The sequence below is a fragment of the Hydractinia symbiolongicarpus genome, chromosome 6, assembly GCF_029227915.1.
Source record: "Hydractinia symbiolongicarpus strain clone_291-10 chromosome 6, HSymV2.1, whole genome shotgun sequence".
Classification (NCBI taxonomy): Eukaryota; Metazoa; Cnidaria; class Hydrozoa; order Anthoathecata; family Hydractiniidae; genus Hydractinia; species Hydractinia symbiolongicarpus.
Window position 1 is genome coordinate 26,819,563 of NC_079880.1, and position 144,179 is coordinate 26,963,741.

The window sequence follows — 144,179 nt, forward strand, 5'->3', positions numbered from 1 at the left end:
CCAAAGTCAGTTCTATTAAGTCCCACAGTCAACCGTTTCACTGTTAAAAGCGATGCAACCTCGTATTATCCGAATACTATCGCTAAATACATGTTGGTACGAATATGTGACGCAACCGTTGTAACTCAAACGGATTTATACCGCTAGAAAGTCAATGAAATGTAGCATTTGAAACTGTTCCTATTTATTCAGCGCATGCTAACGGCCAGGATTTGTCCCACAGTAGGAAAAGACTTATTTATCTAAATTTTTAAATAAAGCGCTACCACAGAGCCTAATGTAATCGGTGAATTCCAGCCATAACGTCAAATTAAGAAGAAAGTTATTCCTTGGAGACCAATTGGCTCATCTGCCACATTTAAAAGGACATAGTCCAGAGTCAGTTCAATTAATTCTCACAGTCGCTCGTTTCACTGTTAAAAGCAATACAACTTAGTAAGATTGGAAGAAAATCACTAAATACATGTTGGTACGAATACGTGACGCAACCGTTGTAACTCAAACGGATTGACACAGTTAGTAAGTCAATGAAATGTAGTTCTTGAAACTTTCTCTATTTCTTCAGCGCGGACTAACGGCTAGGATTGCTCCCACAGTAAAAAATGACTTATTTTTCCGAATTTTTTAATAAAGTGCTACCACAGCGCCCAGTGCAATCGCTAAGTTCCAGCAATCAAGTCAAGTTAAGAAGAATGTTACTTCTTGTAATCAAACTGGCTCATTTATCACATTTAGAAGGTCAAAGTCCAAAATCAGTTCAGTTAAGTCGCACAGTCAAATGATTCACTGTTAAAAGCGATGCAACCTAGTAATATCTGAATACTATCGCTAAATACATGTGGGGACGAATATGTGACGTAACAGTTGTAACTCAAACGGGCTGATACCGTTAGAAAGTCAATGAAATGTAGTTTTTGAAACTGTCGCTATTTCTTCAGCGCGCGATAACGGCTAGGATTGGTCCCACAATAAAAAATGACTTTTTTATTTAAATTTTTAAATGAAGTGCTACGACAGCGCCCAGTGTAATCGCTGAGTTCCGGCAATCATGTCAAATTAAGAAGAATGTTATTTCTTGGGTCCTGTTGGCTTGCTTATCACATTTATAACGTCAAACTCCCAAGTTAGTTCAATTAAGTTCCACAGTCAATCGTTTCACTGTTAAAAGCAATACAACTTAGAAATATCGGATGAAAATCACTTAATACATGTTGGTACGAATATGTGACGCAACCGTTGTAACTCAAACGGATTGACACCGTTAGTAAGTCAATGAAATGTAGTTCTTGAAACTTTCGCTATTTCGTCAGCGCGAACTAACGGCTAGGATTGGTCCCACAGTAAAAAATGGCTTATTTATCCTAATTTTTTAATAAAGTTCTACCACAGCGCCCAGTGTAATCGCTGAGTTCTACCAATCCTGTCAAATTAAGAAGAATGTTATTTCTTGTAGTCAAACTGGCTCATTTGTAATATTTATCAGGTCACAGTCCAAAATTAGTTCAATTAAGTCCCACAGTCAATCGTTTCACTGTTAAAAGCGATGCAACTTAGTGATATTGGAAGAAAATCACTAAATACATGTTGGTACGAATATGTGACGCAACCGTTGTAACTCAAACGGATTGACACTGTTAGTAAGTCAATGAAATGTAGTTCTTGAAACTGTCGCTATTTCTTCAGCGCGCGATAACGGCTAGGATTGCTCCCCTAGTAAAAAATGACTTTTTTTATTTAAATTTTTAAATAAAGTGCTAGCACAGCGCCCAACGTAATCGCTGAGTTCCGGCAATCATGTCAAATTAAGAAGAATGTTATTTCTTGGGTCCAGTTGGCTCGCTTATCACATTTATAACGTCACACTCCCAAGTTAGTTCAATTAAGTTCCACAGTCAATCGTTTCACTGTTAAAAACAATTCAACTTAGAAATATCGGAAGAAAATCACTTAATACATGTTGGTACGAATATGTGACGCAACCGTTGTAACTCAAACGGATTGACACCGTTAGTAAGTCAATGAAATGTAGTTCTTGAAACTTTCGCTACTTCGTCAGCGCGAACTAACGGCTAGGATTGGTCCCACATTAAAAAATGACTTATTTATCAGAATTTTTTAATAAAGTGCTACCACAGCGCCCAGTGCAATCGCTAAGTTCCAGCAATCAAGTCAAATTAAGAAGAATGTTACTTCTTGTAATCAAACTGGCTCATTTATCACATTTAGAAGGTCAAAGTCCAAGATCATTTCAATAAAGTCCCACAGTCAAACGTTTCACTGATAAGAGCGATGCAACCTAGTAATATCCGAATACTATCCCTAAATACATGTGGGGACGAATATGTGGCGCAACCGTTGTAAATCAAACGGATTTATACCGCTAGAAAGTCAATGAAATGTAGTTCTTGAAACTTTCGCTATTTCGTCAGCGCGAACTAACGGCTAGGATTGGTCCCACAGTAAAAAATGACTTATTTATCCTAATTTTTTAATAACGTTCTACCACAGCGCCCAGTGTAATCGCTGAGTTCTAGCAATCTTGTCAAATTAAGAAGAATGTTATTTCTTGTAGTCAAACTGGCTTATTTATAACATTTATCAGGTCACAGTCCAAAGTTTGTTCATTTAGTTCCCACAGTCAATCGTTTCATTGTTAAAGGCGATGCAACCTAGTAATATCAGAAAAATATCGCTAAATACATGTTGGTACGAATATGTGACGCAACCGTTGTAACTCAAACGAATTGATAACGTTGGAAAGTCAATGAGAAATAGTTTTTGAAACTGTCGCTATTTCTTCACCGCGCGATAACGCCTAGGATTGGTCCCACAGTAAAAAATGACTTTTTTATTTAAATTTTTAATAAAGCGCTGCCACAGCGCCCAGTGTAATCGCTGAGTTCCAGCAATCATGTCAAATTAAGAAGAATGTTATTTCTTGTAGTCAAACTGGCTCATTTATCACATTTATAAGGTCAAAGTCTAAAATCAGTTCATTTAAGTCCCAGAGTCAATCGTTTCACTGTTTAAAGCGATACAACTTAGTAATATCGGAAAAAAATCACTAAATACATGTTGGTACGAATATGTGACGCAACCGTTCTAACTCAAACGGATTGACACCGTTAGAAAGTCAATGAAATTTAGTTTTTGAAACTGTCTCTATTTCTTCAGCGCGAACTAACGATTGGGATTGGTCCCTCAGTAAAAAATGACTTATTTAACTTAATTTTTAAGTAAAACTCTACCACAGCGCCCATTGCAATAGCTGAGTTCCAGCAATCAAGTCAACTTAAGAAGAATGTTACTTCTTGTAGTCAAACTGGCTCATTTATCACATTTATTAAGTCAAAGTCAAAAATCAGTTCAATTAAGTCCCACAGTCAAACGTTTCACTGTTAAAAGAGATGCAACCTAGTAAGATCTGAGTACTATCGCTAAATACATGTTGGTACGAATATGTGACGCAACCGTTGTAAATCAAACGGATTTATACCGCTAGAAAGTCAATGAAATGTAGTTCTTGAAACTTTCGCTATTTCGTCAGCGCGAACTAACGGCTAGGATTGGTCCCACAGTAAAAAATGACTTATTTATCCTAATTTTTTAATAAAGTTCTACCACAGCGCCCAGTGTAATCGCTAAGTTCTAGCAATCTTGTCAAATTAAGAAGAATGTTATTTCTTGTAGTCAAACTGGCTTATTTATAACATTTATCAGGTCACAGTCCAAAGTTTGTTCATTTAAGTCCCACAGTCAATCGTTTCATTGTTAAAGGCGATGCAACCTAGTAATATCAGAAAAATATCGCTAAATACATGTTGGTACGAATATGTGACGCAACCGTTGTAACTCAAACGGATAGATACGGCCAAGAAGTCGATGAAATGTAGTTTTTGAGAATGTCTCTACTTCTTCAGCGCGAACTAAGAGCTTTGATTGGTCCCACAGTAAAAAATGACTTATTTCTCTTAATTTTTTAATAAAGCGCTACCACAGCGCCCAGTGTAATCGCTGAGTTCCAGCAATCATGTCAAATTAAGAAGATTGTTATGTCTTGTAGTCAAACTGGCTCATTTATCACATTTATAAGGTCAAAGTCCAAAGTCAGTTCTATTAAGTCCCACAGTCAACCGTTTCACTGTTAAAAGCGATGCAACCTCGTATTATCCGAATACTATCGCTAAATACATGTTGGTACGAATATGTGACGCAACCGTTGTAACTCAAACGGATTTATACCGCTAGAAAGTCAATGAAATGTAGCATTTGAAACTGTTCCTATTTATTCAGCGCATGCTAACGGCCAGGATTTGTCCCACAGTAGGAAAAGACTTATTTATCTAAATTTTTAAATAAAGCGCTACCACAGAGCCTAATGTAATCGGTGAATTCCAGCCATCACGTCAAATTAAGAAGAAAGTTATTCCTTGGAGACCAATTGGCTCATCTGCCACATTTAAAAGGACATAGTCCAGAGTCAGTTCAATTAATTCTCACAGTCGCTCGTTTCACTGTTAAAAGCAATACAACTTAGTAAGATTGGAAGAAAATCACTAAATACATGTTGGTACGAATACGTGACGCAACCGTTGTAACTCAAACGGATTGACACAGTTAGTAAGTCAATGAAATGTAGTTCTTGAAACTTTCTCTATTTCTTCAGCGCGGACTAACGGCTAGGATTGCTCCCACAGTAAAAAATGACTTATTTTTCCGAATTTTTTAATAAAGTGCTACCACAGCGCCCAGTGCAATCGCTAAGTTCCAGCAATCAAGTCAAGTTAAGAAGAATGTTACTTCTTGTAATCAAACTGGCTCATTTATCACATTTAGAAGGTCAAAGTCCAAAATCAGTTCAGTTAAGTCGCACAGTCAAATGATTCACTGTTAAAAGCGATGCAACCTAGTAATATCTGAATACTATCGCTAAGTACATGTGGGGACGAATATGTGACGTAACAGTTGTAACTCAAACGGGCTGATACCGTTAGAAAGTCAATGAAATGTAGTTTTTGAAACTGTCGCTATTTCTTCAGCGCGCGATAACGGCTAGGATTGGTCCCACAATAAAAAATGGCTTATTTATCCTAATTTTTTAATAAAGTTCTACCACAGCGCCCAGTGTAATCGCTGAGTTCTACCAATCCTGTCAAATTAAGAAGAATGTTATTTCTTGGGTCCTGTTGGCTTGCTTATCACATTTATAACGTCAAACTCCCAAGTTAGTTCAATTAAGTTCCACAGTCAATCGTTTCACTGTTAAAAGCAATACAACTTAGAAATATCGGATGAAAATCACTTAATACATGTTGGTACGAATATGTGACGCAACCGTTGTAACTCAAACGGATTGACACCGTTAGTAAGTCAATGAAATGTAGTTCTTGAAACTTTCGCTATTTCGTCAGCGCGAACTAACGGCTAGGATTGGTCCCACAGTAAAAAATGGCTTATTTATCCTAATTTTTTAATAAAGTTCTACCACAGCGCCCAGTGTAATCGCTGAGTTCTACCAATCCTGTCAAATTAAGAAGAATGTTATTTCTTGTAGTCAAACTGGCTCATTTGTAATATTTATCAGGTCACAGTCCAAAATTAGTTCAATTAAGTCCCACAGTCAATCGTTTCACTGTTAAAAGCGATGCAACTTAGTGATATTGGAAGAAAATCACTAAATACATGTTGGTACGAATATGTGACGCAACCGTTGTAACTCAAACGGATTGACACTGTTAGTAAGTCAATGAAATGTAGTTCTTGAAACTGTCGCTATTTCTTCAGCGCGCGATAACGGCTAGGATTGCTCCCCTAGTAAAAAATGACTTTTTTTATTTAAATTTTTAAATGAAGTGCTAGCACAGCGCCCAATGTAATCGCTGAGTTCCGGCAATCATGTCAAATTAAGAAGAATGTTATTTCTTGGGTCCAGTTGGCTCGCTTATCACATTTATAACGTCACACTCCCAAGTTAGTTCAATTAAGTTCCACAGTCAATCGTTTCACTGTTAAAAGCAATTCAACTTAGAAATATCGGAAGAAAATCACTTAATACATGTTGGTACGAATATGTGACGCAACCGTTGTAACTCAAACGGATTGACACCGTTAGTAAGTCAATCAAATGTAGTTCTTGAAACTTTCGCTACTTCGTCAGCGCGAACTAACGGCTAGGATTGGTCCCACATTAAAAAATGACTTATTTATCAGAATTTTTTAATAAAGTGCTACCACAGCGCCCAGTGCAATCGCTAAGTTCCAGCAATCAAGTCAAATTAAGAAGAATGTTACTTCTTGTAATCAAACTGGCTCATTTATCACATTTAGAAGGTCAAAGTCCAAGATCATTTCAATAAAGTCCCACAGTCAAACGTTTCACTGATAAGAGCGATGCAACCTAGTAATATCCGAATACTATCCCTAAATACATGTGGGGACGAATATGTGGCGCAACCGTTGTAACTTAAACGAATTAATACCGTTGGAAAGTCAATGAGATGTAATTTTTGAAAACTGTCGCTATTTCTTCAGCGCGCGATAACGCCTAGGATTGGTCCCACAGTAAAAAATGACTTTTTGATTTAAATTTTTTAATAAAGCGCTGCCACAGCGCCCAGGGTAATCTCTGAGTTCCAGCAATCATGTCAAATTAAGAAGAATGTTATTTCTTGTAGTCAAACTGGCTCATTTATCACATTTATAAAGTCAAAGTCCAAAATCAGTTCAATTAAGTCCCACAGTCAAACGTTTCACTGTTAAAAGCGATGCAACCTAGTAATATCTGAGTACTATCGCTAAATACTTGTTGGTACGAATATGTGACGCAACCGTTGTAACTCAAACGGATTTATACCGCTAGAAAGTCAATGAAATGTAGTCTTTGGAACAGTTACTCTTTATTCAGCGCGTGCTAACGGCCAGGATTGGTCCCACAGTAAGAAAAGACTTATTTATCCAAATTTTTAAATAAAGCGCTACCACAGAGCCTAATGTAATTGCTGAATTCCAGCAACCATGTGAAATTAAGAAGAATGTTATTCCTTGGAGAGCAATTGGCTCATTTATCACATTTATAAGGTCACATTCCAGAATCAGTTCAATTAATTCCCACAGTCAATCGTTTTACTGTTAAAACCAATACAACTTAGAAATATCGGAAGAAAATCACTTAATACATGTTGGTACGAATATGTGACGCAACCGTTGTAACTCAAACGGATTGACACCGTTAGTAAGTCAATGAAATGTAGTTCTTGAAACTTTCGCTATTTCGTCAGCGCGAACTAACAGCTAGGATTGGTCACACAGTAAAAAATGACTTATTTATCCTAATTTTTTTATAAAGTTCTACCACAGCGCCCAGTGTAATCGCTGAGTTCCAGCAATCATGTCAAATTAAGAAGAATGTTATTTCTTGTAGTCAAACTGGCTCATTCATCACATTTACAAGGTCACAGTCCAGAATCAGTTCAATTAATTCCCAGAGTCAATCGTTTCACTGTTAAAAGCGGTACAACTTAGTAATATCGGAAAAAAATTACAAAGTACATGTTGGTACGAGTATGTGACGCAATCGTTCTAACTCAAACGAATTGACACCGGTAGAAAGTCAATGAAATGTACTTTTTGAAACTGTCTCTATTTCTTCAGCGCGAACTAACGGTTTGGATTGGTCCCACAGTAAAAAATGACTTATTTATCTAAATTTTTAAATAAAGCACTACCACAGAGCCTAGTGTACTCGCTGAATTCCAGCAATCATGTCGAATTAAGAAGAATGTTATTTCTTGGAGACCAATTGGCTCATTTATCACATTTACAAGGTCACAGTCCAGAATCAGTTCAATTAATTCCCAGAGTGAATCGTTTCACTGTTAAAAGCGGTACAACTTAGTAATATCGGAAAAAATTACTAAGTACATGTTGGTACGAATATGTGACGCAATTGTTCTAACTCAAACGGATTGAGACCGATAGAAAGTCAATGAAATGTACTTTTTGAAACTGTCTATATTTCTTCAGCGCAAACTAACGGCTGGGATTGGTTCCACAGAAAAAAATGACTTATTTAACTTAATTTTTAAATAAAACTCTACCACAACTTCCAGTGCAATCGCTGAGTTCCAGCAATCAAGTCAAATTAAGAAGAATGTTACTTCTTGTAATGAAACTGGGTCATTTATAACATTTATAAGGTCAAAGTCCAAAATCAGTTCAATTAAGTCCCACAGTCAAACGTTTCACTGTTTAAAGCGATGCAACCTAGTAATATCCAAATACTATCGCTAAGTACATGTGGGGACGAATATGTGGCGCAACCGTTTTAACTCAAGCGTATTGATACCGTTAGAAAGTCAATGAAATGTAGTTTTTGAAACTGTCGCTTTTTCTTCAGTGCGCGATAACGGGTAGGATTGGTCCCCCAGTAAAAAATGACTTTTTTATTTAAATTTTTTAATAACGTGCTACCACAGCACCCAGTGTAATCGCTGAGTTCCAGCAATCATGTCAAATTAAGAAGAATGATATTTCTTGTAGTCAAACTGGCTTATTTATAACATTTATCAGGTCACAGTCCAAAGTTTGTTCATTTAAGTCCCACAGTCAATCGTTTCATTGTTAAAGGCGAAGCAACCTAATAATATCAGAAAAATATCGCTAAATACATGTTGATACGAATATGTGACGCAACCGTTGTAACTCAAACGGATTGATACGGCCAAGAAATCGATGAAATGTAGTTTTTGAGAATGTCACTATTTCTTCAGCGCGAACTAACAGCTTTGATTGGTCCCACAGTAAAAAATGACTTATTTCTCTTAATTTTTTAATAAAGCGCTACCACAGCGCCCAGTGTAATCGCTGAGTTCCAGCAATCATGTCAAATTAAGAAGAATGTTATTTCTTGTAGTCAAACTGGCTCATTTATCACATTTATAAGGTCAAAGTCCAAAATCAGTTCTAATAAATCCCACAGTCAACCGTTTCACTGTTAAAAGCAACACAACTTAGAAATATCGGAAGAAAATCACTTAATACATGTTGGTACGAATATGTGACGCAACAGTTGTAACTCAAACGTATTGATACCGTTAGAAATTCAATGAAATGTAGTTTTTGAAACTGTCGCTATTTCTTCAGCGCGCGATAACGGCTAGGATTGGTCCCACAGTAAAAAATGACTTTTTTATTTAAACTTTTAAATGAAGTGCTACCACAGCGCCCAGTGTAATCGCTGAGTTCCGGCAATCATGTCAAATTAAGAAGAATGTTATTTCTTGGGTCCAGTTGGCTCACTTATCACATTTATATCGTCACACTCCCAAGTTAGTTCAATTAAGTTCCACAGTCAATCGTTTCACTGTTAAAAGCAACACAACTTAGAAATATCGGAAGGAAATCACTTAATACATGTTGGTACGAATACGTGACGCAACCGTTGTAACTCAAACGGATTGATACCGCTAGAAAGTCAATGACATGTAGTATTTGAAACTGTTCCTATTTATTCAGCGCATGCTAACGGCCAGGATTTGTCCCACAGTAAGAAAAGACTTATTTATCTAAATTTGTAAATAAAGCGCTACCACAGAGCCTAATGTAATCGGTTTAAATCCAGCCATCACGTCAAATTAAGAAGAAAGTTATTCCTTGGAGACCAATTGGCCCATCTGTCACATTTATAAGGACATAGTCCAGAGTCAGTTCAATTAATTCTCACAGTCGCTCGTTTCACTGTTAAAAGCAATACAACTTAGTAAGATCGGAAGAAAATCACTAAATACATGTTGGTACGAATACGTGACGCAACCGTTGTAACTCAAACGAATTGACACCGTTAGTAAGTCAATGAAATGTAGTTCTTGAAACTTTCTCTATTTCTTCAGCGCGAACTAACTGCTAGGATTGGTCCCACAGTAAAAAATGACTTATTTATCCTAATTTTTTAATAAAGTGCTACCACAGCGCCCAGTGCAATCGCTAAGTTCCAGCAATCAAGTCAAATTAAGAAGAATGTTAATTCTTGTAATCAAACTGGCTCATTTATCACATTTAGAAGGTCAAAGTTCAAAATCAGTTAAATTAAGTCCCACAGTCATATGTTTCACTGTTAAAAGCGATGCAACCTAGTAATATCTGAATACTATCGTTAAATACATGTGGGGACGAATATGTGACGCAACAGTTGTAACTCAAACGGATTGATACCGTTAGAAAGTCAATGAAATGTAGTCTTTGAAACTGTCGCTATTTTTTTAGCGCGCGATAATGGCTAGGATTGGTCCCACAGTAAAAAATGACTTTTTTATTTAAATTTTTAAATGGAGTGCTACCACAGCGCCCAGTGTAGTCGCTGAGTTCCGGCAATCATGTCAAATTAAGAAGAATGTTATTTCTTGGGTCCAGTTGGCTCACTTATTACATTTATAACGTCACACTTCCAAGTTAGATCAATTAAGTTCCACAGTCAATCGTTTCACTGTTAAAAGCGATGCAACCTAGTATTATCCGAATACTATCGCTAAATACATGTTGGTAGGAATATGTGACGCAACCGTTGTAACTCAAACGGATTGATACGGCCAAGAAGTTGATGAAATGTAGTTTTTGAGAATGTCTCTATTTCTTGAGCGCGAACTAAAGCTTGGATTGGTCCCACAGTAAAAAATGACTTATTTATCTTAATTTTTTAATAAAGCGCTACCACAGCGCCCAGTGTAACCGCTGAGTTCCAGCAATCAAGTCAAATTAAGAAGAATGTTACTTCTGTAGTCAAACTGGCTCATTTATCACATTTATAAGGTCAAAGTCCGAAATCAGTTCAATTAAGTCCCACAGTCAAATGTTTCACTGTTAAAAGTGATGCAACCTAGTAATATCTGAATACTATCGCTAAATACATGTGGGGACGAATATGTGACGCAACCGTTGTAACTCAAACGGATTGATACCGTTAGAAAGTCAATGAAATGTAGTTTTTGAAACTGTCGCTATTTCTTCAGCGCGCGATACAGGCTAGGATTGGTCCCACAGTAAAAAATGACTTTTTTATTTAATGTTTTAAATGAAGTGCTACAACAGCGCCCAGTGTAATCGCTGAGTTCCAGCAATCATGTCAAATTAAGAAGAATGTTATTTCTTGTAGTCAAACTGGCTTATTTATTACATTTATCAGGTCACAGTCCAAAGTTAGTTCAATTAAATCCCACAGTCAATCATTTCATTGTTAAAGGCGATGCAACCTAGTAATATCAGAAAAATATCGCTAAATACATGTTGGTACGAATATGTGACGCAACCGTTGTAACTCAAACGGATTGATACCGCTAGAAAGTCAATGAAATGTAGTATTTGAAACTGTCCTATTTATTCAGCGCATGCTAACGGCCAGGATTTGTCCCACAGTAAGAAAAGACTTATTTATCTAAATTTGTAAATAAAGCGCTACCACAGAGCCTAATGTAATCGGTGAATTCCAGCCATCACGTCAAATTAAGAAGAAAGTTATTCCTTGGAGACCAATTGGCTCATCTGTCACATTTATAAGGACATAGTCCAGAGTCAGTTCAATTAATTCTCACAGTCGCTCGTTTCACTGTTAAAAGCAATACAACTTAGTAAGATTGGAAGAAAATCACTAAATACATGTTGGTACGAATACGTGACGCAACCGTTGTAACTCAAACGTATTGACACCGTTAGTAAGTCAATGAAATGTAGTTCTTGAAACTGTCGCTATTTCTTCAGCGCGCGATAACGGCTAGGATTGGTCCCACAGTAAAAAATGACTTTTTTATTTAAATTTTTAAATGAAGTGCTACCACAGCGCCCAGTGTAGTCGCTGAGTTCCGGCAATCATGTCAAATTAAGAAGAATGTTATTTCTTGGGTCCAGTTGGCTCACTCATCGCATTTATAACGTCACACTTTCAAGTTAGTTCAATTAAGTTCCACAGTCAATCGTTTCACTGTTAAAGGCAATACAACTTAGAAATATCGGAAGAAAATCACTTAATACATGTTGGTACGAATATGTGACGCAACCGTTGTAACTTAAACGGATTGACACCGTTAGTAAGTCAATGAAATGTAGTTCTTGAAACTTTCGCTATTTCGTCAGCGCGAACTAACGGCTAGGATTGGTCCCACAGTAAAAAATGACTTATTTATCCTAATTTTTTAATAAAGCGCTACCACAGCGCCCAGTGTAACCGCTGAGTTCCAGCAATCAAGTCAAATTAAGAAGAATGTTACTTCTTGTAGTCAAACTGGCTCATTTATCACATATATAAGGTCAAAGTCCAAAATCAGTTCAATTAAGTCCCACAGTCAAATGTTGCACTGTTAAAAGCGATGCAACCTGGTAATATCTGAATACTACCGCTAAATACATGTGGGGACGAATATGTGACGCAACAGTTGTAACTCAAACGGATTGATACCGTTAGAAAGTCAATGAAATGAAGTTTTGAAACTGTCGCTATTTCTTCAGCGCGCGATAACGGCTAGGATTGGTCCCACAGTAAAAAATGACTTTTTTATTTAAATTTTTAAATGAAGTGCTACCACAGCGCCCAGTGTAGTCGCTGAGTTCCGGCAATCATGTCAAATTAAGAAGAATGTTATTTCTTGGGTCCAGTTGGCTCACTCATCGCATTTATAACGTTACACTTCCAAGTTAGTTCAATTAAGTTCCACAGTCAATCGTTTCACTGTTAAAGGCAATACAACTTAGAAATATCGGAAGAAAATCACTTAATGCATGTTGGTACGAATATGTGACGCAACCGTTGTAACTCAAACGGATTGACACCGTTAGTAAGTCAATGAAATGTAGTTCTTGAAACTTTCGCTATTTCGTCAGCGCGAACTAACGGCTAGGATTGGTCCCACAGTAAAAAATGACTTTTTTATTTAAATTTTTAAATGGAGTGCTACCACAGCGCCCAGTGTAGTCGCTGAGTTCCGGCAATCATGTCAAATTAAGAAGAATGTTATTTCTTGGGTCCAGTTGGCTCACTTATTACATTTATAACGTCACACTTCCAAGTTAGATCAATTAAGTTCCACAGTCAATCGTTTCACTGTTAAAAGCGATGCAACCTAGTATTATCCGAATACTATCGCTAATTACATGTTGGTACGAATATGTGACGCAACCGTTGTAACTCAAACGGATTTATACCGCTAGAAAGTCAATGAAATGTAGTCTTTGAAACTGTTCCTATTGATTCAGGTTATGCTAACGGCCAGGATTGGTCTAACAGTAAGAAAAGACTTATTTATCTAAATTTTTAAATAAAGCGCTACCACGGATCCTAATGTAATCGATGAATTCCAGCCATCACGTCAAATTAAGAAGAAAGTTATTCCTTGGAGACCAATTGGCTCATCTATCACATTTATAAGGACATAGTACAGAGTCAGGTTAATTAAGTCCCACATTCAAGCGTTTCACTGTTAAAAGCGATGCAACCTAGTAATATCCGAATACTATCGCTAAATACATGTTGGTACGAATATGTGACGCAACCGTTGTAACTCAAACGGATTGATACGGCCAAGAAGTTGATGAAATGTACTTTTTGAGAATGTCTCTATTTCTTGAGCGCGAACTAACGCTTGGATTGGTCCCACAGTAAAAAATGACTTATTTATCTTAATTTTTTAATAAAGCGCTACCACAGCGCCCAGTGTAACCGCTGAGTTCCAGCAATCAAGTCAAATTAAGAAGAATGTTACTTCTTGTAGTCAAACTGGCTCATTTATCACATTTATAAGGTCAAAGTCCAAAATCAGTTCAATTAAGTCCCACAGTCAAATGTTTCACTGTTAAAAGTGATGCAACCTAGTAATATCTGAATACTATCGCTAAATACATGTGGGGACGAATATGTGACGCAACAGTTGTAACTCAAACGGATTGATACCGTTAGAAAGTCAATGAAATGTAGTTTTTGAAACTGTCGCTATTTCTTCAGCGCGCGATACAGGCTAGGATTGGTCCCACAGTAAAAAATGACTTTTTTATTTAATGTTTTAAATGAAGTGCTACCACAGCGCCCAGTGTAATCGCTGAGTTCCAGCAATCATGTCAAATTAAGAAGAATGTTATTTCTTGTAGTCAAACTGGCTTATTTATTACATTTATCAGGTCACAGTCCAAAGTTAGTTCAATTAAATCCCACAGTCAATCATTTCATTGTTAAAGGCGATACAACCTAGTGCTATCAGAAAAATATCGCTAAATACATGTTCGTACGAATATGTGACGCAACCGTTGTAAATTAAACGGATTGATACGGCCAAGAAGTCGATGAAGTGTAGTTTCTGAGAATGTCTCTATTTCTTCAGCGCGAACTAACGGCTAGGATTGGTCCCACAGTAAGAAAAGACTTATTTATCTAAATTTGTAAATAAAGCGCTACAACAGAGCCTAATGTAATCGGTGAATTCCAGCCATCACGTCAAATTAATAAGAAAGTTATTCCCTGGAGACCAATTGGCTCATCTGTCACATTTATAAGGACATAGTCCAGAGTCAGTTCAATTAATTCTCACAGTCGCTCGTTTCACTGTTAAAAGCAATACAACTTAGTAAGATTGGAAGAAAATCACTAAATACATGTTGGTACGAATACGTGACGCAACCGTTGTAACTCAAACGTATTGACACCGTTAGTAAGTCTATGAAATGTAGTTCTTGAAACTTTCTCTATTTCTTCAGCGCGAACTAACGGCTAGGATTGGTCCCACAGTAAAAAATGACTTATTTATCCTAATTTTTTAATAAAGTGCTACCACAGCGCCCAGTGCAATCGCTAAGTTCCAGCAATCAAGTCAAATTAAGAAGGATGTTACTTCTTGTAAACAAACTGGCTCATTTATCACATTTAGAAGGTCAAAGTCCAAAATCAGTTCAATTAAGTCCCACAATCAAATGTTGCACTGTTAAAAGCGATGCAACCTAGTAATATCTGAATACTACCGCTAAATACATGTGGGGACGAATATGTGACGCAACAGTTGTAACTCAAACGGATTGATACCGTTAGAAAGTCAATGAAATGAAGTTTTTGAAACTGTCGCTATTTCTTCAGCGCGCGATAACGGCTAGGATTGGTCCCACAGTAAAAAATGACTTTTTTATTCAAATTTTTAAATGAAGTGCTACCACAGCGCCCAGTGTAGTCGCTGAGTTCCGGCAATCATGTCAAAATAAGAAGAATGTTATTTCTTGGGTCCAGTTGGCTCACTCATCGCATTTATAACGTCACACTTCCAAGTTAGTTCAATTAAGTTCCACAGTCAATCGTTTCACTGTTAAAGGCAATGCAACTTAGAAATATCGGAAGAAAATCACTAAATACATGTTGGTACGAATATGTGACGCAACCGTTGTAACTCAAACGGATTGACACCGTTAGTAAGTCAATGAAATGTAGTTCTTGAAACTTTCGCTATTTCGTCAGCGCGAACTAACAGCTAGGATTGGTCCCACAGTAAAAAATGACTTATTTATCCTAATTTTTTAATAAAGCGCTACCACAGCGCCCAGTGTAACCGCTGAGTTCCAGCAATCAAGTCAAATTAAGAAGAATGTTACTTCTTGTAGTCAAACTGGCTCATTTATCACATTTATAAGGTCAAAGTCCAAAATCAGTTCAATTAACTCCCACAGTCAAATGTTTCACTGTTAAAAGTGATGCAACCTAGTAATATCTGAATACTATCGCTAAATACATGTGGGGACGAATATGTGACGCAACAGTTGTAACTCAAACGGATTGATACCGTTAGAAAGTCAATGAAATGTAGTTTTTGAAACTGTCGCTATTTCTTCAGCGCGCGATAACGGCTAGGATTGGTCCCACAGTAAAAAATGACTTTTTTATTTAATGTTTTAAATGAAGTGCTACCACAGCGCCCAGTGTAATTGCTGAGTTCCAGCAATCATGTCAAATTAAGAAGAATGTTATTTCTTGTAGTCAAACTGGCTTATTTATTACATTTATCAGGTCACAGTCCAAAGTTAGTTCAATTAAATCCCACAGTCAATCATTTCATTGTTAAAGGCGATGCAACCTAGTAATATGAGAAAAATATCGCTAAATACATGTTGGTACGAATATGTGACGCAACCGTTGTAACTCAAACGGATTGATACCGCTAGAAAGTCAATGAAATGTAGTATTTGAAACTGTTCCTATTTATTCAGCGCATGCTAACGGCCAGGATTTGTCCCACAGTAAGAAAAGACTTATTTATCTAAATTTGTAAATAAAGCGCTAGCACAGAGCCTAATGTAATCGGTGAATTCCAGCCATCACGTCAAATTAAGAAGAAAGTTATTCCTTGGAGACCAATTTGCTCATCTGTCACATTTATAAGGACATAGTCCAGAGTCAGTTCAATTAATTCTCACAGTCGCTCGTTTCACTGTTAAAAACAATACAACTTAGTAAGAATGGAAGAAAATCACTAAATACATGTTGGTACGAATACGTGACGCAACCGTTGTAACTCAAACGTATTGACACCGTTAGTAAGTCAATGAAATGTAGTTCTTGAAACTTTCTCTATTTCTTCAGCGCGAACTAACGGCTAGGATTGGTCCCACAGTAAAAAATGACTCATTTATCCTAATTTTTTAATAAAGTGCTACCACAGCGCCCAGTGCAATCGCTAAGTTCCAGCAATCAAGTCAAATTAAGAAGGATGTTACTTCTTGTAAACAAACTGGCTCATTTATCACATTTAGAAGGTCACAGTCCAGAATCAGTTCAATTAAGTCCCACAGTCAAATGTTGCACTGTTAAAAGCGATGCAACCTAGTAATATCTGAATACTACCGCTAAATACATGTGGGGACGAATATGTGACGCAACAGTTGTAACTCAAACGGATTGATACCGTTAGAAAGTCAATGAAATGAAGTTTTTGAAACTGTCGCTATTTCTTCAGCGCGCACTAACGGCTATGATTGGTCCCACAGTAAAAAATGACTTATTTATCCTAATTTTTTAATAAAGCGCTACCACAGCGCCCAGTGTAATTGCTGAGTTCCGGCAATCATGTCAAATTAAGAAGAATGTTATTTCTTGGGTCCAGTTGGCTCACTCATCGCATTTATAACGTCACACTTCCAAGTTAGTTCAATTAAGTTCCACAGTCAATCGTTTCACTGTTAAAGGCAATACAACTTAGAAATATCGGAAGAAAATCACTTAATACATGTTGGTACGAATATGTGACGCAACCGTTGTAACTCAAACGGATTGACACCGTTAGTAAGTCAATGAAATGTAGTTCTTGAAACTTTCGCTATTTTTTCAGCGCGAACTAACGGCTATGATTGGTCCCACAGTAAAAAATGACTTATTTATCCTAATTTTTTAATAAAGCGCTACCACAGCGCCCAGTGTAACCGCTGAGTTCCAGCAATCAAGTCAAATTAAGAAGAATGTTACTTCTTGTAGTCAAACTGGCTCATTTACCACATTTATAAGGTCAAAGTCCAAAATCAGTTCAATTAAGTCCCACAGTCAAATGTTTCACTGTTAAAAGTGATGCAACCTAGTAATATCTGAATACTATCGCTAAATACATGTGGGGACGAATATGTGACGCAACAGTTGTAACTCAAACGGATTGATACCGTTAGAAAGTCAATGAAATGTAGTTTTTGAAACTGTCGCTATTTCTTCAGCGCGCGATAACGGCTAGGATTGGTCCCACAGTAAAAAATGACTTTTTTATTTAATGTTTTAAATGAAGTGCTACCACAGCGCCCAGTGTAATCGCTGAGTTCCAGCAATCATGTCAAATTAAGAAGAATGTTATTTCTTGTAGTCAAACTGGCTTATTTATTACATTTATCAGGTCACAGTCCAAAGTTAGTTCAATTAAATCCCACAGTCAATCATTTCATTGTTAAAGGCGATGCAACCTAGTAATATCAGAAAAATATCGCTAAATACATGTTGGTACGAATTTGTGACGCAACCGTTGTAACTCAAACGGATTGATACCGCTAGAAAGTCAATGAAATTTAGTATTTGAAACTGTTCCTATTTATTCAGCGCATGCTAACGGCCAGGATTTGTCCCACAGTAAGAAAAGACTTATTTATCTAAATTTGTAAATAAAGCGCTACCACAGAGCCTAATGTAATCGGTGAATTCCAGCCATCACGTTAAATTAAGAAGAAAGTTATTCCTTGGAGACCAATTGGCTCATCTGTCACATTTATAAGGACATAGTCCAGAGTCAGTTCAATTAATTCTCACAGTCGCTCGTTTCACTGTTAAAAGCAATACAACTTAGTAAGATTGGAAGAAAATCACTAAATACATGTTGGTACGAATACGTGACGCAACCGTAGTAACTCAAACGTATTGACACCGTTAGTAAGTCAATGAAATGTAGTTCTTGAAACTTTCTCTATTTCTTCAGCGCGAACTAACGGCTAGGATTGGTCCCACAGTAAAAAATGACTTATTTATCCTAATTTTTTAATAAAGTGCTACCACAGCGCCCAGTGCAATCGCTAAGTTCCAGCAATCAAGTCAAATCAAGAAGGATGTTACTTCTTGTAAACAAACTGGCTCATTTATCACATTTAGAAGGTCAAAGTCCAAAATCAGTTCAATTAAGTCCCACAGTCAAATGTTGCACTGTTAAAAGCGATGCAACCTAGTAATATCTGAATACTACCGCTAAATACATGTGGGGACGAATATGTGACGCAACAGTTGTAACTCAAACGGATTGATACCGTTAGAAAGTCAATGAAATGAAGTTTTTGAAACTGTCGCTATTTCTTCAGCGCGCGATAACGGCTAGGATTGGTCCCACAGTAAAAAATGACTTTTTTATTTAAATTTTTAAATGAAGTGCTACCACAGCGCCCAGTGTAGTCGCTGAGTTCCGGCAATCATGTCAAATTAAGAAGAATGTTATTTCTTGGGTCCAGTTGGCTCACTCATCGCATTTATAACGTCACACTTCCAAGTTAGTTCAATTAAGTTCCACAGTCAATCGTTTCACTGTTAAAGGCAATACAACTTAGAAATATCGGAAGAAAATCACTTAATACATGTTGGTACGAATATGTGACGCAACCGTTGTAACTCAAACGGATTGACACCGTTAGTAAGTCAATGAAAAGTAGTTCTTGAAACTTTCGCTATTTCGTCAGCGCGAACTAACGGCTAGGATTGGTCCCACAGTAAAAAATGACTTATTTATCCTAATTTTTTAATAAAGTTCTACCACAGCGCCCAGTGTAATCGCTGAGTTCTAGCAATCTTGTCAAATTAAGAAGAATGTTATTTCTTGTAGTCAAACTAGCTCATTTATCAGATTTATAAGATCAAAGTCTAAAATCAGTTCAATTAAGTCCCACAGTCAACCGTTTCACTGTTAAAAGCGATGCAACCTAGTAATATCCGAATACTATCGCTAAATACATGTGGGGACGAATATGTGACGCAACAGTTGTAACTCAAGCGGATTGATACCGTCAGAAAGTCAATGAAATGTAGCTTTTGAAACTGTCGCTATTTCTTTAGCGCGCGATAACGGCTAGGATTGGTCCCACAGTAAAAAATGACTTTTTTATTTAAATTTTTAAATGAAGTGCTACAACAGCGCCCAGTGTAATCGCTGAGTTCCAGCAATCATGTCAAATTAAGAAGAATGTTATTTCTTGTAGTCAAACTGTCTTATTTATAACATTTATCAGGTCACAGTCCAAAGTTAGTTGAATTAAGTCCCACAGTCAATCGTTTCATTGTTTAAGGCGATGCAACCTAGTAATATCCGAAAAATATCTCTAAATACATGTTGGTACGAATATGTGACGCAACCGTTGTAACTCAAACGGAATGATACAGCCAAGAAGTTGATGAAATGTAGTTTTTGAGAATGTCTCTATTTCTTCAGCGCGAACTAACGCTTGGATTGGTCCCACAGTAAAGAATGACTTATTTATCTTAATTTTTTAATAAAGCGCTACCACAGCGCCCAGTGTAACCGCTGAGTTCCAGCAATCAAGTCAAGTTAAGAAGAATGTTACTTCTTGTAGTCAAACTGACTCATTTATCACATTTAAAATGTCAAAGTCCAAAATCAGTTCAATTATGTCCCACAGTCAAATGTTTCACTGTTAAAAGCGATACAAACTAGTAATATCTGAATACCATCGCTAAATACATGTGGGGACGAATATGTGACGCAACAGTTGTAACTCAAACGGATTGATACCGTTAGAAAGTCAATGAAATGTAGTTTTTGAAACTGTCGATATTTCTTCAGGGCGCGATAACGGCTAGGATTGGTCCCACAGTAAAAAATGACTTTTTTAACTTAATTTTTAAATAAAACTCTACCACAACGCCCAGTGCAATCGCTGAGTTCCAGCAATCAAGTCAAATTAAGAAGAATGTTACTTCTTGTAATCAAACTGGCTCATTTATCACAATTATAAGGTCAAAGTCCAAAATCAGTTCAATTAAGTCCCACAGTCAACCGTTTCAATGTTAAAAGCGATGCAACCTAGTAATATCCGAATACTATCGCTAAATACATGTGGGGACGAATATGTGACGCAACAGTTGTAACTCAAGCGGATTGATACCGTTAGAAAGTCAATGAAATGTAGCTTTTGAAACTGTCGCTATTTCTTTAGCGCGCGATAACGGCTAGGATTGGTCCCACAGTAAAAAATGACTTTTTTATTTAAATTTTTAAATGAAGTGCTACAACAGCGCCCAGTGTAATCGCTGAGTTCCAGCAATCATGTCAAATTAAGAAGAATGTCATTTCTTGTAGTCAAACTGGCTTATTTATAACATTTATCAGGTCACAGTCCAAAGTTAGTTGAATTAAGTCCCACAGTCAATCGTTTCATTGTTTAAGGCGATGCAACCTAGTAATATCAGACAAATATCGCTAAATACATGTTGGTACGAATATGTGACGCAACCGTTGTAACTCAAACGGATTGATACGGCCAAGAAGTTGATGAAATGTAGTTTTTGAGAATGTCTCTATTTCTTCAGCGCGAACTAACGCTTGGATTGGTCCCACAGTAAAGAATGACTTATTTATCTTAATTTTTTAATAAAGCGCTACCACAGCGCCCAGTGTAACCGCTGAGTTCCAGCAATCAAGTCAAGTTAAGAAGAATGTTACTTCTTGTAGTCAAACTGGCTCATTTATCACATTTAAAATGTCAAAGTCCAAAATCAGTTCAATTAAGTCCCACAGTCAAATGTTTCACTGTTAAAAGCGATGCAACCTAGTAATATCTGAATACTATCGCTAAATACATGTGGGGACGAATATGTGACGCAACAGTTGTAACTCAAACGGATTGATACCGTTAGAAAGTCAATGAAATGTAGTTTTTGAAACTGTCGCTATTTCTTCAGGGCGCGATAACGGGTAGGATTGGTCCCACAGTAAAAAATGACTTTTTTATTTAAATTTTTAAATGAAGTGCTACAACAGCGCCCAGTGTAATCGCTGAGTTCCAGCAATCATGTCAAATTAAGAAGAATGTTATTTCTTGTAGTCAAACTGTCTTATTTAAAACATTTATCAGGTCACAGTCCAAAGTTAGTTGAATTAAGTCCCACAGTCAATCGTTTCATTGTTTAAGGCGATGCAACCTAGTAATATCAGAAAAATATCTCTAAATACATGTTGGTACGAATATGTGACGCAACCGTTGTAACTCAAACGGATTGATACAGCCAAGAAGTTGATGAAATGTAGTTTTTGAGAATGTCTCTATTTCTTCAGCGCGAACTAACGCTTGGATTGGTCCCACAGTAAGGAATGACTTATTTATCTTAATTTTTTAATAAAGCGCTACCACAGCGCCCAGTGTAACCGCTGAGTTCCAGCAATCAAGTCAAGTTAAGAAGAATGTTACTTCTTGTAGTCAAACTGGCTCATTTATCACATTTATAAGGTCAAAGTCCAAAATCAATTCAATTAAGTCCCACAGTCAACCGTTTCAATGTTAAAAGCGATGCAACCTAGTAATATCCGAATACTATCGCTAAATACATGTGGGGACGAATATGTGACGCAACAGTTGTAACTCAAGCGGATTGATACCGTTAGAAAGTCAATGAAATGTAGCTATTGAAACTGTCGCTATTTCTTTAGCGCGCGATAACGGCTAGGATTGGTCCCACAGTAAAAAATGACTTTTTTATTTAAATTTTTAAATGAAGTGCTACAACAGCGCCCAGTGTAATCGCTGAGTTCCAGCAATCATGTCAAATTAAGAAGAATGTCATTTCTTGTAGTCAAACTGGCTTATTTATAACATTTATCAGGTCACAGTCCAAAGTTAGTTGAATTAAGTCCCACAGTCAATCGTTTCATTGTTTAAGGCGATGCAACCTAGTAATATCAGAAAAATATCGCTAAATACATGTTGGTACGAATATGTGACGCAACCGTTGTAACTCAAACGGATTGATACGGCCAAGAAGTTGATGAAATGTAGTTTTTGAGAATGTCTCTATTTCTTCAGCGCGAACTAACGCTTGAATTGGTCCAACAGTAAAGAATGACTTATTTATCTTAATTTTTTAATAAAGCGCTACCACAGCGCCCAGTGTAACCGCTGAGTTCCAGCAATCAAGTGAAGTTATGAAGAATGTTACTTCTTGTAGTCAAACTGGCTCATTTATCACATTTAAAATGTCAAAGTCCAAAATCAGTTCAATTAAGTCCCACAGTCAAATGTTTCACTGTTAAAAGCGATGCAACCTAGTAATATCTGAATACTATCGCTAAATACATGTGGGGACGAATATGTGACGCAACAGTTGTAACTCAAACGGATTGATACCGTTAGAAAGTCAATGAAATTTAGTTTTTGAAACTGTCGCTTTTTCTTCAGCGCGCGGTAACGGGCAGGATTCGTCCCACAGTGAAAAATGACTATTTTATTTAAATTTTTTAGTAACGTGCAACCACAGCGCCCAGTGTAATCGCTGAGTTCCAGCAATCATGTCAAATTAAGAAGAATGATATTTCTTGTAGTCAAACTGGCTTATTTATAACATTTATCAGGTCACAGTCCAAAGTTTGTTCATTTAAGTCCCACAGTCAATCGTTTCATTGTTAAAGGCGAAGCAACCTAGTACTATCAGAAAAATATCGCTAAATACATGTTGGTACGAATATGTGACGCAACCGTTGTAACTCAAACTGATTGACATCGTTAGTAAGTCAATGAAATGTAGTTCTTGAAACTGTCGCTATTTCTTCAGCGCGCGATAACGGCCAGGATTGGTCCCACAGTAAAAAATGACTTTTTTATTTAAATTTTTAAATGAAGTGCTACCACAGAGCCCAGTGTAATCGCTGAATTCCAGCAACCATGTGAATTAAGAAGAATGTTATTCCTTGGAAAGCAATTGGCTCATTTATCACATTTATAAAGTCAAATTCCAGAATCAGTTCAATTAATTCCCACAGTCAATCGTTTTACTGTTAAAAGCAATACAACTTAGAAATATCGGAAGAAAATCACTTAATACATGTTGGTACGAATATGTGACGTAACCGATGTAACTCAAACGGATTGACACCGTTAGTAAGTCAATGAAATGTAGTTCTTGAAACTTTCGCTATTTCGTCAGCGCGAACTAAGAGCTAGGATTGGTCCCACAGTAAAAAATAACTTATTTATCCTAATTTTTTAATAAAGTTCTACCACAGCGCCCAGTGTAATTGCTGAGTTCTAGCAATCTTGTCAAATTAAGAAAAATGTTATTTCTTGTAGTCAAACTGGCTCATTTATCACATTTATAAGATCAAAGTCCAAAATCAGTTCAATTAAGTCCCACAGTCAACCGTTTCACTTTTAAAAGCGATGCAACCTAGTATTATCCAAATACTATCGCTAAATACATGTTGGTACGAATATGTGACGCAACCGTTGTAACTCCAACGGATTTATACCGCTAGAAAGACAATGAAATGTAGTCTTTGAAACTGTTCCTATTTATTCAGGGCATGCTAACGGCCAGGATTGGTCTAACAGTAAGAAAAGACTTATTTATCTAAATTTTTAAATAAAGCGCTACCACAGATCCTAATGTAATCGCTGAATTCCAGCCATCACGTCAAATTAAGAAGAAAGTTATTCCTTGGAGACCAATTGGATCATCTATCACATTTATAAGGACATAGTACAGAGTCAGTTCAATTAATTTCCACAGTCAGTCGTTTCACTGTTATAAGCAACACAACTTAGTAAGATTGGAAGAAAATCACTAAATACATGTTGCTACGAATATGTGACGCAACCGTTCTAACTCAAACGGATTGAGACCGTTATAAAGTCAATGAAATGTAGTTTTTGAAACTGTCGCTATTTCTTCAGCGCGAACTAACGGCTGGGATTGGTCCCTCAGTAAAGAATGACTTATTTATTTTAATTTTTAAGTAAAACTCTACCACAGCGCCCAGTGCAATCGCTGAGTTCCAGCAATCAAGTCAAATTAAAAGGACTGTTATTTCTTGTAGTCAAACTGGCTCATTTATCACATTTATAAAGTCAAAGTCCAAAATCAGTTCAATTAAGTCCCACAGTCAAACGTTTCACTGTTAAAAGCGATGCAACCTAGTAATATCTGAGTACTATCGCTAAATACTTGTTGGTACGATTATGTGACGCAACCGTTGTAACTCAAATGGATTTATACCGCTAGAAAGTCATTGAAATGTAGTCTTTGGAACAGCTACTCTTTATTCAGCGCGTGCTAACGGCCAGGATTGGTCCCACAGTAAGAAAGGACTTATTTATCCAAATTTTTAAATAAAGCGCTACCACAGAGCCTAATGTAATTGCTGAATTCCAGCAACCATGTGAAATTAAGAAGAATGTTATTCCTTGGAAAGCAATTGGCTCATTTATCACATTTATAAAATCAAATTCCAGAATCAGTTCAATTAATTCCCACAGTCAATCGTTTTACTGTTAAAAGCAATACAACTTAGAAATATCGGAAGAAAATCACTTAATACATGTTGGTACGAATATGTGACGTAACCGATGTAACTCAAACGGATTGACACCGTTAGTAAGTCAATGAAATGTAGTTATTGAAACTTTCGCTATTTCGTCAGCGCGAACTAACAGCTAGGATTGGTCCCACAGTAAAAAATGACTTATTTATCCTAATTTTTTAATAAAGTTCTACCACAGCGCCCAGTGTAAACGCTGAGTTCCAGCAATCATGTCAAATTAAGAAGAATGTTATTTCTTGTAGTCAAACTGGCTCATTTATCACATTTACAAGGTCACAGTCCAGAATCAGTTCAATTAATTCCCAGAGTCAATCGTTTCACTGTTAAAAGCGGTACAACTTAGAAATATCGGAAAAAAATTACAAAGTACATGTTGGTACGAGTATGTGACGCAACCGTTGTAACTCAAACGGATTGACACCGTTAGTAAGTCAATGAAATGTACTTTTTGAAGCTGTCTCTATTTCTTCAGCGCGGACTAACGGCTGGGATTGGTCCGACAGTAAAAAATGACTTATTTATCTAAATTTTTAAATAAAGCACTACCACAGAGCCTAGTGTACTCGCTGAATTCCAGCAATCATGTCGAATTAAGAAGAATGTTATTTCCTGGAGCCCAATTGGCTTATTTATCGCATTTACAAGGTCACAGTCCAGAATCAGTTCAATTAATTCCCAGAGTCAATCGTTTCACTGTTAAAAGCGGTACAACTAAGTAATATCGGAAAAAAATTACTAAGTACATGTTGGTACGAATATGTGACGCAATCGTTCTAAGTCAAACGGATTGACACCGGTAGAAAGTCGATGAAATTTACTTTTTGAATCTGTCTCTATTTCTTCAGCGCGAACTAACGGCTAGGATTGGTCCCACAGCAAAAAATGACTTATTTATCCTAATTTTTTAATAAAGTGCTACCACAGCGCCCAGTGCAATCACTAAGTTCCAGCAATCAAGTCAAATTAAGAAGAATGTTACTTCTTGTAATCAAACTGGCTCATTTATCACATTTAGAAGGTCAAACTCCAAAATCAGTTCAGTTAAGTCCCACAGTCAAATGTTTCACTGTTAAAAGCGATGCAACCTAGTAATATCTGAATACTATCGCTAAATACATGTGGGGACGAATATGTGACGTAACAGTTGTAACTCAAACGGATTGATACCGTTAGAAAGTCAATGAAATGTAGTTTTTGAAACTGTCGCTAATTCTTCAGCGCGCGATAACGGCTAGGATTGGTCCCACAGTAGAAAATGACTTTTTTATTTAAAATTTTAAATGAAGTGCTACCACAGCGCCCAGTGCAATTGCTGAGTTCAGGCAATCATGTCAAATTAAGAAGAATGTTATTTCTTGGGTCCTGTTGGCTTGCTTATCACATTTATAACGTCACACTCCCACGTTAGTTCAATTAAGTTCCACAGTCAATCGTTTCACTGTTAAAAGCAATACAACTTAGAAATATCGGAAGAAAATCACTTAATACATGTTGGTACGAATATGTGACGCAACCGTTCTAACTCAAACGGATTGGGACCGTTATAAAGTCAATGAAATGTAGTTTTTGAAACTGTCTCTATTTCTTCAGCGCGAACTAACAGCTGGGATTGGTCCCTCAGTAAAGAATGACTTATTTATCTTAATTTTTAAGTAAAACTCTACCACAGCGCCCAGTGCAATCGCTGAGTTCCAGCAATCAAGTCAAATTAAAAAGAATGTTATTTCTTGTAGTCAAACTGGCTCATTTATCACATTTATAAAGTCAAAGTCCAAAATCAGTTCAATTAAGTCCCACAGTCAAACGTTTCAATGTTAAAAGCGATGCAACCTAGTAATATCTGAGTACTATCGCTAAATACTTGTTGGTACGATTATGTGACGCAACCGTTGTAACTCAAATGGATTTATACCGCTAGAAAGTCATTGAAATGTAGTCTTTGGAACAGCTACTCTTTATTCAACGCGTGCTAACGGCCAGGATTGGTCCCACAGTAAGAAAAGACTTATTTATCCAAATTTTTAAATAAAGCGCTACCACAGAGCCTAATGTAATTGCTGAATTCCAGCAACCATGTGAATTAAGAAGAATGTTATTCCTTGGAAAGCAATTGGCTCATTTATCACATTTATAAAGTCAAATTCCAGAATCAGTTCAATTAATTCCCACAGTCAATCGTTTTACTGTTAAAAGCAATACAACTTAGAAATATCGGAAGAAAATCACTTAATACATGTTGGTACGAATATGTGACGTAACCGATGTAACTCAAACGGATTGACACCGTTAGTAAGTCAATGAAATGTAGTTCTTGAAACTTTCGCTATTTCGTCAGCGCGAACTAAGAGCTAGGATTGGTCCCACAGTAAAAAATGACTTATTTATCCTAATTTTTTAATAAAGTTCAACCACAGCGCCCAGTGTAATTGCTGAGTTCTAGCAATCTTGTCAAATTAAGAAAAATGTTATTTCTTGTAGTCAAACTGGCTCATTTATCACATTTATAAGATCAAAGTCCAAAATCAGTTCAATTAAGTCCCACAGTCAACCGTTTCACTTTTAAAAGCGATGCAACCTAGTATTATCCAAATACTATCGCTAAATACATGTTGGTACGAATATGTGACGCAACCGTTGTAACTCCAACGGATTTATACCGCTAGAAAGACAATGAAATGTAGTCTTTGAAACTGTTCCTATTTATTCAGGGCATGCTAACGGCCAGGATTGGTCTAACAGTAAGAAAAGACTTATTTATCTAAATTTTTAAATAAAGCGCTACCACAGATCCTAATGTAATCGCTGAATTCCAGCCATCACGTCAAATTAAGAAGAAAGTTATTCCTTGGAGACCAATTGGATCATCTATCACATTTATAAGGACATAGTACAGAGTCAGTTCAATTAATTTCCACAGTCAGTCGTTTCACTGTTATAAGCAACACAACTTAGTAAGATTGGAAGAAAATCACTAAATACATGTTGCTACGAATATGTGACGCAACCGTTCTAACTCAAACGGATTGAGACCGTTATAAAGTCAATGAAATGTAGTTTTTGAAACTGTCGCTATTTCTTCAGCGCGAACTAACGGCTGGGATTGGTCCCTCAGTAAAGAATGACTTATTTATTTTAATTTTTAAGTAAAACTCTACCACAGCGCCCAGTGCAATCGCTGAGTTCCAGCAATCAAGTCAAATTAAAAGGACTGTTATTTCTTGTAGTCAAACTGGCTCATTTATCACATTTATAAAGTCAAAGTCCAAAATCAGTTCAATTAAGTCCCACAGTCAAACGTTTCACTGTTAAAAGCGATGCAACCTAGTAATATCTGAGTACTATCGCTAAATACTTGTTGGTACGATTATGTGACGCAACCGTTGTAACTCAAATGGATTTATACCGCTAGAAAGTCATTGAAATGTAGTCTTTGGAACAGCTACTCTTTATTCAGCGCGTGCTAACGGCCAGGATTGGTCCCACAGTAAGAAAGGACTTATTTATCCAAATTTTTAAATAAAGCGCTACCACAGAGCCTAATGTAATTGCTGAATTCCAGCAACCATGTGAAATTAAGAAGAATGTTATTCCTTGGAAAGCAATTGGCTCATTTATCACATTTATAAAATCAAATTCCAGAATCAGTTCAATTAATTCCCACAGTCAATCGTTTTACTGTTAAAAGCAATACAACTTAGAAATATCGGAAGAAAATCACTTAATACATGTTGGTACGAATATGTGACGTAACCGATGTAACTCAAACGGATTGACACCGTTAGTAAGTCAATGAAATGTAGTTATTGAAACTTTCGCTATTTCGTCAGCGCGAACTAACAGCTAGGATTGGTCCCACAGTAAAAAATGACTTATTTATCCTAATTTTTTAATAAAGTTCTACCACAGCGCCCAGTGTAAACGCTGAGTTCCAGCAATCATGTCAAATTAAGAAGAATGTTATTTCTTGTAGTCAAACTGGCTCATTTATCACATTTACAAGGTCACAGTCCAGAATCAGTTCAATTAATTCCCAGAGTCAATCGTTTCACTGTTAAAAGCGGTACAACTTAGAAATATCGGAAAAAAATTACAAAGTACATGTTGGTACGAGTATGTGACGCAACCGTTGTAACTCAAACGGATTGACACCGTTAGTAAGTCAATGAAATGTACTTTTTGAAGCTGTCTCTATTTCTTCAGCGCGGACTAACGGCTGGGATTGGTCCGACAGTAAAAAATGACTTATTTATCTAAATTTTTAAATAAAGCACTACCACAGAGCCTAGTGTACTCGCTGAATTCCAGCAATCATGTCGAATTAAGAAGAATGTTATTTCCTGGAGCCCAATTGGCTTATTTATCGCATTTACAAGGTCACAGTCCAGAATCAGTTCAATTAATTCCCAGAGTCAATCGTTTCACTGTTAAAAGCGGTACAACTAAGTAATATCGGAAAAAAATTACTAAGTACATGTTGGTACGAATATGTGACGCAATCGTTCTAACTCAAACGGATTGACACCGGTAGAAAGTCGATGAAATTTACTTTTTGAATCTGTCTCTATTTCTTCAGCGCGAACTAACGGCTAGGATTGGTCCCACAGCAAAAAATGACTTATTTATCCTAATTTTTTAATAAAGTGCTACCACAGCGCCCAGTGCAATCACTAAGTTCCAGCAATCAAGTCAAATTAAGAAGAATGTTACTTCTTGTAATCAAACTGGCTCATTTATCACATTTAGAAGGTCAAACTCCAAAATCAGTTCAGTTAAGTCCCACAGTCAAATGTTTCACTGTTAAAAGCGATGCAACCTAGTAATATCTGAATACTATCGCTAAATACATGTGGGGACGAATATGTGACGTAACAGTTGTAACTCAAACGGATTGATACCGTTAGAAAGTCAATGAAATGTAGTTTTTGAAACTGTCGCTAATTCTTCAGCGCGCGATAACGGCTAGGATTGGTCCCACAGTAGAAAATGACTTTTTTATTTAAAATTTTAAATGAAGTGCTACCACAGCGCCCAGTGCAATTGCTGAGTTCAGGCAATCATGTCAAATTAAGAAGAATGTTATTTCTTGGGTCCTGTTGGCTTGCTTATCACATTTATAACGTCACACTCCCACGTTAGTTCAATTAAGTTCCACAGTCAATCGTTTCACTGTTAAAAGCAATACAACTTAGAAATATCGGAAGAAAATCACTTAATACATGTTGGTACGAATATGTGACGCAACCGTTGTAACTCAAACGGATTGACACCGTTAGTAAGTCAATGAAATGTAGTTCTTGAAACTTTCGCTATTTCGTCAGCGCGAACTAACGGCTACGATTGGTCCCACAGTAAAAAATGACTAATTTATCCACACAGTAAAAAATGACTAATTTATCCTAATTTTTTAATAAAGTTCTACCACAGCGCCCAGTGTAATCGCTGAGTTCTAGCAATCAAGTCAAATTAGGAAGAATGTTATTTCTTGTAGTCAAACTGGCTCATTTATAATATTTATCAGGTCACAGTCCAAAGTTAGTTCAATTAAGTCCCACAGTCAATCGTTTCACTGTTAAAAGCGATGCAACTTAGTCATGTCGGAAGAAAATCACTAAATACATGTTGGTACGAATATGTGACGCAACCGTTGTAACTCAAACGGATTGACACCGTTAGTAAGTCAATGAAATGTAGTTCTTGAAACTTTCGCTATTTCGTCAGCGCGAACTAACGGCTAGGATTGGTCCCACAGCAAAAAATGACTTATTTATCCTAATTTTTTAATAAAGTGCTACCACAGCGCCCAGTGCAATCACTAAGTTCCAGCAATCAAGTCAAATTAAGAAGAATGTTACTTCTTGTAATCAAACTGGCTCATTTATCACATTTAGAAGGTCAAACTCCAAAATCAGTTCAGTTAAGTCCCACAGTCAAATGTTTCACTGTTAAAAGCGATGCAACCTAGTAATATCTGAGTACTATCGCTAAATACTTGTTGGTACGATTATGTGACGCAACCGTTGTAACTCAAATGGATTTATACCGCTAGAAAGTCATTGAAATGTAGTCTTTGGAACAGCTACTCTTTATTCAGCGCGTGCTAACGGCCAGGATTGGTCCCACAGTAAGAAAGGACTTATTTATCCAAATTTTTAAATAAAGCGCTACCACAGAGCCTAATGTAATTGCTGAATTCCAGCAACCATGTGAAATTAAGAAGAATGTTATTCCTTGGAAAGCAATTGGCTCATTTATCACATTTATAAAATCAAATTCCAGAATCAGTTCAATTAATTCCCACAGTCAATCGTTTTACTGTTAAAAGCAATACAACTTAGAAATATCGGAAGAAAATCACTTAATACATGTTGGTACGAATATGTGACGTAACCGATGTAACTCAAACGGATTGACACCGTTAGTAAGTCAATGAAATGTAGTTATTGAAACTTTCGCTATTTCGTCAGCGCGAACTAACAGCTAGGATTGGTCCCACAGTAAAAAATGACTTATTTATCCTAATTTTTTAATAAAGTTCTACCACAGCGCCCAGTGTAAACGCTGAGTTCCAGCAATCATGTCAAATTAAGAAGAATGTTATTTCTTGTAGTCAAACTGGCTCATTTATCACATTTACAAGGTCACAGTCCAGAATCAGTTCAATTAATTCCCAGAGTCAATCGTTTCACTGTTAAAAGCGGTACAACTTAGAAATATCGGAAAAAAATTACAAAGTACATGTTGGTACGAGTATGTGACGCAACCGTTGTAACTCAAACGGATTGACACCGTTAGTAAGTCAATGAAATGTACTTTTTGAAGCTGTCTCTATTTCTTCAGCGCGGACTAACGGCTGGGATTGGTCCGACAGTAAAAAATGACTTATTTATCTAAATTTTTAAATAAAGCACTACCACAGAGCCTAGTGTACTCGCTGAATTCCAGCAATCATGTCGAATTAAGAAGAATGTTATTTCCTGGAGCCCAATTGGCTTATTTATCGCATTTACAAGGTCACAGTCCAGAATCAGTTCAATTAATTCCCAGAGTCAATCGTTTCACTGTTAAAAGCGGTACAACTAAGTAATATCGGAAAAAAATTACTAAGTACATGTTGGTACGAATATGTGACGCAATCGTTCTAAGTCAAACGGATTGACACCGGTAGAAAGTCGATGAAATTTACTTTTTGAATCTGTCTCTATTTCTTCAGCGCGAACTAACGGCTAGGATTGGTCCCACAGCAAAAAATGACTTATTTATCCTAATTTTTTAATAAAGTGCTACCACAGCGCCCAGTGCAATCACTAAGTTCCAGCAATCAAGTCAAATTAAGAAGAATGTTACTTCTTGTAATCAAACTGGCTCATTTATCACATTTAGAAGGTCAAACTCCAAAATCAGTTCAGTTAAGTCCCACAGTCAAATGTTTCACTGTTAAAAGCGATGCAACCTAGTAATATCTGAATACTATCGCTAAATACATGTGGGGACGAATATGTGACGTAACAGTTGTAACTCAAACGGATTGATACCGTTAGAAAGTCAATGAAATGTAGTTTTTGAAACTGTCGCTAATTCTTCAGCGCGCGATAACGGCTAGGATTGGTCCCACAGTAGAAAATGACTTTTTTATTTAAAATTTTAAATGAAGTGCTACCACAGCGCCCAGTGCAATTGCTGAGTTCAGGCAATCATGTCAAATTAAGAAGAATGTTATTTCTTGGGTCCTGTTGGCTTGCTTATCACATTTATAACGTCACACTCCCACGTTAGTTCAATTAAGTTCCACAGTCAATCGTTTCACTGTTAAAAGCAATACAACTTAGAAATATCGGAAGAAAATCACTTAATACATGTTGGTACGAATATGTGACGCAACCGTTCTAACTCAAACGGATTGGGACCGTTATAAAGTCAATGAAATGTAGTTTTTGAAACTGTCTCTATTTCTTCAGCGCGAACTAACAGCTGGGATTGGTCCCTCAGTAAAGAATGACTTATTTATCTTAATTTTTAAGTAAAACTCTACCACAGCGCCCAGTGCAATCGCTGAGTTCCAGCAATCAAGTCAAATTAAAAAGAATGTTATTTCTTGTAGTCAAACTGGCTCATTTATCACATTTATAAAGTCAAAGTCCAAAATCAGTTCAATTAAGTCCCACAGTCAAACGTTTCAATGTTAAAAGCGATGCAACCTAGTAATATCTGAGTACTATCGCTAAATACTTGTTGGTACGATTATGTGACGCAACCGTTGTAACTCAAATGGATTTATACCGCTAGAAAGTCATTGAAATGTAGTCTTTGGAACAGCTACTCTTTATTCAACGCGTGCTAACGGCCAGGATTGGTCCCACAGTAAGAAAAGACTTATTTATCCAAATTTTTAAATAAAGCGCTACCACAGAGCCTAATGTAATTGCTGAATTCCAGCAACCATGTGAATTAAGAAGAATGTTATTCCTTGGAAAGCAATTGGCTCCTTTATCACATTTATAAAGTCAAATTCCAGAATCAGTTCAATTAATTCCCACAGTCAATCGTTTTACTGTTAAAAGCAATACAACTTAGAAATATCGGAAGAAAATCACTTAATACATGTTGGTACGAATATGTGACGTAACCGATGTAACTCAAACGGATTGACACCGTTAGTAAGTCAATGAAATGTAGTTCTTGAAACTTTCGCTATTTCGTCAGCGCGAACTAAGAGCTAGGATTGGTCCCACAGTAAAAAATGACTTATTTATCCTAATTTTTTAATAAAGTTCAACCACAGCGCCCAGTGTAATTGCTGAGTTCTAGCAATCTTGTCAAATTAAGAAAAATGTTATTTCTTGTAGTCAAACTGGCTCATTTATCACATTTATAAGATCAAAGTCCAAAATCAGTTCAATTAAGTCCCACAGTCAACCGTTTCACTTTTAAAAGCGATGCAACCTAGTATTATCCAAATACTATCGCTAAATACATGTTGGTACGAATATGTGACGCAACCGTTGTAACTCCAACGGATTTATACCGCTAGAAAGACAATGAAATGTAGTCTTTGAAACTGTTCCTATTTATTCAGGGCATGCTAACGGCCAGGATTGGTCTAACAGTAAGAAAAGACTTATTTATCTAAATTTTTAAATAAAGCGCTACCACAGATCCTAATGTAATCGCTGAATTCCAGCCATCACGTCAAATTAAGAAGAAAGTTATTCCTTGGAGACCAATTGGATCATCTATCACATTTATAAGGACATAGTACAGAGTCAGTTCAATTAATTTCCACAGTCAGTCGTTTCACTGTTATAAGCAACACAACTTAGTAAGATTGGAAGAAAATCACTAAATACATGTTGCTACGAATATGTGACGCAACCGTTCTAACTCAAACGGATTGAGACCGTTATAAAGTCAATGAAATGTAGTTTTTGAAACTGTCGCTATTTCTTCAGCGCGAACTAACGGCTGGGATTGGTCCCTCAGTAAAGAATGACTTATTTATTTTAATTTTTAAGTAAAACTCTACCACAGCGCCCAGTGCAATCGCTGAGTTCCAGCAATCAAGTCAAATTAAAAGGACTGTTATTTCTTGTAGTCAAACTGGCTCATTTATCACATTTATAAAGTCAAAGTCCAAAATCAGTTCAATTAAGTCCCACAGTCAAACGTTTCACTGTTAAAAGCGATGCAACCTAGTAATATCTGAGTACTATCGCTAAATACTTGTTGGTACGATTATGTGACGCAACCGTTGTAACTCAAATGGATTTATACCGCTAGAAAGTCATTGAAATGTAGTCTTTGGAACAGCTACTCTTTATTCAGCGCGTGCTAACGGCCAGGATTGGTCCCACAGTAAGAAAGGACTTATTTATCCAAATTTTTAAATAAAGCGCTACCACAGAGCCTAATGTAATTGCTGAATTCCAGCAACCATGTGAAATTAAGAAGAATGTTATTCCTTGGAAAGCAATTGGCTCATTTATCACATTTATAAAATCAAATTCCAGAATCAGTTCAATTAATTCCCACAGTCAATCGTTTTACTGTTAAAAGCAATACAACTTAGAAATATCGGAAGAAAATCACTTAATACATGTTGGTACGAATATGTGACGTAACCGATGTAACTCAAACGGATTGACACCGTTAGTAAGTCAATGAAATGTAGTTATTGAAACTTTCGCTATTTCGTCAGCGCGAACTAACAGCTAGGATTGGTCCCACAGTAAAAAATGACTTATTTATCCTAATTTTTTAATAAAGTTCTACCACAGCGCCCAGTGTAAACGCTGAGTTCCAGCAATCATGTCAAATTAAGAAGAATGTTATTTCTTGTAGTCAAACTGGCTCATTTATCACATTTACAAGGTCACAGTCCAGAATCAGTTCAATTAATTCCCAGAGTCAATCGTTTCACTGTTAAAAGCGGTACAACTTAGAAATATCGGAAAAAAATTACAAAGTACATGTTGGTACGAGTATGTGACGCAACCGTTGTAACTCAAACGGATTGACACCGTTAGTAAGTCAATGAAATGTACTTTTTGAAGCTGTCTCTATTTCTTCAGCGCGGACTAACGGCTGGGATTGGTCCGACAGTAAAAAATGACTTATTTATCTAAATTTTTAAATAAAGCACTACCACAGAGCCTAGTGTACTCGCTGAATTCCAGCAATCATGTCGAATTAAGAAGAATGTTATTTCCTGGAGCCCAATTGGCTTATTTATCGCATTTACAAGGTCACAGTCCAGAATCAGTTCAATTAATTCCCAGAGTCAATCGTTTCACTGTTAAAAGCGGTACAACTAAGTAATATCGGAAAAAAATTACTAAGTACATGTTGGTACGAATATGTGACGCAATCGTTCTAACTCAAACGGATTGACACCGGTAGAAAGTCGATGAAATTTACTTTTTGAATCTGTCTCTATTTCTTCAGCGCGAACTAACGGCTAGGATTGGTCCCACAGCAAAAAATGACTTATTTATCCTAATTTTTTAATAAAGTGCTACCACAGCGCCCAGTGCAATCACTAAGTTCCAGCAATCAAGTCAAATTAAGAAGAATGTTACTTCTTGTAATCAAACTGGCTCATTTATCACATTTAGAAGGTCAAACTCCAAAATCAGTTCAGTTAAGTCCCACAGTCAAATGTTTCACTGTTAAAAGCGATGCAACCTAGTAATATCTGAATACTATCGCTAAATACATGTGGGGACGAATATGTGACGTAACAGTTGTAACTCAAACGGATTGATACCGTTAGAAAGTCAATGAAATGTAGTTTTTGAAACTGTCGCTAATTCTTCAGCGCGCGATAACGGCTAGGATTGGTCCCACAGTAGAAAATGACTTTTTTATTTAAAATTTTAAATGAAGTGCTACCACAGCGCCCAGTGCAATTGCTGAGTTCAGGCAATCATGTCAAATTAAGAAGAATGTTATTTCTTGGGTCCTGTTGGCTTGCTTATCACATTTATAACGTCACACTCCCACGTTAGTTCAATTAAGTTCCACAGTCAATCGTTTCACTGTTAAAAGCAATACAACTTAGAAATATCGGAAGAAAATCACTTAATACATGTTGGTACGAATATGTGACGCAACCGTTGTAACTCAAACGGATTGACACCGTTAGTAAGTCAATGAAATGTAGTTCTTGAAACTTTCGCTATTTCGTCAGCGCGAACTAACGGCTACGATTGGTCCCACAGTAAAAAATGACTAATTTATCCACACAGTAAAAAATGACTAATTTATCCTAATTTTTTAATAAAGTTCTACCACAGCGCCCAGTGTAATCGCTGAGTTCTAGCAATCAAGTCAAATTAGGAAGAATGTTATTTCTTGTAGTCAAACTGGCTCATTTATAATATTTATCAGGTCACAGTCCAAAGTTAGTTCAATTAAGTCCCACAGTCAATCGTTTCACTGTTAAAAGCGATGCAACTTAGTCATGTCGGAAGAAAATCACTAAATACATGTTGGTACGAATATGTGACGCAACCGTTGTAACTCAAACGGATTGACACCGTTAGTAAGTCAATGAAATGTAGTTCTTGAAACTTTCGCTATTTCGTCAGCGCGAACTAACGGCTAGGATTGGTCCCACAGCAAAAAATGACTTATTTATCCTAATTTTTTAATAAAGTGCTACCACAGCGCCCAGTGCAATCACTAAGTTCCAGCAATCAAGTCAAATTAAGAAGAATGTTACTTCTTGTAATCAAACTGGCTCATTTATCACATTTAGAAGGTCAAACTCCAAAATCAGTTCAGTTAAGTCCCACAGTCAAATGTTTCACTGTTAAAAGCGATGCAACCTAGTAATATCTGAATACTATCGCTAAATACATGTGGGGACGAATATGTGACGTAACAGTTGTAACTCAAACGGATTGATACCGTTAGAAAGTCAATGAAATGTAGTTTTTGAAACTGTCGCTAATTCTTCAGCGCGCGATAACGGCTAGGATTGGTCCCACAGTAGAAAATGACTTTTTTATTTAAAATTTTAAATGAAGTGCTACCACAGCGCCCAGTGCAATTGCTGAGTTCAGGCAATCATGTCAAATTAAGAAGAATGTTATTTCTTGGGTCCTGTTGGCTTGCTTATCACATTTATAACGTCACACTCCCACGTTAGTTCAATTAAGTTCCACAGTCAATCGTTTCACTGTTAAAAGCAATACAACTTAGAAATATCGGAAGAAAATCACTTAATACATGTTGGTACGAATATGTGACGCAACCGTTGTAACTCAAACGGATTGACACCGTTAGTAAGTCAATGAAATGTAGTTCTTGAAACTTTCGCTATTTCGTCAGCGCGAACTAACGGCTACGATTGGTCCCACAGTAAAAAATGACTAATTTATCCACACAGTAAAAAATGACTAATTTATCCTAATTTTTTAATAAAGTTCTACCACAGCGCCCAGTGTAATCGCTGAGTTCTAGCAATCAAGTCAAATTAGGAAGAATGTTATTTCTTGTAGTCAAACTGGCTCATTTATAATATTTATCAGGTCACAGTCCAAAGTTAGTTCAATTAAGTCCCACAGTCAATCGTTTCACTGTTAAAAGCGATGCAACTTAGTCATGTCGGAAGAAAATCACTAAATACATGTTGGTACGAATATGTGACGCAACCGTTGTAACTCAAACGGATTGACACTGTTAATAAGTCAATGAAATGTAGTTCTTGAAACTGTCGCTATTTCTTCAGCGCGCGATAACGGCTAGGATTGGTCCCACAGTAAAAAATGACTTTTTTATTTAAATTTATAAATGAAGTGCTACCACAACGCCCAGTGTAATCGCTGAGTTCCGGCAATCATGTCAAATTAAGAAGAATGTTATTTCTTGGGTCCAGTTGGCTCGCTTATCACATTTATAACGTCACACTCCCAAGTTAGTTCAATTAAGTTCCACAGTCAATCGTTTCACTGTTAAAAGCAATATAACTTAGAAATATCGGAAAAAAATTACAAAGTACATGTTGGTACGAGTATGTGACACAACCGTTCTAACTCAAACGAATTGACACCGGTAGAAAGTCAATGAAATGTACTTTTTGAAACTGTCTCTATTTCTTCAGCGCGGACTAACGGCTGGGATTGGTCCGACAGTAAAAAATGACTTATTTATCTAAATTTTTAAATAAAGCACTACCACAGAGCCTAGTGTACTCGCTGAATTCCAGCAATCATGTCGAATTAAGAAGAGTGTTATTTCTTGGAGCCCAATTGGCTTATTTATCGCATTTACAAGGTCACAGTCCAGAATCAGTTCAATTAATTCCCAGAGTCAATCATTTCACTGTTAAAAATGGTACAACTAAGTAATATCGGAAAAAAATTACTAAGTACATGTTGGTACGAATATGTGACGCAATCGTTCTAACTCAAACGGATTGACACCGGTAGAAAGTCCATGAAATTTACTTTTTGAATCTGTCTCTATTTCTTCAGCGCGAACTAACGGCTAGGATTGGTCCCACAGCAAAAAATGACTTATTTATCCTAATTTTTTAATAAAGTGCTACCACAGCGCCCAGTGCAATCGCTAAGTTCCAGCAATCAAGTCAAATTAAGAAGAATGTTACTTCTTGTAATCAAACTGGCTCATTTATCACATTTATAAGATCAAAGTCCAAAATCAGTTCAATTAAGTCCCACAGTCAACCGTTTCACTTTTAAAAGCGATGCAACCTAGTATTATCCAAATACTATCGCTAAATACATGTTGGTACGAATATGTGACGCAACCGTTGTAACTCCAACGGATTTATACCGCTAGAAAGACAATGAAATGTAGTCTTTGAAACTGTCCTATTTATTCAGGGCATGCTAACGGCCAGGATTGGTCTAACAGTAAGAAAAGACTTATTTATCTAAATTTTTAAATAAAGCGCTACCACAGATCCTAATGTAATCGCTGAATTCCAGCCATCACGTCAAATTAAGAAGAAAGTTATTCCTTGGAGACCAATTGGATCATCTATCACATTTATAAGGACATAGTACAGAGTCAGTTCAATTAATTTCCACAGTCAGTCGTTTCACTGTTATAAGCAACACAACTTAGTAAGATTGGAAGAAAATCACTAAATACATGTTGGTACGAATATGTGACGCAACCGTTCTAACTCAAACGGATTGAGACCGTTATAAAGTCAATGAAATGTAGTTTTTGAAACTGTCGCTATTTCTTCAGCGCGAACTAACGGCTGGGATTGGTCCCTCAGTAAAGAATGACTTATTTATCTTAATTTTTAAGTAAAACTCTACCACAGCGCCCAGTGCAATCGCTGAGTTCCAGCAATCAAGTCAAATTAAAAGGAATGTTATTTCTTGTAGTCAAACTGGCTCATTTATCACATTTATAAAGTCAAAGTCCAAAATCAGTTCAATTAAGTCCCACAGTCAAACGTTTCACTGTTAAAAGCGATGCAACCTAGTAATATCTGAGTACTATCGCTAAATACTTGTTGGTACGATTATGTGACGCAACCGTTGTAACTCAAATGGATTTATACCGCTAGAAAGTCATTGAAATGTAGTCTTTGGAACAGCTACTCTTTATTCAGCGCGTGCTAACGGCCAGGATTGGTCCCACAGTAAGAAAGGACTTATTTATCCAAATTTTTAAATAAAGCGCTACCACAGAGCCTAATGTAATTGCTGAATTCCAGCAACCATGTGAAATTAAGAAGAATGTTATTCCTTGGAAAGCAATTGGCTCATTTATCACATTTATAAAATCAAATTCCAGAATCAGTTCAATTAATTCCCACAGTCAATCGTTTTACTGTTAAAAGCAATACAACTTAGAAATATCGGAAGAAAATCACTTAATACATGTTGGTACGAATATGTGACGTAACCGATGTAACTCAAACGGATTGACACCGTTAGTAAGTCAATGAAATGTAGTTATTGAAACTTTCGCTATTTCGTCAGCGCGAACTAACAGCTAGGATTGGTCCCACAGTAAAAAATGACTTATTTATCCTAATTTTTTAATAAAGTTCTACCACAGCGCCCAGTGTAAACGCTGAGTTCCAGCAATCATGTCAAATTAAGAAGAATGTTATTTCTTGTAGTCAAACTGGCTCATTTATCACATTTACAAGGTCACAGTCCAGAATCAGTTCAATTAATTCCCAGAGTCAATCGTTTCACTGTTAAAAGCGGTACAACTTAGAAATATCGGAAAAAAATTACAAAGTACATGTTGGTACGAGTATGTGACGCAACCGTTGTAACTCAAACGGATTGACACCGTTAGTAAGTCAATGAAATGTACTTTTTGAAGCTGTCTCTATTTCTTCAGCGCGGACTAACGGCTGGGATTGGTCCGACAGTAAAAAATGACTTATTTATCTAAATTTTTAAATAAAGCACTACCACAGAGCCTAGTGTACTCGCTGAATTCCAGCAATCATGTCGAATTAAGAAGAATGTTATTTCCTGGAGCCCAATTGGCTTATTTATCGCATTTACAAGGTCACAGTCCAGAATCAGTTCAATTAATTCCCAGAGTCAATCGTTTCACTGTTAAAAGCGGTACAACTAAGTAATATCGGAAAAAAATTACTAAGTACATGTTGGTACGAATATGTGACGCAATCGTTCTAACTAAAACGGATTGACACCGGTAGAAAGTCGATGAAATTTACTTTTTGAATCTGTCTCTATTTCTTCAGCGCGAACTAACGGCTAGGATTGGTCCCACAGCAAAAAATGACTTATTTATCCTAATTTTTTAATAAAGTGCTACCACAGCGCCCAGTGCAATCACTAAGTTGCAGCAATCAAGTCAAATTAAGAAGAATGTTACTTCTTGTAATCAAACTGGCTCATTTATCACATTTAGAAGGTCAAACTCCAAAATCAGTTCAGTTAAGTCCCACAGTCAAATGTTTCACTGTTAAAAGCGATGCAACCTAGTAATATCTGAATACTATCGCTAAATACATGTGGGGACGAATATGTGACGTAACAGTTGTAACTCAAACGGATTGATACCGTTAGAAAGTCAATGAAATGTAGTTTTGAAACTGTCGCTAATTCTTCAGCGCGCGATAACGGCTAGGATTGGTCCCACAGTAGAAAATGACTTTTTTATTTAAAATTTTAAATGAAGTGCTACCACAGCGCCCAGTGCAATTGCTGAGTTCAGGCAATCATGTCAAATTAAGAAGAATGTTATTTCTTGGGTCCTGTTGGCTTGCTTATCACATTTATAACGTCACACTCCCACGTTAGTTCAATTAAGTTCCACAGTCAATCGTTTCACTGTTAAAAGCAATACAACTTAGAAATATCGGAAGAAAATCACTTAATACATGTTGGTACGAATATGTGACGCAACCGTTGTAACTCAAACGGATTGACACCGTTAGTAAGTCAATGAAATGTAGTTCTTGAAACTTTCGCTATTTCGTCAGCGCGAACTAACGGCTACGATTGGTCCCACAGTAAAAAATGACTAATTTATCCTAATTTTTTAATAAAGTTCTACCACAGCGCCCAGTGTAATTGCTGAGTTCTAGCAATCAAGTCAAATTAGGAAGAATGTTATTTCTTGTAGTCAAACTGGCTCATTTATAATATTTATCAGGTCACAGTCCAAAGTTAGTTCAATTAAGTCCCACAGTCAATCGTTTCACTGTTAAAAGCGATGCAACTTAGTCATGTCGGAAGAAAATCACTAAATACATGTTGGTACGAATATGTGACGCAACCGTTGTAACTCAAACGGATTGACACTGTTAATAAGTCAATGAAATGTAGTTCTTGAAACTGTCGCTATTTCTTCAGCGCGCGATAACGGCTAGGATTGGTCCCACAGTAAAAAATGACTTTTTTATTTAAATTTATAAATGAAGTGCTACCACAACGCCCAGTGTAATCGCTGAGTTCCGGCAATCATGTCAAATTAAGAAGAATGTTATTTCTTGGGTCCAGTTGGCTCGCTTATCACATTTATAACGTCACACTCCCAAGTTAGTTCAATTAAGTTCCACAGTCAATCGTTTCACTGTTAAAAGCAATATAACTTAGAAATATCGGAAAAAAATTACAAAGTACATGTTGGTACGAGTATGTGACGCAACCGTTCTAACTCAAACGAATTGACACCGGTAGAAAGTCAATGAAATGTACTTTTTGAAACTGTCTCTATTTCTTCAGCGCGGACTAACGGCTGGGATTGGTCCGACAGTAAAAAATGACTTATTTATCTAAATTTTTAAATAAAGCACTACCACAGAGCCTAGTGTACCCGCTGAATTCCAGCAATCATGTCAAATTAAGAAGAGTGTTATTTCTTGGAGCCCAATTGGCTTATTTATCGCATTTAGAAGGTCAAACTCCAAAATCAGTTCAGTTAAGTCCCACAGTCAATCATTTCACTGTTAAAAGCAATACAACTTAGAAATATAGTAAAAAAATCACTAAATACATGTTGGTACGAATATGTGACGCAACCGTTGTAACTCAAACGGATTGACACCGTTAGTAAGTCAATGAAATGTAGTTCTTGAAACTTTCTCTATTTCTTCAGCGCGAACTAACGCCTAGGATTTGTCCCACAGTAAAAAATGACTTATTTAAGTTAATTTTTAAATAAAACTCTACCACAAGGCCCAGTGCAATAGCTGAGTTCCAGCAATCAGGTCAAATTAAGAAGAATGTTACTTCTTGTAGTCAAACTGGCTCATTTATCATATTTTTAAGGTCAAACTTCAAAATCAGTTCGATTAAGTCTCACAGTCAAACGTTTCACTGTTAAAAGCGATGCAACCTAGTAATATCCGAATACTATCGCTGAGTACATGTGGGGACGAATATGTAACGCAACCGTTGTAACTCAAACGGATCGACACCGTTAGAAAGTCAAGGAAATGTAGTTTTTGAAACTGTCTCTATTTCTTCAGCGCGAACTAATGGCTGGTATTGCTCCCACAGTAAAAAATGACTTATTTAAGTTAATTTTTAAATAAAACTCTACCAAAAGGCCCAGTGCAGTCGCTGAGTTCCAGCTATCAAGTCAAATTAAGAAGAATGTTACTTCTTGTAGTCAAACTGGCTCATTTATCACATTTATAAGGTCAAAGTCCAAAATCAGTTCAATTAAGTCCCACAGTCAATCATTTCACTGTTAAGTGCGATGCAACCTAGTAATATCCGAATACTATCGCTAAATACATGTGTGGACGAATATGTGGCGCAACCGTTGTAACTCAAAGTCAATGAAATGTAGTTTTTGAAACTGTCGTTCTTTCTTCAGCGCGCGATAACGGCTAGGATTGCTCCCACAGTAAAAAATGAGTTTTTTATTTAAATTTTTAATAAAGCGCTGCAACAGCGCCCAGTGGAATCGATGAGTTCCAGCAATCATGTCAAATTATGAAGAATGTTATTTCTTGTAGTCAAACTGGCTCATTTATACCATTTATCAGGTCACAGTCCAAAGTTAGTTCAATTAAGTGCCACAGTCAATCGTTTCACTGTTAAAGGCCATGCAACCTAGTAATATCAGAATACTATGGCTAAATACATGTTGGTACGAATATGTGACGCAACCGTTGTAACTCAAACGGATTGATACAGCCAAGAAGTCGATGAAATGTAGTTTGTGAGAATGTCTCTATTTGTTCAGCGCGTGCCAACGGCCAGGATTAGTCCCACAGTAAAAAAAGACTTATTTAAGTTAATTTTAAAATAAAACTCTACCACAAGGCAGAGTGCAATCGCTGAGTTCCAGCAATCAAGTCAAATTAAAAAGAATGTTACTTCTTGTAGTCAAACTGGCTCATTTATCACATTTATAAGGTCAAAGTCCAAAATCAGTTCAATTAAGTCCCACAGTCAATCATTTCACTGTTAAGTGCGATGCAACCTAGTAATATCCGAATACTATCGCTAAATACATGTGTGGACGAATATGTGGCGCAACCGTTGTAACTCAAACGGATTGATACCGTTACAAAGTCAATGAAATGTAGTTTTTGAAACTGTCGTTTTTTCTTCAGCGCGCGATAACGGCTAGGATTGCTCCCACAGTAAAAAATGAGTTTTTTATTTAAATTTTTAATAAAGCGCTGCCACAGCAACCAGTGGAATCGATGAGATCCAGCAATCATGTCAAACTAAGAAGAATGTTAATTCTTGTAGTCAAACTGGCTCATTTATCACATTTATAAGGTCAAAGTCCAAAATCAGTTCAATTAAGTCCCACAGTCAATCATTTCACTGTTAAAAGCAATACAACTTAGAAATATCGGAAAAAAATCACTAAATACATGTTGGTACGAATATGTGACGCAACCGTTGTAACTCAAACGGATTGACACCGTTAGTAAGTCAATGAAATGTAGTTCTTGAAACTTTCTCTATTTCTTCAGCGCGAACTAAGGGCTAGGATTTGTCCCACAGTAAAAAATGACTTATTTATCTTAATTTTTTAATAAAGTGCTACCACAGCGCCCAGTTGAATCGCTGAGTTCCAGCAATCATGTCAAATTATGAAGAATGTTATTTCTTGTAGTCAAACTGGCTCATTTATAACATTTATCAGGTCACAGTCCAAAGTTAGTTCAATTAAGTGCCACAGTCAATCGTTTCACTGTTAAAGGCCATGCAACCTAGTAATATCAGAATACTATCGCTAAATACATGTTGGTACGAATATGTGACGCAACCGTTGTAACTCAAACGGATTGATACAGCCAAGAAGTCGATGAGATGTAGTTTGTGAGAATGTCTCCATTTGTTCAGCGCGTGCCAACGGCCAGGATTGGTCCCACAGTAAGAAATGACTTAATTATCTTTATTTTTTAATAAAGCACTACCACAGAGCCTAGTGTGCTCGCTGAATTCCAGCAATCATGGCGAATTAAGAAGAATGGTGTTCCTTGAAGTCCAATTGGCTCATTTAACGCATTTAAAAGGTCACAGTCCAGAATCAGTTCAATTAAGTCCCACAGTCAATCGTTTCACTGTCAAACGCAATGCAACTTAGTCACATCAAAAAAATATCTAAATACATGTTGGTACGAATATGTGACGCAACCGTTGTAACACCAACGGATTAACACCGTTAGAAAGTCATTGAAATGTAGTTTTTGAAGCCGTCTCTATTTCTTCAGCGCGTGCTAACGGCCAGGATTGGTCCCACAGTAAAAAAAGACTTATTTATCTAAATTCTTTAATAAAGCACTACCACAGAGCCTAGTGTACTCGCTGAATTCCAGTAATCATGTCAAATTAAGAAGAATGGTATTCCTTGGAGTCCAATTGGCTCATTTAACGCATTTACAAGGTCACAGTCCAGAATCAGTTCAATTAGGGCCCACAGTCAATCGTTTCACTGTTAAAAGCGATGCAACTTAGTCACATTGGAAAAAATCTCTAAATACATGTTGGTACGAATATGTGACGCAACCGTTGTAACTCATTCGGATTTATACCGCTAGAAAGTCAATGAAATGCAGTCTTTGGAACAGTTCCTCTTTATTCAGCGCGTGCTAACGGCCAGGATTGGTCCCACAGTAAGAAATGACTTATTTAACTTAATTTTTAAATAAAACTCTACCACAAGGCCCAGTGCAATCGCTGAGTTCCAGCAATCAAGTCAAATTAAAAAGAATGTTACTTCTTGTAGTCAAACTGGCTCATTTATCACATTTATAAGGTCAAAGTCCAAAATCAGTTCAATTAAGTCCCACAGTCAATCATTTCACTGTTAAGTGCGATGCAACCTAGTAATATCCGAATACTATCTCTAAATACATGTGTGGACGAATATGTGGCGCAACCGTTGTAACTCAAACGGATTGATACCGTTACAAAGTCAATGAAATGTAGTTTTTGAAACTGTCGTTTTTTCTTCAGCGCGCGATAACGGCTAGGATTGCTCCCACAGTAAAAAATGAGTTTTTTATTTAAATTTTTAATAAAGCACTGCCACAGCGCCCAGTGGAATCGATGAGTTCACGCAATCATGTCAAACTAAGAAGAATGTTAATTCTTGTAGTCAAACTGGCTCATTTATCACATTTATAAGGTCAAAGTCCAAAATCAGTTCAATTAAGTCCCACAGTCAATCATTTCACTGTTAAAAGCAATACAACTTAGAAATATCGGAAAAAAATCACTAAATACATGTTGGTACGAATATGTGACGCAACCGTTGTAACTCAAACGGATTGATACAGCCAAGAAGTCGATGAAATCTAGTTTGTGAGAATGTCTCCATTTGTTCAGCGCGTGCCAACGGCCAGGATTGGTCCCACAGTAAGAAATGACTTATTTATCTTAATTTTTTAATAAAGCACTACCACAGAGCCTAGTGTGCTCGCTGAATTCCAGCAATCATGCCGAATTAAGAAGAATGGTGTTCCTTGGAGTCCAATTGGCTCATTTAACGCATTTAAAAGGTCACAGTCCCGAATCAGTTCAATTAAGGCCCACAGTCAATCGTTTCACTGTTAAAAGCGATGTAACTTAGTCACATCGGAAAAAATCACTAAATACATGTTCGTACGAATATGTGACGCAACCGTTGTAACCCAAACGGATTAACACCGTTAGAAAGCCAATGAAATGTAGTTTTTGAAACTATCTCTATTTCTTCAGCGCGAACTAACGGCTGTGATTGGTCCCACAGTAAAAAATGACTTATTTATCTTAATTTTTGAATAAAGCGCTACCACAGCGCCCTGTGTAATCGCTGAGTTACAGCAATCATGTCAAATTAAGAAGAATGTTATTTCTTGTAGTCAAACTGGCTAATTTATCACATTTATAAGGTCAAAGCCCAAAATCAGTTCAATTAAGTTCCACAGTCACACGTTTCACTGTTAAAAGCGATGAAACCTAGTAAAATCCAAATACTATCGCTAAATACATGTGGGGACGAATATGTAACGCAACCGTTGTAACTCAAACGGATCGACACCGTTAGAAAGTCAAGGAAATGTAGTTTTTGAAACTGTCTCTATTTCTTCAGCGCGAACTAATGGCTGGTATTGGTCCCACAGTAAAAAATGACTTACTTAAGTTAATTTTTAAATAAAACTCTACCACAAGGCCCAGTGCAATCGCTGAGTTCCAGCAATCAAGTCAAATTAAAAAGAATGTTACTTCTTGTAGTGAAACTGGCTCATTTATCACATTTATAAGGTCAAAGTCCAAAATCAGTTCAATTAAGTCCCACAGTCAATCATTTCACTGTTAAGTGCGATGCAACCTAGTAATATCCGAATACTATCGCTAAATACATGTGTGGACGAATATGTGGCGCAACCGTTGTAACTCAAACGGATTGATACCGTTACAAAGTCAATGAAATGTAGTTTTTGAAACTGTCGTTTTTTCTTCAGCGCACGATAACGGCTAGGATTGCTCCCACAGTAAAAAATGAGTTTTTTATTTAAATTTTTAATAAAGCGCTGCCACAGCGCCCAGTGGAATCGATGAGTTCCAGCAATCATGTCAAACTAAGAAGAATGTAAATTCTTGTAGTCAAACTGGCTCATTTATCACATTTATAAGGTCAAAGTCCAAAATCAGTTCAATTAAGTCCCACAGTCAATCATTTCACTGTTAAAAGCAATACAACTTAGAAATATCGGAAAAAAATCACTAAATACATGTTGGTACGAATATGTGACGCAACCGTTGTAACTCAAACGGATTGACACCGTTAGTAAGTCAATGAAATGTAGTTCTTGAAACTTTCTCTATTTCTTCAGCGCGAACTAACGGCTAGGATTTCTCCCACAGTAAAAAATGACTTATTTATCTTAATTTTTTAATAAAGTGCTACCACAGCGCCCAGTTGAATCGCTGAGTTCCAGCAATCATGTCAAATTATGAAGAATGTTATTTCTTGTAGTCAAACTGGCTCATTTATAACATTTATCAGGTCACAGTCCAAAGTTAGTTCAATTAAGTGCCACAGTCAATCGTTTCACTGTTAAAGGCCATGCAACCTAGTAATATAAGAATACTATCGCTAAATACATGTTGGTACGAATATGTGACGCAACCGTTGTAACTCAAACGGATTGATACAGCCAAGAAGTCGATGAAATGTAGTTTGTGAGAATGTCTCCATTTGTTCAGCGCGTGCCAACGGCCAGGATTGGTCCCACAGTAAGAAATGACTTATTTATCTTAATTTTTTAATAAAGCACTACCACAGAGCCTAGTGTGCTCGCTGAATTCCAGCAATCATGCCGAATTAAGAAGAATGGTGTTCCTTGGAGTCCAATTGGCTCATTTAACGCATTTAAAAGGTCCCAGTCCCGAATCAGTTCAATTAAGGCCCACAGTCAATCGTTTCACTGTTAAAAGCAATACAACTTAGAAATATCGGAAAAAAATCACTAAATACATGTTGGTACGAATATGTGACGCAACCGTTGTAACTCAAACGGATTGACACCGTTAGTAAGTCAATGAAATGTAGTTCTTGAAACTTTCTCTATTTCTTCAGCGCGAACTAACGGCTAGGATTTCTCCCACAGTAAAAAATGACTTATTTATCTTAATTTTTTAATAAAGTGCTACCACAGCGCCCAGTTGAATCGCTGAGTTCCAGCAATCATGTCAAATTATGAAGAATGTTATTTCTTGTAGTCAAACTGGCTCATTTATAACATTTATCAGGTCACAGTCCAAAGTTAGTTCAATTAAGTGCCACAGTCAATCATTTCACTGTTAAGTGCGATGCAACCTAGTAATATCCGAATACTATCGCTAAATACATGTGTGGACGAATATGTGGCGCAACCGTTGTAACTCAAACGGATTGATACCGTTACAAAGTCAATGAAATGTAGTTTTTGAAACTGTCGTTTTTTCTTCAGCGCACGATAACGGCTAGGATTGCTCCCACAGTAAAAAATGAGTTTTTTATTTAAATTTTTAATAAAGCGCTGCCACAGCGCCCAGTGGAATCGATGAGTTCCAGCAATCATGTCAAACTAAGAAGAATGTAAATTCTTGTAGTCAAACTGGCTCATTTATCACATTTATAAGGTCAAAGTCCAAAATCAGTTCAATTAAGTCCCACAGTCAATCATTTCACTGTTAAAAGCAATACAACTTAGAAATATCGGAAAAAAATCACTAAATACATGTTGGTACGAATATGTGACGCAACCGTTGTAACTCAAACGGATTGACACCGTTAGTAAGTCAATGAAATGTAGTTCTTGAAACTTTCTCTATTTCTTCAGCGCGAACTAACGGCTAGGATTTCTCCCACAGTAAAAAATGACTTATTTATCTTAATTTTTTAATAAAGTGCTACCACAGCGCCCAGTTGAATCGCTGAGTTCCAGCAATCATGTCAAATTATGAAGAATGTTATTTCTTGTAGTCAAACTGGCTCATTTATAACATTTATCAGGTCACAGTCCAAAGTTAGTTCAATTAAGTGCCACAGTCAATCGTTTCACTGTTAAAGGCCATGCAACCTAGTAATATAAGAATACTATCGCTAAATACATGTTGGTACGAATATGTGACGCAACCGTTGTAACTCAAACGGATTGATACAGCCAAGAAGTCGATGAAATGTAGTTTGTGAGAATGTCTCCATTTGTTCAGCGCGTGCCAACGGCCAGGATTGGTCCCACAGTAAGAAATGACTTATTTATCTTAATTTTTTAATAAAGCACTACCACAGAGCCTAGTGTGCTCGCTGAATTCCAGCAATCATGCCGAATTAAGAAGAATGGTGTTCCTTGGAGTCCAATTGGCTCATTTAACGCATTTAAAAGGTCCCAGTCCCGAATCAGTTCAATTAAGGCCCACAGTCAATCGTTTCACTGTTAAAAGCAATACAACTTAGAAATATCGGAAAAAAATCACTAAATACATGTTGGTACGAATATGTGACGCAACCGTTGTAACTCAAACGGATTGACACCGTTAGTAAGTCAATGAAATGTAGTTCTTGAAACTTTCTCTATTTCTTCAGCGCGAACTAACGGCTAGGATTTCTCCCACAGTAAAAAATGACTTATTTATCTTAATTTTTTAATAAAGTGCTACCACAGCGCCCAGTTGAATCGCTGAGTTCCAGCAATCATGTCAAATTATGAAGAATGTTATTTCTTGTAGTCAAACTGGCTCATTTATAACATTTATCAGGTCACAGTCCAAAGTTAGTTCAATTAAGTGCCACAGTCAATCGTTTCACTGTTAAAGGCCATGCAACCTAGTAATATAAGAATACTATCGCTAAATACATGTTGGTACGAATATGTGACGCAACCGTTGTAACTCAAACGGATTGATACAGCCAAGAAGTCGATGAAATGTAGTTTGTGAGAATGTCTCCATTTGTTCAGCGCGTGCCAACGGCCAGGATTGGTCCCACAGTAAGAAATGACTTATTTATCTTAATTTTTTAATAAAGCACTACCACAGAGCCTAGTGTGCTCGCTGAATTCCAGCAATCATGCCGAATTAAGAAGAATGGTGTTCCTTGGAGTCCAATTGGCTCATTTAACGCATTTAAAAGGTCCCAGTCCCGAATCAGTTCAATTAAGGCCCACAGTCAATCGTTTCACTGTTAAAGGCCATGCAACCTAGTAATATCAGAATACTATCGCTAAATACATGTTGGTACGAATATGTGACGCAACCGTTGTAACTCAAACGGATTGATACAGCCAAGAAGTCGATGAAATGTAGTTTGTGAGAATGTCTCCATTTGTTCAGCGCATGCTAACGGCCAGGATTGGTCCCACAGTAAGGAAAGACTTATTTATCTAAATTTTTAAATAAAGCTCTACCACAGAGCTTAATGTAATCGCTGAATTTCAGCCATCACATCAAATTAATGAGAAAGTTATTCCTTGAAGACCAATTGGCTCATTTGTCACATTTATAAGGTCAAAGTCCTAAATCAGTTCAATTAAGTCCCACAGTCAATCATTTCACTGTTAAGTGCGATGCAACCTAGTAATATCCGAATACTATCGCTAAATACCTGTGTGGACGAATATGTGGCGCAACCGTTGTAACTCAAACGGATTGATACCGTTACAAAGTCAATGAAATGTAGTTTTTGAAACTGTCGTTTTTTCTTCAGCACGCGATAACGGCTAGGATTGCTCCCACAGTAAAAAATGAGTTTTTTATTTAAATTTTTAATAAAGCGCTGCCACAGCGCCCAGTGGAATCGATGAGTTCCAGCAATCATGTCAAACTAAGAAAAATGTTAATTGATGTAGTCAAACTGGCTCATTTATCACATTTATAAGGTCAAAGTCCAAAATCAGTTCAATTAAGTCCCACAGTCAATCATTTCACTGTTAAAAGCAATACAACTTAGAAATATCGGAAAAAAATCACTAAATACATGTTGCTACGAATATGTGACGCAACCGTTGTAACTCAAACGGATTGATACAGCCAAGAAGTCGATGAAATGTAGTTTGTGAGAATGTCTCTATTTGTTCAGCGCGTGCCAACGGCCAGGATTAGTCCCACAGTAAAAAAAGACTTATTTATCTAAATTTTTAAATAAAGCACTACCACAGAGCCTAGTGTACTCGCTGAATTCCAGCAATCATGTCGAATTAAGAAGAATGGGATTCCTTGGAGTCCAATTGGCTCATTTAACGCATTTACAAGGTCACAGTCCAGAATCAGTTCAATTAGGGCCCACAGTCAATCGTTTCACTGTTAAAAGCGATGCAACTTCGTCACATTGGAAAAAATCACTAAATACATGTTGGTACGAATATGTGACGCAACCGTTGTAACTCATTCGGATTTATACAGCTAGAAAGTCAATGAAATGTAGTCTTTGGAACAGTTCCTCTTTATTCAGCGCGTGCTAACGGCTAGGATTGGTCCCACAGTAAGAAATGACTTATTTATCTTAATTTTTTAATAAAGCACTACCACAGAGCCTAGTGTGCTCGCTGAATTTCAGCAATCATGCCGAATTAAGAAGAATGGTGTTCCTTGGAGTCCAATTGGCTCATTTAACGCATTTAAAAGGTCACAGTCCAGAATCAGTTCAATTAAGGCCCACAGTCAATCGTTTCACTGTTAAAAGCGATGTAACTTAGTCACATCGGAAAAAATCACTAAATACATGTTGGTACGAATATGTGACGCAACCGTTGTAACCCAAACGGATTAACACCGTTAGAAAGCCAATGAAATGTAGTTTTTGAAACTGTCTCTATTTCTTCAGCGCGAACTAACGGCTGTGATTGGTCCCACAGTAAAAAATGACTTATTTAACTTAATTTTTAAATAAAACGCTACCACAGTTCCCAGTGCAATCGCTGAGTTCCAGCAATCAAGACAAATTAAGAAGAATGTTACTTCTTGTTGTCAAACTGGCTCATTTATCACATTTTTAAGGTCAAAGTCGAAAATCAGTTCGATTATGTCCCACAATCAAACGTTTCACTGTTAAAAGCGATGCAACCTAGTGCTATCAAAAAAATATCGCTAAATACATGTTCGTACGAATATGTGACGCAACCGTTGTAAATTAAACGGATTGATACGGCCAAGAAGTCGATGAAATGTAGTTTCTGAGAATTTCTCTATTTCTTCAGCGCGAACTAACGGCTAGGATTGGTCCCACAGTAAAAAATGACTTATTTATCTTAATTTTTGAATAAAGCGCTACCACAGCGCCCTGTGTAATCGCTGAGTTCCAGCAATCATGTCAAATTAAGAAGAATGTTATTTCTTGTAGTCAAACGGCTCATTCATCACATTTATAAGGTCAAAGCCCAAAATCAGTTCAATTAAGTCCCACAGTCAAACGTTTCACTGTTAAAAGCGATGAAACCTAGTAATATCCAAATACTACCGCTAAATACATGTGGGGACGAATATGCGGCTCAACCGTTGTAACTCAAACGAATTTATACCGCTAGAAATTCAATGAAATGTAGTCTTTGAAACTGTTCCTATTTATTCAGCGCATGCTAACGGCCAGGATTGGTCCCACAGTAACAAAAGACTTATTTATCTAAATTATTAAATAAAGCTCTACCACAGAGCTTAATGTAATCGCTGAATTCCAGCCATCACGTCAAATTAAGAAGAAAGTTATTCCTTGAAGACCAATTGGCTCATCTGTCACATTTATAAGGACATAGTCCAGAGTCAGCTCAATTAATTCCCACAGTCACTCGTTTCACTGTTAAAAGCAAAACAACTTAGTAAATTTGGAAGAAAATCACTAAATACATGTTGGTACGAATATGTGACGCAACCGTTGTAACTCAAACGGATTGACACCGTTAGAAAGTCAATGTAATGTAGTTTTTGAGAATGTCTCAAATTCTTCAGCGCAAACTAACGGCTAGGATTGGTCCCACAGTAAAAACAGACATATTTATCTTCATTTTTTAACAAAGAGTTACCACAGTGCCCACTGTAAATGCTGAGTTCCAGCAATCAAGTCAAATTAAGAAGAATGTTACTTCTTGTAGTCAAACTGGCTCATTTATCACATTTATAAAGTCAAAGTCCAAAATCAGTTCAATTAAGTCCCACAGTCAAACGTTTCACTGTTAAAAGCGATGCAACCTAGTAATATCCAAATACTATCGCTAAATACATGTGGGGACGAATATGCGGCTCAACCGTTGTAACTCAAACGAATTTATACCACTAGAAATTCAATGAAATTTAGTCTTTGAAACTGTTCCTATTTATTCAGCGCATGCTAACGTACAGGATTGGTCCCACAGTAAGAAAAGACTTATTTATCTAAATTTTTAAATAAAGCTCTACCACAGAGCTTAATGTAATCGCTGAATTCCAGCAATCAAGTCAAATTAAGAAGAATGTTACTTCTTGTAGTCAAACTGGCTCATTTATCACATTTATAAGGTCAAAGTCCAAAATCAGTTCAGTTAAGTCCCACAGTCAAATATTTCACTGTTAAAAGCGATGCAACCTAGTAATATCCGAATACTATCGCTAAATACATGTGGGGACGAAAATGTGACGCAACAGTTGTAAATCAAACGGATTGATACCGTTAGAAAGTCAATGAAATGTAGTTTTTGAAACTGTCGCTATTTCTTCAGCGCGCAATAACGGCTAGGATTGATCCCACAGTAAAAAAAGACTTATTTATCTAAATTTTTAAATAAAGCACTACCACAGAGCCTAGTGTACTCGCTGCATTCCAGCAATCATGTCGAATTAAGAAGAATGGTATTCCTTGGAGTCCAATTGGCTCATTTAACGCATTTACAAGGTCACAGTCCAGAATCAGTTCAATTAAGGCCCACAGTCAATCGTTTCACTGTTAAAAGCGATGCAACTTAGTCACATCGGAAAAAATCACTAAATACATGTTGGTACGAATATGTGACGCAACCGTTGTAACTCAAACGGATTAACACCGTTAAAAATCCAATGAAATGTAGTTTTTGAAACTGTCTCTATTTCTTCAGCGCGAACTAACGGCTGGGATTGGTCCCACAGTAAAAAATGACTTTATTAACTTAATTTTTAAATAAAACACTACCACAGTGCCCAGTGCAATCGCTGAGTTCCAGCAATCAAGTCAAATTAAAAAGAATGTTACTTCTTGTAGTCAAACTGGCTCATTTATCACATTTATAAGGTCAAAGTCCAAAATCAGTTCAATTAAGTCCCACAGTCAATCATTTCACTGTTAAGTGCGATGCAACCTAGTAATATCCGAATACTATCTCTAAATACATGTGTGGACGAATATGTGACGCAACCGTTGTAACTCAAACGGATTGATACAGCCAAGAAGTCGATGAAATCTAGTTTGTGAGAATGTCTCCATTTGTTCAGCGCGTGCCAACGGCCAGGATTGGTCCCACAGTAAGAAATGACTTATTTATCTTAATTTTTTAATAAAGCACTACCACAGAGCCTAGTGTGCTCGCTGAATTCCAGCAATCATGCCGAATTAAGAAGAATGGTGTTCCTTGGAGTCCAATTGGCTCATTTAACGCATTTAAAAGGTCACAGTCCCGAATCAGTTCAATTAAGGCCCACAGTCAATCGTTTCACTGTTAAAAGCGATGTAACTTAGTCACATCGGAAAAAATCACTAAATACATGTTCGTACGAATATGTGACGCAACCGTTGTAACTCAAACGGATCGACACCGTTAGAAAGTCAAGGAAATGTAGTTTTTGAAACTGTCTCTATTTCTTCAGCGCGAACTAATGGCTGGTATTGGTCCCACAGTAAAAAATGACTTACTTAAGTTAATTTTTAAATAAAACTCTACCACAAGGCCCAGTGCAATCGCTGAGTTCCAGCAATCAAGTCAAATTAAAAAGAATGTTACTTCTTGTAGTGAAACTGGCTCATTTATCACATTTATAAGGTCACAGTCCTAAATCAGTTCAATTAAGTCCCACAGTCAATCATTTCACTGTTAAGTGCGATGCAACCTAGTAATATCCGAATACTATCGCTAAATACCTGTGTGGACGAATATGTGGCGCAACCGTTGTAACTCAAACGGATTGATACCGTTACAAAGTCAATGAAATGTAGTTTTTGAAACTGTCGTTTTTTCTTCAGCACGCGATAACGGCTAGGATTGCTCCCACAGTAAAAAATGAGTTTTTTATTTAAATTTTTAATAAAGCGCTGCCACAGCGCCCAGTGGAATCGATGAGTTCCAGCAATCATGTCAAACTAAGAAAAATGTTAATTGATGTAGTCAAACTGGCTCATTTATCACATTTATAAGGTCAAAGTCCAAAATCAGTTCAATTAAGTCCCACAGTCAATCATTTCACTGTTAAAAGCAATACAACTTAGAAATATCGGAAAAAAATCACTAAATACATGTTGGAGAGATAGGAAAATGCCGATGTTAGGACAGACCCCGTTGGCACTTTACCATTTCACGTCAAATTATAGGCCATCCACGTCAAATCAACGATAGAAGAGTCTATAAAATCCGTTAGCACCTACGAATGTCCGGATCCGCCCCAACCCCCCAACCCCCCGCCGTGTCCCCTCCCCATGGGTCCCCCTACCCACCCTCATCTGTCGTGCCTTATAATTTATAGTGTTATGTGTGTCTATAATGGCCTCTTGCCAGTGTGGTAATACCATCTTCCAAAATTATGCGTTTATCATCATCGGCATTGAGCGCCAGTTTGTTTGTTTTCACCGTGTGAACATCATGCTTAATCTATTGAAAGGTCATTTGGGTTCTGTAAATGTTCTCACCCTCAAACAGACATCTCTTATAATCGGCGAAACCTATGGTCTCCCTCACCACGCATTTCTTCACCCCCTTACATCTCTTACCCTCCCTACCACATAGCTGTTTGTATGCGTATGTCTTAGCTCTTAGGGCGATGAACTCAGTCATCACCTTACCACCCAACTCGTCCTTCATCAGCCCAATGATCTTTTTATTCAAACCTAATGGTAGAGGTCTACCATCTTCCTTATCATACCCAGATGTGTCAAATCTCACAGACACATCGTTCGCGATATCTTTGTAGAAGTCGTCTGTTTTTATGTGGTAAACGAATGAATCCGTATCCATGTAGCAAAGCTTCACATCATCACCATATTTCGGTCTCATGTAATCATGGTGGAACTCATACATAACCATCTTGGATAGATGGAGGATTGTGGGGCCGAGGTAGATCGGTTTGTTCATCTTGATCTTGATCTTGGACATCTCTATCCCCATCAGTGTTTCCGAGAAATGGATTGCACCCCTGAAGTTTGGCTTCATCACCATTTTCTCATAATTCTTTTGGTTGGTGGCCAAACGTATATCCTTCTGTCTTCGTTGATTCTCCATTGTCTTACCAAAGACGGAATTGTTCATCAGCTTGAAGAAATCCTTTTCAAAGTCATTCTTCGACTCCGTGCGCAGCTGTGTATTGAAGTCGATGTAAGGTTTCAACCATGCGCTCTGATCAAACCTCAGTACCCTATGAACCTTATCCAGAACAAGACCGTGATTCAAAGCTTGAGCAAGCGCACGGATATGAATCACATAGTTCCTCTTGTCCGAAAGACATGGTGTCAGCTTCTCGACACCATTGATAACCTTCCTCTCAGGCATGAAAGGAAGATCGTTATGTGTGTCATGAAGATTATGTGGATATCTAACATCAACCTCAAGCATGTACCCCTTTTCACCGTTTTCCACAGCCAACTCTGAAATGAGTTCAAGTGTAAATTTACCGGAACAATCCCACTCAAACCCCCCGGTGGGCATCTTCTGTATCATAGCCCATCCATACAGATTGTTAGCATCAAGATACTGTAGATGGGTTGTATCTTCCGAAGTATTATACATATCACCCATATATGGATTATTTGCCTTCGCGTGTCTGTGAACGGCCTGACAGAGACCGCCCCTAATACCCATCTCCACAAACAGTAACATATCCATATCTGACAACAAATCCAGCTTAACATCTGTCTTTTTCAGGCATGCCTGCCAAGCTAATCCGGGGGCCGTGTAAAAATGAGCGGGATCTAGTTTATAGTTTTTCAAACATGTCTCTCTGAATGTCTCAAACACATCACTCAGAAGCAGAACATCCGTCTTGAGATAGATATCATGATAAACGCCCATATTTTCAACTTTCATGTCCTTCCACACCTTCTGGGCATGCGCATAATCAGCATCGCTGATACCATTCATGTTCAACTTGCTATAAAAGTCATCTTTCGAAGGAAGCCTGGTTTCATTAAACCTATCGAATGAATCAACATACTCATATGGGTATACACCCTTCCTTCTCATTATGGTGAATTGCTCATCATTGAAGAATTCTCTAAGGTTTTTACACTGATCATCGGATAGATTGTCAGCCAAGGAACCTAATCCTCTTGACATAAATCTAAATGAATCGATGAATCTCAGCTTTATCTTTTTGTCTTTGGTCTCACCATTTTTGTTGGTGTATTCACCAACCTTAACATCGGTAGAGAAAGAGATATATTTCTCTTTATTTTCAGCGATTACACTCATACCACCTTCTCCATACTTCTTCGCAAGCTCTTTGAAAAATAGATGCGCATCATATCCGCTCAGATTATGGAAGACAACCGGAATATAATTAGGCACCTTGTAACGGAGATTACATTCCATGTGTGCCGATCCACGAAACTTTCCGGTAAAATGACAGTGATCCCTGACCTTGATGTCATCATCACCAAATTCTCTCATACAGATGTGGCAGTTGGTGGAATTTTCATATCCATCAAGTTCTTCATCGGTTAGATCTTGCATAGCAAGTTGTGGAAACATGTTGTATAACCTTTTCGCCTCGGAAACCACATGATCCACAAAGCGCGGAACACAGTCATCACCACGGTAAAGCTTCAGAGGGTCCAAAACTTCACCATGAGCATATTTACTATAACAACAGAATCCGGTGGGGATATGTTTACCAACTTTCTCGGTGGACGATCCACACTCTATCTCTTCAGGTTTTGTAAAAGCTTCAAAATCGGCATACATGATGAATGGGGCTTTGAGCTGGTACTGACCGTGGGTGAAGGTTAAGGTGCTACCCTCCTTAGGGAGTTGAATATTAACGGCATCGTTATTCTTACAATACTCAAAGTGCTCATCCCTTTTCCGTTCGCTTGGAAAACCAGAGAGACAATTCAAGCAATAATGCTCTTTATGTTCATGCTTTGAGTTGGCCTTGCTCAGGACACCACTCAGGTTCTTAACAGCGATATAATGCCTCTTATCCCCTTCACACAGTAAAAACAAAACAACCGTCTCATCCCGGTCAAGATGCTTCGACTTTCGACACATATAGACACCCTCAATGTCATCTTTTGTCAAAACATGCACGGCGATATCAGGGTTCCTTCTCTCAAATAAATCTATCTTGTTTAGAGCCATTGGGAAAGTTAGACCACCCCAATTGCACTTGTCTTCAAACTTCTTAAGGTTTGAGATTCGTTCAGGATGATTATCAATCTTATCATGATTGAGAGCAGCGATAACGGCCCATTTGAAGCATTCTTCATCCTCGTTATGTGGGTTAATCACAGATCGCTTTCCACTGAAATTCTTGGGTAGCGGTAAGTAAGAACTACCTCTCGTTAATTTTAGCTTATGAAAGTCCACATGCATATGCAAGATTTTATCGATTGTGAACCCACTGGCGGGTAGAGCAGGGTTTTCAATCTGCTCGATTATCTTATTACGGATCCGATCAAAAACATTAGAAATGTCATCGTTGGAATGTAATACCTCCATATAGCTATTGAACGCTTTGTCAACATATACACGTGGGGCATCGGTCGAGCCGGTGTCCTCCTTTACCCATTTCACCCACAGTGTAGCCTGAGTCTTCAGCGACTTCTTCTGCCTGAGCACTTCCTTCATCAACCTCTTAACGATAGGCTTAAGCTGTTTGAGAAAGACCTTGACATTCCTCTTCTTACCATCCGAGTTTATCTTGAAACGTTTGTATGAACGGTCAAACGCCTCCTCAATGGGAGTATAGGGGTTTTCCTCTTTCACCTCTTCCACCTCTTTCACCTCTTCCTCTCCACTGCCCTTTTTATACAAACCCATGATCTTATCCTTCATGGTTTTGAAAGCTTTTGTTGTTTTATCCTTAATAGCCTTAGGTACATGTTTCGTCAACCAGTCTCTCCATTCAATCAACTTGCTTTTCACTATAGGTCTGGTTTTAGCCATTTCTTCCTGCTCAAAAATATCCATGTCAGAGCCAGATCTAAATGGTCTAGGTCTCGGTCTCGGTGTTGGTATGGGTACAGATCCATCGGATCCTAGAAAACTCCCCAGAGATTTGATTGATGTAGGTGGTACATGTATGGCGGGTCTAGATGTTGGTAAAGGGCTGTAGAGTCTAGGCGGTCCGGTGTATCTAGGTGCCGGTATCGGTCTCGACACCGGTCTAGGTGCCGGTCTCGGTCTCGGTCTCGGTCTAGGTCTCGACACCGGTACGGGTCTCGAGGGTCTCGGCATGGGTACCGGTCTAACCGGTGCTGAAACGGTAGTTGGTCCCAATAATTCGATAATCTCGGCCTTTCTGAGCTTTGCGTAGCCATGTAGGCCGCGTTCCTTAGCGAGTTTTCTTAATTCAGCAAAGGTATTTCTCGAAGTCATGCTTGCGTATGATATACGAATACAGAATCTTTAACCCTTTTTTTAAAAAAAATCGTAAACCGTGTTGGAGGGTCATGAGTGTCCTAGTTTGTGGTTGCCACACCGTGCTAAAATTGTAGTAAAACACGCTAAAACACACAGAGTGCCGATCCACCGTGGGTGAGTATCCATCGACACCACGGGATTTTTTGTTACCCGCCCGAGTAACAAAGGCCAGGAATTCGCGGAGATATCCATGGCGTGCTAATCGCCAACCTCAAATACGATCTATAAAATCGGGTTAAAGATTCTGTATTCGTATATCATATCCAACCATGTCTTCACCGATCGTACGCGCCCTCACCTACAGCAGAGAATATATTGATGACTTTAGTCTTTTCACGCTCCCTGATTTAAGAGCCAGAGCGAGGTACCTTGGCCTACATGGATACTCGCGGCTCAGAAGGGCTGAGCTTATCAGATTATTAATATCGATTGATCTATCGCATTATTCCCGCCGGATAGCAATCGAGAGTGTTCCGACACCTAGACCGACACCACCCACCTACAGTAGAGAATATATTGATGACAATAGTCTTTTCACGGTCCGTGATTTACGAAACCGAGCGGGTTTCCTCGGCGCATCTAGATACTCGCATCTAAGAAGGGACGAGCTTATCCAATTATTATTATCAATAGATCATACTCATTATAATGAGCCCGGACCCACCAGACCACCTCCATTTCAACAACCGGCACCTGGATCGGTACCAGCACAGCTTGACATTGATGAAGATGAGGACGATGATGAGAAGAGGACGACGAGGACAAGAGCGCTGATTGATCGTGATTTTTTTAGTGATGACGATGATGACCTAGATGAAGATGATAGATGTATCATTTGTCTTTCTAAAAGAAAGAGCGCAACCTTTGTTCATGATAGAACGGGACATTGCTGCTGCTGTTTATCGTGCGCATATAAATTGGAAAAGGGGGAAGATAATTGTCCCGTGTGTCGAGCGCCAATAGATTTTGTCATTAGACAATATTGAACATGAATTCCCGATATTTGTTACCCGCCCGAGTAACAAAAATCCTGAGGTGTCGATCGTCCCCCAAGACTGAGCCATAGCGGCCATATCTGCGGACGACCCTGCGCGATCCCCAGCATCATCTTTACCAGAAACAGGTAAAGATATCGCCCCCTTTTTCACCAACCTTGCACATAATCAGGAGGTAATTCTGTATCTTCAGGTATTAACATCAATTCCTCTTTTACAAAAGCCCGTCCGGGTCCGTCTTGAACATAGTACATTACACGGTTACCAGGTTGCGCTATTACCTCACGCAATCTATATGTGTTTTTCGACCATATTCTATCGGTTGCCCGTCTCCGCCCATCATCATGCTCTTCACCAGGTTGTAGTAGATATCTATACAGGCCATCTTTTGGTAATTCTACTTCAGGTGGATAATTCTCTTGATTAACCAGAGGCACCTCTTTCATTATAATAGCATCTTTTGGTTTCATACCAATCATCTGCGTCTTTGTATCGTTTAGCCTATCAATCAGTTTATACAGATGCTTAACCCATGTAGATGATACCTTTTCAGAATCATTCAGTTCTTGAGCATCTTGTATTTTGAATAAATTTTCCGCAAGTATCTTGTTCAACGCCTCAACAAAAGCTGTGTGCGTATGCTTATATTTTGTAGTCGCCCTTTTAATTTCAACCTTATGCTTCTCCAACAGCTTTGTCACATCTGCTTTGAATTCTGAACCGTTATCACATTGGAAAGTTTTTGGATAAGTTAATGGTCCGGCCTTGTAGATGTCTTCAATCATAGCGGCAACCTCTTTGGCTTTCTTAGTCCTCAAAGGTCGGGCTACCTTGTATCTGGAAGCAGCATCGATTCCCGACAAAATGTACTTATATTTATTACCATACAGTATGTCACCGGGCATGTACAATAAATCGAATTGATGTAAATCATTAGGGGTGGTAACTTCATAATGTGGTCTTTCAACATGTTTTGGGGCGGGTAAATGTACTTGCCAAAATGCTTGTTTTGATAGCCACTTCTTAATCTCCTTTGGTTTGAAGCCGAATCCTCTTAAATTCTGAACAGCCTTTTGTCCTTTCCATAAATTTTGAGGTTGATAGTAAGTCTCTTGAAGTTTTGACATGTTTTATTTATGCACACCTTTATTTATCTCCTTTTTGTTATGATGTGGTACGATAAAAGTGCTTAAAGTTTTTATATGTATATGTATATGCGTATATGTCGGACATGAATACCACACCAGACTACAAATTGATGAAACTGCGAGAGTTGCAAGAGGTTGCTAAATCCCGCGGAATTAAGTATATCGTGGGTATGAGAAAGGCTAAACTGGTTGAGGTGATTGAGAAGAATGATCTCGACCCATCCTACACCATCGATCCGGATACCAAACGGCAACGGTACGGATACTATTCAAGGTGGAGGACGAAAAACAGGGAGGCATATCTAAAAGCTCAAAAACGTTATAACGACAAAAGATCTAAGTGATTGTGCGCATTTTTGTTACTCGGGCGGGTAACAAAGGCCGGGAATTCGCGTTCAATATTGTCTAATGACAAAATCTATTGGCGCTCGACACACGGGACATTTATCCCTCCTATTATTCTCCAATTTATATGCACATGATAGACAGCAGCAGCAATGTCCCGTTCTACCATGAACAATGGTTGCGCTCTTTCTTTTAGAAAGACAAATTATGCATTTGTCCTCGTCCTCTAGGTCATCATCGTCATCACTAAAAAAATCACGATCAATCAGCGCTCTTGTCCTCGTCGTCCTCTTCTCATCGTCGTACTCCTCTTCCTCTTCTTCCTCCTCTTCCTCCTCATCGTTGTACTCCTCTTCCTCTTCCTCCTCATCGTTGTACTCCTCTTCCTCTTCCTCCTCTTCCTACTCATCGTCGTACTCCTCGACATCATCTATGTCCATATATGTCCATATTTCATACGGACCCGTGGCGACTGCATAGACGCGCGCTTCTATTATGGGAGTTCCATAGTATCCGAGTCCGACTCCTCCGGTGCGTAAGACACTTCGAGCTTTTACGTGTTCTATAATATCATCATAGGATTTATGATCAGAGTCCGGACCGATCCCCTCAAAGTCATCATATTGTAGTTCCAATATTTCGACCATGTTCAGTAATTCTTCGCAACAAGATCTGCTGGATGCGGAATTCAGGCATGGGTCTATTGTGCGGCCGAAATATTCGTCCGCCCAGGAGCCAAATCTTTCGAGGAACTGTCGGTTTTCGTCATCTGTAAATCTCGACGTCATGGTTGGATATGATATGATATGATATACGATATAGGAATTTTTATTCCAATTTTTATAGATCGTATTTGAGGTTAGCGATCCGCACGCCATGGATATCTCCACCCACCGATATTTGTTACCCGTACGAGTAACAAAAATGCGCACAATCACTTAGATCTCTTGTCGTTATAACGTTTTTGACATTTCAGGTACGCCTCCCTGTTTTTCTCCCTCCAGCCGGTACAGTATCCATACCATCCCCGCTTGGTATCCGGATCTATGGTGTATGACGGATCCAGATCATTCTTCTCAATCACCTCAATCAGCCTGGCCTCTTTCATCGCGCAAATATACTTCACCCCACGAGCTTTGGCAATCTCTCGCAACTCTCGAAGTTTCATCAATTTGTAGTCCGGCGTGGTATTCATGTCCGACATATTATGGCATATACATGTACGGCTAAAAACTTTAAGCACTTTTATCGTACCACACGAAATATGCGAGCGGTGTACATGCGCACATCACTAACCTTGATTTACGGTCCTTCTGAGGCTTTGAACCTCGTCCATTAGACTTTTTTCAAACTGGCTGCGAGTTTCGCTCTCCATCTTTCTGTCGGTTTTCGTCATCTTGTCCAGAGCTTCGTAGTATATACCGCTCAGGGTTTGAAATTCAATGTGACTAATGTCGTCATTATTCAGAGCCCGCGAGACGGAGTTTTCAAACACGGCGATGGCGGACGTCGCAACATCATATAATTTCATGACCTTGTCAAGTTTGCTCCGATATCTTTTAATCAGGGCCATGACGGAGCCCGTGAAAATGGTTCCGGACAGTGCTACGGCTCCCAATCCCACGGAAGCGGGGATTCCGATGAGCGTGGCACCGGTTACCACCGAACCTATGCCCGAAGCGACGGTTAGGGCCGTGGCGCTGGCATTTAAAAGCACCAGTCTGTGCAGCGTCTTGTTATATTTCTCATATTTTGTATTGAACTTATCACGTAATTTTCTAAGCTCCCCAAGTTGAGAGTTCACGGTATTAGTATTAAACTTGTCCTGCTCGCTCGAATACTCGGGAGCCGTGGGTAGCTTCGGATAAATCTCTGCCATTGTGTGGTTACTACAAAGAAAAAAACTTTACTCTAAATAACCTATATCCAGTTTATCCAGATCCTTGAGAGTTTCATGATAAGTATCACACAAACTCTCAAAATCTGCTCTACAGATGTCCCGAGTGTTCCAGGGTAGCGTTTGATCGAACACATCGATGGCATTTTGTACAACGCGATACGCGGCTCTTAATTTGTCAAGTTTCTCCCGATATGTTCCGACATATTGGCTGGTAACCGCATAGGAAGCCGAGCCCAACAGACACATGCCAGAATTCTGCATGTAATTCCCACGGGGACCGCCTAAATTTCTAATAATGGTCGCCGCGGTCGCTATCGAGCCGGCAATGGCCGCGGTTCCGGATAATCCCTCCAGAACCGACCATATGATCAGAGACCTCCAGCGTTCCTTCTCGAGGTCTTGGAACTTGCCTCGTAATTTCACCAGCTCCTCAAGTTGGGAATTGGATATATCCGTTTTAAAAGTTTCTTCTCTGGTACTAGAACTCTCTGCCATTTCTATTATATTAGGAAAAAAACTATCCTTTAAATAAAATAATGGCGGACATTGATATTGATCCGTTTGGTGACCATGGTCAACCTGACGAGGGTACCGATGACTCCACACCTCTGGTACCGAGGGAGCGCACGCGTGTGCAGATACACACACCTGATGAGGAGACATCATTCGGTGGAGGAACCTCTCTGCGCTCCAGAGTTACTAGTGAGCGGGTTAAATCGCTCTATGAGAAGCTATTAACTATATATCCAAACGAGAACCCGAGCGTGATACATACCGATCTGTTTGAGACTCGCGATGGTGAATTATACTACAAGGATGATAACAGACCGCTGACACATGGCGGATCTCTAAGGTCTACCGGTACCATTGCAGATATACTGGGCAAGAAAAGGCTGCGCAATTTGGGGTTCGATATACCGAAAGGTAGTATAACCCCCCGACAGGCCGCTAGGCTAAACAAAATAGAAGAGAGACTACCGTCACCGGATAAAATAGAGAATGCGACCGATATAGAATTAGAAACCATGTCTGGAGATGTTGTGAACAGTGCGAAAGATTTAATTTCATTGGTCAAACAACAATCTGTAGACCATGAAGCAACCCAGACCGGCGATCTATTTGAATATCCTATGCGTGAATTGCTAGGATTGGATAGATCATTGAGAAACATAAGAGGAAGTCTTCAGGATGAAGTTGCAAAAAAGGTTCAGCTCGAACAGCATATTGACAGAGAAAAAAACAAGTTGGAAGAGATGGAAAACACACCAAATATGACCGAGGAACAAAAAAATGAAGCGAAAGAAAGGTTGAAAGGTTTGCAAAATGAGTTGAAAGGCCGGCAAGAGATTATCGATATTCTCAAAGGTAAACTTAACAGTCAAATAAAAAGCATCAGGGAGACAATCGCCAAAGTACTTGACAAAGAAACCACATTGGGTGAAAAGATACGAACCCTATTCCGTGAGCAGGGTATCACCATCGTCAGTGTACTAACGGCATTTGGTATGGTTATCGGCCTTCTAGTTGAAACTTTGACGCCTGGGGGTGGGGGGTCATCCACCGGTAATACAAAAAATCATGAAAAAACCGAGGGCGGTGCGAGGGAATGGATAAAGAACAAGCTGAGCGCGCTGGGATCTCTCCTGGGTAGATTAGCCGGTGCCGCAGCCGCGTCCCTACCGGGTATAATTGGATCCATCGTATCGTGGATCCTAAATAGAGCAAAGGAGGTCGTCGGTTGGTTGAGTCAAAACCTGTGGGCTTTGATAGTCGGAATCGGAGGTCTGATATACACCTACATGGTGACAAAGCGTTAGCTATTCCGAATATATGTTACATGTGTCATGTAACATAATACCCGCGGCATGGTACTATTTTTCGAAATACCACACGGCGCCTCCGACACCAATCATGCTTAGCGCGATAAATGCCAATTCCCGTTCATGCTGGCCATTGCTGGGTGTATAAAAGTCGCTCAATACGGGCCTGCGCGGAATATCTGTGAGAGGTGACCCTCCAAATACTTTTTTATATTCCCGCATCGCGTCATCCAGCTCCGTGAATTTACCCTCGGCCTTCTTCTCAAGTCTGAGCTGCTTATTGATAAAGTCAACCCTCTCTTGTCTTTTACGTTGCCATATAACCTGAGCCTTCTGCAGCTGTTCTATGGCTAGATCATGCCGCTTCCGTTCCTTATCTATCCTATCCTTTGATAAACTTGAAAAGAGGTAGCTTGATCCGGTGAAGGCCAAAGCGTTCGCGAAGGCACCTCCCAACATCATTGCAATTGAAGCCATGTTTATATAATCCGGTATAATATAGTGGCGTTATTTTAATGCGATAGCCTCGGGGGCTATGACATCCGTATCCACCTCCGTGTATTCCACCTCCGTGTATTCCACCTTGGGTAAAATCCTCTCAACTTTCTTACGCTGGCATAAAACCCAGACCAACCATTCCAGTATTCGCAACATTATATATTTATAGTTTCAGGTATAATTTTTTGCTTAACTAGATATTCTCTTGTCATTTCACTTGCGGCGACTATGGCTACAAGCTTTCCGGTATCTTCCAGGTCAAACTTCTGAATTGAGGGTGGCGTCATTTTTAATACCTTTTTCCCGAGCATTGAATAGCCTACAGCGAAAACGCATACGACCGATGCTTTATAAATATCGTTGACTATACTTTTCTTATCCATGTCTTATATTTACTTCTAGATTATAATATCGCGATATTATCCCTTTATTCCATTTCAAGTTTACTCCTGGTTTTTCTAGTGTCCGATGGAGCTCTCGGTGGGGGATCCTTCACCTTACTCTGTGAGGTGTTGTTCCTCATCACCACCAACGCTCCAATTATTAGCATCACAATCACACCGCCGCCCATTATTGCGTAGTTGTTAACCCCACCCTTGGGAACATCTGTCACGGAATCCTCAATTACAATATCCTTAGGATCCTCCAACAGTGTCTGAGGTGTCGACCGCGTTGGTGTCGATTCCGTCTTCGCCTGCGTCTCTGCCTGCGCCATGAGCAGTCTTTTATAGTCTTCCCTCTGTTTGCGGTTGAATTCAGCCACCCTCTTACCAGCCTCAACCTTTTTAGGGTTCTTCGTTGTCACCTGAATAGGAGTCTGTTCCTCTGACATCTTTATTATCTATATCTATATTATTATTATTATTTGCGTTTAAATTTCTTCCAGCGATATAATGCCTACCTGTAATTAGACCCACACTGATTGGTGATAGTAGTGATCCGAACTTATAATATAAATCACATGTGAACCTTTGGAGTGCCGAGTTTAGGAATGGATCATTCTCCAGGTCATCACTCAGAGCTTTTTGATTTTTTATACCCAGGGCTGTACAGGCGCCCATGGAGTACATGTGGATTATTGACTGTCCTAAAGACTTAACCATTTGACCGGATAGTTTAGCCTCGTATATGGTGAACAGTTTATCCACCTCATCATTCTTGAGCTTCTGTATCTCCACCTCCGTATACATCTTACCAAGATATAACTTGCTATTGCCGGTCAGCACGCACTCGAGCAATTTCTGTCTCTTCCCATCATCCCGTTCATCGATAAAAATTAGGTTGTCAATTACCGTTTCGGCCATTTTCAATAGCCATAGGTATTTTTTAATACAAAAAAGACAGAAACTAACCAATACCAGCAATAGCACTACAGCTATCACCAGTAATATTAAATTTATATATTCTATCATTATAGGATAGTACTGTAGTTTTCCTATAGATTTGTTACAAGAGTCTTGTAACAAAAAAATGTCCATTCTAGCAAATCACGTGAGTTCTTGGATGTTCCATCCTCATGACTAAATGTGTATATTTGCCATCTTTCAGCCTTTCCTTAACCTTCTGGATCTCCGACGATTCAATGACATCATTCTCTTCGTGGATGGTTGCGAGATCATGTCTGTCCTTCGGATACCACACATATAACATTTTTGCCTGCCTTCGTAAGTTCTTCGGTATCGCGGTGTATGATTGTGTGAGTAGCCACATGGTGTGGTTTCGATGCCGACCGCTGATGGCCAGCTCCAGAAGCGGTTGCCTCTTTTTGTCCAGTTTCTCATCTGCGATGATGTCGTCGATCAGGAATAATGTTTTGTACCCGGCACAGAAATCCGTCATCTTTTGAATCCATTCGTACAACATACCTCTGGGCTCAATTAGAATCACATATCTATCCCTCCAGAACCAGTTACTCCCCATATATGTCTTGTTCCATCTTAATGTTGGACATATAATCACAATGAAATCGAAGTGATCAAAGTATTCACTCTCCAGCAGTGTTACTACGCGTTTGGATTTTCCGCAGCCAGTTGGACCGACGAATAGTGCCGTGTGAGGATCTTTCATGTAGTCCATCTTAATATAGTACATCCATAATTTCACCGTTTTGAATATTTAATTGAGCATCCATGATTAGATATATGTAGGCGTTTAAGGATCCCGCGGTTTCGGCCGTCTTTTCAACTTGTAGTGTGATCCCCTCGCTCGCATTTTCAATCCGTCGGCCGGTCCCGTGCAGTGAGTTTTCATCTATGGTTCTGAAATCCAGCCATAGAGCATATTTCGTGGTTAGGTAGTCCGCGACCTTCACATCATGTAGTTGCAGATGTTTCTGTATTTCACCGGCGTTGCTGTCCTTTTGCTTTCCCTCTGCGAAATACTTGCATATTTCACCATAATGCTCAAACGGTTGCATCCCCTGAGCGAAAAGTTGGTTAGGCTTACCCTCAACTATGGCGGATACCTTTTTGATCTTAGGATTGTAGAACCTACCGGTATCTCGTTTGTAAGCTTTCTCTTCCTCAAACAGAACCAATATACCCTTCAGGGACTTGCACGGTGTATTGAACGACCAATTCCACGTTGTGTCCGACTTATCCACCCTAATTTGTCTATGTCTCAGAAATCTGTCATAGAGTACGGCCATGTTTTGGTATTCATTTGAAATGAATCTGGCGAGTGTGGGTTGTGTCACAATCTCATATTCGAGAGATATGTTGGAGATTTTGTATTTAGCATCCGGCGCGGGTGCCGATGTGGCACCGGAAGGTTTGGTTGGTGTTGATAATACTACCCTGTCATAATTGTTGAATGTTATCTCATAACATAGCCTATTACCTAATCCGGCCTGATAATAAGGAATCGTGCTATCCAACATTTCAAAATCTAGTGGTATGGTGAACTTGTTTTTGTATGCATCATAGATTGCTTTGTCCGCTACCTCTGATGTATCTTTATCCGCGGCTCCAACTCTCAGTTTCATGCAATTTTCCGTGCACCCTTCATCAAAGATGATACCTTGTCTTATTGCATTTCTTTTTTCAGACTTGGTTAACCATAAATCTCTGTAGCACCCGAAAAGATCAAAGTCATCAATGCTCAGAATCTCGGTACCCTCGAACTTGATGGCCAACTTTTTAACAATTGCCCTCCCTATGTTAGAGACCAATGTTCTCTTCGTGTCGACTTTTGACTCGAGTTCAATGTCGAAACTTATTTTCGAAGTACCCGGAACAATGACATCATCGTTACCTAAATTAGGGAACCTAATCAGGAGTAACTGGTTCTGATCAATCTAACTTGGGTTGTGAGTGACAATTACTTTTTGATGCGTTCCTTTTACGCCATGTGCGATCCTAAGTGAACGCTCTGGGTTTAACTTTTTCCCGTATTCCATTCTATTCCATATTACTTTTATTTTATTTTACTTTAATTCGGTTAATGCTACGGTATCATCTGTCCGCCGTATCTCTTATGTGTAGTGTAACTGCTGTCTTCATACCACCCCATAGCACCTTACCATCCTGACCTGTGACTCTCATGGTAAGTGATTGAAGTAAACCTTTCTTTAGTTTCTTATATTGCTGATTTTTCGGTTCAATATATGTAAAATCACCACCATACTCGGATATATGATATGTCATCAGGTTGTTGCTATATTCACCATCTTTAAGATTTAACGAGTTATCCAATTCATTAAGATTAAAATGTAGTTCCGTTATACCCCCTAGATTGAATATTTTACTCAACTTAGAGTTTCTAGCTAGTTGTGTTGATTTTACATCACCTCTCACGATTGAATTCAACTCCCTCCCTGTGTAGTGCTGACCCTGTTGTAACCTAACCGTGGTAACTCCGTCAGCCAAGGGTATATCTATTGGAGCTGTAGCTACATATGTGACATTATCCGAAAACGTCTCCACGATCGCAACCTCCTTTGTACCATGTGAGTTGTCTATCGGTTGATACAAATAGATTTTCTTCTCGCTATTTACGTCCTTTATTGTGATATACATTATTATATTAGAGATTGTGAATATATTTAAATCAAAGAATGGATGACATTTTCAGATATAACCCGAATGCGGCATATAAGCCAAATGGGGGGCGGGATCTTCAAATATTGAGCGCTAGGGATCTGTACAAACAGGCCATTATTGTGTCTGAAAGTGGCTCTTTCCCCGCTTCCTTTCCTAATATTTTTACCAATTATGAACTTAGTCATAACGCGCAACGTATGAGAATTTGGAATGAGCAACCTTTTAGATTATGGCAAACCCAGCTAAATTTCGCCACTTGGTGCGCTTCAAGTGCCTGTGGGGTAAGTTCGGAACACCTGAAGGATGGTAGATCTATGGTCAGGTCAATATATCGTTTTCATGTGTATTATCACATTAGGCGAATCATCAAGCGCCTACAGACACCTCTACCCTTTGAGGATAGCTTCAATCGATACGACAATCCCTATTCAAATGAGGAGTTTTTAAAAATCTGCGGCGATTATGGAGTTGATCCCAACCCAATGAAATACAGGGGTCAGAACTTTTTCAGCTCATATCAAAAAAGACGTAAAGAATATCCGACTCCGGGGTTAAGTTATTTCACAAACGACTCCATGACGCGGTGGATTGTGGAAAAATCCGATGGATTTACAAAAACGGGCCTTGTGAAGATCTCGAGCAGTGTCAGGGCCTATGCATATCTTGTTCTTAGTTCTCAAGCCTCAGCGCGATCCTCCATCCTCGGTAATGATTCAAGTGCTCTGACCGCCCAAAAAGTTTTTATGAATAACCTTGAGGACATTGTTAACCGTAGGGTCGATATTCAGGAGGACATTAAACGTTATCAGGATACGTTAAACTACGCTTCAAGTAAGGTTGATTATTCGGTTGGACAAGGTATTTATATGTTACCTAGTGACATGAATCTCAGAATTAAGACAGGGGTGGTGGGTTACAACAACAAGATTTTGATATCGGGTGAGGATCTTACCATCGGTATTAATCGAAAGGTCAATGTTACCGAATCACATAAGATAACTAAAAAGAAGCCGGTAACACCCGATCATCCTGATATCCATCCTGATAAACACATTACCGTACACCACGTGGATACTACAGATAAACACATTACTGCACCTTACCACAAAGATACTCCTCCTACACACGAAGATGAGAAGATCGCTCTTGTGATTGTTATGACAACGGGTTATTTCATATGGTATTTGTTTAGATAAAGAATGACGTCAATTAAATGTCAATCAAGCCAGAATAACAATAGAGAAACAATGCATTCCTTACATACCAAATATCCTTAGCAACGGCTACTTTCGTTTTGACTTTTTTCTTATGTAAACAACTTTCTGGTATGTAAAATATGTAAAATCCTATTGTTATAAGCGTTTGATTGACAGATGGTAGATAACAAAAACTGCTTGCGTGTTGTTATTTATAAAGTGGTATAAAGAGATGTAATCGTGAATATAAACACAATGGCTTTTCCAACAGTTGAAGAATTTGAACAAAACATAGAACAAGTTACTCCAATCATAAAGTGGAGAGAGCTGTCTAAAAACGATATTTACCTTGTTAAATATGTGAAAGAGATGGAAATATCAAGACCTGGTGCTCTTTCTGAAAAATCTATGTATGCGGAGGTTCAAGATAGAATGGGAAATAAATATAAGACATGGTTGCCCGCAAGACTTTGTGATGAATTAAAGGATTATAGTTTCAAGGGTGATGCCTTTGTCAGATCAAATGGTCTCAAACAATCTCAAAATAATCATCGAAATCAATTCTTCAGTTATGACATTATGTGGCGCTAAACCTTGCAATGTTGCAATCATCTTTACTTGTTTCTGGTAAAGATAGACACACATAACACTATAAATTATAAGGCACGACAGATGAGGGTGGGTAGGGGGACCCATGGGGAGGGGACACGGCGGGGGGTTAGGGGGTTGGGGCGGATCCGGACATTCGTAGGTGCTAACGGATTTTATAGACTCTTCTATCGTTGATTTGACGTGGATGGCCTATAATTTGACGTGGAATGGTAAAGTGCCAACGGGGTCTGTCCTAACATCGGCATTTTCCTATCTCTGTTGGTACGAATATGTGACGCAACCGTTGTAACTCAAACGGATTGATACAGCCAAGAAGTCGATGAAATGTAGTTTGTGAGAATGTCTCTATTTGTTCAGCGCGTGCCAACGGCCAGGATTAGTCCCACAGTAAAAAAAGACTTATTTATCTAAATTTTTAAATAAAGCACTACCACAGAGCCTAGTGTACTCGCTGAATTCCAGCAATCATGTCGAATTAAGAAGAATGGGATTCCTTGGAGTCCAATTGGCTCATTTAACGCATTTACAAGGTCACAGTCCAGAATCAGTTCAATTAGGGCCCACAGTCAATCGTTTCACTGTTAAAAGCGATGCAACTTCGTCACATTGGAAAAAATCACTAAATACATGTTGGTACGAATATGTGACGCAACCGTTGTAACTCATTCGGATTTATACAGCTAGAAAGTCAATGAAATGTAGTCTTTGGAACAGTTCCTCTTTATTCAGCGCGTGCTAACGGCTAGGATTGGTCCCACAGTAAGAAATGACTTATTTATCTTAATTTTTTAATAAAGCACTACCACAGAGCCTAGTGTGCTCGCTGAATTCCAGCAATCATGCCGAATTAAGAAGAATGGTGTTCCTTGGAGTCCAATTGGCTCATTTAACGCATTTAAAAGGTCACAGTCCAGAATCAGTTCAATTAAGGCCCACAGTCAATCGTTTCACTGTTAAAAGCGATGTAACTTAGTCACATCGGAAAAAATCACTAAATACATGTTGGTACGAATATGTGACGCAACCGTTGTAACCCAAACGGATTAAAACCGTTAGAAAGCCAATGAAATGTAGTTTTTGAAACTGTCTCTATTTCTTCAGCGCGAACTAACGGCTGTGATTGGTCCCACAGTAAAAAATGACTTATTTAACTTAATTTTTAAATAAAACGCTACCACAGTTCCCAGTGCAATCGCTGAGTTCCAGCAATCAAGACAAATTAAGAAGAATGTTACTTCTTGTTGTCAAACTGGCTCATTTATCACATTTTTAAGGTCAAAGTCCAAAATCAGTTCGATTATGTCCCACAATCAAACGTTTCACTGTTAAAAGCGATGCAACCTAGTGCTATCAAAAAAATATCGCTAAATACATGTTCGTACGAATATGTGACGCAACCGTTGTAAATTAAACGGATTGATACGGCCAAGAAGTCGATGAAATGTAGTTTCTGAGAATTTCTCTATTTCTTCAGCGCGAACTAACGGCTAGGATTGGTCCCACAGTAAAAAATGACTTATTTATCTTAATTTTTGAATAAAGCGCTACCACAGCGCCCTGTGTAATCGCTGAGTTCCAGCAATCATGTCAAATTAAGAAGAATGTTATTTCTTGTAGTCAAACGGCTCATTCATCACATTTATAAGGTCAAAGCCCAAAATCAGTTCAATTAAGTCCCACAGTCAAACGTTTCACTGTTAAAAGCGATGAAACCTAGTAATATCCAAATACTACCGCTAAATACATGTGGGGACGAATATGCGGCTCAACCATTGTAACTCAAACGAATTTATACCGCTAGAAATTCAATGAAATGTAGTCTTTGAAACAGTTCCTATTTATTCAGCGCATGCTAACGGCCAGGATTGGTCCCACAGTAACAAAAGACTTATTTATCTAAATTATTAAATAAAGCTCTACCACAGAGCTTAATGTAATCGCTGAATTCCAGCCATCACGTCAAATTAAGAAAAAAGTTATTCCTTGAAGACCAATTGGCTCATCTGTCACATTTATAAGGACATATTCCAGAGTCAGCTCAATTAATTCCCACAGTCACTCGTTTCACTGTTAAAAGCAAAACAACTTAGTAAATTTGGAAGAAAATCACTAAATACATGTTGGTACGAATATGTGACGCAACCGTTGTAACTCAAACGGATTGACACCGTTAGAAAGTCAATGTAATGTAGTTTTTGAGAATGTCTCAAATTCTTCAGCGCAAACTAACGGCTAGGATTGGTCCCACAGTAAAAACAGACATATTTATCTTCATTTTTTAACAAAGAGTTACCACAGTGCCCACTGTAAATGCTGAGTTCCAGCAATCAAGTCAAATTAAGAAGAATGTTACTTCTTGTAGTCAAACTGGCTCATTTATCACATTTATAAGGTCAAAGTCCAAAATCAGTTCAATTAAGTCCCACAGTCAAACGTTTCACTGTTAAAAGCGATGCAACCTAGTAATATCCAAATACTATCGCTAAATACATGTGGGGACGAATATGCGGCTCAACCGTTGTAACTAAAACGAATTTATACCACTAGAAATTCAATGAAATTTAGTCTTTGAAACTGTTCCTATTTATTCAGCGCATGCTAACGTACAGGATTGGTCCCACAGTAAGAAAAGACTTATTTATCTAAATTTTTAAATAAAGCTCTACCACAGAGCTTAATGTAATCGCTGAATTCCAGCAATCAAGTCAAATTAAGAAGAATGTTACTTCTTGTAGTCAAACTGGCTCATTTATCACATTTATAAGGTCAAAGTCCAAAATCAGTTCAGTTAAGTCCCACAGTCAAATATTTCACTGTTAAAAGCGATGCAACCTAGTAATATCCGAATACTATCGCTAAATACATGTGGGGACGAAAATGTGACGCAACAGTTGTAAATCAAACGGATTGATACCGTTAGAAAGTCAATGAAATGTAGTTTTTGAAACTGTCGCTATTTCTTCAGCGCGCGATAACGGCTAGGATTGATCCCACAGTAAAAAAAGACTTATTTCTCTAAATTTTTAAATAAAGCACTACCACAGAGCCTAGTGTACTCGCTGCATTCCAGCAATCAAGTCAAATTAAGAAGAATGTTACTTCTTGTAGTCAAACTGGCTCATTTATCACATTTACAAGGTCAAACTCCAAAATCAGTTCAATTAAGTCCCACAGTCAAACGTTTCACTTTTAAAAGCGATGCAACCTACTAATATCCGAATACTATCGCTAAATACATGTGGGGCGAATATGTGACGCAACTGTTGTAACTCCAGCGGATTAACACTGTTAGAAAGTCAATGAAATGTAGTTTTTGAAACTGTCTCTATTTCTTCAGCGCGAACTAATGGCTGGGATTGGTCCCACAGTGAAAAATGACTTATTTAACTTAATTTTTAAATAAAACGCTACCACAGTGCACAGTGCAATCGCTGAGTTCCAGCAATCAAGTCAAATTAAGAAGAATGTTACTTCTTGTAGTCAAACTGGCTCATTTATCACATTTACAAGGTCAAAGTCCAAAATCAGTTCAATTAAGTCCCACAGTCAAACGTTTCACTTTTAAAAGCGATGCAACCTAGTAATATCCGAATACTATCGCTAAGTACATGTGGTGCGATTATGTGACACAACCGTTGTAACTCAAACGGATTGTCACCGTTAGAAAGTCAACGAAAAGTAGTTTTTAAAACTGTTTCTATTTCTTCAGCGCAAACAAATGGCTGGGTTTGGTCCCACAATAAAAAATGACTTATTTAACTTAATTTTTAAATAAAACTCTACCACAGCGCCCAGTGCAATCGCTGAGTTCCAGCAATCAAGTCAAATTAAGAAGAATGTTATTTCTTGTAGTCAAACTGGCTCATTGATAACATTTATCAGGTCACACTGCAGAGTTAGTTCAATTAAGTCCCACAGTCAATCGTTTCACTGTTAAAGGCGATGCAACCTATTAATATCAGAATACTATCGCTAAATACATGTTGGTACGAATATGTGAGGCAACCGTTGTAACTCAAACAGATTGATACCGCCAAGAATTCGAAGAAATGTATTTTTTGAGAATGTCTCTATTTCTTCAGCGTGTGCTAACGGCCTGGATTAGTCCCACAGTAAAAAAAGACTTATTTATCTAAATTTTTAAATAAAGCACTACCACAGAGCCTAGTGTACTCGCTGAATTCCAGCAATCATGTCGGATTAAGAAGAATGGTATTTCTTGTAGTCAAACGGCTCATTCATCACATTTATAAGGTCAAAGCCCAAAATCAGTTCAATTAAGTCCCACAGTCAAACGTTTCACTGTTAAAAGCGATGAAACCTAGTAATATCCAAATACTACCGCTAAATACATGTGACAACGAATATGCGGCTCAACCGTTGTAACTCAAACGAATTTATACCGCTAGAAATTCAATGAAATGTAGTCTTTGAAACTGTTCCTATTTATTCAGCGCATGCTAACGGCCAGGATTGGTCCCACAGTAACAAAAGACTTATTTATCTAAATTATTAAATAAAACGCTACCACAGTGCCCAGTGCAATCGCTGAGTTCCAGCAATCAAGTCAAATTAAGAAGAATGTTACTTCTTGTAGTCAAACTGGCTCATTTATCACATTTACAAGGTCAAACTCCAAAATCAGTTCAATTAAGTCCCACAGTCAAACGTTTCACTTTTAAAAGCGATGCAACCTACTAATATCTGAATACTATCGCTAAATACATGTGGGGCGAATATGTGACGCAACTGTTGTAACTCCAGCGGATTAACACTGTTAGAAAGTCAATGAAATGTAGTTTTTGAAACTGTCTCTATTTCTTCAGCGCGAACTAACGGCTGGGATTGCTCCCACAGTGAAAAATGACTTATTTAACTTAATTTTTAAATAAAACGCTACCACAGTGCACAGTGCAATCGCTGAGTTCCAGCAATCAAGTCAAATTAAGAAAAATGTTACTTCTTGTAGTCAAACTGGCTCATTTATCACATTTACAAGGTCAAACTCCAAAATCAGTTCAATTAAGTCCCACAGTCAAACGTTTCACTTTTAAAAGCGATGCAACCTAGTAATATCCGAATACTATCGCTAAATACATGTGGTGCGAATATGTGACACAACCGTTGTAACTCAAACGGATTGACACCGTTAGAAAGTCAACGAAAAGTAGTTTTTGAAACTGTTTCTATTTCTTCAGCGCGAACAAATGGCTGGGTTTGGTCCCACAATAAAAAATGACTTATTTAACTTAATTTTTAAATAAAACTCTACCACAGCGCCCAGTGCAATCGCTGAGTTCCAGCAATCAAGTCAAATTAAGAAGAATGTTATTTCTTGTAGTCAAACTGGCTCATTGATAACATTTATCAGGTCACACTGCAGAGTTAGTTCAATAAAGTCCCACAGTCAATCGTTTCACTGTTAAAGGCGATGCAACCTATTAATATCAGAATACTATCGCTAAATACATGTTGGTACGAATATGTGACGCAACCGCTGTGACTCAAACAGATTGATACCGCCAAGAATTCGACGAAATGTATTTTTTGAGAATGTCTCTATTTCTTCAGCGTGTGCTAACGGCCTGGATTAGTCCCACAGTAAAAAAAGACTTATTTATCTAAATTTTTAAATAAAGCACTACCACAGAGCCTAGTGTACTCGCTGAATTCCAGCAATCATGTCGAATTAAGAAGAATGGTATTCCTTGGAGTCCAATTGGCTCATTTAACGCATTTGCAAGGTCACAGTCAAGAATCAGTTCAATTAAGGCCCACGGTCAATCGTTTCACTGTTAAAAGCGATTCAACTTAGTCACATCGGAAAAAATCACTAAATACATGTTGGTACAAATATGTGACGCAACCGTTGTAACTCAAACGGATAAACACCGTTAAAAAGTCAATGAAATGTAGTTTTTGAAACTGTCTCTATTTCTTCAGCGCGAACTAACGGCTGGGATTGGTCCCACAGTAAAAAATGACTTATTTAACTTAATTTTTAAATAAAACGCTACCACAGTGCCCAGTGCAATCGCTGAGTTCCAGCAATTAAGTCAAATTAAGAAGAATGTTACTTGTTGTAGTCAAACCAGCTTATTTATCACATTTACAAGGTCAAACTTCAAAATCAGTTCGATTAAGTCTCACAGTCAAACGTTTCACTGTTAAAAGCGATGCAACCTAGTAATATCCGAATACTATCGCTGAGTACATGTGGGGACGAATATGTAACGCAACCGTTGTAACTCAAACGGACCGACACCGTTAGAAAGTCAATGAAATGTAGTTTTTGAAACTGTCTCTATTTCTTCAGAGTAAACTAATGGCTGGTATTGGTCCCACAGTAAAAAATGACTTCTTTAAGTTAATTTTTAAATAAAACTCTACCACAGCGACCAGTGCAATCGCTGAGTTCCAGCAATCAAGTCAAATTAAGAAAAATGTTACTTCTTGTAGTCAAACTGGCTCATTTATCACATTTATAAGGTCACAGTCAAAAGTTAATTCAATTAAATGTCACAGTCAATTGTTTTACTGTTAAAGGCTATGCAACCTAGTAATATCAGAATACTATCGCTAAATACATGTTGGTACGAATATGTGACGCAACCGTTGTAACTCAAACGGATTAACACTGTTAGAAAGTCATTGAAATGTAGTTTTTGAAGCTGTCTCTATTTCTTCAGCGCGTGCTAACGGCCAGGATTAGTCCCACAGTAAAAAAAGACTTATTTATCTAAATTTTTAAATAAAGCACTACCACAGAGCCTAGTGTACTCGCTGAATTCCAGCAATCATGTCGAATTAAGAAGAATGGTATTCCTTGGAGTCCAATTGGCTCATTTAAGGCATTTACAAGGTCAGATCCCAGGATCAGTTCAATTAAGGCCCACGGTCAATCGTTTCACTGTTAAAAGCGATGCAACTTAGTCACATCGGAAAAAATCACTAAATGCATGTTGGTACGAATATGTGACGCAACCGTTGTACCTCAAACGGATTAACAACGTTAAAAAATCAATGAAATAAAGTTCTTGAAACTGTCTCTATTTCTTCAGCGCGAACTAACGGCTGAGATTGGTGCCACAGTAAAAAATGACTTATTTAACTTAATTTTTAAATAAAACGCTACCACAGTGCCCAGTGCAATAGCTGAGTTCCAGCAATCAGGTCAAATTAAGAAGAATGTTACTTCTTGTAGTCAAACTGCCTCATTTATCACATTTTTAAGGTCAAACTTCAAAATCAGTTCGATTAAGTCTCACAGTCAAACGTTTCACTGTTAAAAGCGATGCAACCTAGTAATATCCGAATACTATCGCTGAGTACATGTGGGGACGAATATGTAACGCAACCGTTGTAACTCAAACGGATCGACACCGTTAGAAAGTCAATGAAATGTAGTTTTTGAAACTGTCTCTATTTCTTCAGCGCGAACTAACGGCTGGGATTGGTCCCACAGTAAAAAATGACTTTATTAACTTAATTTTTAAATAAAACGCTACCACAGTGCCCAGTGCAATCGCTGAGTTCCAGCAATCAAGTCAAATTAAGAAGAATGTTACTTCTTGTAGTCAAACTGGCTCATTTATCACATTTACAAGGTCAAACTCCAAAATCAGTTCAATTAAGTCCCACAGTCAAACGTTTCACTTTTAAAAGCGATGCAACCTACTAATATCCGAATACTATCGCTAAATACATGTGGGGCGAATATGTGACGCAACTGTTGTAACTCCAGCGGATTAACACTGTTAGAAAGTCAATGAAATGTAGTTTTTGAAACTGTCTCTATTTTTTCAGCGCGAACTAACGGCTGGGATTGCTCCCACAGTGAAAAATGACTTATTTAACTTAATTTTTAAATAAAACGCTAACACAGTGCACAGTGCAATCGCTGAGTTCCAGCAATCAAGTCAAATTAAGAAGAATGTTACTTCTTGTAGTCAAACTGGCTCATTTATCACATTTACAAGGTCAAACTCCAAAATCAGTTCAATTAAGTCCCACAGTCAAACGTTTCACTTTTAAAAGCGATGCAACCTAGTAATATCCGAATACTATCGCTAAATACATGTGGTGCGAATATGTGACACAAACGTTGTAACTCAAACGGATTGACACCGTTAGAAAGTCAACGAAAAGTAGTTTTTGAAACTGTTTCTATTTCTTCAGCGCGAACAAATGGCTGGGTTTGGTCCCACAATAAAAAATGACTTATTTAACTTAATTTTTAAATAAAACTCTACCACAGCGCCCAGTGCAATCGCTGAGTTCCAGCAATCAAGTCAAATTAAGAAGAATGTTATTTCTTGTAGTCAAACTGGCTCATTGATAACATTTATCAGGTCACACTGCAGAGTTAGTTCAATAAAGTCCCACAGTCAATCGTTTCACTGTTAAAGGCGATGCAACCTATTAATATCAGAATACTATCGCTAAATACATGTTGGTACGAATAAGTGACGCAACCGTTGTAACTCAAACAGATTGATACCGCCAAGAATTCGACGAAATGTATTTTTTGAGAATGTCTCTATTTCTTCAGCGTGTGCTAACGGCCTGGATTAGTCCCACAGTAAAAAAAGACTTATTTATCTAAATTTTTAAATAAAGCACTACCACAGAGCCTAGTGTACTCGCTGAATTCCAGCAATCATGTCGAATTAAGAAGAATGGTATTCCTTGGAGTCCAATTGGCTCATTTAACGCATTTACAAGGCCACAGTCAAGAATCAGTTTAATTAAGGCCCACGGTCAATCGTTTCACTGTTAAAAGCGATTCAACTTAGTCACATCGGAAAAAATCACTAAATACATGTTGGTACAAATATGTGACGCAACCGTTTTAACTCAAACGGATAAACACCGTTAAAAAGTCAATGAAATGTAGTTTTTGAAACTGTCTCTATTTCTTCAGCGCGAACTAACGGCTGGGATTGGTCCCACAGTAAAAAAAGACTTATTTAACTTAATTTTTAAATAAAACGCTACCACAGTGCCCAATGCAATCGCTGAGTTCCAGCAATTAAGTCAAATTAAGAAGAATGTTACTTGTTGTAGTCAAACTGGCTCATTTATCAAATTTTTAAGGTCAAACTTCAAAATCAGTTTGATTAAGTCTCACAGTCAAACGTTTCACTGTTAAAAGCGATGCAACCTAGTAATATCCGAATACTATCGCTGAGTACATGTGGGGACGAATATGTAACGCAACCGTTGTAACTCAAACGGATCGACACCGTTAGAAAGTCAATGAAATGTAGTTTTTGAAACTGTCTCTATTTCTTCAGAGCAAACTAATGGCTGGTATTGGTCCCACAGTAAAAAATGACTTATTTAAGTTAATTTTTAAATAAAACTCTACCACAACGACCAGTGCAATCGCTGAGTTTCAGCAATCAAGTCAAATTAAGAAAAATGTTACTTCTTGTAGTCAAACTGGCTCATTTATCACATTTATAAGGTCACAGTCAAAAGTTAATTCAATTAAATGTCACAGTCAATTGTTTTACTGTTAAAGGCTATGCAACCTAGTATTATCAGAATACTATCGCTAAATACATGTTGGTACGAATATGTGACGCAACCGTTGTAACTCAAACGGATCGACACCGTTAGAAAGTCAATGAAATGTAGTTTTTGAAGCTGTCTCTATTTCTTCAGCGTGTGCTAACGGCCAGGATTAGTCCCACAGTAAAAAAAGACTTATTTATCTAAATTTTTAAATAAAGCACTACCACAGAGCCTAGTGTACTCGCTGAATTCCAGCAATCATGTCGAATTAAGAAGAATGGTATTCCTTGGAGTCCAATTGGCTCATTTAACGCATTTACAAGGTCAGAGTCCAGGATCAGTTCAATTAAGGCCCACGGTCAATCGTTTCACTGTTAAAAGCGATGCAACTTAGTCACAACGGAAAAAATCACTAAATGCATGTTGGTACGAATATGTGACGCAACCGTTGTACCTCAAACGGATTAACAACGTTAAAAATTCAATGAAATAAAGTTCTTGAAACTGTCTCTATTTCTTCAGCGCGAACTAACGGCTGAGATTGGTCCCACAGTAAAAAATGACTTATTTAACTTAATTTTTAAATAAAACGCTACCACAGTGCCCAGTGCAATAGCTGAGTTCCAGCAATCAGGTCAAATTAAGAAGAATTTTACTTCTTGTAGTCAAACTGGCTCATTTATCACATTTTTAAGGTCAAACTTCAAAATCAGTTCGATTAAGTCTCACAGTCAAACGTTTCACTGTTAAAAGCGATGCAACCTAGTAATATCCGAATACTATCGCTGAGTACATGTGGGGACGAATATGTAACGCAACCGTTGTAACTCAAACGGATCGACACCGTTAGAAAGTCAATGAAATGTAGTTTTTGAAACTGTCTCTATTTCTTCAGAGCAAACTAATGGCTGGTATTGGTGTCACAGTAAAAATGACTTATTTAAGTTAATTTTTAAATAAAACTCTACCACAGCGACCAGTGCAATCGCTGAGTTCCAGCAATCAAGTCAAATTAAGAAAAATGTTACTTCTTGTAGTCAAACTGGCTCATTTATCACATTTATAACGTCACAGTCCAAAGTTAGTTCAATTAAGTGCCACAGTCAATTGTTTTACTGTTAAAGGCTATGCAACCTAGTAATATCAGAATACTATCGCTAAATACATGTTGGTACGAATATGTGACGCAACCGTTGTAACTTAAACGGATTAACACTGTTAGAAAGTCATTGAAATGTAGTTTTTGAAGCTGTCTCTATTTCTTCAGCGCGTGCTAACGGCCAGGATTAGTCCCACAGTAAAAAAAGACTTATTTATCTAAATTTTTAAATAAAGCACTACCACAGAGCCTAGTGTACTCGCTGAATTCCAGCAATCATGTCGAATTAAGAAGAATGGTATTCCTTGGAGTCCAATTGGCTCATTTAACGCATTTACAAGGTCAGAGTCCAGGATCAGTTCAATTAAGGCCCACGGTCAATCGTTTCACTGTTAAAAGCGATGCAACTTAGTCACATCGGAAAAAATTACTAAATGCATGTTGGTACGAATATGTGACGCAACAGTTGTAACCCAAACGGATTAACACCGTTAGAAAGCCAATGAAATGTAGTTTTTGAAACTGTCTCTATTTCTTCAGCGCGAACTAACGGCTGTGATTGGTCCCACAGTAAAAAATGACTTATTTAACTTAATTTTTAAATAAAACGCTACCACAGTTCCCAGTGCAATCGCTGAGTTCCAGCAATCAAGACAAATTAAGAAGAGTGTTACTTCTTGTTGTCAAACTGGCTCATTTATCACATTTTTAAGGTCAAAGTCCAAAATCAGTTCGATTATGTCCCACAATCAAACGTTTCACTGTTAAAAGCGATGCAACCTAGTGCTATCAAAAAAATATCGCTGAGTACATGTGGGGACGAATATGTAACGCAACCGTTGTAACTCAAACGGATCGACACCGTTAGAAAGTCAAGGAAATGTAGTTTTTGAAACTGTCTCTATTTCTTCAGCGCGAACTAATGGCTGGTATTGGTCCCACAGTAAAAAATGACTTATTTAAGTTAATTTTTAAATAAAACTCTACCACAAGGCCAAGTGTACTCGCTGAATTCCAGCAATCATGTCGAATTAAGAAGAATGGTATTCCTTGGAGTCCAATTGGCTCATTTGACGCATTTACAAGGTCAGAGTCCAGGATCAGTTCAATTAAGGCCCACGGTCAATCGTTTCACTGTTAAAAGCGATGCAACTTAGTCACATCGGAAAAAATTACTAAATGCATGTTGGTACGAATATGTGACGCAACCGTTGTAACTCAAACGAATTAACAACGTTAAAAAGTCAATGAAATAAAGTTTTTGAAACTGTCTCTATTTCTTCAGCGCGAACTAACGGCTGAGATTGGTCCGACAGTAAAAAATGGCTTATTTAACTTAATTTTTAAATAAAACGCTACCACAGTGCCCAGTGCAATAGCTGAGTTCCAGCAATAAGGTCAAATTAAGAAGAATGTTACTTCTTGTAGTCAAACTGGCTCATTAATCACATTTTTAAGGTCAAACTTCAAAATCAGTTCGATTAAGTCTCACAGTCAAACGTTTCACTGTTAAAAGCGATGCAACCTAGTAATATCCGAATACTATCGCTGAGTACATGTGGGGACGAATATGTAACGCAACCGTTGTAACTCAAACGGATCGACACCGTTAGAAAGTCAAGGAAATGTAGTTTTTGAAACTGTCTCTATTTCTTCAGCGCGAACTAATGGCTGGTATTGGTCCCACAGTAAAAAATGACTTATTTAAGTTAATTTTTAAATAAAACTCCACCACAAGGCCAAATGCAATCGCTGAGTTCCAGCAATCAAGTCAAATTAAGAAGAATGTTACTTCTTGCAGTCAAACTGGCTCATTTATCACATTTATAAGGTCAAAGTCCAAAATCAGTTCAATTAAGTCCCACAGTCAATCGTTTCACTGTTAAAGGCCATGCAACCTAGTAATATCAGAAAACTATCGCTAAATACATGTTGGTACTAATATGTGACGCAACCGTTGTAACTCAAACGGATTGATACAGCCAAGAAGTCGATGAAATGTAGTTTGTGAGAATGTCTCTATTTGTTCAGCGCGTGCCAACGGCCAGGATTAGTCCCACAGTAAAAAAGACTTATTTATTTAAATTTTTAAATAAAGCACTACCACAGAGCCTAGTGTACTCGCTGAATTCCAGTAATCATGTCGAATTAAGAAGAATGGGATTCCTTGGAGTCCAATTGGCTCATTTAACGCATTTACAAGGTCACAGTCCAGAATCAGTTCAATTAGGGCCCACAGTCAATCGTTTCACTGTTAAAAGCGATGCAACTTAGTCACATTGGAAAAAATCACTAAATACATGTTGGTACGAATATGTGACGCAACCGTTGTAACTCATTCGGATTTATACCGCTAGAAAGTCAATGAAATGTAGTCTTTGGAACAGTTCCTCTTTATTCAGCGCGTGCTAACGGCCAGGATTGGTCCCACAGTAAGAAATGACTTATTTATCTTAATTTTTTAATAAAGCACTACCACAGAGCCTAGTGTGCTCGTTGAATTCCAGCAATCATGCCGAATTAAGAAGAATGGTGTTCCTTGGAGTCCAATTGGCTCATTTAACGCATTTAAAAGGTCACAGTCCAGAATCAGTTCAATTAAGGCCCACAGTCAATCGTTTCACTGTTAAAAGCGATGTAACTTAGTCACATCGGAAAAAATCACTAAATACATGTTGGTACGAATATGTGACGCAACAGTTGTAACCCAAACGGATTAACACCGTTAGAAAGCCAATGAAATGTAGTTTTTGAAACTGTCTCTATTTCTTCAGCGCGAACTAACGGCTGTGATTGGTCCCACAGTAAAAAATGACTTATTTAACTTAATTTTTAAATAAAACGCTACCACAGTTCCCAGTGCAATCGCTGAGTTTCAGCAATCAAGACAAATTAAGAAGAATGTTACTTCTTGTAGTCAAACTGGCTCATTTATCACATTTATAAGGTCAAAGTCCAAAATCAGTTCAATTAAGTCCCACAGTCAAACGTTTCACTGTTAAAAGCGATGCAACCTAGTAATATCCAAATACTATCGCTAAATACATGTGGGGACGAATATGCGGCTCAACCGTTGTAACTCAAACGAATTTATACCACTAGAAATTCAATGAAATTTAGTCTTTGAAACTGTTCCTATTTATTCAGCGCATGCTAACGGCCAGGATTGGTCCCACAGTAAGAAAAGACTTATTTATCTAAATTTTTAAATAAAGCTCTACCACAGAGCTTAATGTAATCGCTGAATTCCAGCAATCAAGTCAAATTAAGAAGAATGTTACTTCTTGTAGTCAAACTGGCTCATTTATCACATTTATAAGGTCAAAGTCCAAAATCAGTTCAGTTAAGTCCCACAGTCAAATATTTCACTGTTAAAAGCGATGCAACCTAGCAATATCCGAATACTATCGCTAAATACATGTGGGGACGAAAATGTGACGCAACAGTTGTAAATCAAACGGATTGATACCGTTAGAAAGTCAATGAAATGTAGTTTTTGAAACTGTCGCTATTTCTACAGCGCGCGATAACGGCTAGGATTGGTCCCACAGTAAAAAAAGACTTATTTCTCTAAATTTTTAAATAAAGCACTACCACAGAGCCTAGTGTACTCGCTGCATTCCAGCAATCATGTCGAATTAAGAAGAATGGTATTCCTTGGAGTCCAATTGGCTCATTTAACGCATTTACAAGGTCACAGCCCAGAATCAGTTCAATTAAGGCCCACAGTCAATCGTTTCACTGTTAAAAGCGATGCAACTTAGTCACATCGGAAAAAATCACTAAATACATGTTGGTACGAATATGTGACGCAACCGTTGTAACTCAAACGGATTAACACCGTTAAAAAGCCAATGAAATGTAGTTTTTGAAACTGTCTCTATTTCTTCAGCGCGAACTAACGGCTGGGATTGGTCCCACAGTAAAAAACGACTTTATTAACTTAATTTTTAAATAAAACACTACCACAGTGCCCAGTGCAATCGCTGAGTTCCAGCAATCAAGTCAAATTAAGAAGAATGTTACTTCTTGTAGTCAAACTGGCTCATTTATCACATTTACAAGGTCAAACTCCAAAATCAGTTCAATTAAGTCCCACAGTCAAACGTTTCACTTTTAAAAGCGATGCAACCTACTAATATCCGAATACTATCGCTAAATACATGTGGGGCGAATATGTGACGCAACTGTTGTAACTCCAGCGGATTAACACTGTTAGAAAGTCAATGAAATGTAGTTTTTGAAACTGTCTCTATTTCTTCAGCGCGAACTAACGGCTGGGATTGCTCCCACAGTGAAAAATGACTTATTTAACTTAATTTTTAAATAAAACGCTACCACAGTGCACAGTGCAATCGCTGAGTTCCAGCAATCAAGTCAAATTAAGAAAAATGTTACTTCTTGTAGTCAAACTGGCTCATTTATCACATTTACAAGGTCAAACTCCAAAATCAGTTCAATTAAGTCCCACAGTCAAACGTTTTACTTTTAAAAGCGATGCAACCTAGTAATATCCGAATACTATCGCTGAGTACATGTGGGGACGAATATGTAACGCAACCGTTGTAACTCAAACGGATCGACACCGTTAGAAAGTCAATGAAATGTAGTTTTTGAAACTGTCTCTATTTCTTCAGAGCAAACTAATGGCTGGTATTGGTCCCACAGTAAAAAATCACTTATTTAAGTTAATTTTTAAATAAAACTCTACCACAGCGACCAGTGCAATCGCTGAGTTCCAGCAATCAAGTCAAATTAAGAAAAATGTTACTTCTTGTAGTCAAACTGGCTCATTTATCACATTTATAAGGTCACAGTCAAAAGTTAATTCAATTAAATGTCACAGTCAATTGTTTTACTGTTAAAGGCTATGCAACCTCGTAATATCAGAATACTATCGCTAAATACATGTTGGTACGAATATGTGACGCAACCGTTGTAACTCAAACGGATTAACACTGTTAGAAAGTCATTGAAATGTAGTTTTTGAAGCTGTCTCTATTTCTTCAGCGCGTGCTAACGGCCAGGATTAGTCCTACAGTAAAAAAAGACTTATTTATCTAAATTTTTAAATAAAGCACTACCACAGAGCCTAGTGTACTCGCTGAATTCCAGCAATCATGTCGAATTAAGAAGAATGGTATTCCTTGGAGTCCAATTGGCTCATTTAACGCATTTACAAGGTCAGAGTCCAGGATCAGTTCAATTAAGGCCCACGGTCAATCGTTTCACTGTTAAAAGCGATGCAACTTAGTCACATCGGAAAAAATCACTAAATGCATGTTGGTACGAATATGTGACGCAACCGTTGTACCTCAAACGGATTAACAACGTTAAAAATTCAATGAAATAAAGTTCTTGAAACTGTCTCTATTTCTTCAGCGCAAACTAACGGCTAGGATTGCTCCCACAGTAAAAACAGACATATTTATCTTCATTTTTTAACAAAGAGTTACCACAGTGCCCACTGTAAATGCTGAGTTCCAGCAATCAAGTCAAATTAAGAAGAATGTTACTTCTTGTAGTCAAACTGGCTCATTTATCACATTTATAAGGTCAAAGTCCAAAATCAGTTCAATTAAGTCCCACAGTCAAACGTTTCACTGTTAAAAGCGATGCAACCTAGTAATATCCAAATACTATCGCTAAATACATGTGGGGACGAATATGCGGCTCAACCGTTGTAACTCAAACGAATTTATACCACTAGAAATTCAATGAAATTTAGTCTTTGAAACTGTTCCTATTTATTCAGCGCATGCTAACGGCCAGGATTGGTCCCACAGTAAGAAAAGACTTATTTATCTAAATTTTTAAATAAAGCTCTACCACAGAGCTTAATGTAATCGCTGAATTCCAGCAATCAAGTCAAATTAAGAAGAATGTTACTTCTTGTAGTCAAACTGGCTCATTTATCACATTTATAAGGTCAAAGTCCAAAATCAGTTCAGTTAAGTCCCACAGTCAAATATTTCACTGTTAAAAGCGATGCAACCTAGCAATATCCGAATACTATCGCTAAATACATGTGGGGACGAAAATGTGACGCAACAGTTGTAAATCAAACGGATTGATACCGTTAGAAAGTCAATGAAATGTAGTTTTTGAAACTGTCGCTATTTCTTCAGCGCGCGATAACGGCTAGGATTGGTCCCACAGTAAAAAAAGACTTATTTCTCTAAATTTTTAAATAAAGCACTACCACAGAGCCTAGTGTACTCGCTGCATTCCAGCAATCATGTCGAATTAAGAAGAATGGTATTCCTTGGAGTCCAATTGGCTCATTTAACGCATTTACAAGGTCACAGCCCAGAATCAGTTCAATTAAGGCCCACAGTCAATCGTTTCACTGTTAAAAGCGATGCAACTTAGTCACATCGGAAAAAATCACTAAATACATGTTGGTACGAATATGTGACGCAACCGTTGTAACTCAAACGGATTAACACCGTTAAAAAGCCAATGAAATGTAGTTTTTGAAACTGTCTCTATTTCTTCAGCGCGAACTAACGGCTGGGATTGGTCCCACAGTAAAAAACGACTTTATTAACTTAATTTTTAAATAAAACACTACCACAGTGCCCAGTGCAATCGCTGAGTTCCAGCAATCAAGTCAAATTAAGAAGAATGTTACTTCTTGTAGTCAAACTGGCTCATTTATCACATTTACAAGGTCAAACTCCAAAATCAGTTCAATTAAGTCCCACAGTCAAACGTTTCACTTTTAAAAGCGATGCAACCTACTAATATCCGAATACTATCGCTAAATACATGTGGGGCGAATATGTGACGCAACTGTTGTAACTCCAGCGGATTAACACTGTTAGAAAGTCAATGAAATGTAGTTTTTGAAACTGTCTCTATTTCTTCAGCGCGAACTAACGGCTGGGATTGCTCCCACAGTGAAAAATGACTTATTTAACTTAATTTTTAAATAAAACGCTACCACAGTGCACAGTGCAATCGCTGAGTTCCAGCAATCAAGTCAAATTAAGAAAAATGTTACTTCTTGTAGTCAAACTGGCTCATTTATCACATTTACAAGGTCAAACTCCAAAATCAGTTCAATTAAGTCCCACAGTCAAACGTTTTACTTTTAAAAGCGATGCAACCTAGTAATATCCGAATACTATCGCTGAGTACATGTGGGGACGAATATGTAACGCAACCGTTGTAACTCAAACGGATCGACACCGTTAGAAAGTCAATGAAATGTAGTTTTTGAAACTGTCTCTATTTCTTCAGAGCAAACTAATGGCTGGTATTGGTCCCACAGTAAAAAATCACTTATTTAAGTTAATTTTTAAATAAAACTCTACCACAGCGACCAGTGCAATCGCTGAGTTCCAGCAATCAAGTCAAATTAAGAAAAATGTTACTTCTTGTAGTCAAACTGGCTCATTTATCACATTTATAAGGACACAGTCAAAAGTTAATTCAATTAAATGTCACAGTCAATTGTTTTACTGTTAAAGGCTATGCAACCTCGTAATATCAGAATACTATCGCTAAATACATGTTGGTACGAATATGTGACGCAACCGTTGTAACTCAAACGGATTAACACTGTTAGAAAGTCATTGAAATGTAGTTTTTGAAGCTGTCTCTATTTCTTCAGCGCGTGCTAACGGCCAGGATTAGTCCTACAGTAAAAAAAGACTTATTTATCTAAATTTTTAAATAAAGCACTACCACAGAGCCTAGTGTACTCGCTGAATTCCAGCAATCATGTCGAATTAAGAAGAATGGTATTCCTTGGAGTCCAATTGGCTCATTTAACGCATTTACAAGGTCAGAGTCCAGGATCAGTTCAATTAAGGCCCACGGTCAATCGTTTCACTGTTAAAAGCGATGCAACTTAGTCACATCGGAAAAAATCACTAAATGCATGTTGGTACGAATATGTGACGCAACCGTTGTACCTCAAACGGATTAACAACGTTAAAAATTCAATGAAATAAAGTTCTTGAAACTGTCTCTATTTCTTCAGCGCGAACTAACGGCTGAGATTGGTCCCACAGTAAAAAATGACTTATTTAACTTAATTTTTAAATAAAACGCTACCACAGTGCCCAGTGCAATCGCTGAGTTCCAGCAATCAAGTCAAATTAAGAAAAATGTTACTTCTTGTAGTCAAACTGGCTCATTTATCACATTTATAAGGTCACAGTCCAAAGTTAGTTCAATTAAGTGCCACAGTCAATTGTTTTACTGTTAAAGGCTATGCAACCTAGTAATATCAGAATACTATCGCTAAATACATGTTGGTACGAATATGTGACGCAACCGTTGTAACTCAAACGGATTAACACTGTTAGAAAGTCATTGAAATGTAGTTTTTGAAGCTGTCTCTATTTCTTCAGCGCGTGCTAACGGCCAGGATTAGTCCCACAGTAAAAAAAGACTTATTTATCTAAATTTTTAAATAAAGCACTACCACAGAGCCTAGTGTACTCGCTGAATTCCAGCAATCATGTCGAATTAAGAAGAATGGTGTTCCTTGGAGTCCAATTGGCTCATTTAACGCATTTACAAGGTCAGAGTCCAGGATCAGTTCAATTAAGGCCCACGGTCAATCGTTTCACTGTTAAAAGCGATGCAACTTAGTCACATCGGAAAAAATTACTAAATGCATGTTGGTACGAATATGTGACGCAACCGTTGTAACTCAAACGGATTAACAACGTTAAAAAGTCAATGAAATAAAGTTTTTGAAACTGTCTCTATTTCTTCAGCGCGAACTAACGGCTGAGATTGGTCCGACAGTAAAAAATGGCTTATTTAACTTAATTTTTAAATAAAACGCTACCACAGTGCCCAGTGCAATAGCTGAGTTCCAGCAATCAGGTCAAATTAAGAAGAATGTTACTTCTTGTAGTCAAACTGGCTCCTTAATCACATTTTTAAGGTCAAACTTCAAAATCAGTTCGATTAAGTCTCACAGTCAAACGTTTCACTGTTAAAAGCGATGCAACCTAGTAATAACCGAATACTATCGCTGAGTACATGTGGGGACGAATATGTAACGCAACCGTTGTAACTCAAACGGATCGACACCGTTAGAAAGTCAAGGAAATGTAGTTTTTGAAACTGTCTCTATTTCTTCAGCGCGAACTAATGGCTGGTATTGGTCCCACAGTAAAAAATGACTTATTTAAGTTAATTTTTAAATAAAACTCTACCACAAGGCCAAGTGCAATCGCTGAGTTCCAGCAATCAAGTCAAATTAAGAAGAATGTTACTTCTTGTAGTCAAACTGGCTCATTTATCACATTTATAAGGTCAAAGTCCAAAATCAGTTCAATTAAGTGCCACAGTCAATTGTTTTACTGTTAAAGGCTATGCAACCTAGTAATATCAGAATACTATCGCTAAATACATGTTGGTACGAATATGTGACGCAACCGTTGTAACTCAAACGGATTAACACTGTTAGAAAGTCATTGAAATGTAGTTTTTGAAGCTGTCTCTATTTCTTCAGCGCGTGCTAACGGCCAGGATTAGTCCCACAGTAAAAAAAGACTTATTTATCTAAATTTTTAAATAAAGCACTACCACAGAGCCTAGTGTACTCGCTGAATTCCAGCAATCATGTCGAATTAAGAAGAATGGTGTTCCTTGGAGTCCAATTGGCTCATTTAACGCATTTACAAGGTCAGAGTCCAGGATCAGTTCAATTAAGGCCCACGGTCAATCGTTTCACTGTTAAAAGCGATGCAACTTAGTCACATCGGAAAAAATTACTAAATGCATGTTGGTACGAATATGTGACGCAACCGTTGTAACTCAAACGGATTAACACTGTTAGAAAGTCATTGAAATGTAGTTTTTGAAGCTGTCTCTATTTCTTCAGCGCGTGCTAACGGCCAGGATTAGTCCCACAGTAAAAAAAGACTTATATATCTAAATTTTTAAATAAAGCACTACCACAGAGCCTAGTGTACTCGCTGAATTCCAGCAATCATGTCGAATTAAGAAGAATGGTGTTCCTTGGAGTCCAATTGGCTCATTTAACGCATTTACAAGGTCAGAGTCCAGGATCAGTTCAATTAAGGCCCACGGTCAATCGTTTCACTGTTAAAAGCGATGCAACTTAGTCACATCTTAAAAAATTACTAAATGCATGTTGGTACGAATATGTGACGCAACCGTTGTAACTCAAACGGATTAACAACGTTAAAAAGTCAATGAAATAAAGTTTTTGAAACTGTCTCTATTTCTTCAGCGCGAACTAACGGCTGAGATTGGTCCGACAGTAAAAAATGGCTTATTTAACTTAATTTTTAAATAAAACGCTACCACAGTGCCCAGTGCAATAGCTGAGTTCCAGCAATCAGGTCAAATTAAGAAGAATGTTACTTCTTGTAGTCAAACTGGCTCCTTAATCACATTTTTAAGGTCAAACTTCAAAATCAGTTCGATTAAGTCTCACAGTCAAAAGTTTCACTGTTAAAAGCGATGCAACCTAGTAATAACCGAATACTATCGCTGAGTACATGTGGGGACGAATATGTAACGCAACCGTTGTAACTCAAACGGATCGACACCGTTAGAAAGTCAAGGAAATGTAGTTTTTGAAACTGTCTCTATTTCTTCAGCGCGAACTAATGGCTGGTATTGGTCCCACAGTAAAAAATGACTTATTTAAGTTATTTTTAAATAAAACTCTACCACAAGGCCAAGTGCAATCGCTGAGTTCCAGCAATCAAGTCAAATTAAGAAGAATGTTACTTCTTGTAGTCAAACTGGCTCATTTATCACATTTATAAGGTCAAAGTCCAAAATCAGTTCAATTAAGTGCCACAGTCAATTGTTTTACTGTTAAAGGCTATGCAACCTAGTAATATCAGAATACTATCGCTAAATACATGTTGGTACGAATATGTGACGCAACCGTTGTAACTCAAACGGATTAACACTGTTAGAAAGTCATTGAAATGTAGTTTTTGAAGCTGTCTCTATTTCTTCAGCGCGTGCTAACGGCCAGGATTAGTCCCACAGTAAAAAAAGACTTATTTATCTAAATTTTTAAATAAAGCACTACCACAGAGCCTAGTGTACTCGTTGAATTCCAGCAATCATGTCGAATTAAGAAGAATGGTGTTCCTTGGAGTCCAATTGGCTCATTTAACGCATTTACAAGGTCAGAGTCCAGGATCAGTTCAATTAAGGCCCACGGTCAATCGTTTCACTGTTAAAAGCGATGCAACTTAGTCACATCGGAAAAAATTACTAAATGCATGTTGGTACGAATATGTGACGCAACCGTTGTAACTCAAACGGATTAACACTGTTAGAAAGTCATTGAAATGTAGTTTTTGAAGCTGTCTCTATTTCTTCAGCGCGTGCTAACGGCCAGGATTAGTCCCACAGTAAAAAAAGACTTATATATCTAAATTTTTAAATAAAGCACTACCACAGAGCCTAGTGTACTCGCTGAATTCCAGCAATCATGTCGAATTAAGAAGAATGGTGTTCCTTGGAGTCCAATTGGCTCATTTAACGCATTTACAAGGTCAGAGTCCAGGATCAGTTCAATTAAGGCCCACGGTCAATCGTTTCACTGTTAAAAGCGATGCAACTTAGTCACATCGGAAAAAATTACTAAATGCATGTTGGTACGAATATGTGACGCAACCGTTGTAACTCAAACGGATTAACAACGTTAAAAAGTCAATGAAATAAAGTTTTTGAAACTGTCTCTATTTCTTCAGCGCGAACTAACGGCTGAGATTGGTCCGACAGTAAAAAATGGCTTATTTAACTTAATTTTTAAATAAAACGCTACCACAGTGCCCAGTGCAATAGCTGAGTTCCAGCAATCAGGTCAAATTAAGAAGAATGTTACTTCTTGTAGTCAAACTGGCTCCTTAATCACATTTTTAAGGTCAAACTTCAAAATCAGTTCGATTAAGTCTCACAGTCAAACGTTTCACTGTTAAAAGCGATGCAACCTAGTAATAACCGAATACTATCGCTGAGTACATGTGGGGACGAATATGTAACGCAACCGTTGTAACTCAAACGGATCGACACCGTTAGAAAGTCAAGGAAATGTAGTTTTTGAAACTGTCTCTATTTCTTCAGCGCGAACTAATGGCTGGTATTGGTCCCACAGTAAAAAATGACTTATTTAAGTTAATTTTTAAATAAAACTCTACCGCAAGGCCAAGTGCAATCGCTGAGTTCCAGCAATCAAGTCAAATTAAGAAGAATGTTACTTCTTGTAGTCAAACTGGCTCATTTATCACATTTATAAGGTCAAAGTCCAAAATCAGTTCAATTAAGTGCCACAGTCAATTGTTTTACTGTTAAAGGCTATGCAACCTAGTAATATCAGAATACTATCGCTAAATACATGTTGGTACGAATATGTGACGCAACCGTTGTAACTCAAACGGATTAACACTGTTAGAAAGTCATTGAAATGTAGTTTTTGAAGCTGTCTCTATTTCTTCAGCGCGTGCTAACGGCCAGGATTAGTCCCACAGTAAAAAAAGACTTATTTATCTAAATTTTTAAATAAAGCACTACCACAGAGCCTAGTGTACTCGCTGAATTCCAGCAATCATGTCGAATTAAGAAGAATGGTGTTCCTTGGAGTCCAATTGGCTCATTTAACGCATTTACAAGGTCAGAGTCCAGGATCAGTTCAATTAAGGCCCACGGTCAATCGTTTCACTGTTAAAAGCGATGCAACTTAGTCACATCGGAAAAAATTACTAAATGCATGTTGGTACGAATATGTGACGCAACCGTTGTAACTCAAACGGATTAACAACGTTAAAAAGTCAATGAAATAAAGTTTTTGAAACTGTCTCTATTTCTTCAGCGCGAACTAACGGCTGAGATTGGTCCCACAGTAAAAAATGGCTTATTTAACTTAATTTTTAAATAAAACGCTACCACAGTGCCCAGTGCAATAGCTGAGTTCCAGCAATCAGGTCAAATTAAGAAGAATGTTACTTCTTGTAGTCAAACTGGCTCCTTAATCACATTTTTAAGGTCAAACTTCAAAATCAGTTCGATTAAGTCTCACAGTCAAACGTTTCACTGTTAAAAGCGATGCAACCTAGTAATAACCGAATACTATCGCTGAGTACATGTGGGGACGAATATGTAACGCAACCGTTGTAACTCAAACGGATCGACACCGTTAGAAAGTCAAGGAAATGTAGTTTTTGAAACTGTCTCTATTTCTTCAGCGCGAACTAATGGCTGGTATTGGTCCCACAGTAAAAAATGACTTATTTAAGTTAATTTTTAAATAAAACTCTACCACAAGGCCAAGTGCAATCGCTGAGTTCCAGCAATCAAGTCAAATTAAGAAGAATGTTACTTCTTGTAGTCAAACTGGCTCATTTATCACATTTATAAGGTCAAAGTCCAAAATCAGTTCAATTAAGTCCCACAGTCAATCATTTCACTGTTAAGTGCGATGCAACCTATTAATATCAGAATACTATCGCTAAATACATGTTGGTACGAATATGTGACGCAACCGTTGTAACCCAAACAGATTGATACCGCCAAGAATTCGACGAAATGTATTTTTTGAGAATGTCTCTATTTCTTCAGCGTGTGCTAACGGCCTGGATTAGTCCCACAGTAAAAAAAGACTTATTTATTTAAATTTTTAAATAAAGCACTACCACAGAGCCTAGTGTACTCGCTGATTTCCAGCAATCATGTCGAATTAGGAAGAATGGTATTTCTCGGATCCCAATTGGCTCATTTATCGCATTTACAAGGTCACAGTCCAGAATCAGTTCAATTAAGTCCCACAGTCAACCGTTTCACTGTTAAAAGCGATGCAACTTAGTCACATCGGCAAAAAATCACTAAATACATGTTGGTACGAATATGTGACGCAACCGTTGTAACTCAAACGGATTAACACCGTTAGAAAGTCAATGAAATGTAGTCTTTGGAACAGTTCCTCTTCATTCAGCGCGTGCTAACAGCCAGGATTGGTCCCACAGTAAGAAAAGACTTATTTATCCAAATTTTTAAATAAAGCGCTACAACAGAGCCTAATGTAATTGCTGAATTCCAGCAACCATGTCAAATTAAGAAGAATGTTATTTCTTGTAGTCAAACTGGCTCATTTATCACATTTATAAGGTCAAAGTCCAAAATCAGTTCAATTAAGTCCCACAGTCAACCGTTTCACTGTTAAAAGCGATGCAACCTAGTGTTATCCGAATACTATTGCTAAATACATGTGGGGACGAACATGTGACACAACCGTTGTAACTCAAACGAGTTGATAACGTTGGAAAGTCAATGAGATGTAGTTTTTGAAACTGTCGCTATTTCTTCAGCGCGCGATAACGCCTAGGATTGGTCCCACAGTAAAAAATGACTTTTGTATTTAAATTTTTAATAAAGCGCTGCCACAGCGCCCAGTGTAATCGCTGAGTTCCAGCAATCATGTCAAATTAAGAAGAATGTTATTTCTTGTAGTCAAACTGGCTCATTTATCACATTTATAAGGTCAAAGTCCAAAATCAGTTCAATGAAGTCCCAGAGTCAATCGTTTCACTGTTTAAAGCGATACAACTTAGTAATATCGGAAAAAAATCACTAAATACATGTTGGTACGAATATGTGACGCGACCGTTGTAACTCAAACGGATTGACACCGTTAGAAAGTCAATGAAATTTAGTTTTTGAAACTGTCTCTATTTCTTCAGCGCAAAGTAACGGTTGGGATTGGTCCCTCAGTAAAAAATGAGTTATTTAACTTAAATTTTAAGTAAAACTCTACCACAGCGCCCAGTTGAATCGCTGAGTTCCAGCAATCATGTCAAATTATGAAGAATGTTATTTCTTGTAGTCAAACTGGCTCATTTATAACATTTATCAGGTCACAGTCCAAAGTTAGTTCAATTAAGTGCCACAGTCAATCGTTTCACTGTTAAAGGCCATGCAACCTAGCAATATCAGAATACTATCGCTAAATACATGTTGGTACGAATATGTGACGCAATCGTTGTAACTCAAACGGATTGATACAGCCAAGAAGTCGATGAAATGTAGTTTGTGATAATGTCTCTATTTCTTCAGCGCGTGCCAACGGCCAGGATTAGTCCCACAGTAAAAAAAGACTTATTTATCTAAATTTTTAAATAAAGCACTACCACAGAGCCTAGTGTACTCGCTGAATATCAGCAACCATGTCGAATTAAGAAGAATGGTATTCCTTGGAGTACAATTGTCTCATTTATTGCATTAACAAGGTCACAGTCCAGAATCAGTTCAATTAAGTCCCACAGTCAATCGTTTTACTGTTAAAGGCAATGCAACTTAGTCACATCGGAAAAAAATCACTAAATACATGTTGGTACGAATATGTGACGCAACCGTTGTAACACCAACGGATTAACACCGTTAGAAAGTCAGTGAAATGCAGTTTTTGAAGCCGTCTCTATTTCTTCAGCGCGTGCTAACGGCCAGGATTGGTCCCACGGTAAAAAAAGACTTATTTATCTAAATTTTTTAATAAAGCACTACCACAGAGCCTAGTGTACTCGCTGAATTCCAGCAATCATGTCGAATTAAGAAGAATTGTATTCCTTGGAGTCCAATTGGCTTATTTAACGCATTTACAAGGTCACAGTCCAGAATCAGTTCAATTAGGGCCCACAGTCAATCGTTTCACTGTTAGAAGCGATGCAACTTAGTCACATTGGAAAAAATCACTAAATACATGTTGGTACGAATATGTGACGCAACCGTTGTAACTCAAACGGATTTATACCGCTAGAAAGTCAATGAAATGTAGCATTTGAAACTGTTCCTATTTATTCAGCGCATGCTAACGGCCAGGATTTGTCCCACAGTAGGAAAAGACTTATTTATCTAAATTTTTAAATAAAGCGCTACCACAGAGCCTAATGTAGTCGGTGAATTCCAGCCATCACGTCAAATTAAGAAGAAAGTTATTCCTTGGAGACCAATTGGCTCATCTGCCACATTTAAAAGGACATAGTCCAGAGTCAGTTCAGTTAATTCTCACAGTCGCTCGTTTCACTGTTAAAAGCGATGCAACTTAGTGATATCGGAAGAAAATCACTAAATACATGTTGGTACGAATATGTGACGCAACCGTTCTAACTCAAACGGATTGACACCGTTAGAAAGTCAATGAAATTTAGTTTTTGAAACTGTCTCTATTTCTTCAGCGCGAACTAACGGTTGGGATTGGTCCCTCAGTAAAAAATGACTTATTTAACTTAATTTTTAAGTAAAACTCTACCCAGTTGAATCGCTGAGTTCCAGCAATCATGTCAAATTATGAAGAATGTTATTTCTTGTAGTCAAACTGGCTCATTTATAACATTTATCAGGTCACAGTCCAAAAGTTAGTTCAATTAAGTGCCACAGTCAATCGTTTCACTGTTAAAGGCCATGCAACCTAGCAATATCAGAATACTATCGTTAAATACATGTTGGTACGAATATGTGACGCAACTGTTGTAACTCAAACGGATTGATACAGCCAAGAAGTCGATGAAATGTAGTTTGTGAGAATGTCTCTGTTTCTTCAGCGCGTGCCAACGGCCAGGTTTAGTCCCACAGTAAAAAAAGACTATTTATCTAAATTTTTAAATAAAGCACTACCACAGAGCCTAGTGTACTCGCTGAATTCCAGCAACCATGTCGAATTAAGAAGAATGGTATTCCTTGGAGTACAATTGTCTCATTTATTGCATTAACAAGGTCGCAGTCCAGAATCAGTTCAATTAAGTCCCACAGTCAATCGTTTTACTGTTAAAGGCAATGCAACTTAGTCACGTCGGAAAAAAATCACTAAATACATGTTGGTAAGAATATGTGACGCAACCGTTGTAACACCAACGGATTAACACCGTTAGAAAGTCAGTGAAATGCAGTTTTTGAAGCCGTCTCTATTTCTTCAGCGCGTGCTAACGGCCAGGATTGGTCCCACAGTAAAAAAAGACTTATTTATCTAAATTTTTTAATAAAGCACTACCACAGAGCCTAGTGTACTCGCTGAATTCCAGCAATCATGTCGAATTAAGAAGAATGGTATTCCTTGGAGTCCAATTGGCTCATTTAACGCATTTACAAGGTCACAGTCCAGAATTAGTTCAATTAGGGCCCACAGTCAATCGTTTCACTGTTAAAAGCGATGCAACTTAGTCACATTGGAAAAAATCACTAAATACATGTTGGTACGAATATGTGACGCAACCGTTGTAACTCATTCGGATTTATACCGCTAGAAAGTCAATGAAATGTAGTCTTTGGAACAGTTCCTCTTTATTCAGCGCGTGCTAACGGCCAGGATTGGTCCCACAGTAAGAAAAGACTTATTTATCCAAATTTTTAAATAAAGCGCTACAGCAGAGCCTAATGTAATCGCTGAATTCCAGCAACCATGTCAAATTAGGAAGAATGTTATTTCTTGTAGTCAAACTGGCTCATTTATCACATTTATAAGGTCAAAGTCCAAAATCAGTTCAATTAAGTCCCACAGTCAACCGTTTCACTGTTAAAAGCGATGCAACCTAGTGTTATCCGAATACTATTGCTAAATACATGTGGGGACGAACATGTGACACAACCGTTGTAACTCAAACGAATTGATAACGTTGGAAAGTCAATGAGATGTAGTTTTTGAAACTGTCGCTATTTCTTCAGCGCGCGATAACGCCTAGGATTGGTCCCACAGTAAAAAATGACTTTTGTATTTAAATTTTTAATAAAGCGCTGCCACAGCGCCCAGTGTAATCGCTGAGTTCCAGCAATCATGTCAAATTAAGAAGAATGTTATTTCTTGTAGTCAAACTGGCTCATTTATCACATTTATAAGGTCAAAGTCCAAAATCAGTTCAATGAAGTCCCAGAGTCAATCGTTTCACTGTTTAAAGCGATACAACTTAGTAATATCGGAAAAAAATCACTAAATACATGTTGGTACGAATATGTGACGCGACCGTTGTAACTCAAACGGATTGACACCGTTAGAAAGTCAATGAAATTTAGTTTTTGAAACTGTCTCTATTTCTTCAGCGCGAAGTAACGGTTGGGATTGGTCCCTCAGTAAAAAATGACTTATTTAACTTAAATTTTAAGTAAAACTCTACCACAGCGCCCAGTTGAATCGCTGAGTTCCAGCAATCATGTCAAATTATGAAGAATGTTATTTCTTGTAGTCAAACTGGCTCATTTATAACATTTATCAGGTCACAGTCCAAAGTTAGTTCAATTAAGTGCCACAGTCAATCGTTTCACTGTTAAAGGCCATGCAACCTAGTAATATCAGAATACTATCGCTAAATACATGTTGGTACGAATATGTGACGCAATCGTTGTAACTCAAACGGATTGATACAGCCAAGAAGTCGATGAAATGTAGTTTGTGATAATGTCTCTATTTCTTCAGCGCGTGCCAACGGCCAGGATTAGTCCCACAGTAAAAAAAGACTTATTTATCTAAATTTTTAAATAAAGCACTACCACAGAGCCTAGTGTACTCGCTGAATATCAGCAACCATGTCGAATTAAGAAGAATGGTATTCCTTGGAGTACAATTGTCTCATTTATTGCATTAACAAGGTCACAGTCCAGAATCAGTTCAATTAAGTCCCACAGTCAATCGTTTTACTGTTAAAGGCAATGCAGCTTAGTCACATCGGAAAAAAATCACTAAATACATGTTGGTACGAATATGTGACGCAACCGTTGTAACCCAAACGGATTAACACCGTTAGAAAGCCAATGAAATGTAGTCTTTGGAACAGTTCCTCTTTATTCAGCGCGTGCTAACGGCCAGGATTGCTCCCACAGTAAGAAAAGACTTATTTATCCAAATTTTTAAATAAAGCGCTACAACAGAGCCTAATGTAATCGCTGAATTCCAGGAACCATGTCAAATTAAGAAGAATGTTATTTCTTGTAGTCAAACTGGCTCATTTATCACATTGATAAGGTCAAAGTCCAAAATCAGTTCAATTAAGTCCCACAGTCAACCGTTTCACTGTTAAAAGCGATGCAACCTAGTGTTATCCGAATACTATTGCTAAATGCATGTGGGGACGAACATGTGACACAACCGTTGTAACTCAAACGAATTGATAACGTTGGAATGTCAATGAGGTGTACTTTTGAAACTGTCGCTATTTCTTCAGCGCGCGATAACGCCTAGGATTGGTCCCACAGTAAAAAATGACTTTTTTATTTAAATTTTTAATAAAGCCCTGCCACAGCGCCCAGTGTAGTCGCTGAGTTCCAGCAATCATGTCAAATTAAGAAGAATGTTATTTCTTGTAGTCAAACTGGCTCATTTATCACATTTATAAGGTCAAAGTCCAAAATCAGTTTATTTAAGTCCCAGAGTCAATCGTTTCACTGTTTAAAGCGATACAACTTAGTAATATCGGAAAAAAATCACTAAATACATGTTGGTACGAATATGTGACGCAACCGTTCTAACTCAAACGGATTGACACCGTTAGAAAGTCAATGAAATTTAGTTTTTGAAACTGTCTCTATTTCTTCAGCGCGAACTAACGGTTGGGATTGGTCCCTCAGTAAAAAATGACTTATTTAACTTAATTTTTAAGTAAAACTCTACCACAGCGCCCATTGCAATAGCTGAGTTCCAGCAATCAAGTCAACTTAAGAAGAATGTTACTTCTTGTAGTCAAACTGGCTTATTTATCACATTTATTAGGTCAAAGTCAAAAATCAGTTCAATTAAGTCCCACAGTCAAACGTTTCACTGATAAAAGCGATGCAACCTAGTAATATCCGAATACTATCGCTAAATACATGTGGGGACGAATATGTGGCGCAACCGTTGTAATTCAAACGAATTGATACCGTTGTAAAGTCAATGAGATGTAGTTTTTGAAACTGTCGCTATTTCTTCAGCGCGCGATAACGCCTAGGGTTGGTCCCACAGTAAAAAATGACTTTTTTATTAAATTTTTTAATAAAGCGCTGCCACAGCGCCCAGTGTAATCGCTGAGTTCCAGCAATCATGTCAAATTAAGAAGAATGTTACTTCTTGTAGTCAAACTGGCTCATTTATCAGATTTATAAGGTCAAAGTCAAAAATCAGTTCAATTAAGTCCCACAGTCAAACGTTTCACCGTTAAAAACGATGCAACCTAGTAATATCGGAGAAAAATCACTAAATACATGTTGGTACGAATATGTGACGCAGCCGTTCTAACTCAAACGGATTGACACCGTTAGAAAGTCAATGAAATGTAGTTTTTGAAACTGTCTCTATTTCTTCAGCGCAAACTAACGGCTGGGATTGGTCCCTCAGTAAAAAATGACTTATTTAACTTAATTTTTAAGTAAAACTTTACCACAGCGCCCAGTGCAATCGCTGAGTTCCAGCAATCAAGTCAAATTAAGAAGAATGTTACTTCTTGTAGTCAAACTGGCTCATTTATCACATTTATTAGGTCAAAGTCCAATATCAGTTCAATTAAGTCCCACAGTCAAACGTTTCACTGTTAAAAGCGATGCAACCTAGTAATATCTGAGTACTATCGCTAAATACATGTTGGTACGAATATGTGACTCAACCGTTGTAAATCAAACGGATTTATACCGCTAGAAAGTCAATGAAATGTAGTTCTTGAAACTTTCGCTATTTCGTCAGCGCGAACTAACGGCTAGGATTGGTCCCACAGTAAAAAATGACTTATTTATCCTAATTTTTTAATAAAGTTCTACCACAGCGCCCAGTGTAATCGCTGAGTTCTAGCAATCTTTTCAAATTAAGAAGAATGTTATTTCTTGTAGTCAAACTGGCTTATTTATAACATTTATCAGGTCACAGTCCAAAGTTTGTTCATTTAAGTCCCACAGTCAATCGTTTCATTGTTAAAGGCGATGCAACCTAGTAATATCAGAAAAATATCGCTAAATACATGTTGGTACGAATATTATTTATCACATTTATAAGGTCAAAGTGCAAAGTCAGTTCTATTAAGTCCCACAGTCAACCGTTTCACTGTTAAAAGCGATGCAACCTAGTATTATCCGAATACTATCGCTAAATACATGTTGGTACGAATATGTGACGCAACCGCTGTAACTCAAACGGATTTATACCGCTAGAAAGTCAATGAAATGTAGCATTTGAAACTGTTCCTATTTATTCAGCGCATGCTAACGGCCAGGATTTGTCCCACAGTAGGAAAAGACTTATTTATCTAAATTTTTAAATAAAGCGCTACCACAGAGCCTAATGTAGTCGGTGAATTCCAGCCATCACGTCAAATTAAGAAGAAAGTTATTCCTTGGAGACCAATTGGCTCATCTGCCACATTTAAAAGGACATAGTCCAGAGTCAGTTCAGTTAATTCTCACAGTCGCTCGTTTCACTGTTAAAAGCAATACAACTTAGTAAGATTGGAAGAAAATCACTTAATACATGTTGGTACGAATATGTGACCCAACCGTTGTAACTCAAACGGATTGACACCGTTAGTAAGTCAATGAAATGTAGTTCTTGAAACTTTCCCTATTTCGTCAGCGCGAACTAACGGCTACGAATGGTCCCACAGTAAAAAATGACTTATTTATCCTAATTTTTTAATAAAGTTCTACCACTGCGCCCAGTGTAATCGCTGAGTTCTAGCAATCTTGTCAAATTAAGAAGAATGTTATTTCTTGTAGTCAAACTGGCTCATTTGTAATATTTATCAGGTCACAGTCCAAAATTAGTTCAATTAAGTCCCACAGTCAATCGTTTCACTGTTAAAAGCGATGCAACTTAGTGATATCGGAAGAAAATCACTAAATACATGTTGGTACAAATATGTGACGCAACCGTTGTAACTCAAACGGATTGACACTGTTAGTAAGTCAATGAAATGTAGTTCTTGAAACTGTCGCTATTTCTTCAGAGCGCGATAACGGCTAGGATTGCTCCCACAGTAAAAAATGACTTATTTATGAGAATTTTTTAATAAAGTGCTACCACAGCGCCCAATGTAATCGCTGAGTTCCAGCAATCAAGTCAAATTAAGAAGAATGTTACTTCTTGTAATCAAACCTGTTCATTTATCACATTTAGAAGGTCAAAGTCCAAGATCAGTTAAATTAAGTCCCACAGTCAAACGTTTCACTGATAAGAGCGATGCAACCTAGTAATATCCAAATACTATCCCTAAATACATGTGGGGACGAATATGTGGCGCAACCGTTGTAACTTAAACGAATTGATACCGTTGGAAAGTCAATGAGATGTAGTTTTTGAAACTGTCGCTATTTCTTCAGCGCGCGATAACGCCTAGGATTGGTCCCACAGTAAAAAATGACTTTTTGATTTAAATTTTTAATAAAGCGCTGCCACAGCGCCCAAGGTAATCTCTGAGTTCCAGCAATCATGTCAAATTAAGAAGAATGTTATTTCTTGTAGTCAAACTGGCTCATTTATCACATTTATAAAGTCAAAGTCCAAAATCAGTTCAATTAAGTCCCACAGTCAAACGTTTCACTGTTAAAAGCGATGCAACCTAGTAATATCTGAGTACTATCGCTAAATACTTGTTGGTACGAATATGTGACGCAACCGTTGTAACTCAAACGGATTTATACCGCTAGAAAGTCAATGAAATGTAGTCTTTGGAACAGTTACTCTTTATTCAGCACGTGCTAACGGCCAGGATTGGTCCCACAGTAAGAAAAGACTTATTTATCCAAATTTTTAAATAAAGCGCTACCACAGAGCCTAATGTAGTCGGTGAATTCCAGCCATCACGTCAAATTAAGAAGAAAGTTATTCCTTGGAGACCAATTGGCTCATCTGCCACATTTAAAAGGACATAGTCCAGAGTCAGTTCAGTTAATTCTCACAGTCGCTCGTTTCACTGTTAAAAGCAATACAACTTAGTAAGATTGGAAGAAAATCACTAAATACATGTTGGTACGAATACGTGACGCAACCGTTGTAACTCAAACGGATTGACACAGTTAGTAAGTCAATGAAATGTAGTTCTTGAAACTTTCTCTATTTCTTCAGCGCGGGCTAACGGCTAGGATTGCTCCCACAGTAAAAAATGACTTATTTTTCCGAATTTTTTAATAAAGTGCTACCACAGCGCCCAGTGCAATCGCTAAGTTCCAGCAATCAAGTCAAATTAAGAAGAATGTTACTTCTTGTAATCAAACTGGCTCATTTATCACATTTAGAAGGTCAAAGTCCAAAATCAGTTCAGTTAAGTCCCACAGTCAAATGTTTCACTGTTAAAAGCGATGCAACCTAGTAATATCTGAATACTATCGCTAAATACATGTGGGGACGAATATGTGACGTAACAGTTGTAACTCAAACGGGTTGATACTGTTAGAAAGTCAATGAAATGTAGTTTTTGAAACTGTCGCTATTTCTTCAGCGCGCGATAACGGCTAGGATTGGTCCCACAATAAAAAATGACTTTTTTATTTAAATTTTTAAATGAAGTGCTACGACAGCGCCCAGTGTAATCGCTGAGTTCCGGCAATCATGTCAAATTCAGAAGAATGTTATTTCTTGGGTCCTATTGGCTTGCTTATCACATTTATAACGTCACACTCCCAAGTTAGTTCAATTAAGTTCCACAGTCAATCGTTTCACTGTTAAAAGCAATACAACTTAGAAATATCGGATGAAAATCACTTAATACATGTTGGTACGAATATGTGACCCAACCGTTGTAACTCAAACGGATTGACACCGTTAGTAAGTCAATGAAATGTAGTTCTTGAAACTTTCCCTATTTCGTCAGCGCGAACTAACGGCTACGAATGGTCCCACAGTAAAAAATGACTTATTTATCCTAATTTTTTAATAAAGTTCTACCACTGCGCCCAGTGTAATCGCGGAGTTCTAGCAATCTTGTCAAATTAAGAAGAATGTTATTTCTTGTAGTCAAACTGGCTCATTTGTAATATTTATCAGGTCACAGTCCAAAATTAGTTCAATTAAGTCCCACAGTCAATCGTTTCACTGTTAAAAGCGATGCAACTTAGTGATATCGGAAGAAAATCATTAAATACATGTTGGTACAAATATGTGACGCAACCGTTGTAACTCAAACGGATTGACACTGTTAGTAAGTCAATGAAATGTAGTTCTTGAAACTGTCGCTATTTCTTCAGAGCGCGATAACGGCTAGGATTGCTCCCACAGTAAAAAATGACTTATTTATGAGAATTTTTTATTAAAGTGCTACCACAGCGCCCAATGTAATCGCTGAGTTCCAGCAATCAAGTCAAATTAAGAAGAATGTTACTTCTTGTAATCAAACTGGTTCATTTATCACATTTAGAAGGTCAAAGTCCAAGATCAGTTAAATTAAGTCCCACAGTCAAACGTTTCACTGATAAGAGCGATGCAACCTAGTAATATCCGAATACTATCCCTAAATACATGTGGGGACGAATATGTGGCGCAACCGTTGTAACTTAAACGAATTGATACCGTTGGAAAGTCAATGAGATGTAGTTTTTGAAACTGTCGCTATTTCTTCAGCGCGCGATAACGCCTAGGATTGGTCCCACAGTAAAAAATGACTTTTTGATTTAAATTTTTAATAAAGCGCTGCCACAGCGCCCAGGGTAATCTCTGAGTTCCAGCAATCATGTCAAATTAAGAAGAATGTTATTTCTTGTAGTCAAACTGGCTCATTTATCACATTTATAAAGTCAAAGTCCAAAATCAGTTCAATTAAGTCCCACAGTCAAACGTTTCACTGTTAAAAGCGATGCAACCTAGTAATATCTGAGTACTATCGCTAAATACTTGTTGGTACGAATATGTGACGCAACCGTTGTAACTCAAACGGATTTATACCGCTAGAAAGTCAATGAAATGTAGTCTTTGGAACAGTTACTCTTTATTCAGCACGTGCTAACGGCCAGGATTGGTCCCACAGTAAGAAAAGACTTATTTATCCAAATTTTCAAATAAAGCGCTACCACAGAGCCTAATGTAATTGCTGAATTCCAGCAACCATGTAAAATTAAGAAGAATGTTATTCCTTGAAGAGCAATTGGCTCATTTATCACATTTATAATGTCACATTCCAGAATCAGTTCAATTAATTCCCACAGTCAATCGTTTTACTGTTAAAACCAATACAACTTAGAAATATTGGAAGAAAATCACTTAATACATGTTGGTACGAATATGTGACGCAACCGTTGTAACTCAAACGGATTGACACCGTTAGTAAGTCAATGAAATGTAGTTCTTGAAACTTTCGCCATTTCGTCAGCGCGAACTAACAGCTAGGATTGGTCCCACAGTAAAAAATGACTTATTTATCCTAATTTTTTAATAAAGTTCTACCACAGCGCCCAGTGTAATCGCTGAGTTCCAGCAATCATGTCAAATTAAGAAGAATGTTATTTCTTGTAGTCAAACTGGCTCATTCATCACATTTACAAGGTCACAGTCCAGAATCAGTTCAATTAATTCCCAGAGTCAATCGTTTCACTGTTAAAAGCGGTACAACTTAGTAATATCGGAAAAAAATTACAAAGTACATGTTGGTACGAGTATGTGACGCAATCGTTCTAAGTCAAACGAATTGACACCGGTAGAAAGTCAATGAAATGTACTTTTTGAAACTGTCTCTATTTCTTCAGTGCGAACTAACGGCTGGGATTGGTCCCACAGTAAAAAATGACTTATTTATCTAAATTTTTAAATAAAGCACTACCACAGAGCCTAGTGTACTCGCTGAATTCCAGCAATCATGTCGAATTAAGAAGAATGTTATTTCTTGGAGCCCAATTGGCTCATTTATCACATTTACAAAGTCACAGTCCAGAATCAGTTCAATTAATTCCCAGAGTCAATCGTTTCACTGTTAAAAGCGGCACAACTTAGTAATATCGGAAAAAAATTACTAAGTACATGTTGGTACGAATATGTGACGCAATCGTTCTAACTCAAACGGATTGAGACCGATAGAAAGTCAATGAAATGTACTTTTTGAAACTGTCTATATTTCTTCAGCGCAAACTAACGGCTGGGATTGGTTCCACAGTAAAAAATGACTTATTTAACTTAATTTTTAAACAAAACTCTACCACAACGCCCAGTGCAATCGCTGAGTTCCAGCAATCAAGTCAAATTAAGAAGAATGTTACTTCTTGTAATCAAACTGGCTCATTTATAACATTTATAAGGTCAAAGTCCAAAATCAGTTCAATTAAGTCCCACAGTCAAACGTTTCACTGTTTAAAGCGATGCAACCTAGTAATATCCAAATACTATCGCTAAGTACATGTGGGGAGGAATATGTGGCGCAACCGTTTTAACTCAAGCGTATTGATACCGTTAGAAAGTCAATGAAATGTAGTTTTTGAAACTGTCGCTTTTTCTTCAGTGCGCGATAACGGGTAGGATTGGTCCCCCAGTAAAAAATGACTTTTTTATTTAAATTTTTTAATTACGTGCTACCACAGCACCCAGTGTAATCGCTGAGTTCCAGCAATCATGTCAAATTAAGAGGAATGATATTTCTTGTAGTCAAACTGGCTTATTTATAACATTTATCAAGTCACAGTCCAAAGTTTGTTCATTTAAGTCCCACAGTCAATCGTGTCATTGGTAAAGGCGAAGCAACCTAATAATATCAGAAAAAAATCGCTAAATACATGTTGATACGAATATGTGACGCAACCGTTGTAACTCAAACGGATTGATACGGCCAAGAAGTTGATGAAATGTAGTTTTTGAGAATGTCTCTATTTCTTCAGCGCGAACTAACAGCTTTGATTCGTCCCACAGTAAAAAATGACTTATTTCTCTTAATGTTTTAATAAAGCGCTACCACAGCGCCCAGTGTAATCGCTGAGTTCCAGCAATCATGTCAAATTAAGAAGAATGCTATTTCTTGTAGTTAAACTGGCTCATTTATCACATTTATAAGGTCAAAGTCCAAAATCAGTTCTATTAAGTCCCACAGTCAACCGTTTCACTGTTAAAAGCAACACAACTTAGAAATATCGGAAGAAAATCACTTAATACATGTTGGTACGAATATGTGACGCAACAGTTGTAACTCAAACGGATTGATACCGTTAGAAATTCAATGAAATGTAGTTTTTGAAACTGTCGCTATTTCTTCAGCGCGCGATAACGGCTAGGATTGGTCCCACAGTAAAAAATGACTTTTTTATTTAAATTTTTAAATGAAGTGCTACCACAGCGCCCAGTGTAATCGCTGAGTTCCGGCAGTCATGTAGAGATAGGAAAATACCAATGTTAGGACAGATCCCCTTAGCAGTTTCCTATCCCACGTCAATTTATGGATCATCCCCGTCAAATCAACGATAGAAGAGTCGATAAAATCCATGTGCACTTTACCACTTTACGTCAAATAAGCGGGCATGCTCCATTAAATCAACGATATCCGTCCAAAACCCCCCACCCCCACCCCAACCCCCAACCCCCGCCGTGTCCCCCGGGCCCCTCCCCACCCTCATCTGTCGTGTCCCCCAATTACAGTGTTATGTGTGTGTCTATCTTTACCAGAAACAAGTAAAGATGATTGCAACATTGCAAGGTTTAGCGCCACATAATGTCATAACTGAAGAATTGATTTTCATGATTCTTTTGAGATTGCTTGAGACCATTTGATCTGACAAAGGCATCACCCTTCCAACCATAATCCTTCAATTCATCACAAAGTTTTGCAGGCAACCATGTCTTATATTTATTTCCCATTCTATCTTGAACCTCCGCATACATAGATTTTTCAGAAAGAGCACCGGGTCTTGATATTTCCATCTCTTTCACATATTTAACAAGGTAAATATCGTTTTGGAGAGGCAGCTCTCTCCACTTTATGATTGGAGTAACTTGTTCTATGTTTTGTTCAAATTCTTCAACTGTTGGAAAAGCCATTGTGTTTATATTCACGATTACATCTCTTTATACCACTTTATAGATTCTATCGGAAAGCAGTTTTTGTTATCTACCATCTGTCAATCAAACGCTTATAACAATAGGATTTTACATACCAGAAAGTTGTTTACATAAGAAAAAAGTTAAAACGAAAGTAGCCGTTGCTAAGGATATTTGGTATGTAAGGAATGCATTGTTTATCTATTGTTATTCTGGCTTGATTGACATTTAATTGACGTCAATCTTTATCTAAACAAATACCATATGAAATAACCCGTTGTCATAACAATCACAAGAGCGATCTTCTCATCTTCGTGTGTAGGAGGAGTATCTTTGTGGTAAGGTGCAGTAATGTGTTTATCTGTAGTATCCACGTGGTGTACGGTGATGTGTTTATCAGGATGATCGGGTGTTACAGGCTTCTTTTTAGTTATCTTATGTGATTCGGTAACATTGACCTTTCGATTGATACCAATGGTAAGATCTTCACCCGATATCAAAATCTTGTTGTTGTAACCTACCACCCCTGTCTTAATTCTGAGATTCATGTCACTAGGTAACATATAAATAACTTGTCCAACCGAATAATCAACCTTACTTGAAGCGTAGTTTAACGTATCCTGATAACGTTTAATGTCCTCCTGAATATCAACCCTACGGTTAACAATGTCTTCAAGGTTATTCATAAAAACTCTTTGGGCGGTCAGAGCACTTGAATCATTACCAAGGATGGAGGAGCGTGCCGAGGCTTGAGAACTAAGAACAAGATAGGCATAGGCCCTAACACTGCTTGAGATCTTCACAAGGCCCGTTTTTGTAAATCCATCGGATTTTTCCACAATCCACCGCGTCATGGAGTCGTTGGTGAAATAACTCAACCCGGGAGTTGGATAGTCTTTACGTCTTTTTTGATATGAAGTGAAAAAGTACTGACCTCTGTATTTCATGGGGTTGGAATCAACATCATACTCACCACAGATTTTTAGAAATTCCTCATTCGAATAGGGATTATCATATTGATTAAAACTATCCTCAAAGGGTAGAGGTGTCTGTAGGCGCTTAATGATTCGTCTAATGTGATAATACACATGAAAACGATATATTGACCTGACCATAGATCTACCATCCTTCAGGTGTTCCGAACTTACCCCACAGGCACTTGAAGCGCACCAAGTGGCGAAATTTAGCTGGGTTTGCCATAATCTAAAAGGTTGCTCATTCCAAATTCTCATACGTTGCGCGTTATGACTAAGTTCATAATTGGTAAAAATATTAGGAAAGGAAGCGGGGAAAGAGCCACTTTCAGACACAATAATGGCCTGTTTGTACAGATCCCTAGCGCCCAATATTTGAAGATCCAGCCCTCCATTTGGCTTATAGGCCGCATTCGGGTTATATCTGAAAATGTCATCCATTCTTTGATTTAAATATATTCACAATCTCTAATATAATAATGTATATCACAATAAAGGACGTAAATAGCGAGAAGAAAATCTATTTGTATCAACCGATAGACAACTCACATGGTACAAAGGAGGTTGCGATCGTGGAGACGTTTTCGGATAATGTCACATATGTAGCTACAGCTCCAATAGATATACCCTTGGCTGACGGAGTTACCGCGGTTAGGTTACAACAGGGTCAGCACTACACGGGGAGGGAGTTGAATTCAATCGTGAGAGGTGATGTAAAATCAACACAACTAGCTAGAAACTCTAAGTTGAGTAAAATATTCAATCTAGGGGGTATAACGGAACTACATTTTAATCTTAATGAATTGGATAACTCGTTAAATCTTAAAGATGGTGAATATAGTAACAACCTGATGACATATCATATATCCGAGTATGGTGGTGATTTTACATATATTGAACCGAAAAATCCGCAATATAAGAAACTAAAGAAAGGTTTACTTCAATCACTTACCATGAGAGTCACAGGTCAGGATGGTAAGGTGCTATGGGGTGGTATGAAGACAACAGTTACCCTACACATAAGAGATACGGCGGACAGATGATAACGTAGCATTAACCGAATTAAAGTAAAATAAAATAAAAGTAATATGGAATAGCATGGAATACGGGAAAAAGTTAAACCCAGAGCGTTCACTTAGAACCGCACATGGCGTAAAAGGAACGCATCAAAAAGTAATTGTCACTCACAACCCAAGTGAGATTGATCAGAACCAGTTACTCCTGATTAGGTTCCCTAATTTAGGTAACGATGATGTCATTGTTCCCGGTACTTCGAAAATAAGTTTCGACATTGATCTCGAGTCAAAAGCTGACACGAAGAGAACATTGGTCTCTAACATAGGGAGGGCAATTGTTAAAAAGTTGGCCATCAAGTTCGAGGGTACCGAGATTCTGAGCATTGATGACTTTGATCTTTTCGGGTGCTACAGAGATTTATGGTTAACCAAGTCCGAAAAAAGAAATGCAATAAGACAAGGTATCATCTTTGATGAAGGGTGTACAGAAAATTGCATGAAACTGAGAGTTGGAGCCGCGGATAAAGATACATCGGAGGTAGCGGACAAAGCAATCTATGATGCATACAAAAACAAGTTCACCATACCACTAGATTTTGAAATGTTGGATAGCACGATTCCTTATTATCAGGCCGGATTAGGTAATAGGCTGTGTTATGAGATAACATTCAACAATTATGACAGGGTAGTATTATCAACACCTACCAAACCTTCGGGTTCCGCCACGGCACCGGCGGCGGATGCTAAATACAAAATCTCCAACATATCTCTCGAATATGAGATTGTGACACAACCGACACTCGCCAGATTCATTTCAAATGAATACCAAAACATGGCCGTACTTTACGACAGATTCTTGAGACATAGACAAATTAGGGTGGATAAGTCAGACACAACGTGGAATTGGTCATTCAATACACCGTGCAAGTCCCTGAAGGGTATATTGGTTCTGTTTGAGGAAGAGAAAGCTTACAAACGAGATACCGGTAAGTTCTACAATCCCAAGATCAAAAAGGTATCCGCCATAGTTGAGGGTAAGCCTAACCAACTTTTCGCTCAGGGGATGCAACCGTTTGAGCATTATGGTGAAATATGCAAGTATTTCGCGGAGGGCAAACAAAGGGATGGTAACGCCGGTGAAATACAGAAACATCTGCAACTACATGATGTGAAGGTCGCGGACTACCTAACCACGAAATATGCTCTATGGCTGGATTTCAGAACCATAGATGAAAACTCACTGCACGGGACCGGCCGCCGGATTGAAAATGCGAGCGAGGGCATCACACTGCAAGTTGAAAAGACGGCCGAAACCGCGGGATCCTTAAACGCCTACATATATCTAATCATGGATGCTCAATTAAATATTCAAAACGGTGAAATTATGGATGTACTATATTAAGATGGACTACATGAAAGATCCTCACACGGCATTATTCGTCGGTCCCACGGGCTGCGGAAAATCCCAACGCGTTGTAAAACTGCTAGAGAACTACAACCACTTCGATTTCATTGTGATTATATGTCCAACATTAAGATGGAACAAGACATATATGGGGAGTAACTGGTTCTGGAGGGATAGATATGTGATTCTAATTGAGCCCATGGGCATGTTGTATGAATGGATCCAAAAGATGACGGATTTCTGTGCCGGATACAAAACATTATTCCTGATCGACGACATCATCGCGGATGAGAAACTGGACAAAAAGAGGCAACCGCTTCTGGAGCTGGCCATCAGCGGTCGACATCGAAACCACTCCATGTGGCTACTCACACAATCATACACCGCGATACCGAAGAACTTACGAAGGCAGGCAAAAATGTTATATGTGTGATATCCGAAGGACAGGGATGATCTCGCAACCATCCACAAAGAGAACGATGTCATTGAATCATCGGAGATACAGAAGGTTAAGGAAAGGCTGAAAGATGGCAAATATACACATTTAGTCATGAGGATGGAATCTCCAAGAACCCACGTGATTTGCTAGAATGGGCATTTTTTGTTGCAAGAGTCTTGTAACAAATCTATAGGAAAACTACAGTACTATCCTACAATACCATGATAGAATATATAAATTTCATATTACTGGTGATAGCCGTGGTGCTATTGCTGGTATTGGTTAGTTTTTGCCTTTTTTGTATTAAAAAATACCTATCGCTATTGAAAATAGCTGAAACGGCAATTGACAACCTAATTTTTATCGATGATCGGGATGACCAGGATGATGGGAAGAGACAGAAATTGCTCGAGTGCGTGCTGACCGGAAATAGCAAGCTGTATCTGGGGAAGATGTATACGGAGGCGGGGATCCAGAAGCTCGGGAATGGTGAGGTGGATAAACTTTTCGCCATATACGAGGCTAAACTGTCCGGTCAAATGGTAAAGTCTCTGGGGGAGTCAATAATCCACATGTACTCCCTGGGTGCCTGTGCGGCCCTGGGTATAAAAAATCAAAAGGCTCTGAGTGATGACCTGGAGAATGATCCGTTCCTAAACTCGGCACTCCAAAGGTTCACATGTGATCTATATTATAAGTTCGGATCACTACTATCACCAATCAGCGTAGGTTTAATAACAGGTAGGCATTATATAGCGGGAAAAAATTTAAACAATATCGATACGGATACTAAAGATGTCGGATACTCCGGTTCAGGTGACAACGAAGAACCCTAAAAAGGTTGAGGCTGATAAGAGGCTTGCTGAATTCAATCGTAAAAATAGGGAAGAATATAAAAGATTGCTAATGGCACAGACGGAGTTACAGTCGGCACCTCAGACACAAACCCAGCCGGCACCTCAGACACACTCAGCACCTCAGACACAGTTGGAGGATCCTAAGGATATTGTCATTGAGGATTCTGTGACAGATGGCCCTAAACACGGTGGAGTGAACTACACAATAATGGGTGGTGGTGTGATAGTTATGCTACTAATTGGAGCGTTGGTGGTCTATAAAAATAAGGACAAAAATATTAGGGTGAAGGGTACCCCACCAAGTAACTCTGGTAATAAAAAAACTATGAGAATAAGTAAGCTTGAAATGGAATAAAGGGATAATATCGCGATACTATAATCTTGAAGTAAATATAAGACATGGATAAGAAAAGTATAGTCAACGATATTTATAAAGCATCGGTCGTATGCGTTTTCGCTGTGGGCTATTCAATGCTCGGGAAAAAGGTATTAAAAATGACACCACCCTCAATTCAGAAGTTTGACCTGGAAGATACCGGAAAGCTTGTAGCCATAGTCGCCGCAAGTGAAATGACAAGAGAATATCTAGTTAAGCAAAAAATTATACCTGAAACTATAAATATATAATGTTGCGAATACTGGAATGGTTGGTCTGGGTTTTATATCGACGTAAGAAAGTTGAGAGTATTTTACCCAAGGTGGAATACACGGAGGTGGAATACACGGAGGTGGATACGGATGTCATAGCCCCCGAGGCTATCGCATTAAAATAACGCCACTATATTATACCGGATTATATAAACATGGCTTCAATTGCAATGATGTTGGGAGGTGCCTTCGCGAACGCTTTGGCCTTCACCGGATCAAGCTACCTCTTTTCAAGTTTATCAAAGGATAGGATAGATAAGGAACGGAAGCGGCATGATCTGGCCATAGAACAGCTGCAAAAGGCTCAGGTTATATGGCAACGTAAAAGACAAGAGAGGGTGGACTTTATCAATAAGCAGCTCAGACTTGAGAAGAAGGCCGAGGGTAAATTCACGGAGCTGGATGACGCGATGCGGGAATATAAAAAAGTATTTGGAGGATCACCTCTCACAGATATTCCGCGCAGGCCCGTATTGAGCGACTTTTATACACCCAGCAACGGCCAGCATGAACGGGAATTGGCATTTATCGCGCTAAGCATGATCGGTGTCGGGGGTGCCGTGTGGTATTTCGAAAAATAGTACTATGCCGCGGGTATTATGTTACATGACACATGTAACATATATTCGGAATAGCTAACGCTTTGTCACCATGTAGGTGTATATCAGACCTCCGATTCCGACTATCAAAGCCCACAGGTTTTGACTCAACCAACCGACGACCTCCTTTGCTCTATTTAGGATCCACGATACGATGGATCCAATTATACCGGGCAGTGATGCGGCTGCGGCACCGGCTAATCTACCCAGGAGAGATCCCAGCGCGCTCAGCTTGTTCTTTATCCATTCCCTCGCACCACCTTCGGTGTTTTCATGATTTTTTGTATTACCGGCGGATGACCCCCCACCTCCGGGCGTCAAAGTTTCAACCAAAAGGCCGATAACCATACCAAATGCCGTTAGTACACTGACGATGGTGATACCCTGCTCACGGAATAGCGTTCGTATCTTTTCACCCAATGTAGTTTCTTTGTCAAGTACTTTGGTAATCGTCTCCCTGATGCTTTTTATTTGACTGTTAAGTTTACCTTTGAGAATATCGATAATCTCTTGCCGGCCTTTCAACTCATTTTGCAAACCTTTCAACCTTTCTTTCGCTTCATTTTGTTGTTCCTCGGTCATATTTGGTGTGTTTTCCATCTCTTCCAACTTGTTTTTTTCTCTGTCAATATGCTGTTCGAGCTGAACCTTTTTTGCAACTTCATCCTGAAGACTTCCTCTTATGTTTCTCAATGATCTATCCAATCCTAGCAATTCACGCATAGGATATTCAAATAGATCACCGGTCTGGGTTGCTTCATGGTCTACAGATTGTTGTTTGACCAATGAAATTAAATCTTCCGCACTGTTCACAACATCTCCAGACATGGTTTCTAATTCTATATCGGTCGCATTCTCTATTTTATCCGGTGACGGTAGTCTCTCTTCTATTTTGTTTAGCCTAGCGGCCTGTCGGGGGGTTATACTACCTTTCGGTATATCGAACCCCAAACCGCTCAGCCTTTTCTTGCCCAATAGATCTGCAATGGTACCGGTAGACCTTAGAGATCCACCATTTGTCAGAGGTCTGTTATCACCCTTGTAGTATAATTCAACACCACGAGACTCAAACAGATCGGTATGTATCACGCTCGGGTTCTCGTTTGGATATATAGTTAGTAGCTTCTCATAGAGCGATTTAACCAGCTCACTGGTAACTCTGGAGCGCAGAGAGGTTTCTCCACCGAATGATGTCTCCTCATCGGGAGTATGTATCTGCACACGCGTGCGCTCCTTCGGTACCGGGGGCGTGGTTTCATCGGGACCCTCGTCGGTTTGACCATGGTCCCCAAACGGATCAATATCAATGTCCGCCATTATTTTATTTAAAGGATAGTTTTTTTCTAATATAATAGAAATGGCAGAGAGTTCTAGTACCAGAGAAGAAACTTTTAAAACGGATATATCCAATTCCCAACTTGAGGAGCTGGTGAAATTACGAGGTAAGTTCCAAGACAGGACACACGAACACGGAGGATCTCTGATCATATGGTCGATTCTGGAGGGATTATCCGGAACCGCAGCAATTACCGGCTCGATAGCGACCGCGGTGACCATTATTAGAAATTTGGGCGGTACCCATGGAAATTACATGTGGAATTCGGGTATGTGTCTATTGGGCTCGGCTTCCTATGCGGTTACCGCCCAATATGTTAGGACATATCGGGAGAAACTTATCAAATTAAGAGCCGCATATCGCGTTGTGCAAAATGCCATCGATGTTTTCGATAAAACGCTACTCTGGCACACTCGGATCTGTAGAGCCGATTTTGAGAATTTGTGTGATACGTATCATAGAACTCTCAAGGATCTGGATAAACTGGATATAGGTTATTTAGAGTAAAGTTTTTTTCTTTGTAGTAACCACACAATGGCAGAGATTTATCCGAAGCTACCCACGGCTCCCGAGTATTCGAGCGAGCAGGACAAGTTTAATACTAATACTGTGAACTCTCAACTTGGGGAGCTTAGAAAATTACGCGATAAGTTCAATACAAAATATGAGAAATATAACAAGACGCTGCACAGACTGGTGCTTTTAAATGCCAGCGCCACGGCCCTAACCGTCGTTTCGGGCATAGGTTCGGTGGTAACCGGTGCCACGCTCATCGGAATCCCCGCTTCCGTCGGATTGGGAGCCGTAGCACTGTCCGGAACCATTTTCACAGGCTCCGCCATGGCCCTGATTAAAAGATATCGGAGCAAACTTGACAAGGTCATGAAATTATATGATGTTGCGACGTCCGCCATCGCCGTGTTTGAAAACTCCGTCTCGCGGGCTCTGAATAATGACGACATTAGTCACATTGAATTTCAAACCCTGAGCGGTATATACTACGAAGCTCTGGACAAGATGACGAAAACCGACAGAAAGATGGAGAGCGAAACTCGCAACCAGTTTGAAAAAAGTCTAATGGATCAGGTTCAAAGCCTCAGAAGGACCGTAAATCAAGGTTAGTGATGTGCGCATGTACACCGCTCGATTATTTCGTGTGGTACGATAAAAATTAATATTAAGGCGGTTTGTGACATTATGCGGCGCGATCGTCCCCCCAAGACTGAGCCATAGCGGCCCTATCTGCCGACCGACCCGCGCGATCCCCGGCATCATCTTTACCTGTTTCTGGTAAAGATATCGAGCTCCTTTTCACCAACCTTGCACATAATCAGGAGGTAATTCTGTATCTTCGGGTATTAACATCAATTCCTCTTTTACAAAAGCCCGTCCAGGTCCGTCTTGAACATAGTACATTACACGGTTACCGGGTTGCGCTATTACCTTACGCAATCTATATGTGTTTTTCGACCATATTCTATCGGTTGCCCGTCTCCGCCCATCATCATGCTCTTCACCAGGTTGTAGTAGATATCTATACAGGCCATCTTTAGGTAATTCTACTTCAGGTGGATAACTCCCTCGTTTAGCAAGAGGCACCTCTTTCATTATAATAGCATCTTTTGGTTTCATACCAATCATCTGCGTCTTTGTATCGTTTAGCCTATCAATCAGTTTATACAGATGCTTAACCCATGTAGATGATACCTTTTCCGAATCATTCAGTTCTTGAGCATCTTGTATTTTGAATAAATTTTCCGCAAGTATCTTGTTCAACGCCTCAACAAAAGCTGTGTGTGTATGCTTATATTTTGTAGTCGCTCTTTTAATTTCAACCTTATGCTTCTCCAACAGCTTTGATACATCTGCCTTGAATTCTGAACCGTTATCACATTGGAAAGTTTTCGGATAAGTTAATGGTCCTGCCTTGTAGATGTCCTCAATCATAGCGGCAACCTCTTTGGCTTTCTTAGTCCTCAAAGGTCGGGCTACTTTGTATCTGGAAGCAGCATCGATTCCCGACAAAATGTACTTATATTTATTACCATACAGTATGTCACCGGGCATGTACAATAAATCGAATTGATGTAAATCATTAGGGGTGGTAACTTCATAATGTGGTCTTTCAACATGTTTTGGGTCGGGTAAATGTACTTGCCAAAATGCTTGCTTTGATAGCCACTTCTTAATCTCCTTTGGCCCGAAGCCGAATACTCTTTAATTCCGAACAGCCTTTTGTCCTTTCCATAAATTTTGAGGTTGATAGTAAGTCTCTTGAAGTTTTGACATGTTTTATTTATGCACACCTTTATTTATCTCCTTTTTGTGTTATGATGTGGTACGATAAAAGTGCTTAAAGTTTTTCATATATTATATTAATATGTCAGACATGGATACCACACCGGATTATAAATTGATGAAACTGAGAGAGTTGCGAGAGGTTGCCAAATCCCGCGGAATTAAGTATATCGTGGGTATGAGAAAGGCTAAACTGGTTGAGGTGATTGAGAAGAATGATCTCGACCCATCCTACACCATCGATCTGGATACCAAGAAGGAATGGTATGGATACTGTTCAAGGTGGAGGTCGAAAAACAGGGAGGCATATCTAAAAGCTCAAAAACGTTATAACGACAAAAGATCCAAGTGATTGGGTATTTTTTTGTTACTCAGACGAGTAACAAATGTTGGTGGGTGGGTACCCATGGTGTACCGGTCACGACCCTCTAGGTACCGGTGGGTGGGTACCCATGGTGTACCGGTCACGACCCTCTAGGTGCCGGTGGGTGGGTACCCATGGTGGAGCGATGTCAGTATCATAAACCGCGTTTTACCGCCATGGGGTCGGGTGGTTGTTACGCGAACGAAGCCCCTCACGATCCTCCACCCCGGTTAACGATTATAAAAACATCTTAAAGGTTTGCAACCCCGGGTGGTTGTTACGCGAACGAAGCCCCTCACGATCCTCGAGGTGCTGGTGGGTGGGTACCCATGGTATATCGATGTATGTGTGTTTTAGCGTGATGGTTGTATTACAAACGATGACACTCATTACACTCCAACACGGCTTACGATTTATAAAAATGGCTTAAAGATTACAAAATCGTATATCACAACCAAGCATGTCTTCAGGAATCGTTCTCGATTTGATACACAGTAGAGAATATATTGATGACTTTGATCTTTTCACGGTCCCTGATTTAAGAGCCAGAGCGAGGTACCTTGGCCTACGTGGATACTCGCGGCTCAGAAGGGCTGAGCTTATCGAATTATTATTATTATCAACAGTACCCGCAAGATATCCCGATATGACTTTACCGCTCGTCATAGGGATGCTGGATCTCGAAGTGACCGAATTTTCTGGACCCGTGATGAGGCCAAATGTATCAGTGCCAAGACCGCTACCGGCACCTGGACCGATACCGGCGCAGCTTGAGGTTGATGATGATGAGGACGCCGATGACATTGATGAAGATGATAGATGTATCATTTGTCTTTCTAAACGAAAGACCGCAACCATTGTTCATGGTAGAGCGGGGCATTTTTGCTGCTGTCTATCATGTGCATATAAATTGGAGAATAGGAGGGATAAATGTCCCATATGTCGGGCACCAATAGATTTTGTCATTAGACAATATTGAACGCGAATTCCCGGCCTTTGTCACTCGGACGGGTAACAAAAATCCCGAGGTGTCGATGGGTGGGTACCCATGGTGGAGCGATGTCAGTATCATAAACCGCGTTTTACCACCATGGTGTCGGGTGGTTGTCTTGTGAACGAAGCCCCTCACGATCCTCCACCCCGGTTTACGATTTATAAAAATGGCTTAAAGATTACAAAATCGTATATCATAGCCAAGTAACAAATTTTATGAATCTTTAGTTTCACGATTATAAAAAACCATCTTAAAGGTTCATAAATCGTATATCATAACCAAGCATGACTTCGAGAAATACAGTTGTTGAATTAAGAGCTCTCGCTAGAGAACGCGGCCTACGTGGCTACTCAAGGCTCAGAAAGGCCGATCTGATCGAATTATTGACACCCACTACTGTGTCAGCACCCGTACCCATACCAAGACCCACTAGACCCGTACCAGCGCCGAGACCCACCAGACCCGTACCGGTGCCAAGACCCACCAGACCCGTACCGGTGCCAAGACCCACCAGACCCGTACCGGTGCCAAGACCCACCAGACCCGTACCCGTGCCGAGACCCACCAGACCCGTACCCGTGCCGAGACCGGGCACTAGCCAACAAGACATGGATTTGAAAAGCAAGTTGATCGAATGGAGAGACTGGTTAATAAATCATGTACCTAAGGCTATTAAGGAGAAAGCGAGCAAAGCTTTCAAAACCATGAAGGATAAGATCATGGGTTTGTATAAAAAGGGCAGTGGAGAGGAAGAGGTGGAGGTGGAGGAGGAGGAGGAGGAGGAGGAGGAGGAGGAGGAGGAAAACCCCTATACCCCCATTGAAGAAGCTTTTGTAGGTTCATACAAACGTTTCAAAATAAACTCGGATGGTGGGAAGAATGTCAGGGTCTTTCTCGAAAAGGTCGAGCACGTCGTAAATAGGTTGATGAGTGACGTGCTAGGGCAGAAGAAGTCGCTGAAGACTCAGGCGACCTTGTGGGTGAAATGGGTAAGGGAAGACACCAGCTCGAGCGATGCCCCGTGTGTACATGTCGATAAAGCTTTCAATAGTTATATGGAGATACTGCACGCCCACGATGACATTTCTGATGTTTTCGATCGGATGTGTAATAAGATAATCGAGCAGATTGAAAACCCTGCTCTACCCGCCAGCGGGTTCACAATCGAAAGGATCCTACATATGCATGTGGACTTTCACAAACTAAAATTAACCAGAGGTAGTTCTTACCTACCACTACCAGAGAACTTCAGAGGAAAGCGATCCGTGATTAACCCACATAACGAGGATGATGAATGTTTCAGATGGGCTATTATCGCTGCTCTCAATCATGATAAGATCGATAATCACCCTGAACGAATCTCAAACCTTAAGAAGCATGATAAGTATAATTGGGGTGGTCTAACTTTCCCAATGGCGCTAAACAAGATAGATCTCTTCGAGAGGAGGAACCCCGATGTCGCTGTGCATGTTTTGACAAAGGATGAGGGAGAAGGTATCTACATGTGTCGCAAGTCGAAGCATCTTGATCGTAAGGATACGGTTGTTTTGTTTTTACTGTGTGAGGGGGATGAGAGACATTATATCGCTGTTAAGAACTTGAGCGGTGTACTGAGCAAGGTTAACTCGAAGGATGGACATAGAGAGCATTATTGCTTGAATTGTCTCTCTGGTTTTCAAAGTGAACGGAAAAGGGATGAGCACTTTGAGTATTGCAAGAATAACGATGCCGCTAAGATTCAACTCCCTAAGGAGGGTAGCACCCTAACCTTCACCGATGGTAAGTTTCAGCTCAAAGCCCCATTCATCATGTATGCCGATTTCGAAGCTTTTACAAAAGAGTTGCCAGAAGATGAGAGAAAATGCGGATCATCCACCGAGAAAGTTGGTAAACATGTTCCCACCGGATTCTGTTGTTATAGTAAATATGCTCATGGTGAAGTGCCGGACCCTCTGAATCTTTACCGCGGTGAGGACTGTGTTCCGCGCTTTGTAGATCATGTAGTTTCTGAGGCGAAAAGGTTATACAACATGTTTCCTCAGAAAGCAATGGATCCACTGACGGATGAAGAGCGTGACGGTTTCAATAGAGCCATGGTGTGCCACATTTGCATGGAAGAATTTGATGACAAGGATGACATCAAGGTTAGGGATCACTGCCATTTCACCGGTAAGTTTCGTGGGGCTGCCCATCAGAAATGTAATCTGCGTTACAAGGTTCCTAATTATATTCCGGTTGTCTTCCACAATCTGAGTGGCTACGATGCGCATTTATTCATTAAGGAGCTTGCTAGGAAGTACGGAGAAGATGGTATGGGTGTAATCGCGGAGAATAAGGAGAAATATATCTCTTTCTCTACGGATGTTAAGGTTGGTGAATACACTAACAAAAATGGGGAGACTAAGGACAGAAAGATACAACTGAGATTCATAGACTCATTTAGATTTATGTCAAGCGGCCTAAGCTCCCTGGCTGACAACCTATCAGATGATCAATGCAAAAACCTTCGAAAATTCTTCAATGGTGACGAATTCAACATAATGAGAAGGAAGGGTGTATACCCATATGAGTATGTTAACTCATTCGATAGGTTTAATGAAACTGAGCTCCCGTCAAAGGATGATTTCTACAGCAAGCTGAACATGAATGGTATCAGTGATGCCGATTATGCGCATGCCCAGAAGGTGTGGAAGGACATGAAAGTTGAAAATATGGGCGTTTATCATGATATCTATCTCAAGACGGATGTTCTGCTTCTGAGTGATGTGTTTGAGACATTCAGAGAAACATGCTTGAGAAACTACGATCTAGACCCGGCTCACTTTTACACTGCTCCGGGATTAGCCTGGAGGGCGTGTTTGAAAAAGACCAAGGTTAGTCTAGATTTATTGTCGGATATGGAGATGGTCATGTTCATTGAGAGTGGTATTAGGGGTGGATTGTGTCAGGCTGTCCACCGCTACGCCAAGGCCAACAATAAGTATATGGGGGACGAGTATAACACATCGGATGGGAATTGCATGGATTTATTTGAGCAGCAGGAAATGGCTAAAACCGTGCCTTTTGTAAAAAGAAAATTGATTGAATTGAGGTACTGGTTGATGAAACATGTACCTAGGGTCATCAAGGTGAAAACTAGTAAAGCTTACAGAGCCGTGAAGGATAAGATCATGGGTTTGTATGAAAAGGTATGTTGGGGACCGTCTGTACGGAAAGAGGAAAAACAATATACCACCAAAGCCAACACATCTGAGAGTAAGGAGATGAATAGCTATCTCCAGTACCTAGATGCAAATAATTTGTACGGCTGGGCCATGATTCAGAAGATGCCGACCGGAGGGTTTGAGTGGGTTGATGACGTGGTTTCTGATTTTACACCCGAACTGATTTCACAATTAGCTGTGGAAAACGGTGAAAAGGGGTACATCCTTGAGGTTGATGTTAGCTATCCACGGGAGCTTCATGATTCTCATAACGACCTTCCTTTCATGCCCGAGAGGAAGATCATTAATGGCGTCGAGAAGCTGACACCGTGTCTTTCAGACAAGAAGAAATATATCACTCATATCCGTGCGCTTGATCAAGCGTTGAAGCATGGTCTTGTTCTTGAGAAGGTTCATAGGGTCTTGAGATTTGATCAGAGTGCGTGGTTGAAGTCGTACATAGATTTCAACACTGATTTGCGTACCAAATCAACTAATGACTTCGAAAAGGTCTTTTTCAAGCTGATGAATAATTCGGTCTTTGGGAAGACAATGGAGAATCAGCGAAGGCAGAAGGATATACGTTTGGCTACCAAGAAAGAACAATATGATAAGCTGGTGATGAAGCCCAACTTCAAGGGTAGCACGTGGTTCTCGGAAACACTGATGGGCATAGAGATGTCCAAGATCAAGGTCAAAATGAATAAGCCAATCTACCTGGGACTGGCAATTCTCGACTTGTCCAAGATGGTTATGTATGAGTTCCACTATGATTACATGAGACCAAAATATGGTGTGGATGTAAAGCTTTGCTACATGGATACGGATTCATTCGTCTACCACATAAAAACCGACGACTTTTACAAAGATATCGCCGACGATGTAGCTTTGAGATTTGACACGTCAGGGTACGATGAGAAAGATGGTAGACCCCTACCATTAGGTTTGAATAAAAAGATCATTGGTCTGATGAAGGATGAGTTGGGTGGTAAGGTAATAACCGAATTTATCGCTCTTAGGGCTAAGAATTATGCTTACAAACAGCTATGTGGTAGGGAGGATAAGAGGTGCAAGGGGGTCAAGAAATGTGTGGTGAGGAAGACAATAGGTTTCGATGACTATAAGAGATGTCTGTTCGAGGGTGAAAATGTTTACAGGGAACAGATGACCTTTCGATCGATTAAGCATGATGTTCATACCATAAAAACAAACAAACTAGCGCTCAATGCAGATGATGATAAGCGTATAATTATGGAGGATGGCATTACCACACTGGCTAGAGGACATTATAGACAAATATCACTGTAATTGGGGGACACGACAGATGAGGGTGGGGAGGGGCCCGGGGGACACGGCGGGGGTTGGGGGTTGGGGTGGGGGTGGGGGGTTTTGGACGGATATTGTTGATTTAATGGAGCATGCCCGCTTATTTGACGTAAAGTGGTAAAGTGCACATGGATTTTATCGACTCTTCTATCGTTGATTTGACGGGGATGATCCATAAATTGACGTGGGATAGGAAACTGCTAAGGGGATCTGTCCTAACATTGGTATTTTCCTATCTCTCATGTCAAATTAAGAAGAATGTTATTTCTTGGGTCCAGTTGGCTCACTTATCACATTTATAACGTCACACTCCCAAGTTAGTTCAATTAAGTTCCACAGTCAATCGTTTCACTGTTAAAAGCAACACAACTTAGAAATATCGGAAGAAAATCACTTAATACATGTTGGTACGAATATGTGACGCAACCGTTGTAACTCAAACGGATTGATACCGTTAGAAAGTCAATGAAATGTAGTTTTTGAAACTGTCGCTTTTTCTTCAGCGCGCGATAACCGGTAGGATTGGTCCCCCAGTAAAAAATGACTTTTTTATTTAAATTTTTTAATAACGTGCTACCACAGCGCCCAGTGTAATCGCTGAGTTCCAGCAATCATGTCAAATTAAGAAGAATGATATTTCTTGTAATCAAACTGGCTGTTTTATAACATTTATCAGGCCACAGTCCAAAGTTTGTTCATTTGACTCCCACACTCAATCATTTCAATGTTAAAGGCGATGTAACCTAGTAATATCAGAAAAATATTGCTAAATACATGTTGGTACGAATATGTGACGCAATCGTTCTAACTCAAACGGATTGACACCGTTAGTAAGTCAATGAAATGTAGCTCTTGAAACTTTCACTATTTCGTCAGCGCCAACTAACGGCTAGGATTGGTCCCACAGTAAAAAATGACTTATTTATCCTAATTTTTTAATAAAGTTCTACCACAGCGCCCAGTGTAATCGCTGAGTTCTAGCAATCTTGTCAAATTAAGAAGAATTTTTTTTCTTGTAGCCAAACTGGCTCATTTCTCACATTTATAAGATCAAAGTCCAAAATCAGTTCAATTAAGTCCCACAGTCAACCCTTTCACTTTTAAAAGCGATGCAACCTAGTATTATCCGAATACTATCGCTAAATACATGTTGGTACGAATATGTGACGCAACCGTTGTAACTCAAACGGATTTATACCGCTAGAAAGTCAATGAAATGTAGTCTTTGAAACTGTTCCTATTTATTCAGGGCATGCTAACGGCCAGGATTGGTCTAACAGTAAGAAAAGACTTATTTATCTAAATTTTTAAATGAAGCGCTACCACAGATCTTAATGTAATCGATGAATTCCAGCCATGACGTCAAATTAAGAAGAAAGTTATTCCTTGGAGACCAATTGGCTCATCTATCACATTTATAAGGACATAGTACAGAGTCAGTTCAATTAAGTCCCACAGTCAATCGTTTCATTGTTAAAGGCGAAGCAACCTAGTAATATCAGAAAAATATCGCTAAATACATGTTGATACGAATATGTGACGCAACCGTTGTAACTCATACGGATTGATACGGCCAAGAAGTCGATGAAATGTAGTTTTTGAGAATGTCTCTATTTTTTCAGCGCGAACTAACAGCTTTGATTGGTCCGACAGTAAAAAATGACTTTTTATTTAAATTTTTAAATGAAGTGCTACCACAGCGCCCAGTGTAATCGCTGAGTTCCAGCAATCATGTCAAATTAGGAAGAATGTTGTTTCTTGTAGTCAAACTGGCTTATTTAAAACATTTATCAGGTCACAGTACAAAGTTAGTTCAATAAGTCCCACAGTCACTCGTTTCATTGTTTAAGGCGATGCAACCTAGTAACATCAGAAAAATATCGCTAAATACATGTTGGTACGAATATGTGACGCAACCGTTGTAACTCAAACGGATTGATACGGCCAAGATGTTGTTGAAATGTAGTTTTGGAGAATGTCTCTATTTCTTGAGCGCGAACTAACGCTTGGATTGGTCCCACAGTAAAAAATGACTTATTTATCTTAATTTTTTAATAAAGCGCTACCACAGCGCCCAGTGTAACCGCTGAGTTCCAGCAATCAAGTCAAATTAAGAAGAATGTTACTTCTTGTAGCCAAACTGGCTCATTTATAACATTTATAAGGTCAAAGTCCAAATCAGTTCAATTAAGTTCCACAGTCAAATGTTTCACTGTTAAAAGTGATGCAACCTAGTAATATCTGAATACTATCGCTAAATACATGTGGGGACGAATATGTGACGCAACCGTTGTAACTCAAACGGATTGACACCGTTAGTAAGTCAATGAAATGTAGTTCTTGAAACTTTCTCTATTTCTTCAGCGCGAACTAACGGCTAGGATTGGTCCCACAGTAAAAAATGACTTATTTATCCTAAATTTTTAATAAAGTGCTACCACAGCGCCCAGTGCAATCGCTAAGTTCCAGCAATCAAGTCAAATTAGGAAGGATGTTACTTCTTGTAAACAAACTGGCTCATTTATCACATTTAGAAGTTCAAAGTCCAAAATCAGTTCAATTAAGTCCCACAGTCAAATGTTGCACTGTTAAAAGCGATGCAACCTAGTAATATCTGAATACTACCGCTAAATACATGTGGGGACGAATATGTGACGCAACAGTTGTAACTCAAACGGATTGATACCGTTAGAAAGTCAATGAAATGAAGTTTTTGAAACTGTCGCTATTTCTTCAGCGCGCGATAACGGCTAGGATTGGTCCCACAGTAAAAAATGACTTTTTTATTTATATTTTTAAATGAAGTGCTACCACAGCGCCCAGTGTAGTCGCTGAGTTCCGGCAATCATGTCAAATTAAAAAGAATGTTATTTCTTGGGTCCAGTTGGCTCACTCATCGCATTTATAACGTCACACTTCCAAGTTAGTTCAATTAAGTCCCACAGTCAACCGTTTCACTGTTAAAAGCGATGCAACCTAGTAATATCCGAATACTATCGCTAAATACATGTGGGGACGAATATGTGACGCAACAGTTGTAACTCAAGCGGATTGATACCGTTAGAAAGTCAATGAAATGTAGCTTTTGAAACTGTCGCTATTTCTTTAGCGCGCGATAACGGCTAAGATTGGTCCCACAGTAAAAAATGACTTTTTTATTTAAATTTTTAAGTGAAGTGCTACAACAGCGCCCAGTGTAATCGCTGAGTTCCAGCAATCATGTCAAATTAAGAAGAATGTAATTCTTGTAGTCAAACTGGCTTATTTATAACATTTATCAGGTCACAGTCCAAAGTTAGTTGAATTAAGTCCCACAGTCAATCGTTTTATTGTTTAAGGCGATGCAACCTAGTAATATCAGAAAAATATCTCTAAATACATGTTGGTACGAATATGTGACGCAACCGTTGTAACTCAAACGGATTTATACCGCTAGAAAGTCAATGAAATGTAGTCTTTGAAACTGTTCCTATTTATTCAGGGCATGCTAACGGCCAGGATTGGTCTAACAGTAAGAAAAGACTTATTTATCTAAATTTTTAAATAAAGCGCTACCAGAGATCTTAATGTAATCGATGAATTCCAGCCATGACGTCAAATTAAGAAGAAAGTTATTCCTTGGAGACCAATTGGCTCATCTATCACATTTATAAGGACATAGTACAGAGTCAGTTCAATTAAGTCCCACAGTCAATCGTTTCATTGTTAAAGGCGAAGCAACCTAGTAATATCAGAAAAATATCGCTAAATACATGTTGATACGAATATGTGACGCAACCGTTGTAACTCATACGGATTGATACGGCCAAGAAGTCGATGAAATGTAGTTTTTGAGAATGTCTCTATTTCTTCAGCGCGAACTAACAGCTTTGATTGGTCCGACAGTAAAAAATGACTTTTTATTTAAATTTTTAAATGAAGTGCTACCACAGCGCCCAGTGTAATCGCTGAGTTCCAGCAATCATGTCAAATTAGGAAGAATGTTGTTTCTTGTAGTCAAACTGGCTTATTTAAAACATTTATCAGGTCACAGTACAAAGTTAGTTCAATAAGTCCCACAGTCACTCGTTTCATTGCTTAAGGCGATGCAACCTAGTAACATCAGAAAAATATCGCTAAATACATGTTGGTACGAATATGTGACGCAACCGTTGTAACTCAAACGGATTGATACGGCCAAGAAGTTGTTGAAATGTAGTTTCTGAGAATGTCTCTATTTCTTGAGCGCGAACTAACGCTTGGATTGGTCCCACAGTAAAAAATGACTTATTTATCTTAATTTTTTAATAAAGCGCTACCACAGCGCCCAGTGTAACCGCTGAGTTCCAGCAATCAAGTCAAATTAAGAAGAATGTTACTTCTTGTAGTCAAACTGGCTCATTTATAACATTTATAAGGTCAAAGTCCAAATCAGTTCAATTAAGTTCCACAGTCAAATGTTTCACTGTTAAAAGTGATGCAACCTAGTAATATCTGAATACTATCGCTAAATACATGTGGGGACGAATATGTGACGCAACAGTTGTAACTCAAACGGATTGATACCGTTAGAAAGTCAATGAAATGTAGTTTTTGAAACTGTCGCTATTTCTTCAGCGCGCGATAACGGCTAGGATTGGTCCCACAGTAAAAAATGACTTTTTTATTTAATGTTTTTAATGAAGTGCTACCACAGCGCCCAGTGTAATCGCTGAGTTCCAGCAATCATGTCAAATTAAGAAGAATGTTATTTCTTGTAGTCAAACTGGCTTATTTATTACATTTATCAGGTCACAGTCCAAAGTTACTTCAATTAAATCCCACAGTCAATCATTTCATTGTGAAAGGCGATGCAACCTAGTAATATCAGAAAAATATCGCTAAATACATGTTGGTACGAATATGTGACGCAACCGTTGTAACTCAAACGGATTGATACCGCTAGAAAGTCAATGAAATGTAGTATTTGAAACTGTTCCTATTTATTCAGCGCATGCTAACGGCCAGGATTTGTCCCACAGTAAGAAAAGACTTATTTATCTAAATTTGTAAATAAAGCGCTACCACAGAGCCTAATGTAATCGGTGAATTCCAGCCATCACGTCAAATTAAGAAGAAAGTTATTCCTTGGAGACCAATTGGCTCATCTGTCACATTTATAAGGACATAGTCCAGAGTCAGTTCAATTAATTCTCACAGTCGCTCGTTTCACTGTTAAAAGCAATACAACTTAGTAAGATTGGAAGAAAATCACTAAATACATGTTGGTACGAATACGTGACGCAACCGTTGTAACTCAAACGGATTGACACCGTTAGTAAGTCAATGAAATGTAGTTCTTGAAACTTTCTCTATTTCTTCAGCGCGAACTAACGGCTAGGATTGGTCCCACAGTAAAAAATGACTTATTTATCCTAAATTTTTAATAAAGTGCTACCACAGCGCCCAGTGCAATCGCTAAGTTCCAGCAATCAAGTCAAATTAGGAAGGATGTTACTTCTTGTAAACAAACTGGCTCATTTATCACATTTAGAAGTTCAAAGTCCAAAATCAGTTCAATTAAGTCCCACAGTCAAATGTTGCACTGTTAAAAGCGATGCAACCTAGTAATATCTGAATACTACCGCTAAATACATGTGGGGACGAATATGTGACGCAACAGTTGTAACCCAAACGGATTGATACCGTTAGAAAGTCAATGAAATGAAGTTTTTGAAACTGTCGCTATTTCTTCAGCGCGCGATAACGGCTAGGATTGGTCCCACAGTAAAAAATGACTTTTTTATTTATATTTTTAAATGAAGTGCTACCACAGCGCCCAGTGTAGTCGCTGAGTTCCGGCAATCATGTCAAATTAAGAAGAATGTTATTTCTTGGGTCCAGTTGGCTCACTCATCGCATTTATAACGTCACACTTCCAAGTTAGTTCAATTAAGTCCCACAGTCAACCGTTTCACTGTTAAAAGCGATGCAACCTAGTAATATCCGAATACTATCGCTAAATACATGTGGGGACGAATATGTGACGTAACAGTTGTAACTCAAGCGGATTGATACCGTTAGAAAGTCAATGAAATGTAGCTTTTGAAACTGTCGCTATTTCTTTAGCGCGCGATAACGGCTAAGATTGGTCCCACAGTAAAAAATGACTTTTTTATTTAAATTTTTAAGTGAAGTGCTACAACAGCGCCCAGTGTAATCGCTGAGTTCCAGCAATCATGTCAAATTAAGAAGAATGTTAATTCTTGTAGTCAAACTGGCTTATTTATAACATTTATCAGGTCACAGTCCAAAGTTAGTTGAATTAAGTCCCACAGTCAATCGTTTCATTGTTTAAGGCGATGCAACCTAGTAATATCAGAAAAATATCTCTAAATACATGTTGGTACGAATATGTGACGCAACCGTTGTAACTCAAACGGATTGATACAGCCAAGAAGTTGATGAAATGTAGTTTTTGAGAATGTCGCTATTTCTTCAGCGCGCGATAACGGCTAGGATTGGTCCCACAGTAAAAAATGACTTTTTTATTTAAATTTTTAAATGAAGTGCTACCACAGCGCCCAGTGTAGTCGCTGAGTTCCGGCAATCATGTCAAATTAAGAAGAATGTTATTTCTTGGGTCCAGTTGGCTCACTCATCGCATTTATAACGTCACACTTCCAAGTTAGTTCAATTAAGTTCCACAGTCAATCGTTTCACTATTAAAGGCAATACAACTTAGAAATATCGGAAGAAAATCACTTAATACATGTTGGTACGAATATGTGACGCAACCGTTGTAACTCAAACGGATTGACACCGTTAGTAAGTCAATGAAATGTAGTTCTTGAAACTTTCGCTATTTCGTCAGCGCGAACTAACGGCTAGGATTGGTCCCACAGTAAAAAATGACTTATTTATCCTAATTTTTTAATAAAGTTCTACCACAGCGCCCAGTGTAATCGCTGAGTTCTAGCAATCTTGTCAAATTAAGGAGAATGTTATTTCTTGTAGTCAAACTAGCTCATTTATCAGATTTATAAGATCAAAGTCCAAAATCAGTTCAATTAAGTCCCACAGTCAACCGTTTCACTGTTAAAAGCGATGCAACCTAGTAATATCCGAATACTATCGCTAAATACATGTGGGGACGAATATGTGACGCAACAGTTGTAACTCAAGCGGATTGATACCGTTAGAAAGTCAATGAAATGTAGCTTTTGAAACTGTCGCTATTTCTTTAGCGCGCGATAACGGCTAGGATTGGTCCCACAGTAAAAAATGACTTTTTTATTTAAATTTTTAAATGAAGTGCTACAACAGCGCCCAGTGTAATCGCTGAGTTCCAGCAATCATGTCAAATTAAGAAGAATGTTATTTCTTGTAGTCAAACTGGCTTATTTATAACATTTATCAGGTACCAGTCCAAAGTTAGTTGAATTAAGTCCCACAGTCAATCGTTTCATTGTTTAAGGCGATGCAACCTAGTAATATCAGAAAAATATCTCTAAATACATGTTGGTACGAATATGTGACGCAACCGTTGTAACTCAAACGGATTGATACAGCCAAGAAGTTGTTGAAATGTAGTTTTTGAGAATGTCTCTATTTCTTCAGCACAAACTAACGCTTGGATTGGTCCCACAGTAAAGAATGACTTATTTATCTTAATTTTTTAATAAAGCGCTACCACAGCGCCCAGTGTAACCGCTGAGTTCCAGCAATCAAGTCAAGTTAAGAAGAATGTTACTTCTTGTAGTCAAACTGGCTCATTTATCACATTTAAAATGTCAAAGTCCAAAATCAGTTCAATTATGTCCCACAGTCAAATGTTTTACTGTTAAAAGCGATGCAACCTAGTAATATCTGAATACTATCGCTAAATACATGTGGGGACGAATATGTGACGCAACAGTTGTAACTCAAACGGATTGATACCGTTAGAAAGTCAATGAAATGTAGTTTTTGAAACTGTCGCTATTTCTACAGGGCGCGATAACGGCTAGGATAGGTCCCACAGTAAAAAATGACTTTTTTAACTTAATTTTTAAATAAAACTCTACCACAACGCCCAGTGCAATCGCTGAGTTGCAGCAATCAAGTCAAATTAAGAAGAATGTTACTTCTTGTAATCAAACTGGCTCATTTATCACATTTATAAGGTCAAAGTCCAAAATCAGTTCAATTAAGTCCCACAGTCAACCGTTTCACTGTTAAAAGCGATGCAACCTAGTAATATCCGAATACTATCGCTAAATACATGTGGGGACGAATATGTGACGCAACAGATGTAACTCAAGCGGATTGATACCGTTAGAAAGTCAATGAAATGTAGCTTTTGAAACTGTCGCTATTTCTTTAGAGCGCGATAACGGCTAGGATTGGTCCCACAGTAAAAAATGACTTTTTTATTTAAATTTTTAAATGAAGTGCTACAACAGCGCCCAGTGTAATCGCTGAGTTCCAGCAATCATGTCAAATTAAGAAGAATGTTATTTCTTGTAGTCAAACTGGCTTATTTATAACATTTATCAGGTCACAGTCCAAGGTTAGTTGAATTAAGTCCCACAGTCAATCGTTTCATTGTTTAAGGCGATGCAACCTAGTAATATCAGAAAAATATCGCTAAATACATGTTGGTACGAATATGTGACGCAACCGTTGTAACTCAAACGGATTGATACGGCCGAGAAGTTGATGAAATGTAGTTTTTGAGAATGTCTCTATTTCTTCAGCGCGAACTAACGCTTGGATTGGTCCAACAGTAAAGAATGACTTATTTGTCTTAATTTTTTAATAAAGCGCTACCACAGCGCCCAGTGTAACCGCTGAGTTCCAGCAATCAAGTCAAGTTAAGAAGAATGTTACTTCTTGTAGTCAAACTGGCTCATTTATCACATTTAAAATGTCAAAGTCCAAAATCAGTTCAATTAAGTCCCACAGTCAAACGTTTCACTGTTTAAATCGATGCAACCTAGTAATATCCAAATACTATCGCTAAATACATGTGAGGACGAATATGTGGCGCAACCGTTGTAACTCAAGCGGATTGATACCGTTAGAAAGTCAATGAAATGTAGTTTTTGAAACTGTCGCTTTTTCTTCAGCGCGCGGTAACGGGCAGAATTCGTCCCACAGTGAAAAATGACTATTTTATTTAAATGTTTTAATAACGTGCTACCACAGCGCCCAGTGTAATCGCTGAGTTCCAGCAATCATGTCAAATTAAGAAGAATGATATTTCTTGTAGTCAAACTGGCTTATTTATAACATTTATCAGGTCACAGTCCAAAGTTTGTTCATTTAAGTCCCACAGTCACTCGTTTCATTGTTAAAGGCGAAGCAACCTAGTACTATCAGAAAAATATCGCTAAATACATGTTGGTACGAATATGTGACGCAACCGTTGTAACTCAAACTGATTGACACCGTTAGTAAGTCAATGATATGTAGTTCTTGAAACTGTCGCTATTTCTTCAGCGCGCGATAACGGCCAGGATTGGTCCCACAGTAAAAAATGACTTTTTTATTTAAATTTTTAAATGAAGTGCTACCACAGCGCCCAGTGTAATCGCTGAGTTCCGGCAATCATGTCAAATTAAGAAGAATGTTATTTCTTGGGTCCAGTTGGCTCGATTATCACATTTATAACGTCACACTCCCAAGTTAGTTCAATTAAGTTCCACAGTCAATCGTTTCACTGTTAAAAGCAATATAACTTAGAAATATGGTAAGAAAATCACTTAATACATGTTGGTACGAATATGTGACGCAATCGTTGTAACTCAAACGGATTGACACCGTTAGTAAGTCAATGAAATGTAGTTCTTGAAACTTCCGCTATTTTTTCAGCGCGAACTAACGGCTAGGATTGGTCCCAGAGTAATAAATGACTTATTTATCCTAATTTTTTAATAAAGTTCTACCACAGCGCCCAGTGTAATCGCTGAGTTCTCTTAATCTTGTCAAATTAAGAAAAATGTTATTTCTTGTAGTCAAACTGGCTCATTTATCACATTTATAAGATTAAAGTCCAAAATCAGTTCAATTAAGTACCACAGTCAATCGTTTCATTGTTAAAGGCGAAGCAACCTAGTACTATCAGAAAAATATCGCTAAATACATGTTGGTACGAATATGTGACACAACCGTTGTAACTCAAACTGATTGACACCGTTAGTAAGTCAATGAAATTTAGTTCTTGAAACTGTCGCTATTTCTTCAGGGCGCGATAACGGCTAGGATTGGTCCCACAGTAAAAAATGTCTTTTTTAACTTAATTTTTAAATAAAACTCTACCACAACGCCCAGTGCAATCGCTGAGTTCCAGCAATCAAGTCAAATTAAGAAGAATGTTATTTCTTGGGTCCAGTTGGCTCGCTTATCACATTTATAACGTCACACTCCCAAGTTAGTTTAATTAAGTTCCACAGTCAATCGTTTCACTGTTAAAAGCAATATAACTTAGAAATATGGGAAGAAAATCACTTAATACATGTTGGTACGAATATGTGACGCAACCGTTGTAACTCAAGCGGATTGATACCGTTAGAAAGTCAATGAAATGTAGTTTTTGAAACTGTCGCTTTTTCTTCAGCGCGCGGTAACGGGCAGGATTCGTCCCACAGTGAAAAATGACTATTTTTTTTTAAATTTTTTAATAACGTGCTACCACAGCGCCCAGTGTAATCGCTGAGTTCCAGCAATCATGTCAAATTAAGAAGAATGATATTTCTTGTAGTCAAACTGGCTTATTTATAACATTTATCAGGTCACAGTCCAAAGTTTGTTCATTTAAGTCCCACAGTCAACCGTTTCACTTTTAAAAGCGATGCAACCTAGTATTATCCGAATACTATCGCTAAATACATGTTGGTACGAATATGTGACGCAACCGTTGTAACTCAAACGGATTTATACCGCTAGAAAGACAATGAAATGTAGTCTTTGAAACTGTTCCTATTTATTCAGGGCATGCTAACGGCCAGGATTGGTCTAACAGTAAGAAAAGACTTATTTATCTAAATTTTTAAATAAAGTGCTACCACAGATCCTAATGTAATCGCTGAATTCCAGCCATCACGTCAAATTAAGACGAAAGTTATTCCTTGGAGACCAATTGGATCATCTATCACATTTATAAGGACATAGTACAGAGTCAGTTCAATTAATTTCCACAGTCAGTCGTTTCACTGTTATAAGCAACACAACTTAGTAAGATTGGAAGAAAATCACTAAATACATGTTGGTACGAATATGTGACGCAACCGTTCTAACTCAAACGGATTGAGACCGTTATAAAGTCAATGAAATGTAGTTTTTGAAACTGTCTCTATTTTTTCAGCGCGAACTAACGGCTGGGATTGGTCCCTCAGTAAAGAATGACTTATTTATCTTAATTTTTAAGTAAAACTCTACCACAGCGCCCAGTGCAATCGCTGAGTTCCAGCAATCAAGTCAAATTAAAAAGAATGTTATTTCTTGTAGTCAAACTGGCTTATTTATCACATTTATAAAGTCAAAGTCCAAAATCAGTTCAATTAAGTCCCACAGTCAAACGTTTCAATGTAAAAGCGATGCAACCTAGTAATATCTGAGTACTATCGCTAAATACTTGTTGGTACGATTATGTGACGCAACCGTTGTAACTCAAATGGATTTATACCGCTAGAAAGTCATTGAAATGTAGTCTTTGGAACAGCTACTCTTTATTCAGCGCGTGCTAACGGCCAGGATTGGTCCCACAGTAAGAAAAGACTTATTTATCCAATTTTTTAAATAAAGCGCTACCACAGAGCCTAATGTAATTGCTGAATTCCAGCAACCATGTGAAATTAAGAAGAATGTTATTCCTTGGAAAGCAATTGGCTCATTTATCACATTTATAAAGTCAAATTCCAGAATCAGTTCAATTAATTCCCACAGTCAATCGTTTTACTGTTAAAAGCAATACAACTCAGAAATATCGGAAGAAAATCACTTAATACATGTTGGTACGAATATGTGACGTAACCGATGTAACTCAAACGGATTGACACCGTTAGTAAGTCAATGAAATGTAGTTCTTGAAACTTTCGCTATTTCGTCAGCGCGAACTAACAGCTAGGATTGGTCCCACAGTAAAAAATGACTTATTTATCCTAATTTTTTAATAAAGTTCTACCACAGCGCCCAGTGTAAACGCTGAGTTCCAGCAATCATGTCAAATTAAGAAGAATGTTATTTCTTGTAGTCAAACTGGCTCATTTATCACATTTACAAAGTCACAGTCCAGAATCAGTTCAATTAATTCCCAGAGACAATCGTTTCACTGTTAAAAGCGGTACAACTTAGAAATATCGGAAAAAAATTACAAAGTACATGTTGGTACGAGTATGTGACGCAATCGTTCTAACTCAAACGAATTGACACCGGTAGAAAGTCAATGAAATGTACTTTTTGAAACTGTCTCTATTTCTTCAGCGCGGACTAACAGCTGGGTTTGGTCCGACAGTAAAAAATGACTTATTTATCTAAATTTTTAAATAAAGCACTACCACAGAGCCTAGTGTACTCGCTGAATTCCAGCAATCATGTCGAATTAAGAAGAATGTTATTTCTTGGCGCCCAATTGGCTTATTTATCGCATTTACAAGGTCACAGTCCAGAATCAGTTCAATTAATTCCCAGAGTCAATCGTTTCACTGTTAAAAGCGGTACAACTAAGTAAAATCGGGAAAAAATTACTAAGTACATGTTGGTACGAATATGTGACGCAACCGTTGTAACTCAAACGGATTGACACCGTTAGTAAGTCAATGAAATGTAGTTCTTGAAACTTTAGCTATTTCGTCAGCGCGAACTAACAGCTAGGATTGGTCCTACAGTAAAAAATGACTTATTTATCCTAATTTTTTAATAAAGTTCTACCACAGCGCCCAGTGTAAACGCTGAGTTCCAGCAATCATGTCAAATTAAGAAGAATGTTATTTCTTGTAGTCAAACTGGCTCATTTATCACATTTACAAAGTCACAGTCCAGAATCAGTTCAATTAATTCCCAGAGTCAATCGTTTCACTGTTAAAAGCGGTACAACTTAGAAATATCGGAAAAAAATTACAAAGTACATGTTGGTACGAGTATGTTACGCAATCGTTCTAACTCAAACGAATTGACACCGGTAGAAAGTCAATGAAATGTACTTTTTGAAACTGTCTCTATTTCTTCAGCGCGGACTAACAGCTGGGATTGGTCCGACAGTAAAAAATGACTTATTTATCTAAATTTTTAAATAAAGCACTACCACAGAGCCTAGTGTACTCGCTGAATTCCAGCAATCATGTCGAATTAAGAAGAATGATATTTCTTGGCGCCCAATTGGCTTATTTATCGCATTTACAAGGTCACAGTCCAGAATCAGTTCAATTAATTCCCAGAGTCAATCTTTCACTGTTAAAAGCGGTACAACTAATTAAATTCGGGAAAAAATTACTAAGTACATGTTGGTACGAATATGTGACGCAATCGTTCTAACTCAAACGGATTGACACTGGTAGAAAGTCGATGAAATTTACTTTTTGAATCTGTCTCTATTTCTTCAGCGCGAACTAACGGCTAGGATTGGTCCCACAGCAAAAAATGACTTATTTATCCTAATTTTTTAATAAAGTGCTACCACAGCGCCCAGTGCAATCGCTAAGTTCCAGCAATCAGGTCAAATTAAGAAGAATGTTACTTCTTGTAATCAAACTGGCTCATTTATCACATTTAGAAGGTCAAACTCCAAAATCAGTTCAGTTAAGTCCCACAGTCAAATGTTTAACTGTTAAAAGCGATGCAACCTAGTAATATCTGAAAACTATCGCTAAATACATGTGGGGACGAATATGTGACGTAACAGTTGTAACTCAAACGGATTGATACCGTTAGAAGGTCAATGAAATGTAGTTTTTCAAACTGTCGCTATTTCTTCAGCGCGCGATAACGGCTAGGATTGGTCCCACAGTAGAAAATGACTTTTTTATTTAAATTTTTAAATGAAGTGCTACCACAGCGCCCAGTGTAATTGCTGAGTTCAGGCAATCATGTCAAATTAAGAAGAATGTTATTTCTTGGGTCCTGTTGGCTTGCTTATCACATTTATAACGTCACACTCCCACGTTAGTTCAATTAAGTTCCACAGTCAATCGTTTCACTGTTAAAAGCAATACAACTTAGAATTATCGGAAGAAAATCACTTAATACATGTTGGTACGAATATATGACGCAACCGTTGTAACTCAAACGGATTGACACCGTTAGTAAGTCAATGAAATGTAGTTCTTAAAACTTTCGCTATTTCGTCAGCGCGATCTAACGGCTACGATTGGTCCCAAAGTGAAAAATGACTAATTTATCCTAATTTTTCAATAAAGTTCTACCACAGCGCCCAGTGTAATCGCTGAGTTCTAGCAATCAAGTCAAATTAAGAGGAATGTTATTTCTTGTAGTCAAACTGGCTCATTTATAATATTTATCAGGTCACAGTCCAAAGTTAGTTCAATTAAGTCCCACAGTCAATCGTTTCACTGTTAAAAGCGATGCAACTTAGTCATATCGGAAGAAAATCACTAAATACATGTTGGTACGAATATGTGACGCAACTGTTGTAACTCAAACGGATTGACACTGTTAGTAAGTCAATGAAATGTAGTTCTTGAAACTGTCGCTATTTCTTCAGCGCACGATAACGGCAAGGATTGGTCCCACAGTAAAAAATGACTTTTTTATTTAAATTTTTAAATGAAGTGCTACCACAACGCCCAGTGTAATGGCTGAGTTCCGGCAATCATGTCAAATTAAGAAGAATGTTATTTCTTGGGTCCAGTTGGCTCGCTTATCACATTTATAACGTCACACTCCCAAGTTAGTTCAATTAAGTTCCACAGTCAATCGTTTCACTGTTAAAAGCAATATAACTTAGAAATATCGGAAAAAAATTACAAAGTACATGTTGGTACGAGTATGTGACGCAACCGTTCTAACTCAAACGAATTAACACCGGTAGAAAGTCAATGAAATGTACTTTTTGAAACTGTCTCTATTTCTTCAGCGCGGACTAACAGCTGGGATTGGTCCGACAGTAAAAAATGACTTATTTATCTAAATTTTTAAATAAAGCACTACCACAGAGCCTAGTGTACTCGCTGAATTCCAGCAATCATGTCGAATTAAGAAGAATGATATTTCTTGGCGCCCAATTGGCTTATTTATCGCATTTACAAGGTCACAGTCCAGAATCAGTTCAATTAATTCCCAGAGTCAATCTTTCACTGTTAAAAGCGGTACAACTAATTAAATTCGGGAAAAAATTACTAAGTACATGTTGGTACGAATATGTGACGCAATCGTTCTAACTCAAACGGATTGACGCTGGTAGAAATTCGATGAAATTTACTTTTTGAATCTGTCTCTATTTCTTCAGCGCGAACTAACGGCTAGGATTGGTCCCACAGCAAAAAATGACTTATTTATCCTAATTTTTTAATAAAGTGCTACCACAGCGCCCAGTGCAATCGCTAAGTTCCAGCAATCAGGTCAAATTAAGAAGAATGTTACTTCTTGTAATCAAACTGGCTCATTTATCACATTTAGAAGGTCAAACTCCAAAATCAGTTCAGTTAAGTCCCACAGTCAAATGTTTAACTGTTAAAAGCGATGCAACCTAGTAATATCTGAAAACTATCGCTAAATACATGTGGGGACGAATATGTGACGCAACTGTTGTAACTCAAACGGATTGACACTGTTAGTAAGTCAATGAAATGTAGTTCTTGAAACTGTCGCTATTTCTTCAGCGCGCGATAACGGCAAGGATTGGTCCGACAGTAAAAAATGACTTATTTATCTAAATTTTTAAATAAAGCACTACCACAGAGCCTAGTGTACTCGCTGAATTCCAGCAATCATGTCGAATTAAGAAGAATGATATTTCTTGGCGCCCAATTGGCTTATTTATCGCATTTACAAGGTCACAGTCCAGAATCAGTTCAATTAATTCCCAGAGTCAATCTTTCACTGTTAAAAGCGGTACAACTAATTAAATTCGGGAAAAAATTACTAAGTACATGTTGGTACGAATATGTGACGCAATCGTTCTAACTCAAACGGATTGACGCTGGTAGAAAGTCGATGAAATTTACTTTTTGAATCTGTCTCTATTTCTTCAGCGCGAACTAACGGCTAGGATTGGTCCCACAGCAAAAAATGACTTATTTATCCTAATTTTTTAATAAAGTGCTACCACAGCGCCCAGTGCAATCGCTAAGTTCCAGCAATCAGGTCAAATTAAGAAGAATGTTACTTCTTGTAATCAAACTGGCTCATTTATCACATTTAGAAGGTCAAACTCCAAAATCAGTTCAGTTAAGTCCCACAGTCAAATGTTTAACTGTTAAAAGCGATGCAACCTAGTAATATCTGAAAACTATCGCTAAATACATGTGGGGACGAATATGTGACGCAACTGTTGTAACTCAAACGGATTGACACTGTTAGTAAGTCAATGAAATGTAGTTCTTGAAACTGTCGCTATTTCTTCAGCGCGCGATAACGGCAAGGATTGGTCCCACAGTAAAAAATGACTTTTTTATTTAAATTTTTAAATGAAGTGCTACCACAACGCCCAGTGTAATGGCTGAGTTCCGGCAATCATGTCAAATTAAGAAGAATGTTATTTCTTGGGTCCAGTTGGCTCGCTTATCACATTTATAACGTCACACTCCCAAGTTAGTTCAATTAAGTTCCACAGTCAATCGTTTCACTGTTAAAAGCAATATAACTTAGAAATATCGGAAAAAAATTACAAAGTACATGTTGGTACGAGTATGTGACGCAACCGTTCTAACTCAAACGAATTGACACCGGTAGAAAGTCAATGAAATGTACTTTTTGAAACTGTCTCTATTTC

General features: G+C 38.3%; 2 protein-coding genes across 3 annotated transcripts; one reads left to right on the forward strand and one right to left on the reverse strand.

The window, feature by feature from the left end:
- Positions 1 to 66,453: 66,453 nt before the first annotated feature.
- On the reverse strand, positions 66,454 to 119,468 carry LOC130647883 (uncharacterized). 2 transcript variants are annotated; one of them, XR_008982895.1, is made up of 2 exons: positions 117,664 to 119,468; positions 66,454 to 66,945 (listed from the first exon to the last, which is right to left on the reverse strand). XR_008982895.1 is itself a non-coding variant. In XM_057453889.1 (2 exons), exons 1-2 carry the CDS (start codon positions 119,325 to 119,327, stop codon positions 67,022 to 67,024), a joined length of 1,512 nt encoding a protein of 503 aa, XP_057309872.1. In that variant the 5' UTR covers positions 119,328 to 119,468; the 3' UTR covers positions 66,864 to 67,021. The 2 variants fall into 2 exon arrangements, 1 of the variants encoding a protein (XP_057309872.1); XM_057453889.1 differs by having other exon boundaries at positions 66,864 to 67,047; positions 117,842 to 119,468.
- On the forward strand, positions 68,338 to 117,807 carry LOC130647884 (uncharacterized). The gene is made up of 2 exons (XM_057453890.1): positions 68,338 to 68,475; positions 116,340 to 117,807. Exon 2 carries the CDS (start codon positions 116,462 to 116,464, stop codon positions 116,876 to 116,878), a length of 417 nt encoding a protein of 138 aa, XP_057309873.1. The 5' UTR covers positions 68,338 to 68,475; positions 116,340 to 116,461; the 3' UTR covers positions 116,879 to 117,807.
- Positions 119,469 to 144,179: the final 24,711 nt, after the last annotated feature.

Excerpts from the sequence above, each read along its gene's own strand:
- LOC130647884 (XM_057453890.1), top strand. The coding sequence starts at position 116,462 with ATGTCGGATACTCCGGTTCAGGTGACAACGAAGAACCCTAAAAAGGTT.
- LOC130647883 (XM_057453889.1), bottom strand. The coding sequence starts at position 119,327 with ATGGTCACCGCGGTCGCTATCGAGCCGGTAATTGCTGCGGTTCCGGAT. Across the intron at positions 67,048-117,841 it reads TTTGATAGTCGGAATCGGAG|GCGCCGTGTGGTATTTCGAA; the intron begins GTCTGATATACA and ends TTGGTGTCGGAG.